The sequence below is a fragment of the Hemiscyllium ocellatum genome, chromosome 6 (assembly GCF_020745735.1).
Source record: "Hemiscyllium ocellatum isolate sHemOce1 chromosome 6, sHemOce1.pat.X.cur, whole genome shotgun sequence".
Classification (NCBI taxonomy): Eukaryota; Metazoa; Chordata; class Chondrichthyes; order Orectolobiformes; family Hemiscylliidae; genus Hemiscyllium; species Hemiscyllium ocellatum.
Window position 1 is genome coordinate 72,120,634 of NC_083406.1, and position 144,179 is coordinate 72,264,812.

The window sequence follows — 144,179 nt, forward strand, 5'->3', positions numbered from 1 at the left end:
AACTGTGAATCTATCTTCATAAACTACACATGTTATTTCAGTTGCAGGGAATAATCACATTTTGTTCTTTATCACATTAAGTACATCATGAGTGATATCTCCACACTTCCTTTAGAACATTTCATGATAGCAACCAAGTTGCTGTGATTTTAACACATTTTGCAGCAGATAATATTTGGACAGGGGTTTCATTACTTTATTTTAAAAAGAACATTTTTCAACCAAATTTTTCAAAATATCTTTTCACTATTCCTTTTCTCAACTTTCATCTTTTCTTTCTCTGAAAGCAAGATTAGAACGTTACAAGGCTGCCCATGTAGCAAATGCCCTAGTCTTGTATAGGCCCAAGTCCTGATGAAGGGCTGCAGTCTGAAATGTCGATTCTCCTGCTCCTCGGATGCTGCCTGACCTGCTGTGCTTTTCCAGCAACACACTCTCGGCTCTAGTCTTGTATAGGTCAAGACAAATCTTCCATCAGGACATTCAATATGATACAACATGCAACAGACCTGATTTTGCCCTTACCGCAAGTCTATAACTGATCAAATGATTAATTAATGTTTCTCCTTCCATTGAATGTTTATGTAATATCTTATCTCACCCCCATCCTGTATTTTAAGGCAGTTTTTAAAAAAAGAAATGGTTCTACGAAAAATAATTATAAAGAACTTGGCCAAACTTTTTTCTACCTGAACAAGAGAAACAAGCACAATAATAAAAGCTTTTCTGATACCAAGCTGAGATCAACTATTTGGGATGCATTGAGTACAAATTTTCCATTATCTTTCTCGATTAATTCCTGGTCTCAGCTTGTCACCAGTTTAATCAGTTAAGTCATCAAGTCTCATTTTTATTCTAACTCTAATTTCTGCCCTATCTTTCCTATCAACTTGACTGACAGGACCACTACTCGGCCTCTGCCATTATATTTCTGTAACTAGCTGCTAACTGCAAGACTGGCCCATTTATTCTTTATCTTTTATCATAAAGGATCAACAGCTGTTCACATAGCATCTGGCTATGCTTTAGGATTCAGCACATTGGGTATCATGGACCTAACCCATGCCCAACCATTTTGTTAGTCAGTACATTGGCGCTTCAACATGCAGCACCATCATGACATTAAATTTTTTTAGTAGGAGCTTTGAGAAAGTTAACATGAAAGACAGCAGGAAGCACCATATGGAAGATCCATAAACGACACATTTTTCTGAAATCTGGGGCTAATTCGTGAAGGTTTCCAGTGAGTTACTGGCAATTTGTGTGAGAACAGTTAGTGAAATTCTACTGCTGCCTGCCTCTAATGAAATCCTTATGCTCAATAAGATTTCCATTCAAATATGTTGAACTGCAATGAATGCAGCATCAAAGAGAACTGTACATTCTGAACATTACAACTGCTGTGAAATACCTGAAATAAATATGTGATGCAAATTTGTTGAGCTTATTCTCATACACGAGTTGAAAAATATGACTCAATTCAATTTCAGCTGTAGAGAAATGCCTTCAGAACTGGAGAGATATGAAGACCATGTATATCTGACAATACAGGTTTACAAGCCATGATTCTAGACCATAGAAGTTCACAAGGTGAACCTGCAGGTTTCTGAGATCATTTGATTTGTGATTGTCATTGAGCCTCTGCTACCTTTGATTGGCTTTCAGATTTTTGTTATATTTATTTTCATTCATTCTTTTTGGACATCATTGGCAAGGCCTGCAATAGGTACATGAATTCCTTACATTAGTGAGCTAGCAATTAGTGAAGCATTGAACAGCATTTAAGAGAAGTTTGGACAAGTCTATGAGATAGAAGGGAATATGACACAAAGTAATACATTGGTAAATGGAACATCTCATTATTATCTCACCTCAATAATATGTAGCTTCCCATTCTCCCACCTGCTGAAAAGAAACTAGACAGAGACTATTCCTGACATGAAATTCAGAGAGGCTATCTGGCAACTCCAGCGCACTACTTACACCTCTGGACCTTTGTCACTGGACGCCAACATCTCACAGTAGGCTCCATAGGCAGCAACTGCCTACACCTCATCATCCAAAGATAATCGTTCATGTCCATGGCATACCTCCCATCCACTTTCAACTGGATTCCACACTTCAATGCTACAATTTAGAGCAAACAAACACACCTTTCATTAAAGTATTGTGACTAGGATACCTTGCTGGCAGAGACAAACTCTCATCTCAAGGATTCCATCAGAGTGAACCTCAAAGATCCTTGCTTGTCCTCTTTATGCCCAAGAGGATGATCACAGCATCCCTGCCTTGCTCTGTCTTTGCTTTTTGTGCTTTTCGTCCTCAGTCAAAGCCTACATGATCACAATTCTTCCATCTTGCCTATCCATCTTCTTGTGGGGTTAAGAGGTTGAGCATGAGACACACTGCACGAAGCACAACTGCTGTTTCCATCTATCGTTCTGCAAATAATGTATGTAGTGGATCTGAAACTGACTGTCACTATACCTGGGGCGCACAGGGTAAATATTTCATTCTATAAGGGAGGGCACTACTTTTGAGTCCTTCAAAGGAGACCCAGCAGTACACAAATACTCATACACACAGCTGAAAGACATTTGCAAGGACTACATGCAGTATGAACTTTAGACACTAACTGCGTGAATTACAAATCCTACTTTCAAGCAACTTTAACTACATCCTGCAGCATCAGGAATCAGTCCCACTAATAGATGCAATGCATAAATATTGCTGCCTGGAAAGATTCAGGCTAGTGTCGATGTAGCAAACACTTTCCAAGTTAACATAGCCTGCATACGCATGCAGAGACTGCTCATGTCACACCTTGAAACCTGTATAGTGCCAGGAATAGCTTGACTCTGTACTTTCAATTTTGGAATTTCAGCGAGGCAGTCATTTTCCCCTATGGCTGATGATGAAAAAGTGAAATGTGGCATATCATCCCTCAAGACCTCTTCGCTTAAGAGCTCTTCTTTTTCATTCCTCTTCCACTATGTTGCAGTGCAATGCAGGAGTAGAGGGAGTCCACACTACAGTGCAGCCCATTCACCTTGGAGTTTTGGTCAGGCAACCCCAGGACTACTTGTGGAGAATTTGGTCAGATATGCTGGGTGTCCCTTGCCCAATGGGCAAGTCATGTGCACCTTCCTTGACTTGAATTCTAACAGGGCTGAGGGTGGCTCACAGGTTGGAAGTTCTGGCCACCGCAGGTGTGTTCTGAGAGATGATCTTTGGATGGCCCATATATTATGCCTCCTCCATCCTGCTGCCTATTGTGGTACCCTGTTTCCTTGTGAGTCCATGGCACCTGGAGTAAGGTCAAGATCCCTTGTTCCCCTCATATCCAACCACTGATGGTGAGAAACCTGTCCATGGAGGCAGTTAGATGCTCACATACCGAAGATAGTGGGATGCCAACAGCATTGGCATAGTCCTGCAAACATTGTGTCAGTTTTCCAACAACCCATGTGCTGCTCCTGTGTCTGTTTGCGCACATCGATGAAGCTCTTAATCGGTGACACCATGGAGTCATCTACTGCCTGGGGTTGAGCAGTTTCTCATCTCCAGCAATCCTCCTCATCCAGCTGCAGACACATGGCAGGTTCTGGTGTTGTGTCTTCCTCTGCTGGTCCTTGGGAAAGTCAATGGCCTTCCCTTGCACTACTCTATTCTCGAGGAGCTCCCTGTAAGTAAGATGGGGTGCCAATTTGTCTCTATCAGAAATCTCCTTTGAAAGGTGTACAGTCCTGGTCTGTTAGGCAAAAGTGAGGACTGCAGATGCTGGAGGTCAGAGTCTAGATTAGAGTGGTACTGGAAAAGCACAGCTTTTACCCGAAACATCGATTTTCCTGCTCCTCAGATGCTGCCTGACCTGCTGTGCTTTTCCAGCACCACTTTAATCTAGTCCTGGTCTGTTACCAGTGACAATGCAATTCCTGTCTGTTTGTTTTTTGGTCACTGAATATATGTGAAGGTTTTGATCCACCCATGTAGAGGCTTTCCAGTATGTAATAGTCCTACATTGAACAATGAGAAGATGCTAGGTTACACCGGGCATTCAGAAAGTAAGCAGAACTCCCTTAGACAGGTTTCCAAGATGGGATAAGGCTAGGGATAGACAACCTGTCGAGCTTGCTTCTTAAATAGCAATAGATATATGAATGTGCTTTTGTATGTGCAATTAAGCGTTAGCCTAAGAGTCCCAAGAAGCATTGTTTTTGGTTGCATATTGAAGAGCAGCTCTGGATTGCCAGTACATGACTAGATGCAAGACTGCCTTTCAAATTTGGTGCTGATTCCAGGTATCCCGGGATGTCCCAGGAGTAGTGAATACTTGCATCTTCAGCAAGTGGGTGAAGATGACAAGCAGGGTGCCATGGGGTGTGGTGCTTAGGCAATAAGGAATGATAGCATGAGTAAACTTGCTAGGCTTTGTAAAAAGAAACTGTCCATAACATTCATTAAAAAAATGCCATTTAGAAAATGTCTGATAAGATTCAGTCCCAAGTCTTGCCTGTCACTTATGCTATACCATGTAAATCAAACACATTGGTAGGAAATGTTTAACCAGATAGGCAAAGAATGAAAGTTACAGTCAGCTAGCGAAAGCCATCTGATTTGTTTATGACTAAGTCTTGCTAAAATATACTGTGATGAACTGCGGTTACTGAAAGTACTTGAATACTATTTCAATGGATTATAGAAAGAAGATTGATTTTGACACGTCCAACAATATGACATTCTAGCAATTCAGATGAAAGAAAGAGTACTTTGTTATATGGAAAATGCAGTTGATCAGGTGATATATTTTAAGTATCTTGAAACATAATGATAGAAGATGGCAACAAGGTGAGAGCTAGGACTGTAATTGCAAAATTGTATTAATGTAAAGAAGATGCTATTGACTGCATAGCTGAATAGAAAACTAGAGACAACGAATTCTCCTGGTGAATGCAAGACAGATAGCCTAGACAAAATGTGTCTTTTCTCAGTAATGCTCAAAATCAGCTGTATTTAAAGAAAAATGAGTGGAAGCGTATTAGTGTATTGGCGTACAGTGCTGAGAAAGGGCTGCGAGGAAAGAAGTCAGGCGTCTGAACAGCTTTGAAAATTAGAGTGCAAAGTATTATAGAAAACGTAAAGATCATTAAAAGCATAGACAAGAAAAGTAATAAGAGAGGTAATGATACATAAAGAATACAGTTCGATTGGCATAATCCTGAATAAACAATTGAAAGGATTGGGCATGTTGAATGGATGCAATTTTGAAAGAAGCATTAGAGACACTGGACTAAACTACCCGAAGAATGGGAGATGAAATGGATAATTGGAGGAAGAAATGGGAGATAATATATTTTGGAGAATTAAGGATCAAGCCAGTATTTGCCTTGGGCAGACTACTGAAAATGATATATAAACAGTTGCTGTCTGTTCAAGTATTTTCCCCTTTATACACAGAGAAAAAAAAAGTAGATTATTCAGCATCATAAAGTACATTAAAAAATTATATTTCAATACCTCATATTAAAAATACTTTTGTACTTCAGAGTTGCGTGTGCATTATTCATTCCCAATAGAGACTTTGTATGTTTAACGTGAAACTTTTTAAGCAGGTAGTTGAATAAGAAAATAACAGATGGTGTTGGAATGAATTAGAACAGCATGTACAATTCTTGGGGCTAAATTGGATAGCCTTAGAAAATGAGCGCAGGAATCATGATGGACAATTAACCCTTTCCTGTTTATTATAAAGCAGGAAGCATGGGGCAAAATCTTTCCAGCCCCTGAATGACCTGAGCAATGGTGAGTCAGTTGGGAAAATATTGAGAGTTTGGAAGAATTCATTTTGTGACATTGAGAAATAAAGTTCAATTTTCCACCCTTGGTTTTAACAGCAAGTTGTGAATCTTGCTAGTGAGTGGCAAGAGATCTATTTACATGTATTAATATCTTATTGCTTTCTATTCTTGCTTCATCTATAAGCAGTTTGTTCTCCAATTTAGTAGATAGCGACTCCAACTCTTGCTCCTCTAGGCCACTAGCTTGGCCAACAGTCCTTAACATCACGAGGCATGTTCTATGGTTTGTGACAGCTATCAAATCTGAGGTTGGCATCAGAAATAATATGTGCAGCTCTGATCAGAAGGACATAATTGCACTCAAGAAGATGCAGAAGTGATTCACCAGGACGTTGCCAGGGATGAAAAGTCTCAGTTATAAGGAGAGACTGGGTAGGCTGGGTTTGTTTTCCTTGAAACAGAGGAGGCTGAGAGGGAATCTTGATTGGACTATACAAAATTATGAGAAGTATAGACAGAGTAGACTGTATCTCTTCCCCATGGCAGACCAAAAGGCATACATTTAAAGTGAGGAATGAATGATTTAGAGGAGATATGAAAAAGAAGTTTTTTCAACCAGAGGGTCATAGAAATATAGAACGAGCTACCCTGAGAAAGTGGTGGAAGCAGATACTCTTGCAATATGTAAGAAGCATCCGAATGAATACTTAAAATATCAGGGCAAAGCAGTCAATGGACAAAGTGCAGTTAAATGGGATTAGTATAGCTTGGTGTTTGTTGGTTGGCATTGACATGGTAAGCTGAAGGGCCTGTTTCTATGCTGTCTGACTCTATGAGAATAGCAGCACAACTCCAGTCTAGTTTGAATACAGATCTCCACTTCAATGCTGCATTTTGGAGCTCACCATCTTCTTTCATTGTTATGCTGCCGACAGAATGTTTTACACACAAGGCAAGCACCCATTCATGCATCAGACCAGAATGCCTCTCAAGGCTTTTTCTTGCCTTTATGGTGCTCAGTGACTTTGTGCCAACTTGGATGTTCAGACTTGCCATGCCTTTATAATGCTTTGACACTTCATTCAAAACTCACAGACTCACAGTACTTCTGTCCTATCTTCCATTTTAGTGCAGATGCAAACCAATGAAGTTTGTCATGATTGTCAGGAGTGATCAGTCAATGAGGTGGACATGTTATCGTGTTATATAGATGTACACCACAAAAACAGACTCTTTGGTCCAACTCATCCATGCTGACCACATATCCTAACCTAATCTCGTTCCATACACCAGCATTTGGCCTATATCCCTCTAAAACCTTCCAATTCATATATCCATCCAGATGTCTGTTGTAATTGTATCAACCTCCACCACTTCTTCTGGCAGCTCATACCATACATGCACCATCCTCTGCATGAAAAAGTTGCTCCTTAGGTCCCTTTTAGATTTTTCCTCTCTCACCTAAACCTATGCCCTCTAGTTTTGGACTCACCCACCCAAGGGAAAAGACCTTGTCTATTTACTCTTTCCATGCCCCTCATGATTTTATAAACCTCTATAAGGTCACCCTTCAGCCTCCAACACTCCAGGGAAAACAGCCCAGCCTATTCAGCCCCTCACTATAGCTCAAGTCTTCCTACCTTGGCAACATTCTTGTAAATCTTTTCTGAACTCATTCAAGTTTCACTACATCCTTCCGATAGAAAGGAGTCCAGAATTGCATGCAATATTCCAAAAGTGGCCTAATCAATGCCCTGTACAGGCACAACATAGCCTCCCATCTCCTATACTCAATCATCTGACCAATAAAGGAAAGTATACCAAACACCTTCTTCACTCTCCTGTCTACCTGATACTCCACATTTAAGGAACTATGATCCTGTACTCCAAGCTCTTTTTGTTCAGCAATCCTCCCCAGGACCTTACCATTAAGTGTATAATCCTTCTCTGATTCATCTTTCCAAAATACAACACCTCACATTTATCTAAAGTAAACTCTGTCTGCCACTCCTCAGCACATTGGCCCATCTGATTAAGATCTCATTGTACTCTGAGATAACCTTCTTCACTGTCCATTACACCTCCAATTTTGGTGTCATCTGAAAACTTACTGACTATATCTCCTCTGTACACATCCAACTCATTCATATAAATGATGAAAAGCAGTGGAGTCAGCACTGGTTCTTGTGACACTCCAGTCTGAAAAACCACCCCTCAACCACCACTCCCTGTCTTCTACCTTCAAGCCAGCTCTGGATCCAAAAGGTTAGTGCTCCCTATATTCCATGAGATCTAACCTTGCTGAACAGTTGAGCATGAGGAACCTTGTTGAACGCCTTACTGAAGTCCATATAGGTCAAGTCCATCGCTTTTCCCTCATCAATCCTCTTTGTAAATTCTTCAAAACGCTCAATGAAGTTAGTGAGACATGATTTCCCATGTACAAAGTCATTTATTTTGTCCTAAATACATTAAGGACAAAAAAGTAACTTGGGAGAGAAAAGCTCCCCACCCCCCCGCAATGACCAGTAAAGCAGCCTATCTGTTGAACCACAGGAGACAGGGAAGATACTAAACGAGTATTTTGCAGGAGTGCTTACTGTGGAGAAGGACATGGAAGATATAAGATGTGGGGAAATAGATGGTGACATCTGAAAAATGTCCATATTACACTGGGGGAGGTGCTGGATGTCTGAAAACACACAAAAGTCCTTGCCTGTCCAAATACGTATAAATCCTGTCCCTTACTTGCCCACCAACGATGTAACGTTTATTGGTCTATACTTCCCTGGTTTTTCCTTACCACCTTTCCTAAGTAGTGGAACCACATTAGCCAACCTCCAGTCTTCCGGCACCTCACCTGAGACTATTGACGATCTAAATATCTCAGCAAGTGGCCCAGCAATCACCTCTGTAGCTTTCCACAGAGTTCTAGGGTACACCTGATCAGGTCTTGGGGATTTACCCATTTTAATATATGATATCCAGCACCTGCTCCACTGTAATATGGATATTTTTCAAGATGTCTCCATTTATTTCTCCATGTCTACTAGGGAGTAGATAATTTAACCAAACTTTTTTTTTTAAAAAGGAGTGCAAACAGGAAGTTATATATCAGTTAGCCTGACTTAAGTAGTGAGGAAAATACGAGAGTCCATTATAATTGATTTAATAACAGTGCACTTGGAGAATAGCAACAGGGTCTGACAGAGTCAGCATGGATTGATAAAAAAAAATCATGCTTGACAAATCTATTGGAATATTTGGAGGATGTAACTAGTAGAGTAATAGATAATGGGGATGTGATTTATCTGGACTTTGAGAGGTCTTTTGATAAGGTCCCACATAAGAAGTTAGCATGTAAAATTAAAGCACATGGGAGTTGAAGTCATGTGCAGACATAGATGGAGAACTGGTTGGTAGATGGTAAACAAAGAATAGAAATAAATGTGTCTTTTTCGGAGTGGCATGCAGTGACTAGCTAGATATCCTAGGTATCAGTGCTTAAACCACAGCTATTCACGATATATGTTGTTTTGGTATAACATGCATTTCAATGCAAATTGGCTACAACTGTCTACAGAATGGGTATAGCAATCTTCTACAATGTGTTTTCTATAGTGATTTTCCATACTGTGATTTCCATAGCAGAAGAACACAACCATCATATTATACCAGAATGCCTTGTATGTATAGACACAGATGAGCAAGCTAACTGTAATATCTTCAAGTTTGCAGATGGCACAAAGCTGTCTGGGAAGGTAAGATGTTTCAGTGTGATTTGGACAAGTTAAATGTGTGGACAAGTACATGGCTGTTGAAGTATAAAATTATCCATTTTGGTGCACAAACAGGATTGTAGATTATTATCTGAATTCTGATAGATTAGGAAAGGGGGAGAAGTAATGAGGGTTCAATGTCCTAGTACACTGTTGGCTGTGAGGAAACATGTAAGTGCAGCAGGTGGTAAAGAAAGAAAATGATCTTCACTGAAATAATTCAAGTACAGGAGAGGGATGTTTTGCTGTAATTGTACAGGGCCTTGATTAGACCACACGTGGAGTACTGTGTACTGTTGTCATCTCCTTACATGAGGAAGGTTAGTCTAAGTTTAAAAGTGTAGTGCTGGAAAAGCATGGCAGATCAGGCAGCATCCGAAGAACAGGAGAGTTGATGTTTCGGGAATAAGCCTGACTCTCCTGCTCCTCGGATGCTGCCTGGCCTGCTGTGCTTTTCCAACACCATACTTTTTGACTCTGATCCCCAGCGCCTGCAGTCCTCACTTTCTCCTAGAAGGTTAGTCTGACTTTGGACAAAGTGCAACAAGAGTTTATCAAACTGATTCTGGGAATAACACAACTGACATATGAAGAGAGACATATGAAGAGAGCTATATTCATTGGAATTTAGAAGAAAGAGGAGGAGTCTCATAGAACCCTATCAAATTCTAATGGGACAAGACCTGATAAATGCAAGAGCAATGTGCTCACGACTGGACAACCCAGAATCGGGGTGACAGTGTAAGTATATGGGGAAGCCAATTTGGATTGAAAGGAGGATTAGATTAGATTACTTACAGTGTGGAAACAGGCCCTTTGACCCAACAAGTCCACACCGACCCGCCAAAGCGCAACCCACCCAGACCCATTCCCTTACACCCAACACTACGGGCAATTTAGCATGGCCAATTCATCTACCCAGCACATATTTGGACTGTGGGAGGAAACCGGAGCACCTGGAGGAAACCCACGCAGACATGGGGAGAATGTGCAAACTCCACACAGTCAGTCGCCTGAGGTGGGAATTGAACCCGGGTCTCTGGGGCTGTGAGGCAGCAATGCTAACCACTGTGCCACCCGGAATTTGTTCACTCGGAAATTGGCGAACCTATGAAATTCTCTGCCACAAAAAAATCCAAAACTTTGAATGTTTTCAAGAAAGTGTTAGAAAATAGTTATTTTAGCTGAGGGAATCAAGGAGGATGAAGAGAAAGCAGGAAAAAAGTACTGGGTTGGATGATCAGCCATGATCATAATTAATGGTAGAGCAAATTCAAAGGGCTGAAAGACTTCTATTTTCAATATTTCTATGTCTATGTTTCTAATAAAACAAATGGGAGACATTAAAGCATTATCAAACTCATTTCAAATATGTCTCCAGCATGAGATGTTGAAGAAACTTGGGAATCTGAACATTGAATGGATGTGATTAAAATGTAACTTTACATAAGATGGCAAAAGAGATTGTAGGATAGGTTTGGAAAATTGCACCAGATGGAATTGTAAGAGTAGGACAGAATACATTGGTTAAAACCAGTTAGCAATCAATTCTTGTTCACACAGGTTAATTTGTGGAATAGACTGTCATGTAGAGTCAAGAGCATGAGAATTTTTTGAAAATTGGATATTGAAATAACTTCAAAGAGGTCAGTATCAATTCACCAAGTCACCATTTATTTCCATTTGGAGAGTCCCTGATACTGATCCAGCTCCCTTAGAGCAAGCTCTCAGAGCAAATAGGCTGTCTGACACTCCTGTTCTTATCTGTCAGGCAGGATTCCCTGATTGGAACAGATTAACAGCCCCAATCTGGGAAATCATATTCTGAGGTCCACCTGACTGACCTCATTATAATCACTATAGATACCTCAAAGGATATTGCTGGAAATAATCATCACATATTTACAACATAGAAGGCCAATCAACTCTTTGAGTCTTTGTTGTTTCTGTGCAAGAACAATCAGCTAGTCCCACTTATTTGCCTTTTCTCCATAACCCTGCAATTTATTTTTTCTTATGTGCTTATTCAATTACCCTTTGCAAGCTCCAGTAAAGTCTGCCTTTATCTTATCACACCTTGTAGATTGTAAGCATTCATTGTGCTATATTAGATTTTTCTCATGTTTAGTCTTTAGAGGATAAATAATAGTTCGAATGACCTTCCCTGAGATGAACTCCAAAATGCAGTTTTTGAACCTAAAAGGAAAATATTTAAGTAAAGATGCAAAATGAATTGAAGCAAAACATTTGAGCATCATTTAAGGGACAGATGCTGTGTAGAGGGGAGCCTATCTTTCTATGGAAGAATAAACTTGATGCATTGAATTGCCTTCCTCCTCTTATACAAATGTGCCACAGATTCCAAATTTTGGGCTATAGGTCTGTACGTTAAAATTAATAGGGTGTTCATGGTTAGCAAACTTCACTAATCAGAAATCAGTGATTAACTTCTTAATACTGTATGCTTCATCAGTTTCCAAAATTCAATTTGTATTCCAGTTTGACTGAATACTAGGATTAGCTTGCCTCCGTTCCTCTCTCTTGCTTTCTCTCAAATTGCAAAACTAAACACTTACAAATCTAACAGCCAGATGGGCTGTGAAGAAAGAAAGAGAACTGCATAAGATGGAGACAGAGGAAGGAAACAACTGCCACCTTCTGCTCAGTTCAAAACTGGGCAAGATGAAGCACTGGGCACAAAGCCACAGGCCAACTAGTTAATGCATCCAGGGAGAATATTTTAAAGTTCTCACCTGTTAATCAGACCACTCATTCAGAACTTCAAAAATAACAGTGTTGAATGCCATCACTGTGCTGTCTTCCACAAAATCAAATAATTGAAACACTTACATTCTTTCATTCTGTGATGCAGAGATCATGTTTTGTTGTTACTACAGAAAACCAGACATTGAGTGACAATGTTATGATTCATGTTAATGGTCGGAAGTTGACATCAGAAATGAACAGCAACTATATATAACGTTAGAAAAGCATGGATGAAATACTGGTACACTTTTGATACTGTTGCTGACTAAGCACAGCTTGGTAAAATTACCTCCTTGATGATGAGTATTAAAAAGCTGATTACAGTAGTTGGTTAGTTTGAAAACTAGGAGAAAGTGAGGACTGCAGATGCTGGAGATCAGCACTACTCTAGATTGAAAACTGGGTGGCTGGCTTTTATGCGAGTGGGAGTCTCAATTATGCAATTTCAATATGCACAATAAGATTTGTTTAATACAAAAATAGAAGTTGCTGGAAAAGCTCAGCAGGTTGGCAGCATCTGTGAAGAGAAATTAAAGTTAATGAAAGATCAGGTGACCCTTCCTCAGAACTGAAGTTAGCTAGGAAAATGGCGGTTTATATGCAGAAGATAGGGTGGAGGGAAGGGATAGATAGGGATAGAGACCAAAGAGAGAGAAGAACAATTGGACAGACAAAAGGAGTTGATAAAGATCTGGCTGGGACGGTGAGTGGTTGTTAATGGAGACTGTTAGTGGCATACTATGTGATAGCTACAGTGAAGCTCAGCGCAAGCTGGAAGAACAACACCTAATTTTCTGCTTGAGGACCCTGTAGCCCTCTGGACTCAATACCAAGTTCAATAATTTTAGGGCCTGAACTCCCCAATTTCCTAGCCACCTATTCACACACACACACCAGGCCTTGTTATCACATAGTCTGCCATTATACACTACCTATTGTTAGCCACTAACTATCTCCATTAGCAGCTATTCACCCTCTCATCAGATTGTTATTGACTCCTTTGGTCTATTCAGCTGTTTTTCTTTGTCTTTTGGCTCCATGCCTGCCTATCCTTTACTCCTTACCCCCTTCCACCTAACCCTGTCTGTTGCATAAAAATCAACATTTTCCTAGACACCATCTGTTCTGAGGAAGGTTCACCACACCTGGAAAGTTCACTTTGACTTCTCTTCACAGATGCTGTCCAACCTGCTGAGCTTTTCCGGGAACTTCTGTTTGTGTTTCTGATTTACAGCATCAGCAGTTCTTTTGGTTTTTATTTCAGATTTATTTAATGTTGTGTGACTGTATGTATGTTTGGGGTGAGAAAGGAGGAGGCAGTGATTAAAAAGGACATACATTCAACAATCGAAATGTGCCGAATTAATTCATTTTGGGGCGGTAGACTGATGCAATACATCCCAAATTTCCTGGGTTGCGGGAGAAAAACGATACAACATTTCTTCTCTATCCATTGATGCTGCTGAAGTGCATATTTGAAGATGTTGAAAAAGATTGCTGTTGGCTGTGAGATCCTCCAAGTACAATCAAGTTAAACTTAAAGAAAAGCCACTGGGTAAACTTCCAAATAATGGCTGATACCTGTGAATCTGTACTGCACATGCAATTAATGATTCAGAAGACAGAAGAAAAGATTAGTGGGAAGAAAAACATCTATTTTAATATAAAAGCAATCTTATAAAATCAATTCACCTTTTAATGAAACAAAAACAGAAAATGCTGGAAGCATTCAGCAGGTCAGATAGCATCTTGCCAATAGAAACAGTTAAAATTTCAGATTGATGATCTTTTGTCAAAACCATAAAAAAAGGACACAACATTAAATTAAGGCTATAATGAGGTCAGGTGCTGAGTGACCCTAGCAGAACCCACTGCGAGTTTCCAATAGCAGATTATTGCTGCTTAATAGCATTGTTGATGAGTCCTGCCACTACATTTGACTGACGATTGAGAGTTGACTGATAGAATGACTTTTGGCAAGATTAGTTTTGTACCACTTTTTGCCTACAGGACACATTGTTGTGTAGATACCAGTGTTGCAGCTGGTCTGGGACAACTTGGTTAGTGGGGTAGCACAAGTCTCTAGTACTTTTGCCAGAATGCCATCAGGTACAATAAATTTTGTGAATAGACTAGGTATACCTGAGAATCATCTCAACCACAGTTGAAGGAAAGCCTCAATTGAGGAGAAAGAGATCTGTAAAATGCTTATCATTTGAAATATTCACTGATGTTTTTCTGTATAAATATTGTTAACGGGGATAAAAATTTTAAACCTTCTATTTATACTTTCAATTCTAGCATGAAAGTATTTTCCTTTTGTACTTATGCTGCCAAGTCTCTGGAGGGGGACTTTGGATACATATGAGCAATGAATAGCAGGCTCCCGATCTGGAGGAGAAATCCTGCACTGACTTAATGAGAGCTCATTGATCTACTTCTCTTGCTGTAAATGCTATCTGTCCTTTTGAGTATGACCAGCATTTTCAGTTTTTATTTCAAATTTCCAGCATTTGAAGAATTTTGCTCTGGGTTTATTTCAGTATTCATGTGCTGCAGTGACAGTATGAAACTCAACTTTGAAGAGTAACGTACCAATTTTCACATTTGGATCTTCAATTTTTTAATACATATAAAGTATAAATGGTCTATTCTTAATTTCATGCATGGTGGCTCAGTGGTTAGCACTGCTGCCTCTCAGCTCCAGGGAACTGGGTTTCATTCCAGTCTCAGGTGACTGTGTGAGTTTGCACATTCTCTCAGTCGAGTGCTCCAGTTTCCTCCCACAATCCAAAGATGTGCAGTTTAGGCGAATTGGCTATGATAAATTGCCCACTGTATTCAGGGATGTTAGGTTAGGTGCATTAGTCTGTGGTAAATGCAGAGTAATAAGGTAGGGGAATTGGTCTGGATGGGTTACTCTTCGGGGAGTTGGTGTGGACTTACTGGTAAAAAGTGAGGTCTGCAGATGCTGGGGATCAGAGCTGAAAATGTGTTGCTGGTTAAAGCACAGCAGGTTAGGCAGCATCCAAGGAACAGGAAATTCGACGTTTTGGGCCAGAGCCCTTCATCAGGAATGAGGAGAGGGTGCCAGGCAGGCTAAGATAAAAGGTAGGGAGGAGGGACTTGGGGGAGGGGCGATGGAGATGTGATAGGTGGAAGGAGGTCAAGGTGAGGGTGATAGGCCGGAGTGGGGTGGGGCGGAGAGGTCAGGAAGAGGATTGCAGGTTAGGAGGGCAGTGCTGAGTTCAAGGGAATCGACTGAGACAAGGTGTGGGGAGGGGAAATGAGAAAACTGGAGAAATCCGAGTTCATCCCTTGTGGCTGGAGGGTTCCCAGGCGGAAGATGAGGCGCTCTTCTTCCAACCGTCGTGTTGTTATGTTCTGGCGATGGAGGAGTCCAAGGACCTGCATGTCTTCGGTGGAGTGGGAGGGAGTTAAAGTGTTGAGCCACGGGGTGGTTGGGTTGGTTGGTTCGGGCATCCCAGAGGTGTTCCCTGAAGCATTCTGCAAGTAGGCGGCGTGTCTCCCCAATATAGAGGAGGCCACATCGGGCGCAGCGGATGCAATAGATGATGTGTGTGGAGGTGCAGGTGAATTTGTGGCGGATATGGAAGGATCCTTTGGGGCCTTGGAGAGAAGTAAGGGAGGAGTGTGGGCGCAAGTTTTGCATATCCTGCGGTTGCAGGGGAAGGTGCCGGGAGTGGAAGTTGGGTTGGTGGGGGGTGTGGACCTGACGAGGGAGTCACGAAGGGAGTGGTCTTTGCAGAATGCTGATGGGGAGGGGAGGGAAATATATCCCTGGTGGTGGGGTCCGTTTGGAGTTGGCGGAAATGACGGCGGATGATACGTTGTATACGGAGGTTGGTGGGGTGGTAGGTGAGAACCAGTGGGGTTCTGTCTTGGTGGCGGTTGGAGGGGCAGAGCTCAAGGGCGGAGGAGCGGGAAGTGGAGGAGATGCGGTGGAGGGCATCGTCGATCACGTCTGGGGGGAATCTGCGGTCCTTGAAGAAGGAGGCCATCTGGGCTGTACGGTATTGGAACTGGTCCTCCTGGGAGCAGATGCAGCGGAGACGAAGGAATTGGGAATATGGGATGGAGTTTTTACAGGGGGCAGGATGGGAGGAGGTGTAGTCCAGGTAGCTGTGGGAGTCAGTCGGTTTATAATAGATGTCTGTGTTGAGTCGGTCGCCCGAGATAGAAATGGAAAGGTCTAGGAAGGGGAGGGAGGAGACTGAGACAGTCCAGGTGAATTTGAGGTCGGGATGGAAGGTGTTGGTAAAGTTGATGAACTGTTCAACCTCCTCGTGGGAGCACGAGGCGACTTACTGAGCCAAATGACCTATTACCACACTGTAGGGATTACATGCTAAGATAAATGCAACACATTTTCAACTGTGATCTCCAGCATCTGCAGACCTCACTTTTTACTCGAAGATAAATGCGCATGCCCAGTTTATCCCTTACCATAATGGGGATGTCACACGCATGCGCTGCGAATCCGGCCCGCCCACCCTTTAGTTGCTTACTGCGCCTGCTCCAGGTCTTTTTGATTACTGTCCAATGACAATGGCTCATCTTCTAACAGAAAAGCACATTTACCCCAGTGAATACTGTAGAATGTTATTTTTTTCAAAAATCAGTTCAACGCACTGCCTTTTTTTCATAATGCCGGTTGGGGTGAAAGGTTACCTGTCCCGCATGCGCACTGCTGATTTCAGTCATGGCTGCTCGTGGCTGGAGGTTGTGTGCTTTTCTCCAGAGATGTTCCGGGTGTTCGATGGCGATGAATGTTCCTACTCCTGTCAGGATGTCCTTGGTAAGTGCTTGGTTTTCCTGGCCATGTGTAGCGCGGAATCAGACACTTCTAGTTTTCGGGGGAAGAGAGACATTCCAAAGTCGGCTGCTCCTGATCTGTTCACTCACCTCGTTCCCACCTTTAATAGAAATGACATCGCATAGAGGGAGGGGGTCGTTTGGCTCATCCTGTCCAAGCCGACCCAAAAAGACACATGCCCTTCTAATCCCATTCTCTTGTACATCGCCCATAGTCCTGCATCTTATAGCACTTAAAACGCAGATCCACGTGCATCTTAAGAGTTTGGGTTTCTGTCTCCACCACTAACTCAGTCAGCGAATTCCAGCCACCTATCCCACCCTCTGCATAATAAAAAGTTTTTCCTCACGTCCCCTCTAAATCCTTCTGCCATTTAGTTTGATCCTATGATCCCTGATTTTGGAACTTTCTGTCTACTGTATTTCTATCCCTCACAGTTTTATACAACTGAACTCCTGTGTTCCAAGGAAAACAAACCCAACCTTGCCAATCTCTCCTCATAGCTACAGTTCTCCAGTTATGACAACATTCTAGTAATTCTTCTCTGCACTGTCTCTAGAGAAATTATGTACTTCCTGTAATGTGATGACCAGAACCACACACTCACTGGTGTCTTACACAGTTTAATTATATCCCAGTTTATGTATTTAGTATTTCTGCCAATGAAAGGGCATTCCATATGCCTTTTTTTTACAACCTTATCTACCTTTACTGCTACTTTAAGGACCTGTGCACTTACACACCAAGATCACTCCCTTCATCACCTCTCAGTAAACTTCAGTTCATTGTGTATTCTCTTTTACAGTTTGGCCTCCCTAAATGTATTACCTCACACTTATCAGAGTTGAACTCCATCTGTCACTTTCCTGTCCACTTTCTAATGTTGACAGATATGTGATCCTGTTGTAGCACTTTCAACTCGGAGAAAATGAGGGCTGCAGATGCGGGAGATCAGAATTGAAGAGTATGGTGCTGGAAAAGCGCAGCCAGTTACGCAGCATCCAAGGAGCAGGAGAATTGACATTTCAGGCATAAACCCTTCAGGAATTCCTGATGAAGAGCTTATGCCTGAAATGTCAATTCTCCTGCTTCTCGGCTGCTGTCTGAACGGCTGTGCATTTCCAGCACCACACTCTTCATCGTAGTTCTTTCAACCCCCTGAGTTGTAACATCGCTGTCTCAAACTACAATCCAGAAATTTTGAGCACAAGTGCTCAGGGAGTCTTGCACCATCGGGTGTGTGCCTCTTGGATGAGATATTAAATTAGGGCTTCGTCTAACTTCTAGAAAAAGATTCCACCCTCAGTGTTCTATCAATGGCGAGGGAATTTTATGCAGTCTGGTATTTGTGGGGAGGCGAATGCTGGTACCATGTTCTTTTTCCTAATTGGGTCTAAGGGTGAAAATAGAGTTAATGTTTTGAGTCTGGTGACTTTTCTTCAGAACTGAAAAGTCACTGGATTCGAAACATTAACTCTGCTTTCTCCTCACAGGTGCTGCCAGACCTGCTGAGTTTTGGCAGCAGTTTCTGTTTTTGTTTCAGATCTCCAGCATCCACAGTTCTTTGTTTTATATTATTTTCTAAAGTGTATTGGTTTATAGTGATTGAGGATCAATCACTGTTGAATCTTGACAAGAGGCTGTTATCCTAACAAGATGCAATTCATTACATGAGAGCAATTGGGCACCGGTTGCATTGTCTTAGTAACAATGACAGGTTTCCTCATTTGTTTGTCAATGTAGTATTCACTCCATGATCTTCAAAAATGTTCTATCTTGTCACCACCCAAGTTAGTTTGACACCATCTGATTAGAGTATAATGCAACTTCCAACATTAACTCTTTTGAGAATAATTCTTACACAACAGTATCCTGATGAATATCACAAAAATGACTTGCTGGTCTTTTAATTTCTGTGTTTTTTTTTCCTCTGTTTATCTGATTTCCTACATTGCAACATTTATAAAAGATACAATTCATTTGTTGTGAAATAGTTTAGAATGCCCCAAAAAGAGAAAAATGCTACACAACTTTAGGTTCTTCCACTTTTACCTATGCTGAATCAGCCAGTGCAACATAAACTTGACAATGTTACCATGTGTTCCCCAGAGATCTGTTTTTGTTGAATTTACATATTGCATCTTACTGCTGTCTGAAAACCGGAAATCTGCTCAGATTCACGTAGTAAGACCTTGTTCTGTCCCTGAAGTCTACTGCCATTGCCTTTCCTGTCTTTAATATTTGTGTGTAAAATCCTTGTTATTAGTAGAAACCCAGTGTAAGAAATAGGTGGTACTTTCCCAATGAACAACAGTGATTCAGTTAGATTTTAATGATAAGATTCCCATTGGAATCAGCATTAACGCTATTTCTCCCTCCACAGATGCTGCTGACCCTGCTAAGCTTCTCTAGCACTTTGTTTTGATTTCAGATTTGCACTATTTTGCTTTTTGTTTTCAAATAAAATCTGACAGTCATTTTGTACGGTGCCCTAAAATGAAAGGGTTATCTGATGAGGAAAAGTTGGTCAGGGTGGGCATATATCCTTTCTAAGTTTAGAAGAAGAAAGGTGATCTTTTGAATCATTAAGATCCTGAGAGGACTTAAAATGGGGGATTCTGAGAAGATATTTTCTCTTGTGGGAGACACTGGAACACTGGGTCTCCTATTGAAGATGCTGCAGATAGCAAGCAGGAGGACACCGTATAAAAAGGATACGGTGGTCCTTGTGTGATTACAGGAGCTCAGAATAATCAGTGTATGACCAGAAAATCTGGATGGCAGGCAAATATAATTGATAAAATAATAGGAGGTTAAGTAATCAATTCCTTAAAGTTTATGTTGAGCAGCCGTTTTAAAATTTGTATGGATCTGCTTGTTAAATATTGAGTACTAGTAAGCATTCTGTAATTGGTCAAAAAGTTGTGCATGAAGTAACAGGAAAAACTGGAGCAGGGAAATATATTTTGGTTGCTTTTGTGCTTCGTATTATTTGCTCAAAAGTTGTTGCTATTAGGGAAGATGTTTTGCTGTAATTTGGTTTGCTGAATGCATACAAAGGAGTAACTTTTTGATTTGTTCGCTTAATTGAGCACAGCATTTTCTTTGCGAAACTAAAAAAAATCAAAGAACTGCAGATGTTGGAAATCAAAAACAGCAACAGAAATTGGAAGGAAAACTCAGCAGGTTTGGCAGCATCTGTGGAGAGAGAGCATTGTTAATGTTTTGGGTCCAGTGACCCTCCTTCATTTCTGCTTCAGTTCTCCACAGATGCAATTTGCTGTGTTTGCCTGGCAATTTTCGTTGTTGTTGCAGCGTTTTCTGTGTTCATTTCTGGTCTATCATATGCTTTCTTAACAACCCTGTCCACTTGGATGGCCATTTTAAGGGATCTATGTACCGAAGATCCCTCTGTTCCTCCACACTGCCAAGAATCCTAAACTTAATCCTGTACTCAGCTTTCAAATTCGACCTTCCAAAATGCATCACCTCGCATTTATCCAGGTTGAACTCCATCTGCCATCTCTCAGCCCATCTCTGCATTCTGTCAATGTCCTGCTGCAGCCTACCACGGTCCTCTATACTGTCAATGACAACTCCAACCTTTGTGTCGTCTGCAAACTTGCTGACCCATCCTTCAGTCCCCTCATCCAAGTCATTAATAAAAATTACAAACAGTAGAGGCCCAAGGACAGAGCCCTGTGGAACACCACTCACCACAGACCAGCCCCTCACAAAGCTGTGTTGACTGCATTTAATCAAGCCATGCTCTTCCAGTTGGTCATAAATCCTATCCCTCAGAATCTTTTCTAACAGACAACCTGACGTGAGACTTATTGGTCTGTAATTGCCGGGATTTCCCTATTTCCTTTCTTGAAGAGAGGAATTACATTTGCCTCTCTCCAGTCCTCAGGTACGACTTCAGTGGAGAGCGAGGATGAAAAGATCTTCGCAAGTGGTGAAGCAATTGTATTTCTCGTTTCCCAAAGGAGCCGAGGACAAATCTGGTCTGGGCCTGGCGACTTGTCAATCTTAATGTTTGACAAAATTTTCAGCACATCAGCTTCCTCTAGCTCTATCCATTTCAACATGCACACTTGCTCTTCAAAGGTTTCATTCACTACAAAGTTCATTTCTGTCTTTACGAAAGAAGCAAAAAACTCATTTAGGGCTTCCCCTACCTCCTCAGACTCCACACACAAATTCCCGATGCTATCCCTGATCGGCCCTACTCTTTCTTTGACCATTCTCTTATTCCTCACAAGTGTAAAATGCCTTTGTGTTCTCCCTAATCTGTTCTGCCAAGCCTTTCTTGTGCCCCCTCCTGGCTCTCCTCAGACCATCTTTAAGCTCCTTCCTCACCTGTCTTTAATCCTGTAGAGCTGAGCTTGTCCCTAGCTTCCTCCACCTTATGTAAGCTACCTTTTTCCTTTTGACAAGAAGCTCTACCGCACTCGTCATCCAAGGTTCCTTTATCTTACCACTTCTTGCCTGTCTCAGAGGGACATATTTATTCATCACTTGCAACAACCGTTCCTTAAATAGTCTCCACATGTCTATAGTGCCTTTATCATGGAACAATTGCTCCCAATCCGTGCTTCATAACTCATGTCTAATTGCATCATAGTTTCCTCTTCCCCAATTAAATATCCTCCCATTTTACCTTATCCTCTCCTTCTCCATAGCTATGTAGAATGTGAGGCAGTTGTGGTCACTATCACCAAAATGCTCTCCCACCACAAGATCTGATACCTGCCCCGGCTCGTTTCCGAGCACTAAGTGTAGAATGGTCTCTCCCCTCATCGGCCTGTCAATGTACTGAGTTAGGAAACCCTCCTGAACACACCTTACAAAAATAGCTCCATTCAAATCTTCTGCTCGAAGGAGGTTCCAATCAATATTGAGAAAGTTAAAGTCACCCATTACAACAACCCTACTACGTCCACATTTTTCCAAAATCTGCCAATCTATGTTTTCTTCCATCTCCCTGCTGCTACTGGGGGGCCTGTAGTAAACTCCTAAAGAGGTGACTGCTCCTTTGCTATTCCTAATTTCCACCCATACTGACTCAGTAGGCAGATCTTCCTCGACAATGGAAGCTTTTGTAGCTGTGATACCCTCTCTGATTAGTCGTGCTACACCCCCTCCTCTTTTTTTTTCCCCGTCCCTATTCTTTTTAAATGCTCTAAACTCTGGAACAGCAACCATTCCTGCCCCTGAGAAACCCATGTCTCTGTTATGGCCACGACATCATAGCACCAGATACTGATCCATGCTCAAGTGGATTTCACTTGAGCAATTCTAAGTTCGTCACTTTTATTCCTGATACTCCTTGCGTTAAAGCAAACACGCTCGCAGCACCTTGCATTTTTCTAAACTAAACTCCATATGCTGTTCCTCAGCCCATTGCCTCATCTGATCAAGATCTTGCTGTAATCTGAGGTAACCTTCTTTGCTGTCCACTACACCTACAATTTTGGTGTCATCTGCAAACTTATTAACAATACCTCTTGTGCTCACATCCAAATCATTTAAATAAATGAAGAAAAGTAGAGGACCCAGAGCTGATCCTTATGACGCTGTAGTGGTCACAGGTCTCCAGTCTGAAAAACAACCCTCCACCACCACCTTCTGTCTTCTATCTTTTGAGCGAGTTCTGTATCCAAGTGGCTAGTTCTCCCTGTATTCTGTGAGATCTAACCTTGCGAACTAGACTCCCATGGGGAACCTTGTCGAAGGCCTTACTGAAGTCCATATAGATCACTTCTACCGCTCTGCCCTCATCAATCCTCTTTGTTACTACTTCGAAAAACTCAGTCAGGTTTGTGAGTCATGATTTTCCCTGCACAAAGCCACGTTGACTATCCCTAAACAGCTCTGCCTTTCCAAATACATGTACATCCTGTCCCTCAGGATTCCCTCCAACAACGTGCCCACCATTGACGTCAGGCTCACTGGTCTGTAGTTCCCTGGCTTGTCCTTATCACCTTTCTTAAAAATTCTGTAATATGGATATTTTTCAAGTTGTCACCATCTATTTCCCTACATTCTATGTTTGCCATGTCCTTTTCCACAGTAAACACTGACCCATAAACAAAATACCCATTTAGTATCTTCCCCCATCTGCTGTGGCTCCACAAAAAGGCTGCCTTGCTGATCTTTGAGGGGCCCAATTCTCTCCCCAGTTACCTTTTGTTCTTAATGTATTATTAAAACCCTTTGAATTCTCCTTAACTCTATTTGCCAAAGCTATCTCCTGTCCCCTTTTGCCCTCCTGATTTCCCTCTTAGCTATACTCCTTCTGCCTTTATACTCTTCTTGGGATTCACTCCATCTATCCTGACATATGCTTCCTTGGGTTCTTGGTTTTGGCTCTGCTTCGTACATTGCAACATCATGTCAAACATGGGCAAGAAAATATCCTGATTGCTAACTGTTCCTGCCTATGTTGGACCTCATTTATAAGACGTACTTAGGTTACCAAGAGCACAATGTGCTTTAGACAGGGATATTTAATGCCCATTGGCAAGTAGGGCTCATTTGCATTCCAACTGGCTGATCTGAAAGCACATGAGTTGCAGGCACAGTCTGGCATTAGTGACAAGAACCAACAAGAGCAATAAATCTACTTCATCCTCAACAATATGCCCATCACCGATTTATATTAGTTCCTGATAGGAATAGCACTGATTAATGCATATGCTTAGAGAAGACTAATTCCTAATTGTGTGTATGACCATCATACCATATTGGATTAATTCCAAATAGATAGAATTTGGGAAATCATGAGTTTCTGAGAGTCTTCAATCCCAATCTACAATTGCATTGCGTGGCACATCCTCCACTCTATACCATTATTGTCAGACTGGGAAATCAGCCCTAATTCAAAGATGTGTGGACAGTATATCAAGGACAGCACCAAGCATACCTAACATTGAGAAACCAACAGGGTGAAGCTACAACATGTGACTAGAGGCATGTTAAAGAGAAGGCAACATGCTGCAGACAAAACTAAATGATCCCACAAATGATGGTTCAGGCTATTGTTCTGCAGTCCACCATATCTAGCTCTGAATGGTAATGGAAAGTTGAACAGTTAACAGGAGAAGAATGAATTGGGACCTCAGCTTATCAGTGCAACAGACAAGAAGGAAGCATTTGGGGCCATCTTCACCCAGAAATGGATAATCCATGTCATCCTTCACCTGAAGCTCCCAGCATCATAGATACTCGTCTACAGCCAACTCTGTTCACTCCACATGCTACCAAGAAACAAGTGAAGGGACTGGAAAGGCTCTCTGTGATGTCAACATTCTGTTTTTAGTACTGAAGACTTGTGTGCTGGAAATAACTGTGCCCCAGTTCAGACTGTTCCAGTACAGTCGCACCAGTGACATTTTTTCTGAATGTGGAAAATTTACATACATCCTGTCCACAAAAAAGGTAGGATAAATCTAATCTGGCCAATTACAGCTCCATCAACCTTCTATTGATAATCGGAGAAGTAATGCAGTTTTTATTGACGATGTTATCGAGTAGCACTTATTCATCAATACCTTGCTTATGGATGCTCAGTTTGAGTCCACCTTGGCTGCAGTCCACTTAAGAACCTCTATCCACGCAGAAGAGTTAAATTTTAGAGATGAAAGCCCACTTTAAATTAATTTTTATCTCATGTACTTTATTGATAAAAATATCTTTATACACATATATGGTCTCTAACACAGTTTGCTTCTGCTCAGTAACAGCATGCAGTCCTTGGAATGTGCCACTCTGCAACACTTGCTTGAGGTCAACTCCTTGCTCTGGAAATCAGTAGGTGTTGGATAGATCAAAGAGTTTTTCACAGAGTTGTCAACAAAGTAATCCGCAGGCTTCTATCCAAGTTTATTTGCAAAGATTGACAAAGTCATGCATCAGAAGGTCTCCAGAGGAGATGGAGGAATTCTGTGAAATACTTCAGATGTTGTGAATGTGTTCAACACAAACATGTAATTACTAAAATGCAACCTTGCTAGTCTATGGGAGGCATGTTTGAGGTGATGGTCTTGCGTGCAAGTGTGACTGTTATTTTAAAAAAAAATAATTTTTTACTAACTTATTTTCTTGTGCCAATTTAAATGTGTCTTGGAAAGTAATGCTTTCCTTTTGCCATAGCAACAACTTTAATGGAGCGGTCATGATTGACAATATCATCTTCTGTATGAGTCCAAATAAATAAAGACAAACACAGATTACACATTACCTTCTATGACTGCATCACCTGATAAAGGAGTTAATGAGAATGGGGAGGCAAAAAAACCTGGGAAATTAGAAAGGAGCACTCATTGCCATCTAGATGGGCACACATTAGAAAATGGAAGTGTGAGATATTGTATCCTAGGTCCCTTCACTAACCCACTCTCAAACGCTTTATGTTTATTCATTCATAACTCCTTTACTAACCTACTCGCAAGCAAACAATGGGTTGCAGTTTCATTCATAAACTTCAGTTCTGTAGTATATTTTACTATCATAAGGTAGACTAAATTAAAACAACCCTTTCTGATCAAAACAATCCTTTCAAACCCATTACTGCATTTTCATACCTTATCAGCCCTTGCTATAAGCATTGTTTAGGCTAATTTACCCCTGAATAACTGTAGCGTATTCAGAACAATACCAACCCCACCATCATGTCTCCACAAAAAATTATATTATTAATCAGCCCTTACCAATTATCTTTTGGACCTGAATAGATTACAGAACACCAAATATTTTCCTCAATTAGTATGTACTTATTAGATACCTTTGTTTTAAACTGGGCCGTTATCCCTTTAAGAAACTGTCAAAACAGTGCTTAAGTGAAATTGCGAGTGAGTGAAACTCTCACCGGCAAATAATGAACAAATCTCTCAACCTAGCTGCAGTAAACAGTTTAATTTTTTTTATTTTTAGTACAGATAATTTCTAACTTATTTAAAGCATATATGCCTAATATTTTATACTAACATTTACCAACTAAAAGATAGAAGGACTAACACCACTTAATTATGCAAGCAAGTAAGACAGACTTCATAAACCTATCAGGAGTAGCAGCTGGCATTTAGCACATGGTTAACCCATCTCCTGTCTTCCAGGACAGAAGCCCCTCAAACCTATGTGTTCTATATGTAAAACATCATAGGAATGGAATTTTAATATATGTAAGAACTGTGTATAAAAAGGCTATTGTAAGAATCGTATTTTGGGATTCTGTTGCCACCTCGAACTTGTGCTATTGTGGTTGCTGAATAAAGAGACTATTTCACCACTTACTGATTTCTGTTCTTATTTGAACATGATCCCTCAAAAGCATATTCAAAGACTTTTCAGAGGAAAGGAAGTTTGGAGATGTGACAATTTACAAAGAGTAGAGGGATCATGGCTAGGTTTTTAAGATAGCAGATTTGACCTGAATTAGACAGAAACTGAGAAGGAATAGTTTTTAAAATGTGTAAATTTAAAGTTATTGCCAAAAGAGCACTCTGAGAAGTTAGGAATGTCATAACAGACACAATTAATATCATCTGGAGCTTTCCAATAAAATTGGGGGCTTTCCAAGAAAAATGGATGCTAAATGTTTGAAAGAAAAACCTTGATTTTTGAAGTCCCTGTTTTGGGTAATACTTTTTTTTGCCCATAGCAAGTTGATTTTGGTGAATGACAACTTTTTTTCAGGAGAATTACTCTTTCAGTAGAACATTGAATATTATGAAGGTTCACAAGACCTTATGTTTATAAACATAATTATAAACAGAAATAGAACATTTGGGCCCTTTCATCTGCTGTGCCATTCAGTAAGATCATAGCTGATCTGGGTTTCGATTTGCGCATTTCTGTCTACTCCCAATAATCTTTTGATTTCCTTGCCTGATAAGAATTCATCCTTCTCTGCCTTAAAAAATATTCAATTCTGAAGATCTGGACCCTGGTGGGGTGGGAGTGTCCCTCTGTTCCATGATCCGTCTGGTTCTTTAAGACTTTATTCTTTATTTCTTCATATGATCATGCACAGAGCATCCGGAAAAACAGAGATTATGTACTTCCGTATTCCTTGGAGGAGCTACACACATGACTTAACGCACAGACTTTTTTTATACATTTCTTAAAGGAGGGCATAGGCCATGATCGTGTAGTACATTCAAACAATTACTAATCAATACATGATACTGCTTTATTTGACAGTTACTTGGTTCCCAGGAAATATCATTGGACTAACTTTATTTTCCAACACCCTATCTCACTGAGCCATTGCACCTGTGTCTGAAAGTTGGTTAGGATGGCCAGTAAGGTCTTAATTAGTTGAGTTATTTCTTTGCTTTAAAGGGTGTATTGTCTGCTAATCTCTGTTGAAGCAGACAGTGGTTAGTCACCTATGCAGCTTTAGCAGAATTGTCAGTTTGCAGCCTAGAAGCCATTTTGTCATGTTATTTGCATCGAGAAGCCATCTTGTTGCCACCTAAGTTATAAGAGCATCTGTTAAATGGTTGCCCCTGACAATGACTAGTCACCTCAGCCTGTATTCAGCTTTCAGATCCTCAATTACATTGCCTGCACCGCTTTGAGGCAGACACTGCTTAAATGTCATGCAACCTCTCTTTCAAGAGAATTGATCCTAATTCCTGTCCTAAAAGGGCAACCTCTTAGAACGTAAAGCCATAAAATATAGGAGCAGAAGTAGAGCATTCAGCCTCTTAATTCTGCTGTGCCATTCACTGGTATCATGGCAGATCTGATAATCCTCAACTCTATTTACATATCTCTTCCCCAAAACCCTTGATTCTTTATTGAATCAACCCTTTATTGATTAAAAATCTATCTAAACCTTCAATGCACCTAATGACCCGACCTTTGCGGCCCTCTGTAGTAAAGAATTCTACAGATTGACTACACCTCATTTATGTCCTAACTGGGCATCATTCACTTTTCTCAGTGGATTATATCTTTGTGAGTCATAAACCATTTTCCTAAATATTTGCCATTATTCCTCCACTCATCTTTGCTGCTAAATTCTTTTCCCAGTCCATTCTAACTAGCTCTGTCCTCTTTCTTATGTAAATACCATTCATTTAAATTTAGATGTTTCTGATCCAAGTTTCTCCCTCAAACTGAGCGCTAAATTCTACCATGTATGGTTGTTAGAAGAAAGTGAGGACTGCAGATGCTGGAGATTAGAGCTGAAAAATGTGTTGCTGGAAAAGCGCAGCAGGTCAGGCAGCATCCAAGGAGCAGGAGAATCGATGTTTCGGGCATAAGCTCTTGTTGTTTTCTTGAGGCTCTTTCCAATCTATATGAAGCTTAAAGTTACCCATGATTGCTGCACTGCTACAGTTAATGTATAGCTACTGTTAGGGAGGTGCTACACACCTAATAGTGTCATCTTCCCAACGTTATTTCTTACCTCTATCCATACAGATTCTAACTGGGCAAGTTGTTGGAGGGAATACTGAGGGACAGGATTTACACATTTGGAAAGGCAAGGACTGATCAGGAATAGTCAGCATGTCTCTGTGTGGGAAGTCATGACTTGATTGAGTTTTTCTTTGAAGAAGTAACAAAAGATTGAGGGCAGAGCAGTGATCTACATGGACTTCAGTTAGGTGTTTGGCAAGGTTAGATCACATGGAATACAGGGAGAGCTAGCCATTTGGATACAGAACTGGCTCAAAGGTGGAAGACAAAGTGGTGGTGGAGGCCTGTGACCAGTGGTGTCCCACAAGGATTGGTGCTGGTTCCACAGCTTTTCATCAGTTATATTGCCTATTTGGATGTGAACATGGGAGGTACAGTTAGCAACTTTGTAGATGACACCAAAATTGGAGGTGCAGTGAACGATGAAGAATGTTACCTCAGAATACAACAGGATCCAGTGGTCTGAGGAGTGGCAGATGAAGCTTACTTTAGATAAATGTGAGGTGCTATATTTTGGAAAGGCAAATCAGAGCAGGACCTATACAGTTAATGGTAGGATCCTGGGGAATGTTGCGGAACAAAGAGACCTTGGAGTGCAGGTTCATAGTTCCTTGAAAGTGGAGCCTTGAATAGAATAGGATCGTGAAGATTATGTTTGGTATGCTTTCCTTTATTGGTCAGAGCATTGAGTTTAGGAGTTGGGAGATCATGTTGCAGCTGTATGTGACATTGGTTAGACCACTGTTAGAATATTACGTGCATTTCTGGTCTCTTTCCTGTTGGAAGGATGTTGTGATACTTGAAAGGGTTCAGAAAAGATTTACAAGAATGTCGCCAGGGTTGAAGGAGTTGTGCTATAGAGAGAGGCTAAATAGGCTGGGGTTGTTTTCCCTGGAGCTTTGGAGGTTGAGGGGTGACCTTTATAGAGGTTTATAAAATCATGAGGGGCATGGATTGGGTAAATAGCCAAGGTCCTTTTCCTGGGTTGGGGGAGTTCAGAACCTAGAAGATGTGTTTAGGGTGAGAGAGGAAAGATTTAAAGGGTCCTAATACAATTTTTTCACAGCGGGTGGTGTATGTATGGAATGAGCTGCCAGACAAAATGATGAAGGCTGGTATTTTTAGAACATTTAAAAAGGCAGCTGCATCAGCATACATGAATAGGAAGCGTTTAGAGGGATATGGGCCAAGTGTTGGCAAATGGGACTAGATTAGTTTAGGATACCTGGTTGGCATAGACAAATTGGACTGAAGGGTCTGTTTCCATGCTGTATATCTCTAAGACTCTAAACTGCGATTTCCTTTTGCTCTGCAACTCTACATTTCCCCCCTCATAAAGATCCACTCCCTGCTTTTTAATGATGTAACTTGCTAATTGGTATTCCATTTTTGATGCAGGTGAGGATGATGTTTCCTCCGTAAAGTACAACCAGAGGAAATCATGGGATCCATGAGCACCTTAGCTGTAGAGAATTTGGTGTGGAGAGAGAAATGGTATGGCAGAGCAATAGCAATAAGGACAAGCTCACCTTTCAATCTCCTATGTTCCAGTGGAAAAAACAGTAGAGAGTTTGCAATTGATTTTCATGAAGTGCAAATTTCCTCAGGCTCCTTGATGTTATCCTCAGTCACATACTGCCTTGATATCAGGGCCAGTCATTCTGAATCTGAGCCCCTGTGTTACCTCTTTTGTTTATATCAGTAGGTCATGGTGTTGGAGCCTTTCTTTCTAACTGAAACCTTTCATACCTGGCAACATCCTGGTAAAGCTTAAAAATGTGTTGCTGGAAAAGCGTAGCAGGTCAGACAGCATCAAAGGAACAGCTGTTTCTTGATGAGTTAAAGTCATTTTACAGGGAGGAGCATACAGATAAGGCAACATACATATTGATTGGGTGGCCATTAGAATCAGCGAGTATCAATGATAAAGATTAAGCCATTTGCTGTTACACAATGAATAACTGGTTTCACATAATGAATATTTTCACCTGGTTAAACTGACCTTACATACTGAATGCTTCTAATATTGTTAAATGGCTCTACATAATGAATGCTTTTTCACCTTGTTAACCCATTACCCTTGCTTCCACCACCCCATTGTTAATTGCAAGTTCTTATCTGATCAGAGTCCTGCTCAGCTGAACCTCTTGTTTTACAAAACACAAAACTTAACTCTTTACCTACCTGCTCATACCCTATAAACATTCACATTCACATTCACTCCTTTTATCATTTCATGATAACCACCGAGATGGCACTACCAGCTTTCATAAGATTCTGACAGCCAGTATTTAAGCAAGTTATTGACACAGCATGCAACTATTATAACTACAAAAATTACTAGTCCATTACAGTAAAAGTTGAAGAATCCTCCCATGTGGGAAAAAAAAATTCACCAGTAAAGTCCTTAAATCCGTAGTCCTTAGAGACCACTCCATCCCTTCCAGGTTGAGTGGAAATGAACTCGTTCTCCAAAATCTCCTTCAGTAAAGTCCAATCTGAAATTCCAAAACCCAGTCTGTTGTTCTGCATCATTCCACTGAGAAACCTGAATTCTTGGATAAGGGCAGTTAAATATTTCACAAAGCTAACAAGACCTCCATCTTTCTGGAGATGCTTCAGATGAAGGATACTAGTGTGCAGTGCAGCAGTTAGGTGAATGCAGCATTCTTTGCTGCTTCTGCTCTGCTGTCAAACGTAGTAAAGCCAACTGGCTGTTGTGATGTTAGCTTGGTCAGTGAACCATCATATTCTGTAAATGATCGAAAGACAAGGTAAAGCTCACGTGTTTAATATCCGTAGGTAGGCCACTGACAAAATGTTGTTAACTTCTTTGCTTTTCATGCTCATGACTGGGGAACTGATTGAATCCATTGGATTGGGTTGTGGATGGGTGGGCGGTGGTCCGAAGGCGTGCTTTACCTGTGAATGGAGAAACTCGAAGATGTCTGCTGAAAGTATCTTTGCATTTCCTCTCATTCCTTCCTTGCCAAGGTGGTTATCAGTATGAAGACTACATTAAATTGTGTCTGCCTATTTCAACAATCTTTGAATTCTTTGAGTCTGTTACACTGTTCATTTTTTATGACGTTATCAAGTTTTATACAATCCATAAACTTCTAAATTGTACTGCTGAAACAATTTTTAGTCAATTATAAACAACAATCAATGATCCTTAAATCAAACCCCCAAGGGACATCATTCAGGTTATTAAGAAATTATTTTCCTTTAACAAATTTATACTTGGCTAATGTGAAAGCTGTCAGGAAAAGTATTTCAAAATTCTGGAACCACAAGAAAACGACAATATGTTTCCTGTGCCATAGCAATTGAAGAGGCAGTTTTAGTTCAGATTTAAATCTCAAATATCCGTGGGAAACAAATGCTGAATATTTTAAAACATGTTCTCTAAATGAAATTTCCCAAATAAAACAGTAGGAATTACAGTGACAACTTTAGAGATGGATGTTCTTTGAATTTGCAATATGGAGGGGGGCAGTGAAGGCTTAGCAATAATTGAAAGAGTTTAAACAGCTCAGCTTTAAGTTCTAATATTCTCTAAAAGCTTAACAAAACATCAAATTCAAAATGCACTTTTCCTTTTGTGAACCTCAATTACCCACCCAGGGGACTCGAGCCCCAGTACCGTGCAGAAGATTTGAAATTCAATTACACCCCTCTCCCTAAGGAACTGGAACCCCACTACCGTGCAGAGGAGTCAAACCTCAATTACACACCAAACCAATGCAGCACAGAGGACTAGAACCTCTGTTTGTCAGTGCGCTTGCAAAACTGTGTCTCTTGACTGAACTAATTACCGTTTGAGGAATCCATAGAGTGGAGAGCAGTGAAGCGAGGGGACTGTCTCCAGCACAGGAATATTGAGGTGGCCAAGGTTTAAAATCTTTTCTTGTTGGTTCATCCGCCTCGTGACATCGATATTCCAGACGACCGCTGACATTGTCCAATTGTAACTATCGTTTGGATCCTGCTGACTGCGTCAATATTGTTATTCCTTTTCGTTATCCCTGTGTCAGTCAAAGCAAAATGCTCCGAGATGCAGTATAGGTTTACCACCTCCATCTTTATACCTGGCCCTGGAGGGATAGAGAAAGATCGCCCATGTGCACAGGGGCATGAGTTCTCAGTTCTCTTGAACAGCAGTTTTTTTAATGAATTATATAGTCATTTTACAGGGAAGAGCATCCAGATAAGGCAACATATGTATTAAATAGTTGACTGTTACAATCGGCGAGTATCAATAATAAAGATTAAGCCATTTTAATTGCCTTCACATAATGGATACTTTCAACCTTGTTAACTGACTTTACATACTGAATGCTTCCAATAATGTAAAATGGCTGTACATAATGAATGCTTTTTCACCTTGCTAACCCATTACTCTTGCCTCCACCTCATTGTTAATGGCAAGTTCTTATCTGATCTAAGTCATACTCCGCTGAACCTCTTGTTGCACAAAACTCCAAACTTGACTCTTTCCCTACATGCTCATACCCTGTACGCATTCTCACCAATATATGAACAGAAAGGTCTGACAGATTGTTAACAAGTTGACTTTTTTTAACAACATTATTTGAGGGATCAGTATTGGCTGGAATACTGAGAGAACAGACTTGCTGTTTTTGGAATAGTGCCGTGAAGTTATTTTTATTCACCTGAGGGGGGAGACTGGACTTTTGCTGAACTCATCTGAAAGACCAATTTCCAGCAATGCAGATTCTCGTTGTTGCGGTTCTTTTGCCAAGCTGGGAATTTGTGTTGCAGACGTTTCGTCCCCTGTCTAGATGACATCCTCAGTGCTTGGGAGCCTCTTGTGATGCACTTCTGTGATGTTTCCCCCGGTACTCCCGAGCACTGAGGATGTCACCTGGACAGGGGGCGAAACGTCTGCAACACAAATTCTCAGCTCAGTGAACAGAACTACAACAACGAGCACCCGAGCTACAAATGTTCTCTCAAACTTTGAATACAGATTCTTTCTTCTCTGCCATGAATTTTCAACATAGAATTTTTGTTGAAGTTGTGAACCCACAACCTGCTTGACCCAGTGTTGTCACTGAGCCATAGATGAATCCTAACACAAAACTATCTTTTATTTTAAATACATAAAATAAAACAATCTGATTGTGAATTAGGTGTTATGCATAATTGTTAGAAATGTTTGTAAACATGAGCTCTTCAGCATATTTTTAATGCATACTAACTTTATTCTGTGGAGGAATCTTGATTATGTGAACAAGATGGGAGGGCACTATTTTGTTTGGATAATTGATTGATTAACCGAATAATTTCCACTGGGGCTCAGAGTTTTCTGTTAAGTGTGCTCCCTGTTCAAGAGACTAGGCAGAGCACAGCGGGCGCGAGCCCATCCCCCAACCCTGTCCGCATCCCCCCTAACCCCATCAGACCCCATCCTGTGTCCCCATCTGTCCCTGATCCCAAATCGTCTAACGCTGCCCTCCATCCATCCCCAACCCTACCCCCTGTCCCTATCCAACCCCTACCCAGGTGTGCATGTTAAGTGGATTGGCCATCCTTGGGGGGGCGGGTGGGGGGGGCGCGGTGGCGGCGGGGAAGAGAAGTGTCCCATAGTTTCCAAGGATGTACGGCTTGGGTTTGTTAGCGAGCCATGGTCAATATGGGGATACAGGTTGGGGGGGTGGGGGGGAAGGTGCGTGTTTCAGTAGAATGTTCTTCAGACTCCATGCATCAAATGGTCTGTTTCTTTGCAGAAGGAATTTTATGATTTGATAAACTTCAGATCCGTAAATTAAAACATAATGCTTTCCTTCTTTCAATTCTAGCTTGTAAGGTTAATCGGCACGAGTTCCTGTTTGCATAAGAAGAATATGGCTGCTACATTCCATGAGAAATATACTGAAGAATTCATTAAACAACAGATTGAAGAGTTCAACATTGGGAAAAGACACCTTGCTAACATGATGGGTGAGGATCCAGAAACAATTGGTCAAGAGGATATTGATGTAAGTTGATGGTCTCTGTATAATCTGATATATTTTGATAACCACACATTATTCATCCTTTCCCAACCCAGTGTTTACTGCACACTTTTAAATAGTCGTTTGGTTGTACAGAACGTGTTTTTTTTCAGCAACACTCATTTTGCTAAGGCTTTCATCTTGCACTCATCAGGAGTTTTCACAAGAAACCAAATTTGCGGTGAGAAATAAACAGCAGTTGAATTGCATGAGATGAGTGTCCTCACTGGTTAAGGCATTGCAGTGCAGAATGCACCAATTAATGCTGATAGTTTAAATTTTGAATAAGATTAACTCTGGTCAGGGCATTGCCCTGAAAAATGAACCAGCAACTAGCTGTCACCTGTCTTGTTTTGTTGAAATAGTGTGATGTATGTCAGTGTTCTTTCTGTATACAAAGAGCAGGACTCTGTATAGTTCTGTGTAGCTTCCAGTTAATGCAAGTGCACCACACTGTGAGCCTGACTGGCTATCCTTGTACATTCAGTGTTATCCAGCAAATGTTGTTCAATTGCATATAATGTTAGGAACTGTTGTGAGTTTTGCAAGTGTGGACTGATTGGGTACAGTCTATACTTTGCTTGGTGAGAGCAACTAAAGAGGCATGCTTTTGATATGGTCTGCTGTCAGTCTTTAGGATATAAACCTATATACCTGGCATCACACCAGCACTGGAATTCATATAACACGTTACTGATGCGTGATCGGCAGAATGTCTTTTTGGCTTGATGGCAGCATCCTGTTTATGATGAATGCTGCTTGTGTTGCTACTGCATATCAGCTATGTGAAATACCTTCACCAACACAGCTTATATAGCAGATCTTTCTTAATTGCTTAATTCTTGCTGAAAATATTAGGAAAAACCTCAGTACTTTATCTCAAAAGAAATACTTGCAACTATATGTGCTGGTTGCAGAAAATACTCAATGGTCAGCATATCAAGTCCTCTTCTGGAAAATATATGCCTGGCATATTAATTTCTCTCTTGCTTGCTGTGCAATAACTTGCTGCTTGTCTTTCCAGCATTTTCTATTTCTTTTTCATTCCTGGATCTACCTTTTTTTTCCTCTCTTGAATGTAATTGTGCTACAGTAAGCATTGGTTTATGTACTTACAATGTTTAAGTGGATTAAGCTTCTTTCATGCCTTACAAGCCTAATAGAAAAAGCTGAGTGCAGAAGTATACAGTTCACCTGAGGGTGACTGGCAAATATGGTATTTTTCTAATCCTATACGTTTCCCACAATTCTAAAGTAAACATAAATAATTAATCAAGGTAAACTTAATTTGAAATTCTGATTTTAAAATATTCATACAGAATTGCAATAGTTTTGAATAATTACGTTATAATGTATTCATTTGCTTTGTTGTAAACAAAGGTAGAAGTACCTTTTTTCAATTTACTTAGTGAGATAATAGTTTATAATCTTTTGCTTATAAAGTCAGAGTAGATTACTAAAATCAGGGTAGATCTTCTGAACTGAGCTTTACAAATATAGTTTACTACAAAAAAAATTTAAGATGAGAATTGCAAATGATAAAATACTTCCTGTAAAAGCTGTTCCCCATCAGCAATATTTCACTTACTCTTCTGCATTGGCTTCCAATTTCCCTTTTCTACAAAGTTAGTGTGGTGCTTCCTACTCGTATGTTACAGCAACTTAAATTTCATGCACTGGGGGATACTTGTGACCGGAACAATGACAACTCTTGGTTTTTGAAGTAAGGGCCTTTCTACCAGTAGCAGTTGAGTCTTTAATTTTCATTAAATCCCTTAAACTATAGGCAAGCAACATGGAATGCTTCTTTGCGAGTGGTTTTTCTATGCTGAAATAAAAGATATTCTAAGAAGTATTTTCAAAATGAGAGAATAATTTTAAAATGCTAATTAGAAGAAATCCTGTTGAACTTGTCTTTAGATATACTAGTATGCTTTTTTTCTAATTGATTTACTTTGCCTATTTCATCCATTATATAATTATTCATGATATTATGATTTCTACTCATTTATAATAAATAAAGTTGTTAAGACAAGCGTGTCTAAGTGAAATTGACAACTAACATTAAGTGCCAGATGTTGATTATGGAGCTCCAAGAATCTGCTGAGAACAGTTTAAATAAATTAGCACCTGCACATTAGCTGGTCTTGCTATTAATTTATAAGCGAATCAGTAGGACTGACATTTGGTTGAGTCATTGATTAAGTAAATAGCTGCATTTTCACTACCCAGGCAGAATAATTAATTAATAGAGATGGCCAACATGACCTGCTGCTTTTCTCAAGTCAGTGGTACAGTCATATTCACTTCTTCTCTGTTGCAAGAACAGGTGAAGTGATGCCTGCTTAAGGACTGTATCATGGCACTTGGCTTGGATTTTGCTGCTAAATTAAACTTAAGAAATATGGTTCCTAAATTAACAGAATTGGGTTACTGCTGCTTTGTCATGGAATTTCTGAGAGCATATTAAACTTTCTAATATCCACCAAGAATGTACAATCTATACATTGGTATGTTTGAAAACAAAATAGTGAACACTGTTCAAACCTTGTGGACAGATATTTCAAAAGGAGTTTTAATATGGAAGGGGTTTAAAGGGAAGGACATATCTGAATTTGTCTGTTTTTGATATCCTGAATCTTTAATGTGTTATATATAATAAAAAAAATTCATAAATGTACTGAATCAAAAATATTGCTGGAGAAACTCAGCAACTATGGCACCATCTGTGCGGAGAAAAGAATAACATTTGGAGTTCTGACTGAAGAGTCACCGGATTGGAAATGTTAGCTGTTTTCTCCCTACTGATGCTGCCAGACTTGCTGAGTTTCTTCAGCAATCTCTGTTTTTGTTTCAGATCTCCAGCATTTGCAGTTCTCTGTTTCATTTTACATTAAAAGCACTATTCACTTCCTGAAATTAGGAAATATATGAATTTTCTCATTATGCCACCATTTTGCTCCAACCTGTATATACCCAGACACTGGAGTGAGAGGGGATTTTAAATCCTTTTGTTTAGAATCAGTTCAGGACTCTGTACCTAATTTGTATGACCGAAGTGTTAAATCAGTGGGAAGCAAAAGTTGTTTTGGAAATGCACCACCAATGTTGTAAATATTACTAAATGTTCAATTAATCAAAAATACTTTAGAGCTGGATGCAGAGGCCTGGTTCATAGATTATAACTTGGCGATGTATTACAAATCACTCAGACTCAGCGTTGCTGTGCTATAAACATTTTCAAAAGAATGTTGTTTTCTGGCGCTGTGCATATTGAATGGTTGGGGGCATGTATCTGCACTGTCTGCAAAAGACAGGATAAATCCAATCTGATCAGTTACTCCCTGTCATGCTCAGAAGTTTGAAGAGAAATCCTAAGTTTTTTTAATTTAAGTTTTAAAATATTGTTTATTTAAAGCAGACACTTTGCTGCACTCATACCACAGTTGCTATTGATCAAATGATGCCAGTTGACCATAACTTTTTCTGATCATCAGTCACCAAGGGACACAATTTTACATCATCCTCCTGGAATACCACATTCCTTGCATTGTATAGAAACTCAAGTGAATCTAACAAAGGAGCTGTGGATGAGATGCCTATGGCAGCAGTTCTGAACAAAGGAAGTGATATTGAAACTCCTTGTGTTTTGAGATGCCACGAACAACCCGAAAGATTTTGCTAAAAGCTGTCATTGAAACTGCAGATTTATTTGGATGCCCTTTTAATCATGCAATTTTAGCTTCTCCCTTTCTAGTTGACTTTTTACAGCAAGGCAGAAAATAGTGACTGGCTTGAAAGAATCTGTATTTTTGTCTGTAAAGTGTGCTGACTGTCTAGCCTGCACGAACTCTGTTGCATGCAATCCATTCTCCTATGTAAATAAATTCGGCCATGCCATCAACTGTAGAAATTCACTGAGTTTTGATTCATTAAACTCTAATTCCCGTGTCACTTAATGCCACTTAAAAGTAATAATTTGTAATTGTGACTTATTTTTATTCTCTTTGTGTGTTGTCAACCAATTCTCTGTGTCTTTGAATGCATCAATAAATAACTACTGCTTTAGGGTTAAAACAAAAATTTGCTGAGAGTGATTTTTAAAAAGTTAACAAACAGGATTTAGAGAGGCATATGCATGCATATATAAGAGGAGAGCAATAAGGAATTTGAAGCAACCCTATTACAGACTGGAGAGAAGGACCATAAAACAATTCGCCTCTCCCTCTTGATCCAACACTCTTCTACTGGTCTGTTCATCAGCAAGATAATGTTGTCACTGTGATCATGCAACATTGATACAAATAATAACCTGCTCAGAATTTTAGTATTATTCGGGTCACTTGGTCCACTCACCGCAAGCTTGGTAAAATAGCTGAATTGCTGGGGTAGATTTGGAGTGACTATCCTTGACATCAAGACACCATTTGACCAGTGTTATTTCCAGGTGCTTTAGCAAAATTGGTTCAAAATCAGGGTGAAAAACTTTCCAGTGGATTTGTAACTGACCCAAAGGAAGACAATTGCAATTGCTGGAGATCAATCATCTCAGCCCCAAGTATTCCTCAGTATAGTGACCTCAGTCCAACCATCTTCAGCTGTTTCATTACTGAACTTCCCTCCAAAATGAGTATTCTTGTGAGGAAGTTCACTGCTGATTGTAAATGTGTGAATGTTATGGAACTAAATACTGAAGCAGTCAGTGTCCAAATAGAAAAAGATCTAGAAAGCATTCGGGCCTGGCAATGACTAGCTCTAACGCAAAGGTATTAAACCATCACCTCCTGCTGTTTTATGGCATTTGCATCAGTGAATCCCAAACCATCCGTGTCTTGTTCAAAAACGTAACTAAACCAGCTGTAAATTTAAGCCAGCTGTATAAATACAGTGACTATGAGAACAGGATGGAGATTTACAATCTTCAGCTACCCATCTGATTCCCAAAGCCTGTTCACCATCAACGAGGAACATGACAATGTGCTGGCATACTTTCTAGTGAGGATACCATCTTTTTGACATGACCTGACTTTTGAGTGCAACCTAAACAGCACTCAAACTTAATACAATCAGGAGATACCAGCCTGCTTGATTGATGCCTCACCTAGCATATTAAATATGAAACTGAGAGAATGCACTGCAGTAAGGTGCACTTGTATGGCGTATTCCCTGAAATGTTAGTGCCTGCTGACCAAGGTGGAGGAGCAAGTGTCCACTTGGAGCTGCCAGGTTGCAGCTATGTTACACAGGAAGAGAATTCACAACATGTTTTTGAATGAGGAAGACGATGGCAAACTATTGCGAAAAGTTAAATCAAGAAAATTGATGCATTGGAAAAGGAGCCAATGATCTGCCACAATAAGTGAAACTTGTGTAAAAATTAAGTTACAGAATTGGATTATCGTAATATTAACTGACAAATATAAGATTCACTGGAATCTCTGATAAAGAAGGAGAATTTGTGAGGAACAAATCTGCAGAAAAGAAGAGCAAAATAAGGAGGTTGGGGGTGACAAAATTTCCCAAGGTTTATATGTTGCTGAGAGTCAATAGTGGGAATGTTAGCAGAATAATTGCAGATGTATGTAGGTGGTAGAAAACATGAACTTTAATAATGAAAATATGCAGGTCAAAGGACTATCTAAAGGAATAAAAAAAAGTGGGATGCTCTTAAAATGATTAAAATCCTACAATTACAAATAAAGTCTTGGTATTAATATTTCTGGGGAGAAATTGAGATCTGCAGATGCTGGAGATCAGAGCTGAAAATGTGTTGCTGGAAAAGCGCAGCAGGTCAGGCAGCATCCAAGGAACAGGAAATTCGACATTTCGATATAAGCCCTTCATCAGGAAATGGCCATTAATATTTCTGGCCTACACTGTTGGAAAAGTCTGTTCGCACACAGCATTTAATGATGCAAGAGTCTGAGGGAGTGTGAAAGGACAGAACACTGGAGTTCAATTTTGAAGTGATGGGAAACCGGATTTATTTTCTTTTAATGAGTAAAGTGAGTCCGAATAGAGTTTGATTCTTGTTTAGATGATTTGAATATTAAAACACTATGGAGGAGAGTAACATGGTGTTTGAGGAAAAATTAGTAACACCCAGTGGTCCCAGAGAGGATGAAGAGTCTGTATACACTACTGCCAGAATGTAGTTACCAAGAAGACTGAGGACATAGAAATAGTGTAGAAAGAAATAGCAGAGTTAGAAATTTGGTGTGAGACATGGAAAATTGAAGGCGTTAACCATGAAGTTGATAAACAAGACCTGAAAAAGAACTAAATCTGTGCTGGGACATGCACCTTTAACAATTATAAGTGCTAAAGTGTCTGTTGAGCTGATGTAGGATGGAAGGACTCTAATTTTGTTGTATGGTAACATGTTCTAGAAGAAAGTAGTCCAAAAGACAAATTAGAGCCATGGAAAAGGAGAAGATTTGTAGCTCGGGTGCTCGTTGTTGTGGCTCTGTTCGCCAAGCTGAGAATTTGTGTTGCAGACGTTTCGTCCCCCAACTAGGTGACATCCTCAGTGCTTGGGAGCCTCCTGTGAAGCACTTCTGTGATCTTTCCTCCGGCATTTGTAGTGGTTTGAATCTGCCGCTTCCAGTTGTCAGTTCCAGCTGTCCGTTGCAGTGGTAGGTGTATTGGGTCCAGGTCGATGTGCTTATTGATTGAATTTGTGGATGAGTGCCATGCCTCTAGGAATTCCCTGGCTGTTCTCTGTTTGGCTTGTCCTATAATAGTAGTGTTATTCCAGTCGAATTCACGTTGCTTGTCATCTGCATGTGTGGCTACTAAGGATAGCTGGTCGTGTCGTTTCGTGGCTAGTTGGTGTTCATGGATGCGGATTGTTAGCTGTCTTCCTGTTTGTCCTATGTAATGTTTGTGCAGTCCTTGCATGGGATTTTATACACTGCATTGGTTTTGCTCATGCTGGGTATCGGGTCCTTTATTCTGGTGAGTTGTTGTCCGAGAGTGGCTGTTGGTCACTACAGCGGACAGCTGAAACTGACACCCGGAGGCGGCAAGGACAGACCACTATAAATGCCGGAAGAAACATCAAAGAAGCGCTTCGCAGGAGGCTCCAGAGCACTGATGATGTCTCCTAGCCAGGGGACGAAACGTTTGCAACAAAAACTTCCAGCTTGGCGAACAGAACTACTACAACAAGCACCCGAGCTACAAATCTTCGCACAAACTTTGAACTATTGTTATAAACTTGAATGTATGGTGGTGAACATTTGACCATTAATTTTATTAGAAAAGTCCATGACACTTCCTTTTGAAGCAATGTAGCATTCCTATTCTGAAGCCAGGAGACCCAGGTTCAACTCCCATCAGCTCCAGAGGTGTGTGATAACATCTCTGAACAGATATTTTAAAATTACATCTTATAATCAAATACCAGAGCAGTCCAAAATCTCGTTCTATCCTCATAAGCACAGCATCAAGTTCATCAAATGTGTAATTGCACTTGTATTAACAACATGGTCTCCACCATGACTATTTGAGTATAGCAGCACAAAAAGACATTCATGTTTATGATATAGTTGCAAATACAGAGACATAGCTGCAGGATTACTAAGTATGAGAGCTGAACATTCAGGAATATTCATTACTTAGGAAGGACAGACCAAAAAGGGAAAAGAGGTAAGATAGCATTGTTTGTAAAGGAATAAATAAATGCAGTAGTGACGAGGTCTTTTGGCTAGGAAAATCATGATGTGGAATCTGTATGGTTGGTGATAAACACCAGGACAGGCAGAAAATACTGGGGCTGTCTGTGGCCCCCAAACAATAGTGAAGATGTGAGTAGAAGACACATTAAACAAGGAATTGGAGATGCATGCAGTTAGGGTACTACTGTGATCGTGGGTGACTTTAATTTGCATATACATTGAACAAACAAAATTCGAAATGATGTTGTGGAAGAGGCTATCCTGGATGATTTATGAAACCTGCCAGAGAACAGGTTTGTTCTAGGCTGGGTACAGCACCATGGTAGAAGATTAAATAACAACCTTGTTGTGCAGAAAAGTGACCATAATATGATAAATTTCTTCCATTCAGTTGGTGCATGACGTAGCTGAATCTGAAAACTAGTGTCCTGAATCTAAATAAAGGGAGCTACTATATGTGGATGTGAGGTGTAAATTGGTAAGGCTGTATTGGGAAACTGTCTTAAAAGGATTGATGTTAGATAGCCAATGATTCTTATTTAAAGAATGCGTGCATGAGTTGCAACAAATATTTGTTATTGGCAAAAAAATAAAAGAGGAAAAGTGGTTCAACCATGAATTATAAAAGAAATTTGGGATAGTATTATGTTCCCTCTTTGAATCTTAATCTTAAACCAAAAATCCTAGAAAAGACATAAGCCTGAGAACTGGCAGCATTTTAGAATTTAGCAAAAGAGAACAAAAAGTTTGATCAAGAGAGAGAAAATTGAGTATGAGAGCAAAACTGCAGGAGACATAGAAAGTGACCTTTTAAAATCTTCTTGAAATATCTGAAGAAAAAGATTAGTTAAAACAAATGTAGGTCCCTTACGGTTAAGCCAAAGAAATCGTAATGGGGAATAAGGAATTGAATGCCTACTTCGATTATGTCTTCGTAAAACAAGGTACAAATAACTATCCAGCAATGTTGGGGAACCAATCATCTAGCAAGAGGGTGGAATTCAAGGAAATCAATATTTAGTAAGAAAGTGTTGTTGGGGAAATTAATTGAGTTAAAGACTGACAAATAACCAGGCTCACATAATCTACATCCCAGAGTAATAAAGGAAGTGTCCCTGGGAATATTGGATGCATTGGTAGTCATCTAAAATGTTTTAGACTCTGGAGCAGTTCATACAGACTGGAGGATGTCAGATGAAATCTCATGATTTAAAAAGGGGAGGGAGAGAAAAATAACAGAATTATAGACCAGTTTGCATAACCCTCAGTACTGGGGAAAAATGCTAGAGTCAATTGTGGAAGACATAATAACAGAACATTTTGGATAGCATTAACAGGATTGGGCAAAGCCAACATGGGTTTATGAAAGGCTAATTTTTCTTAAGAATTTATTTGAGATTTTTGAGATTACAATTAATATAATAGGTTAGACAGAGCTAGTGGATGTGATTTATTTGGATTTTCAAAAGGCTTTTGTTAGAAGTCTCCCATAAGAGGTTAGTGGGCAACGTTAAATCACCTGGGAAAGGGGTAATCTATTGGCATGGATTGAGAATTAGTTGACAGATAGGAAATAGAATAGAAATAAATGGGTTATGATGAGTGAAATCCATAAGGATTTGTGCTACAGCAAACATTTTATTAACAGGTGGCCATGGGACCAGGAGTGTGCTGGTTGATCAATTATTCCAGATAATCAAGAGGTTCACATTTGAAGAAATTGATTGGAAATCAAATCAACTGTTGATATTTCATGTAGTCATATGATTGGACAATAAATATATTTAGATTGAGATAGTTAAATTAGAAACTATAATAATTAGAATAATACAGTAAACTTTGTAGTTTTTTGAGGTATATCATTTTGCTGGTTTATCAAGAGTGTCGGTACAAACAAAATTTGCTGCATATGTAAATAACCTGAATGAGGAAACCAAATGCAACAATTCCAAGTTTGTTGATGAGACAAAGCAAGATGAGATTGAGAGGTGGCTGCAAGGAGGCTTCAATGTGACTTAGACAACTTGAATGAGTGGCCAAACACGTGACAAGTGAAGTACAATGTGGCTTAATGTGAAGTTGTATGCTTGTAAAATAGGAAGGAAGAGTATTACTTAAATGGTGAAATATTGAGATGTGTGGATGTACACAGGGATCCAGGTGTCTTTGTACTGCAAGTAGACTGACAGGTGGAGTAAGCAATGAAGGAAGTGAATGGTGTATTGGCCTTCATTGAAAGATAATTTGAGTTCTGAAGTAAGTATGTCTTACTGCCGTTATATAGGATCTTGATCAGATGACTCCAGAGGTATTGCATGCAGTTTTTGTTTCCCCACCTAACAAAGGATGTACTTGCCATAGAGGGAGTGCAGTGGAGGTTCACTAGGCTGGTACTTCCTATGAGATGAGGTTGGTTCGACTGGGCCTCAATGCATGCACTGAATGTTTAGAAGGATGCAAAGGATAAAATTCTAACAGGCCTGGACAGACTAGGTACAAAGGCAATGTTTTCCCTGTTGTGTGGAGTCCAGAACCAGGGGGAATACTCTCTGGAATCGGTTAGATCAATTTAGGTCAGATGAGGAAACATTTCTTCATGGAAAGGGCAGTGAACCTGTGGAATCCCCTCTCTCAGGAGGCTGTGAAGGACAACTTAATGTATTCAAAAAGAAATAAATGCTTTTTTCGATATTAAAGATATTGAAGCTGTAGGAAAAGGTGAAAAGTAGCACTGAGATAGAGGATCTGCCATGATTGTATTAAATAGTGGGATAGGCTCAAAGAGCTGAATAGTCTACTCTCTGCTCTGCTCTGTGTTGTGTGTTTCTATGTTTACTTCTAGTGGAAAAGCTTTCCAAGCTCTCAAAACATATTTTTTAAATTCCACTGGCTGTCTTCATGGACAATTTTCATTTATTCTGTTACAAATTTCCTAATTAGAGGAAAACCTGGTGCTTGAATTCATATTATCACCTGTGATTTTTTAGTTTTAAATCTCATCATGATCATTTCTGCTTCAGTGAAAATAGTTGGAAATGGTTCCAGTTTTTCCTCAGAAGTCTAGTTTGATCAGTCAGTGGCACCAGTCTGTGGTGTAAGTTCTCTAGTCTTATTGTCCTTTCCTTAATGTACTGATGCACACCGCACAGAAGTTGTGCACTTGTAAGCAATATTTTTACATAACTTTCATTTCCTAACTTTTCTTATTCTGAAACGTAAGTCATGTTTGGGATATTAAGTCATAAGTACCTTTGGAACCTGGTACTTTGCATGTGACTATGTCAGAAAATGGATTTTAGTTTTGTTGTGCAGTGCATATTGTGACTTTTTTTGAGACCACTTTAAGAAATGTTTTCACGTGAATCTCTAACATGAGTTAAAAGCAGCTTTAAATGGGTTGTGATCAGTTTGTGCAAAATCAATAAAAATGTACTTGCACAAAGATTTGTTTTGTAATTCTGTGGACATTGCTTTAGTTTATCATTTTCTTTCAGAGAGCGATCAGATACCTTTTCCCATCTGGGGTGTTTGACAAGAAGGCTAGACCAATCATGAAGGTAATGAAAATGGTTTATGGTTCCAAAATACTATTTGATTCACTTGTTATCCACTTAATTACATTTGCTAATTCTAATCTGTTTGATTAATTGCAGCATCCTCTGGAAATCTTTCCAAAACAGAGGGGTAAGACTTTTTTTTTAAAATGAACTGTGGTGCAAAGAGGGAGTTGTGCTTATTCTTGGCAACAGCTGAATGTAGATCACCATAGGCTTGTAACATTATATACTGATGTCAGTTATTCATTGTTTTATGTTACACAGTTACCATCTGTTCATTAGTATGCTCTACTGTATTGTCTGCTTACTGCAATCTTTTCCACTGAATTATTTTTTAATCTTGGTACAAACTGTGAGAAAACTACCTGAAGGGGCTGTCACACCACTTAGCTTTAGTAGACATCAGTTTCCAATCTGAACAAGACTCCCAAATTGTTTTTGCTTCAATGCACGCATATAGCATTGCCTAAAGTAATAATTTGGTGTTGTGACCATGCAGTAAAGTGAGTTTCCCTTTTTATTATATAAGTGACTGGTTTGGCACACATTACGTATGGTAAACAAATTAATTGCTTTGGAAATTTTAATTTAAATGTTACATTCATGGGCAGACTTCCTAATATGCCCTTTGGCAATTAAACCAAACTACAGCATTGGAAAGGTTGCCTTTATGAGGAAACATTGAGTAGCGTTAAGAGGTATCAAATCTAATTTATCTGGCAAGGTGGCTTACTATTCCGGATTAGGCTGGAATATCAGTAAACCCGTATTCCTTTTCTCTACTATAACTTTCCTCTTTCCTGTATCTTTCTTGTCTCCTGTCTCTTCAACATCAACAATACATGAGAGACTCGTGTCACAAATGAATATTGGGTACCCATGGTAAAGAGCCAGCAATAAACATGAGTGACTTTATTGTATGTATAAACTATAAAATATCAGATTGTCAATAGTTGCATTAATGAGCTCATAGAAAGTATAAGAGAGTATTGTTAAGGCAGCACAGTTTGGTACTGACTAAAGAGTATGCTATATTAAACTTGATATTGTGTAATGTGACAAGATTATTTAGTTACTTCAGGGTTCAGAGAATTTGCAGCAGAGTTTGAAAGGAAGAAGATTGAGGCTAAGACTGGTATCTTAAATCTAAATAAGGGCAACTATGTGGGCAGGGAAGCTCAACTAGCATTCTAGGCAAGGCATACGTCAATTGAGACCCATTAGCAGGCATTTAAGGGAATATTTCAGAATACTCTAAGTATATTTGTGTTGTATTCAGTTCTAAAGAGAGGGCTCACTGTGTTTGTGGTTAACCAAAGAAGTTAAGGAATGTATCAAACTTAGGTGAAAGCATGTAACTGCGTAAAGAGGTGTGGCAGATTTGGGATAAATCAGAATCAAAATAACAGCTGCAAATGACTAAGAGGCTAATTAGATGGAATAAATTAGAGCATGAAACAAAGTGAGCTAGTAATGTAAAAATGGATGGGAAGACTATATGGGTATTTTGAAAAGAAGTTAGTAAGATGAGGATTAGATTATATTAGATTCCCTACACTGTGGAAACAGGCCCTTCGGCCCAACAAATCCACACTGGCCCTCCGAAGAGTAACCCCAGCCAGACAAGTTTCCCTCTGACTAATGCACCTAACACTATGGAAGTGGTGGATGAAAGAAACATAATTTGCTGCTGTTTTCAGTATAGCAGATACAAACATTCCTTCCAAATCAGGGCATGGAAAGGATGGAGAAAATTGGCACAATTATATTAACAATAGTAGTTCTAAGCAAGCTGATGCAGTTGCCTGAATGTCAAGTCTTCTGAGCTAGATTTAATCTTGGGGTCCTAAAATAGGTTGCTAATGAAAGACTTGATGCTTTGGTGTTAATTTTCCAAAATCCTTTACATTTTGTAAAGGTTTCATTAGATTGGAAAAATAACAAAGCTGTTCTGTTCAAGAAGTGGATGAGGCAGGGAAATATAAGCCAATTAGGTATGTTAGGCTACTTGAGGTAACAGTGCATAAGGTTGGAGATAATATACTAACATGGATAGAGGATTGGCTACCTGACGGAGTTGGAACATTGGGGAGCATCTTCATTATGACTAGTGGGGGAGGCACGATTATTTATAACATATGTCATGACTTATATGACAGAAGTGAATGTACTATGGCTAAGTTCGTGGATGACACAAATATAGGTAGGAGAGCAATTGGTGAGGATACTACAAAGAGTCTGAAGAATGACAATTTAACCAAGTAGGCAAAAACTTGGTAGATAGAATATAATATAAAAACTTGAGATTGTGCACTTTCACAGAAGGATTAGATGAGCTGAATATTATCTAAATGGAAATATCTTACTGAAAGCTACAGCACAGGGATTTCAAATGAGGTGATGGCACAGTGGTATAGTGTGAACTATTACTCTAGAACCACAAGCTAATGTTCTGGGCACATGGATTTGAATCACATCATGGCAGAAGGTGACATTTGAATTCAATAAAAATCTGAAATAAGAAGCCAATCTAATGGTAACTATGCAAAGCCATTGTTGACCGATTCACTCAGTCCTTTTTAAAGAAGAAGCCCTGCCATCCTTTCATGATCTCGTGTACTTGTGTCTGCAGACCCAGAGCAATATGGTTATATCTTATCTGCCCTTTAGAGATTGGGGCTAGCCAATGATGCCCACATCCTCTGAAGGGAAGAATAATTAATTTTGGAATGCATAAATCCCGAAACAAAAAAACTAGTGTCTGTATTCAGTGAGTAATAGGGAAGGCAAATGAAGTGTTGGCCTTTATTTCAAAGGAAATGAAGTATAAAATTACATAAGTTTTGCCAAAACTATACAAGGCACTAGTTAGACTACACTTGGAATACTGTGAACAGTTTTGGTCTCCTTATGTAAGGGAAGATATACAGTCCAGCAAAGCTTCTAGGGAAAGCTTATGGAGAGATTTTGTTAGATTAAGTAATTGGCAAAAAAGTTGGCAAATGGAGTATAATGTAGTAAAATGTGAAGCTGTTCACTTTGGAAGGGAGAACAAACTGACAAGAGTATTACTTAAATGGAGAAAAACTGTAACACTTAGGGCCTTGGAGGTACTTGTGCACAAAACGTAGAAAGCTAACACTAAGATGAGGCAGGTAATCAGGAACATTAATAGAATGTTGACCCCTTTTTTCAAGGGGATTAGCGTGTGAGAGTAGGGAAGTCTGTATGAGTTGTTGGTGAGACCATGTTTGGAATACTATGAGCAATTTGGTTATTAGCACATATATAATTTCATTGGAGGCATTTCAGAGAACGTTCACTAGGATGATCCTGGTGGGGAGGGATTGTCTGATGAAAAAAGGCTAAACGGATTGGGCCTCTTCGTTGGAATTCAGAAGAATCTCATTGTCAAGCCTTTGAGAACCCTATATGTTTCATAGTGAATTTTGAGAGGATGTTTCCCCTCATGGGAGAGTAGAAGACCAGAAGCCATAGTCTCAGAATGAAGGAGCACCAATTTAATGAGGAGGAATTTCTTCTCTTGAGCATTGAGTTTTTGGAACTCTGTGTGCTATGGAGACATGTGAGGCAGAGTTCTTCTGTATATTTAAAGGTTGAGATGGATTTTTGATCAGCAGGGAAATAAAGGTTATAGGAAAGGGTAGAAAGATGGACGTGAAGAGTGTCTATTTCTCACCGACTCTGGTCTAATTTGATGCAGGGTATGGCAGGACTGTTGTGAGAAGTTCTCCATATCTATCATCCAAACTTCTCCTTTCTAGTTTTGAACTTGCATTATTCTTCAGCTTTGTTACCATTTGCTCTTTATTCTGACAAGTCATTTTGTCCTCGAGACCCATATTCTGCTTTTCCCCACCTTGTTCTCACAAAAAGAATGACCTCAACTTTTCATTGCTGCCATGTTAACTGATATTGATAATTCTTGGGTACCATTCTGCATCATCAGCAATCTCCTCAAACAAGGAGGCGCATACCTCCTTGCAAACAACTGCCTCTGTCAAAATTTTCAGGATGTCTTTATGATACCTAGTATTAAATGAGCAAAAGATTGTCCTCACTAAACATTTGGAAGATCCGAAGCTTTGATTTTGGTGATTGCAGCTAGTTCAAGTCAGACATTAGATAGATTACTTACTTACTTAGTGTGGAAACAGGCCCAACAAGTCCATACTGACCCTCCGAAGAGCAACCCACTCTGACCCATTCCCCTACATTTACCCCTTTCACCCAACACTACGGGCAATTTAGCTTGGCCAATTTACCTAACCTGAACTTTTTTTGGGAGGAAACCGGAGCACCCGGAGGAAACCCATGCAGATGTGGGAAGAATGTGCAAACTCTACACAGATAGTTGCCTGAGGCAGGAATTGAACCCGGGTCTCTGACACTGTGCCGCCCATAGTGCTTTTTCCTGAAACTAACAGAGTCTGAGCTGCACTGTTCACAACTTTGCTGTTTATTTGACCCCAAGATAAGAACATTAGAATTAGGAGCTGGAGTAGGTCATTTGGCCCTTTAAGCCTGCTCTGCCATTCAATAAGATAATGGCTGATCATTTTGTGGACTCAGCTCCACTTACCCATCCTCTCACCATATCCTTCAGTTCCTTTATTGTTAAAAAAAAATCAGCTTTAAAAATGTTTACTGTAGTAGCGTCAACTATTTCACTGGGCAGGGAACTCCATAGATTTACAGCCCTTTTGAGAAGGAACTTCTTCACCCATTCAGTCTAAATCTGCTCACTTACTTTCAAGGCTATGCCCTCATGTCCTATATTCACCTGCTACTGGAAACGTCCTCTCCACATCTATCTTATCTATTCCCTTTATAGTTTTATATGTGTCTATAAGATCCCCCTCATTCTTCTAAATTCCAAAGAAATAATCCTAGTCTACTCAGTTGCTCCTCATAAACCAACCCCCTCAACACCAGAATCAACCTAGTGAACCTCCTCTGCACCTCCCCTCTAGTCCCAGTATATCCTTTCACAAGTAAGGAGACCAGGCGACTGACTGTGTGGAGTTTGCACGTTCTCCCCGTGTCTGCGTGGGTTTCCTCCGGGTGCTCCGGTTTCCTCCCACAGTCCAAAGATGTGCAGGTCAGGTAAATTGGCCACAATAAATTGCCTGTAATGTTAGGTAGGGATATATGTAAGGGTATGGGTGGGTTGCGCTTTGGCGGGTCGGTGTGGACTTGTTGGGCCGAAGGGCCTGTTTCCACACTGTAATCTAAATCTAAAAAATCTAAAAACTGCACTCAGTACTCCAGGTGTGGTCTCACCAGCACCATGTGCAGTTGCAACATAATCTCCTTGCTTTTAAAGTCAATCTCTTTAGCAATAAAGGACAAAATTCCATTTGCCTTCCTAATTACTTGTACTTAGAGACCAACCCTCTGTGATTCATGCACAAGGACACTGGTCCCTCTGCATAGCAGCATGCTGCAATGTTTTACCATTCAAATAATAATCTTTTTACTGTTACTCCTACTAAAATGGATGACTTCACATTTATAAATATTGTATTCCACCTGCCAGACCTTTGCCCACTCAAAGTATCTATGTTCCTCTGCAAACTTTGCTCTGCCACTCATCTTGATGTCATCTGCAAACTTTGACACACTTCACATGGTTCCCAATTCCAAACATCTATATAAGTTGTGAATAATTGCGGTCCCAACACTGATCCCTGAGGCACACCACTCATTACTGATTGCCAACTAGAATAGTACTCATTTTCCCCCACTCTTTGCTTCTTATTAGTCAACAAATCCTCAGCATGATAATACTTTACCCATAACGCCATGAATTTTTATGCAGCAGCCTCTTGTGCAGCACTTTGTCGAAGGCCTTTTGGAAAACTAGGTGCACCACATTCACTGGGTCCCCATTGTCCACCTTGCTCATAATGGCCATAGAATTCTGAAAGATTTGTTCAGCATGACCTGCACTTCATGAGCCCATGCTGCATCTGCCCAATGGGACAATTTCTATCCAGATGCCTTGCTATTTCTTCCTTAATAATAGACTCAAGCATTTTCCCCACTAGAGGTTAAGCTAACTGGTCTATAATTTCCCAGTCTATAATTTTACCTACCTCCCTTTTTAAACAGTGGTGTCACATTTACTGTTTTCCAATCTGCTGAAACTGCCCCAGAGTCCAGTGAATTTTGGAAAATTACAATAAGTCCACTTGCTATTTATCCCGCCATCTCTTTTAGTACATTGGGATGTATCCCATCAGGGCCAGGAGACTTGTCTATCCTTAGCTCCATTAGCTTGCCCAACACTACATCTTCCATAATTATGACTGTTTCCATGTCCTCACCTCCCTTCGTCTCTTTGTCAGTTTCTGGCATGTTATTAGTGTCCTCCATTGTGAAGACCGATACAAAATACCTGTTCAATGCCTCAGCCACTTCATCATATCCCATAACTAAATGCCCCTTCTCATCCTCTAAAGGACCAACGTTTACTTTAGCCACTCTTTTTTTGTTTTATATATTTATGGAAACTTTTGCTCTGTCTTTATATTCTATGCTAGTTTTTTCTCATGTTCTATCTTATTTTTCTTTCTAGCTCTTTTTGTGACTTTCTGTTGACTGTTAAAAGTTTTCCTAATCTACTATTTTCCTGCTGTTCTTGGCCACTTTGTATGCCTTCTCTTTCAATTTGATAACCTCCCTTATTTCCTTAGACACTCATGGCAAATTACCCCTTTTCTTATACTCCTTCCTATTCACTCCAATATACTTTTGCTGAGCACTTCAAAAAATTGCTTTGAAAGTTCTCCACTACTCGTCAACTGTCCTACCATAAAATCTTTGTTTCCAGTCTACTTTAGCCAAGTCCTCCCTCATTCCATTGTAGTTTCCCTTGTTTAAGCACAGGACCGTGGTATTAGATTTTTATCTTTATACTCTCCATCTGTATTGTAAATTCAACCATAGTGTGATTGCTCCTTCCAGAAGGATACCTAACTATGAGGTCATTAATTATTCCTGTCTCATTACAAAGGATCAGATCTAGGATAGCTTGCTCCCTCATCTGTTCCATTACATACTGTTCAAGAAAACTATTGTGCATACACTCAGCGAACTTCTCCTTAAGGCTACCCTGACCCAGCTGGTTTAAACAATCGACGCTTAGATTAAAATTCCCCATGATAATTCTCATACCACTGTTATAGGCATAATGTAATTCTTTGTTTATTGCATGCCCCTTTTATACAGGTCAGTTGGTAATGCTCGCAGGTACTCCAGCCACTCACTAACCCGCCCCCCCCAGGTCAAATGTTACCCCAGATACAATGGTAGGATGAGGTCCTTGGAGATAATGTAAGTAGCCTAATCCTGGGGAATCGTTATGCAAACAATTTCCTGACTCAATGATTCCCCAAGTCAATGTAGGTGTGATATTCCCCAGATTTGGAGAATGATCACGCAAACAAATTTGGCTGGGGATGGCTATGGAAGTATTTCTGAATGGAAGGGACTGAACGAGAGTTTAATTTGATATAGCAGTAGAATAATAGTAAATGGTTGCCTGAATGAAATATGCATTACAATGGATAGTCATCCACATTCCTGCATGGTATCTTTGAGACCGAATGTTGGCCCGACTAATTTCCAGAATGTTCAGCTTCTTGGAGAAAGACAATATAAGTTTAACGCTTTAGCATTACATTAATGTCCAGAGAGAGAGTACAATTTTAATCTTTTAACATTACAGTGGCCTATGGACGACGCCTATCAGTGACTTTTTTTTTGTAGAATTTCTAATTTCCACCTAAATGGATTCAACTTTATTCTCCATAGAACCTATATCATCTCTCAGCACCACCCTGAAGTCATCTTCGAATATCAGAGTTACACTACCTCACTTACCTTCCCGTTTGTCTTTCTGAATAGTCTGATATCTCTGGATATTTAATTCCAAGCTGTGACCATCCTGTAACCATGTCTCCGTAATGGCTACTCAATCATATTCATTCGCGATGATTTGTGTTGTTAGTTCATCGACCTTGTTACGAATGCTACAAGCTTTCAGGTGAAGTACCCTGATTCTAGTTTGCTTACTCTTATGATTTCTAGCATCTCTAATAATATCTCCTGAGTTATCCTTCCTTTTTACTTCTCTCATAGACTGCCTCGGACTTAAACTCTCCTGCACACATGCCAACCTGCTGTTTACTTTTTTATTTACCATCAGACTTCCTGTTGTTTTCCCTTTTTCTTCCCCCGATTCACAATTTTAAAGTCCAAGTAACCACCCTATTTATTCTTTTCGCTAGAACACTGGTTCCAGATTGGTTCAGTTGGTGACTATCCCATGGGCACAGATCCCCACCCTGGGTTCCAAAACTGATGTCAATGCCCCATGAAATGGAGCCCCTCTTTCTTACACCACTCCCGTAGTCTCATGTTTACTTCCCTAATTTTCTTATCCCGAAGCCAATTTGCACGTTGGTCAGGCAATAATCTGGAGATTATGACCCTCGAGGACCTGTTTCTTAATTTCGTACCTAGTGCTTGATAGTTCCCAAACAGGTCCTCCTTCCTAGCCTTGCCTATGTTGTTTGTCCCAATGTGGACCACAACAACTGGATCCTCTCCTTCCGCTCCAATATTTTTTCAAATCGGTTAGTGATGTCCTGCATCCTGGCACTGGGCAGGCAACATATCATGTGAGACACCCCCAATTTAAAAAACCCTCTATATCTACCACTTGTCTTTTTGCTCCTCCTCTTGAATGGCCTTCTGCACCATGGTGCCGTGGTCAGCTGGTTCATCCTCCCTGCAGCCCTTTTCCTCATCCACACGGGGAGCAAGTATCTCAAACCTGTTGGATAAGGTCAAGAGCTGAGGCTCCTCCATTCCAAACTCAGAATCTCCTACCTGTCACATTTCAATCACACCCTGTTGTTCTTGATCACTAACTGAATTTCAGTTACTTAATCTCCCAGGTGTGACTGACTCCTGAAACAAAGTGTCCAAGTAACTTTCCCCCTCCCAGATGTGCTGCAGTGTTATAAACTTCCCACCGTATTTGTGCATGCCTTCCACACATTCATAAATCATCTGTGCACGCTAAAGTTAACAATTCAGCCACCTCGGACAACTTTTCATGCTCTACACTTCTTTAAATTGGATCACCCAAAGCTTTATTGCCTGTGGCCAACTCGTGTTAACTCCCATTCGGTTGCGAGCTTTGTTTACTGACCTACATTAGTTGCCAGTTAAGCAAAGCCTCTATTTCAAAAATATCATTCACATTTTCAAATCCTTCTATGCCTTCAATTCTCTTCCTCCCTGTCATCTTTGTCATCTGTTCCAACAACTTTGATATAGCTGCACATTTCTAATTTTGGTACTCTACGCATTTCCAGTTCTAATTTTTAAATTTTTTTAAAACCTGTTTTCTAATCAACAAGGTTAGAGGTGTTATTACATACCTGTGGAACAAGTGAGACTTGAACCCAAGCCACTAAGATACTCCTTAAGGTCTCTTTGACCAAATTGTGGTCATCTACCTTAATATCACCCTGAGTGTCTTGGCATCTATTTTGCTTCATAATAGTCCTTTGGGTTTTCTTTTTGCCTTGAAGATGTTTTATAAATATGGTAGAAGCAAAATTCTGCACTTACTGGAAATCTGAATCAAAAACAGAAATTGCTGGAGAATCTCAGCAGATCAGGCAGCATCTTTAGAGAGAAAAACAAAAGTTAACATTTTGAGTTCAATATGACTTCTTCAGACCATAGAGTTTTTCTGCAACATCTTCTGTGTTCGCTTTATAAATGCAAGTTGTTTTTTCCATAGACCTTGCACTCACATTAGCTCCCCATTCTATCCACCAGTCCTCAATCTGGAGGCATTGGTATACTCATTCCTCATTGCCAGCACTGATTGATTGATTGTGAGAAAATGGAAGTGATGAAGGTTTAATGTCAATTAAGTAATTGTTGAAGCCCGAATGTCTGGGCAACAGAACAGATACTGTTCTTTTTTCAGCTTGCCTGAGCTCCACTGGGACAGTTCAGGAAGCCAAGAAGTCAGGATGAGACTGTCACAGAATGAAAGTGAATGGTCAACAGAAGCTCAAGGTTGGGAAGAAGTTCAGCAAAGGGTGGTTGCACATGGTGATGCAATTGCATTAAAAGTGGATGGAATGGCAGAAAATGACTGCTCTGGGTACAGAGGCTGTCGGGTAAAGAAGGGTTGCAAAAGAAATGTGAATAACTACAGCTCCAATTTTTACACACAAAAAACTTAAAGGAATCTGTTGTTAAGAGCAAAATTAAGATTTTCCTGTATGAGAATAGCTAGGTAGGCATTGCTAATGTGGTTGCAAATGAGATGAATAACTTATTTTTCTCATGAGAATATAAAATCACAATTGGACATTGAAGACTCCAATGATGTGTCTTACATAGATTTCTCAGTAGATATGATGAATGGTTAGACACTGGTTCAAATATATAACTCCATGGAAGTCTGAGCGTGCCCCCAGGGCCAAAGCTACAATTAGGAGAGACACAAGGTGTGGAACTGTTATCTCAACCTATGCCCTAGTGTAAATAATAGAAATCCTTCAAAATTAACTTCTGATAACGGCTTAATAGATTACATAAGAAAAGGCTTTTGTGCCTTTTTAAAGTAAAATCGGTTAAGTATTGAAAGTAGTTCACACGTTTACAGGGAGAGAGAACAGGGCAGTGGGCCTTGTTTTTGGATTTTTGTTTATGGCTGGTGTGCACATGGAATAACATCTCTGACTTTGATTCCAGAAGGCCTTGGACAAAGCTACACTTGTAAAGCTGCTAACCATGCTGAAGACACTGGGTCTTGATTCAGCGATAGCACTGGGTAGTATTTATGGATAGGAATGGTCTTTGGCTTGTGAGCAGTGCAGAGTGAATCATCCAGTTGTAAGATAGTTATGGCTATGAATATGCCCAGTGTTTGTTTTGGAATCCAGTTTGGGTAATGGAAGTCCAAAATACGATATAAATTGGGCATATTCATAGATGCTATTAAACAAAAAGATGGGCCTGGATAGAGAGAACCAGCATTTTGAAAATTGAAGTATAGAGGAGCCTCGATTATCCAGCATTCGATTATCCAAATTTTGGATTATCCAAACAAAAACTCCCCGTCCATGTGATTTGGATTATTGAGGTTTCCCTGTGTACTGTTGAGTTTGACATCTATTTTTGATTGTTCTCAACTACATATCAGCATGCCCTTGAATGAAGTAATAGAAACAAGAGCAGATGGAAATCCTCAATGTCTGACAATATTTACAAAGAAGAAAGTGTTTGATAACTTATCGTCAGAGTTTGCATTGAAATGTTGACTGAATTCCTCCTCGGATGCTGCCAAATCAGCTGAGCATTTTTGGTTGTCTAAATAGATTTATAGTACATGCATACAGTGATGTCCTCTAGTCAGTTTAAGGACTTCTGAATTTAGTATACATGAATGGCCTTAACTTGTTTATATAGGATATAATCTCAAATTTTGCAGATGTTATGAAATTCAAAAACATAATTTAATAAGCATGAATAGTAAGACTTTAGGAGCACAAAGGCAATCAAAAGAAATGGGCAGATGTAGCAGATGCAATTAAAGGCAGAAGATTATGTGGTTTGAGCAGGCAAATGAGGAAAGACTATGTGAACCAAATGGTGCAGTCTGCATGGCATGCAGGGTCCAGGCAGCATAGGTACATAAAGCTTTGAAGGTGGCAGGGTAAATTGAAAATACTGTTTTAAATGTTTTCTGGATCCTTGGCTTTATAAATAAGAGACAAAAAGTAAAGAAGCAAGCAAGTTCTGCTAAAGCATGCTAAATAATTGCTTAGGCTGCCATAATCTGGAGAAAACAATTCTGAAGAAAGGTCATCAGACCAGAAATACCAAGTCTGCTTTCCCTCCTTGGATACTGCCAGACTGGCTGAGTTCCTCCTGCAATTTCTGTTTTAGCTTCATATTTCCAGCATTCACAGTTCTTTGTTTTTCATTTTGTAGTTTCATGCAGTGCCTTCAGCTTACACATCCCGAGGTACTTCACAGAAGTATTCTCTTACAGAATTTGACAACAGTCTACTTAAGAAATATAAGCAGAATGGGCTCTTTGAACATAGATTCAATCTTACTGAAAGGCAGACTATCACTAGCATAATTTCAATATTGCTTGATTTTCATCTTGATCTCGCCATCTTTATCCAGGGTATCAGCACTGATCCTCATGTTAGCCCTGGTTTTGATCTGCTGGCCTGAAAATGAGTCGTTTGTTCTAATTCTACTCTTTTAGCCAATAACCAATTCTTAATGACAGAAAATAATACTCAACAAATTGGACCCTACGTCAGATTTGCAATGCGTCCAACTAACAGGAGTAGAGCACTTAAATGCCTTAATATGATGATGTCGCAGAGTCAATAAAGACTTAAAGATGGAAAATTATATCTGACAAATTCTTTGCCATTTTCTGAAATTGGAACTTAAGTAGGGTACCTTAGGAGGAAGCTAAATTTCAAGCATTTAAATAAGGTATCATTTAAGAGGTTACTACACAAAATTAGGGCTCATGAAATGGGGAAGAAATACATTGGTGCCAGAAAATGACCATATCAGGAAAGAATATCGCCATCTCTTGACGACAATGAACTATCTGACCACCACTGAATCCCACACAATCTATATTGTGGGGGTTACCATTGGCCAGAAATTGAACTGTACTAGCCATATAGTTAGTGTGTCTACAAGAGTACGTCAGAAAGTGGGAATTCTACAGCAATTAACTCTCCTCTGGACTATGCCAAACTGGACCAAGTTGGAAGGCACAAGTTAGTGTAATGGAATGCTGTCCATTTACCTGAACAGGTATGTTCCAACAGTATTAAAGAAACTCTGCCATGCAGGACGAAGCAGCCTGTTTGATTAGCACTTCATCAATCAACCTTAATATTTACTCCCTGAACTACTGATGGACTGTGGCAACAGTGTATATACCATTTACAAGAAGCTCTGCAGCAGCTCACCCAGTCTCCCTTGACAACCCTTTCCAAAGCCACAACCTCTATCACCCAGCTGAACAAGAGCAGTAAATACATGAGGACATCACCACTTGGTAGTTGCCCTTTTAATCCTAATTTGTAATGTCTTACCTTCCTTCATAGTTCTTCTGGGTCAAAATTCTGGGACTCCTTTCCTTGCAGCACTGTGGGTGGAGCTACACTATGTGCAGCAGTTCAAGATGTTCTCTCACCACCACCTTCAGGGGCAATTGGAAATGGGCAGTGAGTGCTGGCCTACTAGTGACTCACATGTTCCACAAATGCATTTATTTTTTAAAACACTCTAGTGTTTTTCCTGTTAAAAATGTCAAACTTAACGATCTTTGGTGTTTCATTTACCTTTCTCCGACACAGTGGAGTTAACGTTCGTAAACCTCAAAGCCATTTCATGAGATCATAGTTGATCTAATGGTAGTTTCAAATCTCCATTCTTGCCGACCCTGATAACCTTGCATCCCCTTGCTTACAAGAATATTTCCACATTTGTCTTAAAGTTTCAAAGGCTCCATGTCACCATCTTTTGAGGAAGAGAGTTTCAAAGCCTCACAACCCTTTGCAAAATAATTTTGTCCTGCCCCTGACTTAATTTGTTTTAAACAGTGATTCTTCTAATCCTTAGTTGTCCCATAAGAGGACACATCCTCTCCTCTGCTGACCGATCAAGGGCCATTAGGATCTTATATGTTTCAATCAAGTCACCTCTTGCTTTTCTAAATTGTAGGAGATATAAATGTAGTCAGTCCAGACTTTTCTCATTAAACAAATCTGTACGTTAATTTAGTAAACTTTATCTGAACTATTTCCAACACATTTACATCCTTCCTTAAATAAAGTGACCTATATTGTGCACAGTACTCCAGACGTGGTCACACCAGTGCTCCTTATATCTGAGACATAACCTCATAACCTGATAATATTCTATTACCTTTTCTAATTGCTGTGCTTTCTCATAACCTTTTGTAATTCATGTACTGGGACATATAGAATCCTCTGCATCCCCAAGCTCTGTAGTCTCTCACCATTTAGATAATATGCTTCTAGCATATGAATTATTAATTTTCTAAAATGCTGTATAAAAACATCCTCAACCATTTAAAACTATCACTGCAAGGATAATAATAGACAATGTTCAAGCCTGTTTAATTATTTCATCATTTTAAAGGATATGGACCCAATGTCATAACTTTTGAATCCTTTTGCTTCAGTGGAAGGTTTTCAAATTGATGATGTAGTGCCAAATTTTCTAGCATCTAATGTGTAAATAATCTCTACATATTTGAATACTGAGTGTATTCATTTTGCAGTATGTTAAGGTGCACATACTGGTTGCGCATGTAACTTTTCTTTACTTTATTCAAATAATTGAATATACATAAAGGCCATTTGACCTTACTTGTCTTTCCAATACTTTAGCATGGCTGTCTTAATGTTCAGCAGTATCTCAAAGGCTAAATTTTAACTATCTTGCCTGGCTAACATATTGGAACTATTTATTACTGAATGAAGTTCTTCTTGACATACCATTTAAATTTACTTTTCACTATAGTCATGTTTTTTGTTAATGTTATGACTAAAATTGTAGTGCTTCAAGTGTAGTCTAGCTAACGCATTATGATTTCTGTAAACTTTTTTATAGAGGCACTATGATTTTTAATTTTAACTTAATTGTTCCATTTTGAAAAATCTACTTGAATCTCAGTTTATTTGCGATGTCCCCTTGATAATACAGTTCCATTCTTTATATATTTCTGAATTTTTTGAACTAGATACAACAGTTCCCATGTTTAATTTTCTATTTGCCTATTTGCATGACATTCTCAATGCTTCTGCAGATATTTGGCCTCATTATTTTGTATTTATTCCAATTGAGAACAAAAGTGACATAGTTTTGTTTGATATTCGTAAGTTTATTGTAAAATAGTATAATGAATATTTGTTGTTAGCATTTCAAGTACTGACCTATTGGCAGTGTGGGAAATTTCAATCCCTAACATTTAAATGACGAGATATCGTGAGTCTGTTGATATATCCTATATACAGAAAATACTAAATACAGATTTGCTTCACTGTTATCATTAGCATGGTTTGAACATTTTATAAATCAAATTGTCATTTATTTTCTGTTTTAACAGCTGTCCAATGGGGAGAAGATGGTCGTCCTTTCAATTACCTTTTCTACACAGGAAAGCAGTCCTACTATTCACTTATACATGTAAGTGTATAAGCAATTCAGATGGAATTACAATAACTGAATAGATCTTTAAATTGCTGTTTAACATTTCTTTAACAAATTTTATTTTACAAAATGAAATAAAATTTGAAAACAAGAATAAATGCATGTACAACCAACTATCATATCAACTGGTTCAATTTTGAAAGAAAATTTCATTCACGAGAAGTGGGTGTTACTGGTTAGGCCGGCTAGGCCGGCATTTATTGTCTATCACTATTTGCCTAGAAGGCATTTAAAAGACAACCGTATTACTATGGATCTGGAGTTGCATGTAGGCTAGACCAGATAAGGATGGAAGTTACCTTCTCTAAATGTCATAGTGAACCATATGGGTTTTCCTGACAATCAACAATAGTTGCATAGTCATCATTAAACTTTTGATTACAGATTTTGTTTAACATATTTAATTCAAGTTCCACCATCTCCCGTGATGAGATTTGAACTTGAGTTCCCAGAACATTATCTGACTTAATCCAGAATTGACTATTCCATTTCTCCCCATCTATAAATTAGAGTCATTCAAAATTCTGCTTCTCGATATCCTCTCCTGTATTACATGCCATTCACTATGATTTAAAATTTACACTGGTGAATGAAATGTGAGATTGAAATCTAATCCAAGTGCACACTTTGGACAGCAGTAATATTGCAGTTGTGCTGTTTTCATCACCATAATGATATTGCTTTGTGATGCCTTACTGAGCCTCTTTTAACTTTTTTTTAATATGAATTAAATTTCACTGAGGTCTTGTCACACTTTTGCTTGCTAACTCCATTATAGTACTCTTAACTACTTGCTCATTTCCTCCACCCTCCATCATACATTCCCAATGTGGTGTTAGCACAATTAAGTGTTAAAAGTATTGTAATAAGTTAATCATTAACTTGCTTCTTTTTAAATAAACTGCGTTAAATCATAAGATCTGAACAATGAAATAAATTAATTACAGGAATTTAAATGTATATATATCAAATTTCAAGTGACTTTGAACATTAAAACATTGAAACATGATTTCTATTGAAATAGCAAATTTCATTATACAATGCAATTCTGGACAAATTGACGAAAAAGTTGAGTCAGGTGAAATCTGGTAAAGATTCCGAATAGGAAAAAAAACCTGTATCGGGTATGTCATGAGAATATGTTGAAACCTTACTATAATAGAGATGGGAACTGGACAGGTGTTAGTGCCCCGCAGAGTGAGGAATCAAACCCAAATGTTGTGGAGTTTGATGTGCCCCCAAAAAAGTTAAAGTCCTTGAGTGGTATGCTAGGATAGTAAACTATTTGTTTCAGGAGCGAAGAACCCAGTTGAAAGGTTTGTTGCAGCAATATGAGGACACATGCAGGAACAACTTGGAGAGAATTAATGTTATTGTGCATGAGGTAGAAGTAAGGATTGCTGTTCCAATAGAACAACACCCCTACAGGCTTAATCCTTTCAAAGCCACACAGGTCCAGAAGGAAGTAGACGCGATGCTCAATGAAGATACCATCGAATCAAGTCAGAGTGGGGTTTGCTGATTGTGTCAGTTCCCAAACCTGATGGGCCTCAATGATTTTGTGTGGACTATCAGAAGGTCAACGCTGTAACAAAATCGGACTCATACCCAGTACCAAGATTGGAGGACTGTATAGAGAAAGTTGGACAAGCCAGTTACATCACAAGGTTGATTTGCTGCATGGTTCCTGGCAAGTACCTTTATCAGAGAAAGCGAAAGAGGTTTTGGTGTTTGTAACTCCAGATGGGCTATATCAATTCAAAGTGATGCCCTTTGGAATGAAGAATGCACCAGCCACATTCCAAAGACTTATAAACAGAGTTGTGGTTGGGTTGACAAACTGTGCAGTCAATCTGAATGGATGTAGTCATCTTTATTGAGTCATGGAAAGATCACATGATACAGTTGGCAGAGCTCGTTGAACAATTAAGAGAAGGAAAACTGGTAATAAACTTAAAGAAAACAGAATTTGCAAAGGCAGAGGTAGGACATAACATCGGTCACGGAGGGTTGACCTCAAGGAACCCAGAGACGAAGGCTATCGAGGAATTTCCATGACCAACCTCTAAGAAAGAGGTGCTTTGATTTTTGGGACTAAGGGGATTCCACCAGAAGTTTCTCCAAACTTCAGCAGTCTAGTGGCACCACTCACAGATTTACTGGAGAAAAACTCAAAATTTCAGCGGTCAGAACAATGCCAGGAGGCATTTCACAATTTAAAAGCAGGTTTAACCATCTCACCAGTTTTAGCTACACCAAATCTTTTTGAAATCCTTCAAAGTTGCAATCAATGCCAGCGACATAGGATTTGGAGCTGTACTGCTGCAGGAATATGATGATGAAATTGAATGGCCAATTGGCTACTTTTTAAAGAAACTCAACACCCACTAGAGAAAATATTCTACCATCGAAAATAAATTATTGAGTTTGGTACTGACCTTACAACGTTTTAATGTTTATGTAATGAACAGTGTGTTGGAGACATATCATAATCCTCTTACATTCTTGGAACCTTTTAAAGACAAGAATATGAGACTATTACATTGGTGTCTTATGTTACAGACTTTTAATTTACAAATTGTACATGTTGTGAGTTGTAAAAATGTGATTAGATTAGATTCCCAACGTTGTAGAAACAGGCCCTTTAGCCCAACAAGTCCACACCGACCCTCCGAAAAGTAATCCACCCAGACGCATTTCCCTCTAACTAATGCACCTAACACTATGTGCAATTTAGAATGGCCAATTCACCTGACTGGCACATCTTTGGAAGGAAACCGGAGCCCCCAGAGGAAACCCACGCAGATATGGGGAGAATGTGCAATCTCCACACAGACAGTTGTCCAAGGCTAGAATTGAACCTGGGTCCCTGGCGCTGTGAGGCAGCAGTGCTAACCACAAGCCATCGTGCCACCCCGATAGCAGATGCATTATCGCAGATTTAAATGATAAAGTATAGATAAGATTGAACTGATATCTATGTGTGTAGAATTTAACATGAACTTAGATTAATGTCCTATGTATTTCATTGTAATGAGGTTAAGAATTAGGAAAAACAATTGAAGCCGTCTTTTCATTATGATGGTTCATTTTTTCTTAAGAGGGAGGTGTTATGAAGTTGAAGGTGCTTACTATACCTTTGAGAGAGTGACTGCTGTTTTGCATTGAAAGCTTATATGCACTGTCGTATGACTGACTAGCAGTCTGAGTCTCCTGGAAAATTGAAAATATGCAACCTTTGGCTGTAAACTAGATATCTCAGTTGTTTTGGCCACAATTCAAATTTAACCAATCAGTTTAATTATGCCCAAGGATACTAAACCCCAATCGAGTTTAAATTTATTGTTTTTACCAACCTCGAGTCATTAAGATGAACCGATGTTTGAAGTATTAAAAAAAGGAGACATTTTGTAAGTTAGTTAGAGAGTAACTGTCATCGAGAGACTGATATTCAAAACAATTTCTATCAAAGATACCTTTTTCATATGAAACATTTTTGCAGTAAAAGACAAGACCACCCAAGGAGATCTTCAGCCGAAAGAAGAACGACACTGATGACGACAGCCACTGTGTGGTTTTGAAATTAAGTTGGTGTACTTTTAATATGGGTGTTTATTGGAACAGTATATTGTTATAGAGTTGAAGGCAGATAATAAGTGGTTCAGAGAAAGGGCGCTTAGAGTTGTAAATAGTTGTTGTTTAATGTTCACTTTTAAGAGTTAAAAAATTAATTGTTTTTTTTTCATTAAATAATGGAATTTGGGATTTCTCTGTCACTCATACTTTAACAGATTATGAGGTGAGGTGAGCTTTTCTGGGTGTAAGGTTATTGAGCAGAAGGGTTCACAATTGTGTCGTAACACTTTTTAAATCTGCAAATAGACTTGCAATAAAAACAAAATATCTGCACCTTGGTTTTTTAAAATAAATCTTTTGTGTTTTGTGTCACAAATTAAATATATCTTCTGCTCCTCTGTCAAAATATCTCGTGTGTTATTACCTTTATTACAAAACAGAAATACAATGAAAATCAATATGGATTTTTAAAATTAGTAAAGATGTACCAAGTGAATTTCTGTTGTTTTTTGAAATTCCTGGTGCCTTGAACTGAGAGCGAACTCTTTGATTGAGTTATTGCTTCAGAGTTCACCCAAGACTACACATGACTAATACACTTTCTGAAACTCTGATTAGACAATTGGAAATATTAAGAACAGGAGGAGGCCATTTAATTCTTTGAGCTTGTTCCATCATTCAGTAAGGCCACGAATAATCAGTGACCTATGTTCATAAGTTTGCCTTTGTCCTACATCCCTTTTAATATCTTTGATTAACAAATATCAGTCATTCTTAGATTAAAAATTAACAGTTGTCCTAGCATCAAATGCTAGGAAGTGATTCAATCTTCTGTTACTCTTTGCATTTAAAATTATTTCCTAACCAGTCCTAGAAGACCTAGCTTTAGTTATGCTCTGCCCCGCCCTAGATTCACAACCAGCAGCAAACAATTATTTCTATAAACCTGTCAGATAGTGAGATGCTGAATTATAAATTCCAGGGAAAACAGCCGAGTCTGAGTAAGCTCTCCTAATAATTTACTCTTAGTTTTACCCTAATTATATTGGCAATCTCCCCTAGACCAGTGTGTCCTTCTAAAGGTATACTTAGAATTCCTCTCAGAACATGACCATAGTTTGATTTTGCCCATGTACAGTTGTAGTATACGAACATACAAATATGTGTAGAGTTAGGTTTCTTGGCTCCTTGAGCCTGCTCTGCCATTCTCTAAGATCATGGCTGATCTGTTTGTGATTTTGAACTACACATTGCCAGCTACCTCTGATTATCTTTGCTGCCTTTACATAACAAGATTTTATCTGCCTCTGCCTTAAAATATTCTTCAAAGAACCCACCTCCATGACCTCCTGAGACGTTGTAACACTAAAAAAAAACACTTTTTGCTTCATTTCTATCCTAAAGGGCAACTCTTAGTTTTGAAAGTGCCCCCAGTTCTGAATTCTCTCAAACATCCTTTTAGGTTTATATTCCGCTCCTTTCGTAATTAAAAAAAAAGCATACTCCAACTGCCATATTTTTGCTTGCTCACTCAATCTATTTAGTTTTTATTTATCCAGGGAGGTGTGGACTTCGCTGGCTGCACCAGCCTTCATTGTTCATCACTAATTCAGAATATAGTGGTAAGCTGCCGCCTTGAACCTCTTCAATCTGTTTGGTGTAGGTACACCCACAGTAGTGCTGAGTAGAGAGTTGCAGGAGTGTAGGAATGTCAAAATAGGTCCACGTCAGGATGCCGAGTGATTTTGAGGGTGGTGTTCCCGTGTAGCTGCTACCTTTGTTCTTCTAGATGTTGCCAACAGGTTTAGAATGTACTAAGGAGACTTGGTAAATTTCTACAGTCATCTAGTAGATAATGCACAGCTGCAGCAGCATGCACTGATGGTGGAGGGACTGAATGATATCCCATCCTCAATCAATCAGGTGGCTGCTTTACCCTGGATGGTTGGATTGTTGAAACTAAAGTCATCCATTCAAGTGTGATGTATTCCATCAGAATCTTGACTTGAATGCTTTGGTACTCAGGAGGTGAGTTAATCACTGCAATCATAACATACTTCCCTATCTGGTGTCACTATGAATTCAGTATATGTGTTGTTACCTCAATACCCACAGACCTGTTTGCTTTAAGTTGCATCTCTGATTTTGAAAAATCTTTGCTTGGCATTCCCTTAACACTTTTTCATGTTTTGTATTCCATGGTTCATGTTAGGGTTTTACATCCATATCATCTTTTGTCTGTATGTCCTCTTTAAAATGCACATGCTGGGATTAAATGTCTAATATGTCCACATTTTGATTTTGATGCATTGCTATGATAATGTCTTCTGAATTTAAAAAAAACTTTGGAAATATTATAGTTTGGGCATCTACAATATTTTCGCTATTCCTTTTACCAATGGAATCAACAATTTATAATTGAAAAAGTCACATTTTGGTTAGTATGTGCGCTATCTTTCAAATCTATATTTGTGTTGCTTTCCTCTCACACTCAATTTTGCTCTGTGTCTTCTGACACTCACTTTCTCCTTTATGCCTCTTGCTCCCTTGTACACTTTCTCTTGCATATTTTCTTTTGCTCACTTCCTAATATTTATAAATCACCAATGACTAAATAAACATATTTATTTTATATAGCAGTTTAACGCTGATCCAGAGTAAGGATGATGTTCTTAACAGTTTTAATTATACATCTTGTATTCCAATCCAAGAGATTCTTCCAAAGGTCATTTGTGCATTTTGATGTAGATTGTGGAAATTCTTCCTTTAAATGACCCACCTCTTATCTGATATCTGTTTTGATGTATATGTAACATTTTGATATTTTACATCCATAATTTCTAATTGTTCAATTGCTAGTAGGAGCTAGTAAGGGCTAATGTGTATTGTACATATTGAAATGTTGAATTTATAGCTGTATGTAGTTATTGCATTTGATTGCAAACATATTTGCAATTACAGTTCCATTTCCTATGTTTGTACTTGCCAATAAACAGAATAGAAGCTTGCGCAACTTTAATCCACAGTCATTCTATCACTTTAATCTGATTGAAATTGCATACATTTTAAGATAATTGAAATATTAAGATTTGCATAGTATTTCCTGATTACAATGCAAATAATTTTAATGTATTTGAATCCAAAAATAAATTGAGTTTTATACTAGAAATGTAGTGTAATGTGGTAAAAAGTATGATTTGGCCAATAAAGTAGTCATTTTCCAATGGTTAATGAAGAAACTAGATAGAGTCATAGAGATGTACAGCATGGAACCATACCCTTTGCTCCAACCCTTCCATGCCGATCAGATATCCCAACCCAATCTAGTCCCACCTGCCAGCACCTGGCCCATATCCCTCCAAACCCTTCCTATTCATATACCCATCCAAATGTTGCAATTGTACCAGCCTCCACCACTTCCTCTGGCAGCTCATATCATACACATACCACCCTCTGTGTGAAAATGTTGCCCCTTAGATCTCTTTTATATTTTTCCCCTCTCACCCTAAACCTACGCCCTCTAGTTCTGAACTCCCCAGCCCCAGGGAAAAGACTTTGTCTATTTACCCTGTCCATGCCCCTCATAATTTTGTAAACCTCTATAAGGTCATCCCTCAGGCTCAGAACTTTGAAAATCAGCATAAGACACAGGAGATAACTGCTTCCTTGAGTCTAATATCCTGCCTCAAAAGTATTTTATAATACTGTGTTAATTCATGCATCCTAATGGAGTACAAAAGTAATTCTGAAATTTAGAAAAAGATAATGGAATTCTAAAGCATGGCAAGTAGTTGGCAGTGTATAAATTCTGCTGGACAAGCAGGTTTATTTAGAAAATCGACCTCTGCTATTTGGAGACAGCGAAGTCTGCAGGTGCTGGAGATCAAAGTTGAGAGTGTGTTGCTGGAAAAGCACAGCAGGTCAGGCAGCATCCGAGGAGCAGGAAGAATCAACGTTTCGGGCCGGAGCCCTTCATCGGGAATGAGACTGTTTTATCTCTCCACCCCGAAGGCTCCCAGCCTCATTCCCAGTGTAGGGCTCCGGCCCGAAATATTGATTCTTTCTGCTTCTCGGATGCTGCCTGACCTGCTGTGCTTTCCAGCAACACACACTCAACTCTGCTGTCGGATGCTGTTGTTGAAATTACTCAGTTGTATTAACTTAGCTTTATATGTACGTTATTTTTGCCAAACCCCCTCTCATTTCCAGATGTGAACCAGTTGTCTAAGGGCTCCATTATTTCAGTGTAATGGACTAAAGACTTGCTTTTGAAAAGTGAGAATTGCACAGGAAATTCTGATACCTTTGTTTTGTAAAACGTTTTTGCACAACAATTAACATGCAAAAGTACTATAATAGTGTGAAACAGCTCTATTGTGCAGTTATTTTCTTTACATGACTATCACTGCATAGAAAACAAAAACGCAGTCCATTCTTGGGTAAAATCCATTAAGCACTCAGTTAAATATTTGTTTGGTCTTGTGATACTTACCATACAATGGTTACTCACCTGCTAAATCAAAGCTGTTTTATGCGGAGTTCCACACAGCAAAGCTGATTTTTAGTTTTTTTCCTTAGCCAACAATGATTATAACCCTTCCTTAGATTTAATTTTAAAATGTTTTTCTGAGGGTTAAGAGCTGTAATTTAGGTCCTTCTTGGAACACATTAATGAGATTAGTTTAGTTCATTGATGGTTACGATCTACAGTGTTACATTGGAAGATGACTGTCAAATCCCATTTAACATATTAATATTCAATATCTTACAGAATACTGTCTGTAGATTGTATTAAAACACAGGTTTTGAACCTTTAGGCACAGTAGGAATTCACTTTGGGTCTTCTGTAGTTTCCGAGAAGAGCTACAAGACAAAATCTCAGCTTGTCAGGCGCATTAATTTCTTGAAACCCTTTCACTCTACATTGACCTTGGGCAAATGAGCTTATTGCCCTAGCTGAAATGAAATGAATGATAAATGCAGAAAGTGCCTTTGCTGAGTAATGGGACTGCAATGAGGCTTCTCTAGAGTTTTATTCCTCTACAGCCTGAGGCAGCTCAAGGCCCCCTGCTGTTCATTTAAATAGGTATGTCAAATCTGCCTTGAAATGCTGCCTGTTTGATCTGTGGTAATATTTGTGAAGGTTCCATATGGACTTGAACCCCTGCAGGGGCAAGAAATAATGTACAACGCTTCATAGTGCAGACACAAATTTTCAAGAGGATGCAAAAGCACATTTTAGTTGTCGGAAAGGATGATATAGCTGAGATGTGGCACTGTCAACTTCTCACATGGTTGGGCAGAGCACAGTGCAAACCTCAAATTATGCTTAACCTTCCATTCAGTCAAAATTTAAACTTCCAAACTGTATGCTAGATTATTTGTCAAGTGCAGTCTTTGTGTTATGGATTTTTTAAAACTAGTTATTCATACATAAGTAGTCTGTACAAAATAGACAGTCCACATTTACTTGAAAAAGTGGGTTGTTGGGACTTCAACCACTCTATATAGTCCCTCCCTTCTCCATAATCATTCGATTGATTAGAAGTGGAACAGCAAAGCCATTATTAATTAAGCAGTAATTATTTTACTTCGTGTGTATATATGCACATTACAACATCAGATTCATACAACTGGCTTCAAGACATTATTATTGTGTATTGTGAAATAAATGGTAACTTGAGTAGTTTTGTACCATATCTTGTTTACAATATTTGATTTGATATATTAATTGGGAAGGAGGTCATTAAATGACATTGCTGTGAATGAATATCTTCAATTTATGGTGATTCAATCTCCTTTTAAAAAAGAGTAAAAATGGAATGTTTTGTATTATTCAAGTAACCTTTGCTTATTCTTAACTCTTTAAACGTTGTCTCACTAAAGCATCAACTTACCAAAAATATTAGCTGATATTTTATGTAATTAATTATTTGTGAAGCATTTTGAAATCTATTAGGACTATATTAAAATATTAAAGATTGCCAAGTTTCTTCTTTCTATTCTTAAAGAAACATTTGTGCCAATTCAAATGTAGGAGAATGGAATGTAGTGCTTAAACTGGGCACTCTGAATTTAACACCCTTCTGATATCCTGTCATTTTCAGTAAATTTGGCTAGTGCCTGAAACGCATCTATCTCCAAAGACTGCAGGATTATTGACGAAAACTGTAGTCCCAGAATGTCTATCATTTGCCCCAAATTTAAACTGTTTTTGTTTGCTAACTTACCAGCACAGCTTGTCCAGCCAGCAAGAGGGTGAGCTAAAATTTTGAATGTCTGCAAATGTTTTCTGAAACCAGCTTTGGTTAAAGTAATTTAAAAACAATTTCCTTCAGACAGGAGAAGGAAGACTTGAACTAGTGCCCTGCTCCACTCCCTTGATATCTCAGTTGACTTTTCTACTGAAGGAAGCAATGATTTGCATCACCACCATTCCTGGATATGTCCATCCCACTGGCAGGTTGGGCAACCCCAGTGGGTTACAGTTGAGAGGGAGTTGCCCTTGGAATTCTTAATATTGACTATGGACCCTGTGAGGCCTCATTAATTCAGGTTAAACGTGGCCAGAAAACTCCTGCTGATTACCACGTACCATTGTCCATTGGCTGATGAATCAATATTCCGTTTTGAACAAAACTTAGAGGAAGAACTGAGGGTGACAAGTGTGTAAAATGTTCTGTGGATGGATGATTTCAGTTTTCACCACTAAGACTGACTGAGTAGTAGCACTATTGATTGAGCTGATCAGATCCTAAAGGACATAGCCACTAAACTGGGCCTGTGGCAAGTGTGGAGGGAGCCAACAAAAGTGAAAAATATACTTTACCTCATCTTTTCCAATCTGCCTGCTGCAGATGTGTCTGTTCATGATTGTGTCAATAAGAGTGACCACCGCATAATTCCTTGTGGCATCCTGCCTTCAAATTATGACTTTCCTCCATTATATAGTGTGGCATTATAACTTTGTTAAATGGGACAGACTTTGAACAGATCTAGCAACCAAGACAGGACATCCATGAGGCACTGTGGGCTATCAACAATGGCAGAATTGTATTCCAGCCAAACCTCACGGTCTGGCATATTCTCCCACTTAACCATTACCACCAAGCCAGGGGAGTGCAGAATGACATGCCAAGAGCAGTACCCGGTATACCTAAACAGGAGGTGTCAAACTGTGAAACCATCAAGCAAGACTACTTTCTTACCATACAGTATAAGTAGCAAGTGATAGACAGAGCTAAACAATTTCACAACCAATGCATCAGATTTAAGTTCTACAGTGCTGCCACATCCAGACAGGAATGGTAGTGGGCAATTAAACATCCCACTGGAGGATGAAACTGTACAGATATCCCCATTCTCAATCTTGGAAGAGCCCAGCGCAAAAAATAAGATTGAAGCATTCACAGCAATCTTCAGCCAGAAGTGCCAAGTGGATGATTCATCTCGGCCTCTTCCAGCGGTCCCCAGCATTACAGATACCGGTCTTTAGCCAATTCGTTTCACACCATGTGCTATCAAGAAAATGTTGGAGGCCCTGACAACATTCCAAGAATAATACTGAAGATTTGCACTGCAGATCTGGCTGCTCCCCTAGCCAAGCTGTTCCAGTACAACTGCAACACTGCCATATACTCAACAATGTGAAAAACTGCCCAGGTACGTGCAGTACTGAAAAAGCAAGATGAATTTCACCGGACTAGGTACCACCCCGTCCATCTACTCTCGATCATCCGTAAAGTGATGGAAGCTGTCATCAATAATGCTGTCAAGCAGCAACTGCTCAGCAATAACTCGCTCGGTGATGTCTAATTTGGATTCCACCAGGACGACTTGGGTCCTGACGTCATTATAATCTTGGTTCAAATATGGACAAAAAAGCTGAATTCCAGAGGTGAGCTGAGAGTGACTGTCCTTGACATCAAGACCGCATTTAACTGAGTGTGGCTTAAGGAGTCCTAACAAAACTGGATCTGATGGGCATCTGGAGCAACTCACCAGTGATTGGAACCATACCTGATACATAGGAAGATGGTCATGGTTGTTGGAGGTCAGTTACCTTAGCTCCAGAACATCTCTGCAGGAAATCCTCAGGGTAATGTCCAACCATCATCAGGACTTTCATCAATAACCTTCCCTCCATCATACAATCAGAAGTGGAGATGCTCATCGTTGATTGCATAATGCTTAGCAGCATTGATGACACCTCGGATACCGAAGTAGTCCAACTTCAAATGCAACAAGATCTGGACAATACCCAGACTTGGGCTGACAAGTGACAGGTAACATTTGTGCCACATAAATGCCAGGAATGACCATTTCCAATAAGAGACAATCTGATCGCTGCCTCTTGACATTCTATGATGTTAGTGAGGAACACAATGATGGTAACAAAATCATTGGGGTTACCATTGACCAGAAACACGACTGTCAATAAAGTGTGGAGTTGGAAAAAGCACAGCAGGTCAAGCAGTGTTAGAGGAGTAGGAGAGTTGATGTTTCAGGTCAGGCCTTGACTCTCCGGCTGCTGTGACACTGCTTGACCTGCTGTGCTTTTTCTAGCTCCACACTTTATTAACCCTGACTTTTCAGCATTTACAGCCCTCACTATTTCCCAGAAACATAACTGTTCTTGTAGCATAAACACAGTGGCTACAAGAGTAGATCAGAGTCTAGGAATACTGAGTAACTCACCTGATTCCCCAAAACCTGTCCACCATCTACAAGTCGCAAGTCAGAGATACAGTGGAATCTCCCAAGTTGCCTGGATGGGTTCAATTCCAATAACACTGAAGACTGAACACTGTCCAGGGCAAAGCAGCCCACTTGATTGGCATTACATCCACAAGCACCCACTCCCTCCACTACTGATGCTTAGTAGAAGCAGTGTGTACTATTTACAAGATACACTGCAGAAATTCGCAAAACATCCATAGACATCACTTTTCAAACCCACGACCACTTCCAACTAGAAGGACAAAAGTAGCTGATAGATGAGAACAGCACCATCTGCAAGTTCTCTTCAAAGCCATTCACCATCCTGACTTGGAAATATTTGTCATTCCTTCAATATCTCTGGGTCAAAATTCCAGAATTCCCTCCCTAAGGGCATTATGGGTCAACCTAGAGCAGGTGGACTGCAGTGGTTCACAACTTCCTCAACTAGGAACTGGCAATAATATGCTGGCCAGCCATATCCCTTGAGTGCATTTTTTTAAAAAAAGAAATTACATTAGCATTAAGAAATTATTCTTTCCTCTTTTTGTTATTTCCTCCAACTCTGACCTCGTGAATCTTTCGCATTCTTTGCCACACAATTTGCAGAAATTTCTTAAGCTTAAGTCACTAGTTTTTCCTTGCCATTTGTCTTTTTTAACACCCTTGTTCTGAAATACTTGAAAATCTTTGTCACCTATCATACAGCTTTCAACTTCAGCTCATTAACAATTTGTGGCTGATACTTGTGAAGCAACAGTGGTTTATTACTACTTTTAAACGCACTGCATAAAGGCAGCCTATTGTTGAAAGTGGAGACTTCAACTGTTAAATGTTTCTAGACTGTTGCTTGATGATATTTTTGTTAAGTTCAGATATTTTCTGTTTCTGTGATACCCTGACTTTTTTTGTTGTCATCAGACCTACCTTGGAGTAACTCAGTTAAAGTCAACTGCATAGCCTTTTGAGAATTGCTCTATAGGGAACAACACTTGAACATAGTTTCAGTCCAGGACCAGAAAAGTTGTGTAATTTGGGAAATTTCACTACCAGTTCATTTCTGCTGATCTGCACTTTTTTTTTGTCTTATGATTCTCATTAGTCAGTTAGTTAACCTAACTTATTCTGTCCTGAGTATTGAAATGTATAAGATGGCAATGATTTTGTTTTTTAATTGCAACAAAATTGGAGATGGCCAATTTAGAAAAAATACTCATCCAAATTTTTTGCTTTTACTCTTAACTGGGTTATGTAATTTTACATTAGAGTATTTTTTATATTGCCCAGTCTAAAGAAGATATTTTCTTTTCAACACTGCGCAAAATATAAGAGTGCATATTTATTTTGGTTACTGGTTTGCATCTGTAAACTGCTGCATTTGGCTTTCATGCTGTACATAAAATTACATTAAGGCATCAAAAAATTTAAATCTTGAATTAAGATCCTATGTTCAACTGTTTCATTTTGTTCTGACTAATTGTGAATGGCATCATTGTTCCATTTCCTACTACCAATGATCTGAGCAACATCATGATAGCATACAACTGTTACAGTTCTCAAATTAATTGCTGGATCATTGCCAGAGTTATTCCTAGTGGACCTTCAATCCTGATCAGCTTTTTTCTTTCTAACAGATTTCTGGCAGAAATTTTAATCAACCCAGCCAATTCTAGGGACAGATACATCGTAGTTTATACTATGCTGTTCACTATGCTCTGATACAACTCATGATTAGGTAGAAATGACTTCATGTGTAACATTTTATCCCTATAGACAACAGTCATAGTAGACAGAAGACTTTCCCTATGGGTTAAACATGTGGTGGCCCATTGAAGCTTTTCAAGTCAGACTTTTTGTGGGGCTGAGAATTGACCCATACAGTTAAGCTGTTTTCAAAGCTCAAACCCTCGCACCTTTCTAGATAGCCATGCACAAATTAAATATTGCCAATCGGTCTTATACAATTGAGTTAAAGATTTGTTATTGTACTATTAAAGAGTCTCTTTTCAAGACTGTTAAATGAAATTGCTTAATTGGCATCTAAAAATACTTTCTTTGCCCATGTGTTAGTTGAACAGAGTGAAGTACCTCATTTTTATGGCATTTATTTCAGTGCCTCATTGTACATCCTTCATTGGTCTGAAGATAAAATAACCTAATGAAGTGAATATAATTAATGCAATAGTTGAACAATACAACTGAATGTAGAATTTATAATTCCTCTGTTTGACAGTGAGTAATTTTTTGAAAATGCATTTCACATTCTTTGCTTACATGGAGCTTTCATTTTTGGAAAATATTGTTATGGAATAATGAATAATTAGTGTTTGTGGTAAATAACTGTACATTAATTAATTAATACCTTTTAATACATTTCTTTATAGGATGTAGTAAGTTTGTCACAACTCACTGAAATAACTTGCTAGAAATCAAGGTATCCTCAGAGTTGTCATAAATGGAAAGATTTTAAAAAGCATGCAGCACTCTCCAATTTACATGTCTTTTGGACCCAAATTGACAGTAAGAATGGACCAAGTTTCTGTACTTTTTTTAAAGAAAAATATATTATTTATTGCACATAGTTAGACTCTAGCTACAGGTAAACAGCCTTCAGTATTTGACACAACTAACTAGAACACTAATCTCCTTATCAACTCTCCCTTACACGTGCACACAGATGGAGGGAAAAATAATGGACAAAGTGAAAACAAAGTGAAAAACTGAAAAAGCAGTTCAGTTGTTTGTGTTCACGAGGGTTCCTGAGATGATTCTTACAATTTTTGACAGAACACTGCTTCTCACTTGATTTTCGGATGCTTCCGCTGGTTTCCATGATGTGGAGGTGCCAATGTTGGGCTAGGGTGGACAAAGTCGGAAGTCACACAACACCATGTTATAGTACAATAGATGACAAAGAAGCAGCACTCCGAAAGTTTGTGATTTCAGATAAACCTATTGGATTATAACCTGGTGTCTTATGACTTCTGATTTTGTCCACTAATTTGCAAGAGTCCCTTGGTGGCAAGTTCACTTAAGTTTCTGGTTTATTAATTAAAGGCTAAGGGGTGACCTTGCAGCAGTTTCTAAAATCATGAGGGGCATAGATATAGTGAATAACCAAGATCTTTTTGCCAGAGTAGGGGAGTTCAAAACTAGAATGCACAGATATAAGGTGAAAGGGGAGATTTAAAAGAAACCTGAGAGACAACCTTTTCACACACAAGGTACGTATACAAAATGAGCTGCCAGGGAAAGTGGTAGAGGGGAATACAATAACAGCATTAGGATAGGTACATCAATATCAGTCGATATCCTTTTATTGTCACATGTACACCATTGTAGGAGTACAGTGAAAAGCTTTTACAATAAGATTGTAACTTTTTTCGCTGAGCTGAAAGGTTTGTTTTCAGACGTTTTGTCATCCTACTAGGTAACATCATCAATGAGAGTCTCCGGTGAAGTGCTGGTGGTATGTCTCGCCTCTCTATTTATAGATCTTGGTTTCTTAAGGTGGGTGATGTCACTTCTCGTTCTTCTTTTCAAAGTATGGTACATAGGATCTAAATCAATGTGTTTATTGATGGAGTTCTGGTTAGAATGTCATGCCCTTAAGAATTCTCGTGTGTGTCTTTGTTTCGCCTGTCCTAGGATGTGTGTGTTGCCCCAGTCAAAGTGGTGTCCTTCTTTGTCTGATTGTATAGAAACTAGTGATAGTGGGTCATGTCTTTTGGTGGCCAGTTGGTGTTCATGTATCCTGGTGGCAAGTGTCCTGCTAGTTTGTCTGATGTGTTTTTTACAATTCTTGCATGGTATCTTCTGAACGATGTTAGTTTTGCTGGTGCTATCTAATGGATCCTTTAGGTTCATTAATTGCTATTTAAGTGTATTGGTCAGTTTGTGGGTTACCATGATGCCAAGGGTTCTGAGTAGTCTGGAAGTCATTTCTGATATGTCTTTGATGTAAGGTAATGTGGTTATAGTTTTTGGTTGCATTGTGTCTGATTTAGATCCTATTCCCTTGGAAAAAAGAACTGAAAATGACATTGCCTACCTCAAGAAACTAAGACATATAAATAGAGTCGTGGGACATACCACCAGCGCTTCACCGGACGCACACTTTAGTGATGTCACCTGTACGGTGACTAAACATCTGAAAACAAACCTTCCAGCTCAGCGAGCAAACTTACATACTTATCAGCTACAAATCTTCTCAAAATTTGCTGAGCTTTACAATGTCTGCCTTCTTATAGCTACATCTTAGGTCCAAGTACCTAGATGCTGTTCTTGGATACAAGAGTAATAAAAGTAGAAGCATTACTTAGAGTTGAAAAATAAGTTAAAAATAGGAAAACATTAAAGGGTTAACATTACAGTAAGGTAGGAAGACATTACAGTTCAGTGCAGGGCCTCTGCATTCTGTCTGACTGCTCATGCCAGACTCCAGTCCAACAGACGTTCCGACTCCACTCCATGCTCCATTCCACTCCATACTGGCACTTAGCTGCTCCAGGGTAAGAGATGGAACCCCCCCACCCGTCCCAGTGCCAGTCTCTGCCCAGGACTCGCTGCCTGCACAATAATCCAGGGCTGCTCTAGGGCTGACAACCCATGTGTTGTATCAGGGCTCGCTGCTCACGCTGTTCTGGGCTCGCTGCCCTTGCAGGGCTAGTAACCCACACGCTGTTCTGGGCCTTGTAGCCCACTCTCTGTACCAGGGCTCTCTGCTCTCACGCTGCTCCAGGGCCAAACTGCCAGTGCCTGCTGCTGCAGTATTTGCCTTTGGTGCTGAGGAAAGAGAAGAAAAGGAAAAAGGACAGGTGGAGCAGAGGAGTTCTGCCACCATTTTGAACTGGAATAGAAAAGTATAGAGGGACATGGGTCAAAAGCAGGCAAATGCGACACGTTCAGTTTCACAAACCAGGTTCGTGTGGATGACTTGAGCCAAAGGGTCTGTTTCCATGCAGTATAGCAACTGCTGAAGGGAAGATAAATTGATTTCCTTCAGGTTTAAAGTGACTTACTGAACAGAACAGAGAGCAAGAATTCCTAATCTAAGGTAGTGATCTGAAGGCTTCTCTGATTCTCATGTTAAGCTGCCAAAAAGATACAATCTTTCAGTTTTGGCAGGCAGAAGATCTCTGTCATTGGTTTGCTACTTGTTGCCAATCAAAACTCCATTTATACACAATCCTTCAGCTACTGTTCGTCTACAGCAAAGCTCTTGCACACAGTTATGTAAACACTTCACAATGAGTATCGAATTACATATTTCAAATCATTGCAATTCCTGGTTTTGAAACGGTTCCTATTTCACTTTAGTCGCAATTTGAAAAAAAAAACACGGATAAAGTAGGGTGGCATGGTGGCTCAGTGGTTAGCGCTGCTGCCTCACAGCACCAGGGACCTGTGTTTGATTCTAGCCTCGGGCGACTGTGCAAACTCCACAGAGACATTCTCCCCCTATCTGCATGGGTTTACTCCCACAGTCCAAAGATGTGCAGGTGAGGTGAATTGGTCATGCTAAATTGCCCATTGAGTTAGGTGCATTAGTCAGGGATAAATATGGGGAATGGGTCTGGGTGGGTTACTCTTCGGAGGGTTGGTGTGGACTAGTTGGGCCGAAGGGCCCGTTTCCACACTGTAGGAAATCTAACCTAATCTAAAGAGTATTTGTGGCTTCCTCTTCCTGTGGTTTTCTTCTTTCCATTATTGGATTGCAATGTTTTACCTTAGTTGGTATTCATATTCCTGTAGCTTGTGTGAAGAATGCTGTCTCACACGTGATTGAGCTTGTGCTCACCCAATCTTCAGTTTTTTTTCAAAGAAGAGAAAATTGCGCACACTGTTAATTTTGTTTGTCTCTTCACGGATGACAGACCTGTTGAATTTGGCCACCAGTTTTATTTCACTTTGCTCCAACAAAGATCACCACTAGTACAAATAAGATAAATAAATCCTTGAATAGCTTAATGAAACTACTTTTGTTCCTTTTCATTATTAGGGAGTTTATTGATAAACCAGCAAAACTTGTAGCACAATTCATCACTTATGGCTTTGTTGGGAATTATAGTGTTATAGGTAGCAAGTGGCTCAGTGGTTGCATTGCTGCCTCACAGTGCGAGGGACCCCGGTTCGATTCCAGCCACTGGCGACTGCCTGTGAGGAGTTTGTACGCTCTTTCATTGTCTGTGTGGGTTTCCTCTGGATGCTCGGGTTTCCTCCCACAATCCAAAGATGTGCAGGTTAGGTGAATTTGCCTTGGTAAATTGCCCATAGTGTTCAAGAATGTGTGCGTTAGGTACATTAATCATTGGTAAATGTACAGTAATACAGTAAAGGAATGAGTCTGGGAGGGTTTCTCTTTGGAAGTCCGTGTTGACTTGTTTGAAATGGCCTGTTTCCACACTAGGGATTCTCTGATTCTAAAGTTGCAATAATCCTACTAGAAACTACGGTTGCTCAGTCATCAGAGAGAGACAACCTGATAGTTGTCATGCCTTAGGTGAAGGGAAAGGTTGAGAAGGAGAGTCCTTCGTAGTGTCCTCAGCTAGTGTGGAAATTGAACCCGCGCAATTGGCATCACTCTGCATTGCAAACCAGCTGCCCAGCTGACTGAGCTAACCAGCTCCCTTTGTTATTGCATAACTTCATTTTGAAATGTCTATTTGACATTTATTGGTAATGACAGGTATTGAATGAGCTCTATTGCCACAATGTGCAATATTGATATTATGTATCGAATAGTAAGTAGTGAAATTCAGTAATTGTGTAACCTTACTACCTATGTTTGTATTTGTATCCTTGGACTTGATGAGTTTTGAGCATAATTTAATATACTTGAGTAATCATATACACCAGTGCACCCAAAAAGCAACCTTCAATGAATCTTGAATGCAATATCAAGCATAAATATTATTTCGGTCCTTCAGTGTCTGGGTTCTACATTGCTGCTTTGTCAAGAATGATCATTTAATTTCTAGGAATCATACATTTTTTATCGTATGCAATATATGTATAAACTTTCTATTGGATTGTTATAATGCTTGACATGAATTTGCCATAAAAACATTCAAGTGTCTGTTTGGTAAATTATTATAGGATACCTATGAACAATTTCTTAACATCCAGATGTATGAAGATCAACTGAGAGACAAAGGTCTGTTTTCTCTGGATTGCAAGCCAATGTAAGTTGCTGTTTTTATTAACTCTTGGGATATGGTAGCACTGATTTTAATTACACCAGCATTTATTACCGATTCGTAATTGTTCTTGAGAAGATAGTGGTCTGCTGCTTGAACTACAGCAGCCCTTGGGATGAAGATACTCCCTAAACACCCTGCATTTCCCACCTCCAAACAGGGGACATCAATAGTACATATTGCCTTTAAAACTGTAAGAATTTGCAAAGTTTTGTGGAGTACTGTATAAATGCAAGGCTTCTCAGTGTTTCAAAACTAAGTGCTTAACTGAGATTTTTTTTTCCATCATGATGATAATAACGATGGAAGAGTATTTAAATTAAAGTCATTCTAAAACTGAGTATATTAACATATCACCCCTGCTTGCAGACCCCAACTAGAGAGGATGTGCAACAGTTCAGATAAATCTGTTGGACAAATGAGAATTGATAAACATTCTTTTAATTTTAAGGAAGTGGTTGTTTTAATCACTGACTATATTCTGAGATTTTCAATGGGGAAAGAATTATTTAGTCATGTGAGTTAAAACAAATAATGTTGATAATAAAATTACTTAAATAATTTGATTAATTTACCATGAAAAAGTAACCATCCAATTTCAGTCTAGCAGAATAATTTCAGCCTATTTATCTGATATTTTTGTCTGCCCTCATTTGTTTGACTTATTTATTATACTTTACTTTTGGTTGAAGTCATTGAATATGAAAGATATGAAACTTTTAAAGTATTGACAGGTTTTACTTCAAAAGGTTGTGTGTGGTAACCAACATACTGTCTTGAAGTATAGGTATAATCTTATAGGACTATAGTATTCAAGTGTCACAACTTTGGAAGATAAATATTTTGTATGTACTTTGCAATGTCATAGATTGGTGATTCTTCCAATTAATATTGGTAGATTTAAAATCACATTTACAATGTGAACAAAATAATATCAATGTCAATAAACACAGGTAGACTGTCAAACTTAATGAAGGCACATATCCATTTCTAGTTTACCATTTTTTACTAGAGAGGCAATAGTGCAATTGAGCAGGAACTCTGGGCCTCCCTCTGCTCCACATCCATTGCTTATATTTTCGTTACAATACATTTTTCTGCCATGTTGCTGTAACCTGTGCCAGTATATGTGGAATTTTAAGAGTGAATTATGTTGCTACACTTTGAATTTCCAGTCTTGTACTAAAGAAATTATGCTTGAAATACATTTTGCCCACCAAATTGACCACACTCCCAGCATGAATTATTTACTTTTGGGAGTTTCTGCTAATTGCTCTCATTTCCAGGCCTTCAAGGGAGCTGCAATAATTACACTGAAACCTTTGGCCACAAAAACGTGAGGGTTTTGAATTTTTAAAAAATTTCTTACGAACCCATTTTTAAAAAAATAATGAGTTTTGAAGCAATTAATTGGTTATTCAAAAGTGATGGATTAACACTTTTTTAAATGCTTATTTCTTGTGATAGACTCCTCTTTCACTGTATTGATCAAACTATTCCAAGTTATCATTGCTAAATATAATTTTCAAAGCAATTAAATAAAAACCTTTTATAATGTCCTCTTGGTCAGAAGACTGTTTTATGATACGTTGGGTTGGTGTGTTACTTTGTAAAATAAGCTTAATGTGCATCAGAATTACAAATTTCACTCAGATCTTTTATTGTTGAGACTACATTACCTTGAAATAAACTTTTAAAAAATTTAGTTGGCTTTACTACTAATGCCAGTCTGTGATAGAGCGTCCACTAAAAATGTTGGTATAAACTGAACAAAATTGTTCAAATCAGCGTATAAGTCTGGGGAATTTAACTGTGTAATCACCCCAAAACCACTGCTTTTTGTTTTCAATGACTTCTTTTTCAATGATTTTAAGATTCAGTTCAGGGGGAATCAGGACCTACTTACAAAATTGGCCGCATCCAGAGGCCGACTTTGAAAATTCTCAGACTGTGCAAGTAACTGACAAATTTTCAAATTGTACTCAGTTCTTTGGCTTCACAGATAGTACTGTGGGTATTTAGAAGCTTTTCAAATCAAGTACTGTGCTGCAATTAAATTAAGAGCTGATTCAGTATGTTTTTTTTAGTTCTTAAAGTTGTTTACATAATTTTTAAGTAACCCAATTTAAAATTAAATACTGAACACTTGATTGAAAATTGAACGCAGTACTCCATCTAAGGCTAAAATAGTGTTTTTGCAAATGTCAACATTGCTTCCTTACTGTTGTACTGTGACTTTACAAATGGAAGCATTTAAATGAGGGGGCACTCATTTAAAACTGAGGTGCAAAAGGAGGGGAGTGATTGTCTGGAATTCTCTACCCCAGAGAGTTGTGAAAGCTAGATCACTGAAAGTATTTGGAATCATAGAATCATTCAGTGCAAAAGAGGCTCTTTGGCTCATTAGGCCTGCTGTGGTTAGACTACTCTAACTCTACACTATTCTCATTTTCCAATACTTGGACCATAACTCTTGAATGTTATGACATTTCAGTGCTCATCCAAGTTGTTTTTTAAAGTTGTGAAGCTTCCTGCCTCAATAACTATTCCAGGCAATGCATTCCACACACACATCACCCCATGGGTGAAAAATGTTTTTCTCAAATCTGCCTCCTGCCTTTCATCTTAAAATTATGGCTCTATGTTATTGATCCTATACCTAAGGGAACAGCTGCTTCCCATCCACACTGTCTATGGTCCTCATAATCTTCTACTCCACAATTGGGTTTCCCTGTCAGCTTCTCTGCTCTGAAGAGAAGGTAGATAATTTTTTAAAATATCAAGAAGTTGATGGCTATACTGAGCTGGTTTGATGGGCTGAATGCCCTACTCCTCCCTTTTCTTATGCTTCTTTTTTAAAGACAGCTTTTCCTGCCTCATTCAAAGATTTATGTTCATATACCATTTGGTCTGACTGTTCCAGCACCCCTTTTAAAATTATGTGGAATTTTATTTCAATCCTGGTCTCCTCCCACATTTCTTATCAACTCTATCAGCACAACAAACAATGGCTGTCTCCCTCATGTACGCTAACCTAGCTTCCTCCTGAATACAAATACACCATCCGCCTCAATTGCTCCCTGCCTTGGCATGTTCGTACACCCTCTGGGTAAAGACATTTCTTCTAAATTTGCTAATAGACTTTTTTGGTGGCTGTCATCTCTTGATGGTTTGTGGTTTTGTTCTTACCGACAAGGGGAAATTCCATGTCCTCTATCAAAGCCTTTCATGATTTTAAAGATTCCTATTAAGTGACTTTTCAGACTTCTCTTTTCAGAAGAAAAAAAGATTAGTTCTGTTCATCTCTTCCTAATAGTTAATAACCTTGTAGTTCTGGTATCAATTTTTTGTAATTTCTTTTCATCCCACAGTTGTCTTTGTATCTTTTTCATAATATTGGCAATTAGAGCTGTTTGCAGTCCAACAAGTGTGATCTAATCAAGATTTGATAAAAATTTAGCATAAATTTTCAACTTTTGAATTATATAAGTCTAGAAATAAACCTTAATGCTGGCTAAATTGTACTCTCTGATTTTGTAATGGGACAATAACGAAGTAAGCTGTTTGCAATTTGATAATCATGCTATTAGGCTTTGACTAGAGAAGTAAATCTTTAAGAACATTTTTAATGGAATGATGACATTGCTAGCAAGGCCAACATTGTTGCATATTCCAAATTGCCCTTAATCCAGTGCAGTCCATCCGATTCAGGTGCTGCTAGGAAGGTAGTTCCAGGATTTTGAACTGGCTAAATGAAGCATTAGCAATATCACTTCAAGTGAGGATAGTGTATTACCTAGAGTGCTAGTTGCAGCTGGTGTAAGTCCCATTTGCCTGTTGCCGTTGTCCTTCAAGGTGGTAGAGATCATGGGGTTGGAAGTTATTATTAAAGAAGTGAAGGTGAGGTGCTGCAGTGCACGTTGTACAATGTGCCATTGAGAGTCAGTGGTGGATGTGGCATGACTTTGTACTGTATAAAAACTAAATACTGCAGGAAATCTGAAATATAGAATGCTGTAGAAATTCAGCAGGTCTGGCTGTAGAAAGAAAAATACACTTCAGTTCAATGATGCTTCTTTGGAACAGTCCGATGCAGAGTCACAACTCACTATTTAAACTCTGTTTCTCTCTCCAAAGTCGCTGCCAAACCTGTTGAGTTCCTTCAGCATTTTCTATTCAATTACTTTGTTCTGGATGTTGGTGAACTTGTTGATGAGCTTGTTAAGAATTGTTGTAGCTATGTTCATCCAGGCAAGTGAAGAGTGTCCCATTGCATTTCTGATTTATATTTTATAGATAGCTTTTTGGAAGAAAGGAGAGTTAATTGTCACAGAATTTCCAGTCTTAGCCTCTTGAACTTGTAGCCACAATATTTATATGGCTTGGTCAGTGATAACCCAAGGATATTGCTCGTGGGGAATTCAGTGATGGTAATGCCGTTGAATGTTATGGGGAGATGGTTAGATTATCTCTTGGTGGTTATCATTGACTGTCTCTTGCTTCTTAGCTTAATCCTGGATGTGTCCAGGTCTTGTGGCATATGGACAAGGATTTCTTCATATTTGAGGAGTCTCGAATGGTGTTGAATTTTATCCATCAGTTCCATTGGTGACCTTTTTGGTGAAAGGCAAGTCATTGCTGAATGAGCTGAAGCTAGTTGGGCTCGTCTATTCTGAAGAATCCCGTGGTGATTCCCAAGAACTGATGATTGGCTTCTACCAGTATCTTCCATTCAGCTAGGTGTGACTCCAGTCAATGAAGAGAGATTACCCATGATCCCCGTTGACTTAAATTTTGGCAGGACTCTTTGATGCCTCACTCAGTCACACTCAATGTCAACACTAGTCACTCTCATTTCCTTCCTTTTGTTCAGCTCTTTTGTCCAGCTTTGGATCAATAACAAGATGAGGAGCTGAGTGGCCCAGGCAGAGTGCAAACTAAGCATTACTGAACAGATTAGTCCCATGTACGTGCCATAACCCTGTTTAAATTGTGCCTCCCAAACTCCAATTTTAGCATCCCCAACCAGAAGAAAGATTTTATCTGAATCTACCTTTTCTGTCCCTTAAGTATTTTGTAAGTTCCATGAGATCACCACCCCTCTCTTCCTTAGACAATCCTGCCATTTTAGAAGCAAGTTGAGTGAATCTTTGCACTTCTACAAAGAACAATGTTCTAATCCATCATCTAAGTCTATCCAAATCTTCATGGAGCAATTTTAAGTCTTTCTTACAACATGCATTCCCATTTAGCTTTGTGTCATCTATCAATTTAGAATTTTTCACTTGGCCCCCACCTCCAAATCCTTGAAGTATATTTTCAAAAGCTGCAGTCCTAGGTGCTAATCTTTGCAATACACTTCAAGTCATAGTCTGCCAATATGAAAATGATCCATTTTGTGATTCCTGTTTTTTGTCTGTTAGCCAATCATTAATCCATGCCTGTACACAACCTCCTATCCCTTGTACTTTAATTTTTCTAACCAGCCTCCTATGGCTATGAAAATCAAAATGTACAACATCTATCAGCTCTCCCTAATCAATTTTGTTAGTAAAATAGTCCCAAAAAAACCTTCCCCGGTTCATCAAACATACATTTGCAAATGTATGCTGATGGTGCCCAATCAGATTAGCATCATGTATCTATTTTTCCTATCCTTTATTCATAGATTCAGCAGTTAGTTCTGAAGCACAAGCCATCAATGCTGTTGTTGCAATGTTAGCAGGACATGGAGCCTTAATGTCTTTACTGTTTATTGACATTAAGTGGAGTGAATCAAATTTACTGAAATTAGCATCTATCATGCTGGAAACCTTGAGGTTGAGATCCTCATTCATGAGGCACTTCTGACTGAAGAATGTTTGCGGTGTTTCAGTTTTTCCTTTTACATGGATGTGCTGGGCTCCCTCATCATTAAGGGTGGGGATATTTGTGGAGCTGCCTCATGGTGTGGTTTAGTTGTCCACCAGAAATGGCAACTGGATGTAAGACAGCTTTGGTCTCATCCATTGGGTGTAGGATCTCTTATTCCAGTTATCACATGCTATATCAGTCAGTGCATTGCACCTTTTTTAAAAGTTGCACAAAGTTGACTGTTCACTTTAAGGTTATTTCTCCTGCATTCTTCATGGAATCTGGATTAATGCTTCTGCTCCTGTTTTGATGCTAATGGTGGAGTGTAGAATATGCAGGTCTGTGAGATTTACAGCTGGCAGTTGAATACAATTCTGCTAATTGAAAGATTGAATTACTTTATCCTTCTCCTGTTTTGTCTGTAAAGTGAATTATTTTTAAAAGTTCTTATTTATTTTGCCTTTTGCAGTAAGGTGTGCCATATTCTTTTCCTTTCTTTCGTCACAAGTGCTTGGTTCATGCATTCAAGTCAGATAATGTTGCACACAAACAAGCAGAGTAGGAAGCAAAGGGAAAGAGCACCAAGAAAGGAAAGAGTTTACAGCTCAGCACTTAAACTCAAAGCTATGGATGTTATTTCCTGTGATTTCTGTCACTGTCCTCTGAAGCTTTAGTTCTGTAGGAGTTTGAATTCAGGTCGGTGCAGTTGGCTGAAATGGCACGAGTTCTTTTTGAAGTTTATATGCAGATATGGTCTACTTTTCTGGAAGTAACAGAAATCTTCCAGACAAGCAGTTTTTAAGGCACTATTGGACTTGAGTCATGTTTAGTTCAGCCTGAAGTCTCATTTTCTGGAGAGGTTCTTGATATAAATAAAAGACTGCACTTCCTTGTATCAGACTAAAGCAGCAATTCATAAAACATGCACTTAAAACCTGTTTTTAAATACTAGGAGTCTTGTTCATGTAATGTGCTTGTTAAGGTAAGTGATTTCATTTACCAGAGCAGTTTCTATGCCCCAGTCAAAAACTACTGTTCATTGTACCAGAGACTTGATGAGCCATCAGCAGCACTTCAGATGTAATGAGCTTCGCTAACTCCATGTTGTTTACCAAGCCCCGCTGGGGAGAATCGGCAGGTCTAGCAGCATCTGTGGAGAGAGAAACAGTTAATGTTTTGAGTCTAGCATGACTTCTTCAGACCTGCTGGCGATACATTGTTTACTGTCCCTTTATGTTGGTTTGACAGCAATGACCACACAATAGAAAGCAAGAAATTCCAGGAGGGTAGTTGTTTCTGAAATTAAAAACAGCACTGGAGGAGCTGAGCAGGGTAACAGTTTCAGAGTTCTATGTTTCCATGTTGTTATTCAAAATTATTTGTCATGACTTAACTGGGAAGTGTGCGCTAATAATGATGCCCCATTGTTCCACAAGCCGTCACAAAATGAATAAAATCACAATTAGACCACCCAAGTGACCAATTTACCTAACTGACTGTTATTCAGGATAAAAGCAATTCATACCAGGTTTTGTATCCAACAGAAAATAGCTCTTAGTTACTGGAACATATTTGACTATAACAAAAAGCAGAAAAAATATAGCTTTCTAACCTTCTACTATGTAACTTAAATTGTAAGTTTTTTTTAAATAACTCAAAATACACATGCACACATTCGCAATGAAGACATTCAGCAGACAAACTGTTATAGGTGGAAAAAGAATATAGATGGCAAAAGCAAAATTCCAAAGATCTGAAGTCCAGAACTCAAAGGGCAGGTTACATTGTCTCTCAGTTCCTCTTGATTTTTAGCATTGATGACATGCTGTCTCTAAAGCAATGATTTTTCTTTACTTCAGTTGTTGATCTGACAGATCAAGGCCTTTTCTTGTTTAGATTCTTTATTTTAAGAGTTTTTCTGTCTTATCCTCCTCCTCCTCCTCCTCCCCCCCCCCCCCCCCCCCCCGGCCGAAAATGGAGGGAATAGTGGAAGGTTTCAATTTGCAAGCTCTGGATGTTTCTGGCTGTAGTTGTATTTATAGCTTTGATTGTTCTGCAAATCTTTAAAACCAGGGCTACTGTGAGGCAGAATTTGCCTAATTCAAAGGCTGTATGTGCCACTCAGACTTAAAATCTCTCCCATGCTGCTTGAAAGAGTATGATTGTCTTGCACTACTGTTAAATGTGCAGCACTTGATTTCAAAGTTGCAAAACTCTTGTTTTTTTGGCTGTTTAGCAGTCTAATTTCTATTTCAGTTTATGGTCTGCAAAAGAGAGAAATGTGTGGTTTTCATTCCAAGTTGTATTCTTGAAGTTTTGTTGCTTTTCCAGCTTTATTGTCAACTGCAGTTTGTGAACTTCCCTCACCCAGTTACATTTTTGTGATATTTGAATTCATTGTTATGACCCACTTGAGCAAGTGCACTGATAATCGAACCCCATTAACTTTTGTAATGGTCGCATGAATTAAAGGTTTAATCAAAGTACTTAAAAGTACCTGGGTGATGCACTCTGGTTAACAGAAGATACTGATCAGGCTTTTGTACTTATCACAAACTATTAATTAAAAGTAAATTAATTATTGTCATAAGCAAACAAAAATATAAGAAATTCTAATCTCCTTAATCATACACAAACATACAAGACAGACAAACAAGCATGGCTGTTATGTGTGGAGGAGAGATTGCTGGTGAAGTACAGTTTAATAGCACCAGTTCACAGGATTCAATGAGATTTCCACTTTGCTCAATAAAATTCTGTGGTCTCTGATCTCCTTGTTTCAAAATTCTTTGTGGAAGATGCGGGGTGGCTGGCACACGATTTGTGAAATCTTCTAGGCATTGGTTAGAGGCAACAGCTTACAGCAGCTGGAGGGAGACAATATCTAACCCCTGTTTGGGTTTTGTTAACTTCACTTGCAAAGAAGTACCTCGTTTATTCCGCAGTCCGGAATCTTCTTCCTCATGTTGTAAACATGCAAGTTGTTCACTTGTTCATGAGCTACTCAGTTATCATCATGCTGATGATTTCATGCATCCACGATTAGTCTTGATTTTTCGTGCAATCAGCAATTATCATTAGGTAGTGTTCACGTTCACGTACATAACACCAGTGTTGTGGCCTCAGATCTATTCTCCCATTGCTCAAATGAAACAACTGTGCAGGTAAGTGGCAGTGAGCTTCTGTAGCTTATTTTTAAAAATGTAGTAACTCCTTCCACAATCCTTGGTTTGAAGGAGTACCCTGTTCCCATTTTGGTTCAAAATAAAGAAAAAGAAAAATTGTGTTCTTTACAACATTGTTTCTGATTTCTTTTGCACCCATATGATCATATACTCCTGAGGAATAAGAATAACGATAATTTCACATTTGCTATTTTGCCTATAGCTACGACAGGAGCTTGCGCCACTCGTCTAATCTTATGATTCTGAGATTCACCATTCCTTAGTAGTGAAAATGTCTTCAAATTATTATTTTACTAGCTTCCTTAACGCTTTAATGTTGTGTACCAGTTCTTGTTTTGTAGTCAGATAATTCATTCAAGAGCACACTTAAATAGTATTGTGAAATTCTGGTTTCAAATGCACAATTTTGCCTTCCATCACCATCTTGGAAGGAGGTGATTTATTTTAATGCATCTTGTGAGTAATAAATTGTCACCCCAATAAATATATTTACTCCAGATGAGATGAATTGCTTTTTAACAAGCTCATTTTGTAAGTGGATACGTGGGAGCTTACCTATACATTTTGTTTTTGTACTTAATCAGTGATTTGTCACTTTTAACACCTTGGATTACCACCAAATTTGAAAACTGAGTATTCATTCAGAACTGTTGATTTGACTTGATTTAACATGTGTTTGCATGTTCTGTCTTGAGGCATCAATTCTATGAGCAAATTTTATTTTGGAGCACTAATTTGTAATCTCAATAAATTGCTTCATCTCAGCAAATTTGGGGGTTTCTTACAAACCCCAAGGTAGCTTGAAAGTGCCCATGTGTATAGTCCTATATCCATGAATTGATTTTAGTGCATTGAAACGTGATACTTTGTCACCAAACCCAAAATGTATTTTTTTGTTTCTTGAAGCTTAAATTGTCTGTCAGAAATGGGCTTGTTGGAAACTGTACATGCATCAAAGTATTCTTTCTGCTATGAACATTCAGGTTATGTTGTTGTTTATCTCACCAAGGCAAATACATTGCCTGCTGTGCCTAGCAATGAATCATTGACACTGTTGTAATTTGATTTGCTGCAATGTTGATCCTGTTCTGCACAACAATGCCATCTGGTGTTTTCTTGAGGTTGAGGATTTCAGTAAGAATGATGCCAAATGGTATCTTCAGACATAACAGTAAGGAGATCTTGTGGATCTGGTGCTGCTCTGCATATCATGTTAGTAGATAATCTAACTGTAGTTTTAGTAATCAGGCACTAAAAGCTTATTAATGCCAATAAACAAGCAGAAATAATTGCAAAACACAATATCTTTTAGCAATGTAGATGCTACAGATGTATTTTTTGCCTACTGCAATATTATATCATCTGAGTCCTAACTTCTGAATCTAAACTAGATGGCAATTGGTGTACATGATCCTGTCTTTAAACTAGTGAATGTTTATCTTGTTATTCACTCCCTCACTTCCTCACAACTTGCTGCCAATGAATTCCAAGTGTTGAGTATTTTTTGTTACTGTCTGCTTAAGGTAGCTTTTATTTCATGATATGGTGTGCCTCTGTACTAAGTCTTTTAAAATATAAATAATTCAGCAAGACATACAAGAACACTTGGTATATGAGAATGTCCTGTACTCTTTTTAAAAAAAAAAGCAATTTTGTTTAGTTGTTTTGCATGATTAAACTGTTTTAGAGGAAACTGTGAAATTTCCAAATCTTTATCAGTAAAAACGCCACCCAAAAAGGAGGAGCATTATTTCGTTTTGCCACATTAGGAGGGGCGAGTGAAAGACAGATGTGTTTTTGAGGAATCGAATTTGCAGGAAATTAAGCAAGACAGCCGAGCAACAAGTTCCAACTAATGCACAAAACTCCTCCTGTCTTCTCCCCTCCCTCTCTCCTTTTCTCCTCTGCCTGCATATTTCCCTCCAACCCCCAGCCTCCAGTGACTGGTTTTAAGTCTGTGAGTGCAGTACTCACATCACCACCTAAAGATATAAAAAAGAACAGGCAAAAACTGTATGACCAATTTAACCTAATCCAACATTCAACATGATTATGTCAATCTTGAGCTTCAGCTCCACTCTCCTGCCCCTTCCCATATCCTTTGATTCATTCAGAGACTGAAAATTCATCTATTTCTGTCTCCAGTGTTACTCAATAATGGCACATCCATAACTCCGAGGATAGAGAATTCTGAAGATTCACAACACTTTGAAGAAATCTCTCCTCCTCTCAGACCTAAATGTTTTGCCCTTTAATTTGAAATTGTGCCCCTTTTTCCTAAACTTTACAGCAATGAGAAAAGACCCTCCTCCATAGCCACCTTGACAGACCCCACTATAACCTTGAATATTACTTGGAGGTCATTTCTTATTCTTTTAAACTCCAGAGAAAGTGGACACAATTTATTCAGCCTTTCATTGTAGGGCAGCCCATTCATCCCTAATTGTTTGATGCACCTATGTGTTAATTTATTTGCCTTTCTTTTACAAGTGCATCCTAATTTCTCTCAAATCAATATTTTATAAATTTCATACCTTTTTAAAAATATAATCTATTTATGATCGAAGTGAAGAACCTCTCAAGTCCTCACATTGTACTCCATCTCCAATTTTGCCAACTGATTTAATCCAGCTTTGCAGCCTTTATGTCCCCACAGTCTACATTCCTCTAACTATGCATCGTCAGAAACCCTGTATATGTTATTCTAGGGCACTTTATAGATTATAAATAGATTAGGGCCAAGTAGTAGTCATTGCAGCACTCCACTAGTCACAACCTGACAACTTTAAAAATGTCTACTTTGTGCTTCCAGTCCACAACCAGTCTCCAATCCATGCTCATCTATCATTGCCAACTTGTGTATTAACTTTTTTCTGATACCTTATCAAATGCTTTTTGGAAATCCAGTTGTATAAAATCAACGGATTCCCCTTTATCCTATCGTACTACTTACAACCTCAAAACTCTCTAAGTTTGTCAAAATAATTTCCTTTTGCTAAACCATATTGACTTGTTCTAATCTTTTGGCCTTTATCATAAGAGGATTTGAATGCAAGATTAAAGATGTCGTACATCAATTGTACAGAACCTTAGTAAGATGCAGTGGAGTGTTCTGTGCAGTTTTGGTCCACTTAATTACATACTTTTGTAGAGGACGTCTGACAGAGTTTCACCAGTCTAATTCTGGGAATGGTGAGACTGTCCTGTGAGGAGATATTGAGGAGAATATGCTTGTATTCTCAAGAGTGATCTCATTTCAATTTAGGAAATCCTTAGATCTAGATAGGGTGGCTGCAGAAAGGATGTTTCCCCAGCTGGTGTAAGGGCAGGGTCCAGAAGCCAGGTACTCTGTGTGCAAATAGGAGGTGAGCCACTTAGAACTGAGATGAGAAGAAATGTCTTCAATTCGAATATAATGAATCTTTGGAATTCTCTATCCTGGAAAGCTGTGAAAGCTTGAGTCGTTGAATAGGTTTAAGGCAGAGATGAGGAGAAAGTGAGGACTGTAGTTGCTGGAGATCAGTCAAAAATCTGGTGGTGGAAAAACACATATGGTCCGACTGCATCCGAGGAGCTTCATAGCGTAAGCTTTTCATCAGGAATGTGGAGTGGGGGGAGGGGGAGGGGAGGATGAGGTGTTCTTCCTCCCAGCAGCAGGTGGCTAGAATTTAGCAGTGGAGGAGGTCCAGGACTTACATATCCTTGGCTGAGGGGGAGTTGAAGTGTTAAATCACAGGACGGTGGGGTTGATTGATGCAAGTGTCCTGGAGATGTTCTCTGAAACCTTCCACAAGTTGGTGTCTTGTCTCCCCAATGTAGAGAAGACCACATCGAGAGTAATGGACACAGTAGATGAGGTGTTTAGAGGTGCAGGAAAATCTCTGCCAGATGTGGAAGGATCTTTGGGGCCTTGGATTGAGGTAAAGGGGGTGTCTCTAACATTTCTGCCACCTACGTTCAGACCTCACCCTTAGAGATATATTTCCCTTCCCACCCATTTCAGTATTCCACAGAGATCATTCCCTCCATGACATCCTGATTAGGTGTTGTGGTTCTGTTCACTGAGCTGGGAATTGTGTTGCAGACATTTCGTCCCCTGTCTAGGTGATATCCTCAGTGCTTGGGAGCCTCCTGTGAAGCGCTTCTATGATCTTTCCTCCGGCATTTGTAGTGGTTTGAATCTGCCGCTTCCGGTTGTCAGTTCCAGCTGTCCGCTGCAGTGGTAGGTGTATTGGGTCCAGGTTGATGTGCTTCTTGATTGAATCTGTGGATGAGTGCCATACCTCTAGGAATTCCCTGGCTGTTTTCTGTTTGGCTTGTCCTATAATAGTAGTGTTGTTCCAGTCGAATTCATGTTGCTTGTCATCTGCGTGTGTGGTTACTAAGGATAGCTGGTTGTGTCGTTTCGTGGCTAGTTGGTGTTCATGGATGCGGATCGTTAGCTGTCTATCTGTTTGTGCTATGTAGTGTTTTGTGCAGTCCTTGCATGGGATTTTGTACACGACATTGGTTATTGCTCATGCTGGGTATCGGGTCCTTCGTTCTGGTGAGTTATTGTCTGTTGGTTTGTGTACTGTTATGAGTCCTAGTGATCGCAGTAGTCTGGCTGTCAGTTCGGAAATGCTCTTGATGTCTGGTAGTGTGGCTAGTCCTTTGGGTTGCGGCATGTCCTCGTTCCGTTATCTTTCCCTTAGGCGTTTGTTGATGAAATTGCACGGGTATCCGATTTTGGTGAATACCTTGTATAGGTGGTCCTCTTCCTCTTTTTGCAGTTCTGGTGTACTGGTGTGTGTTGTGGCCCTTTTGAATAGTGTCTTGATGCAACTTCTTTTGTGTGTGTTGGGGTGGTTGCTTTCGTAGTTCAGGACTTGGTCTGTGTGTGTGTGGCTTTCCTATATACCTTTGTGCTGAATTCTCCATTCGGTGTTCTCTGTACCATCACGTCTAGGAATGGGAGTTGGTTGTCCTTTTCTTCCTCTCTAGTGAATTGGATTCCTGTGAGTGTGGCGTTGATGATCCGGTGTGTGTTCTCTATTTCTGTGTTTTTAATGATTACAAAGGTATCATCTACATATCTGACCCAGATTGGGTTGAATTCTGCTCTGAGTCCAGAGATGGGTGAGCCCATGGTATGCCATTGATTTGTTCATATATTTGGTTGTTGAATGTGAAGTGTGTTGTCAGGCACAGGTCCAGTAGTTTGAGTATGCGGTCTTTGTTGATAGGTTCAATGTCCTGTTGTCTGTTCTGTATGTCCAGCAGGTTGGCTATTGTTTCTCTGGCTAGGGTTTTGTCGATAGAGGTGAACAGTGCCGTTACATCGAATGAGACCATGATTTCTTCCTTGTCTATGTGTATATTTCTGTATTGATTGTATAGAGCGTCTGGATCCACTGATCAGGTGTTTCAGTTTCTGCTGTAGTTCTTTAGCCAGTTTGTGTGATGGTGTCCCTGGTAGTGATACTATGGGTCTGAGTGGGATGTCTGGTTTGTGCACTTTAGGTAGTCCATAGAATCTGGGGGTTTTGTTGCTTTCAGGTTTCATTCTTTGCAGGTCAAACCTGGTTATTGGTCTGGTTTTTTTTTATAGGTCCCTCAGTGTGTTGTTTATCCTATTGCTGAGCTGTGGGGTGGGGTCAAACTCCCTCTAACGGAGAATTCAGCACAAAGGTATACAGGAAAGCCACGCACACAGACCAAGTCCTGAACTACGAAAGCAACCACCCCAACCCACACAAAGGAAGTTGGATCAAGACACTACTCAAAAGGGCCACAACACACTGCAGTACACCAGAACTGCAAAAAGAGGAAGAAGAACACCTATACAATGTATTCGCCAAAAACGGATACCCGTGCAATTTCAACAACAGATGCCTAAGGGAAAGACAACGGAACGAGGACATGCCACAACCCAAAAGACTAGCCACACTAACATACATCAAGAGCATTTCCAAACTGACAGCCAGACTACTGCGATCACTAGGACTCATAACAGCACACAAACCAACAGCCACTCTCGGACAACAACTCACCAGAACGAAGGACCCGATACCCAGCATGAGCAAAACCAATGTAGTGTACAAAATCCCATGCAAGGACTGCACAAAACACTACATAGGACAAACAGGAAGACAGCTAATGATCTGCATCCATGAACACACCAACTAGCTACAAAATGACATGACCAGCTATCCTTAGTAGCCACACACGCAGGTGACAAGCAACATGAATTCGACTGGAACAACACTACTATTATAGGACAAGGCAAACAGAGAACAGCCAGGGAATTCCTAGAGGCATGGCACTCCTCCACAGATTCAATCAAGAAGCACATCGACCTGGACCCAATATACCGACCACTGCAACGGACAGCTGGAACTGACAACCGGAAGCAGCAGATTCAAACCACTACACATGCCGGAGGAAAGATCACAGAAGTGCTTCACAGGAGGCTCCCAAGCACTGAGGATGTCACCTAGACAGGGGACGAAACGTCTGCAACACAAAATCCTAGCTCAGCGAACAGCACCACAACAACGAGCACCCGAGCTACAAATCTTCTCACAAACTTTGAATCCTCATTAGGTCCACAACCCACCAACCAAGCCTCCATTTGCAGCACCTAGCCTTGCCACTGCAAAAGATGTAAACCTTGCACCCTAACCTCTCCCCTCATCTACATGCAAGTTCTCCACCGCCAGATTCTGACCACTCGATGCTTGGAGGAAAAACACCTCATCTTCTGCCTTGGGACACTCCAGCCACCCTGGCTCAATGTCAATTTTGCCAGTTTCCTGATCTCCCCTCCCCCTCCCACCCCCACCTTATCCCATTTCCAACCCTCCAACTCGGCACTGCCCCCTTGAACTGTCCTACTTGTCCATCTTCCTTTCCACCTATCCACTCCACCCTCCTCTATGAACTATCACCACCACCACCCCATCATCAACTTTTCTGCTCCTTGGATGTTGCCTGTCCGCTGTGCTTTTACAGCACCACGCTTTTTGACTCAAGGCAGAGATTGATGGATTTCTAGATACTCATGACATCAAGGATCATGGGATAGTGTGGTAAAATGGCATTTGGTAAATGGTCAGCCATGTTTGAGAATGGTGGTGTAGACTCGAGGGGCTGAATGGTATACTCCTGTTGTTGCGTTTCTAGTCATGCTTTTTTTTTGTTAGTGCATTGTTAATGCTTTCTCTGGATGAAGCACTGCTGGTGTTTCCTGCTTTCTATTTATATGTTTGACAGAGCAGAAAAAAAAACACCTGTATAGTGTATTCAAAAAGAATGGGTACCCAATGAACACAGTCTGCCGATTTCTCAGCAACAAATTCAAACAAGCAAACAAAATGCATCCAGAAACCCTAGCCAATCTCCCCTCCATCAAAGACATCTCTGATCTGACTGCCAGACTACTCAGACCCCTTGGCATCATGATAAACCACAAACCCACCAACATACTAAAACAGCAGCTAATGAACTTGATCTTGAAACACATACAACAAGCAAAACTAATGTCATTTACAAAATACCATGCAGGAACTTTAACAAACAATGCATTGGATAAACAGGCACAAAACTAACCACCAGGATACATGAACATCAACTAGCCACAAAACAGCATGACTCTCTCTCACTAGTATCCTTACGTACAGATAAGGAAGGACACCACTTCGACTGGGACAACATATCTATCCTAGGACAAGCAAATCAGAGGCACGCATGAGAATTCTTGGAAGCATGACATTTCAACAAGAACTCTGTCAACAAAGACATTGACTTGGATCCCATTTACCCCTGAAAAAAAGAACAGGAAATGACATCACCGCAGGAATGACATCGCCATCCCAAGGAAACCAAAACATATAAATAGAAAGCAGGAAACACCAGCAGTGCTTTGTCCAGAGGCTCACAGACGATGGTGGTGAAATGTCTGAAAATGAACCTTCCAGTTCAGCGAGTTAAGAAACCTGGCCTGCAATTCCATATTTTTTCTTCTGTCCTTTCTTGGATAGAGGTATAATGTTTGCTAACTTCCAATTATCTGTCTTATTACTATTCTTTTCTTGTAATCTAAAACTGTCCTCTAATAATATCTTCAACCTCCTGAGTAAGCTATGAATTGATCTTTAAGTTTTTGTTTTTCAGTGAAATTAATTTTGTTGAATGTTTTGATTTGTTTCTTTGAATGTTTTCTACTGCACGTTTATTGTCAAACCTTCTATTTACCCACACAACCTCGGCCAGCTCCTTCCTTAGACATGTGTAAATGACTTAGTTGAAGCTTTTATTTGTGATTGAAATGTTATTTCAAAATTTAACATTTGTTCATCTATCGCAGTAAATTGCACTCAGCCTTGTATATCAATACAAATTACGTTCTTTTTGTTAAATTTGTGTATTTCTGTGCTGAGCATCTCTATGATTGTATTAAAATATCTTACTGATATATTTAATTCACACTGATTATGTTTTTTAATAATGCTAACAATGCATAATCAAGTTGTTGCATCACTTTCAATGTATCCTTCCTATCTGTTTCTGCGATACACACTTGTTTTTTGCATTGAATTGTGATATTTAAGAACTTGTTACAGTTTCCTTGTCACAATTAATCTAAACATATGCTTTTTCAACAAATGACCAATGTATTTGCTTTAACTGTAAACCTGATTAAGATCATTTTCGGGTCAAGTTTTAAATTTCACTAAATTAAGAAATATCACTTCAATGCCTTTCTTTTTCTCCCCAATAGAAATTTAAGTGGAAGTAGATGGTTGACGAAAGAAGAACTGGAAGAGATGCTGGTTGAGCACATTTCTGACCAAGATGTAAGTAATAATTTTCAAATAGGTTATGTTTCACATTTGACATTTGCAACATGAAACAGAATTGCAAAACATATTACCGGATTTTCATGTAGAGTGGTTCTATAGTTCAGTGTTTGTGATTTTTCACAGCACGAAAGTCCAACTGGATGCTAACCATTGCAATCGATGTCAGTTTGCAGGGAAAAATAATTTGGCAACCTTTGAGAAATCCTATTGTTTCATTAAGCTGAAGTTAAGTTTACAAAAATTTATATGCAAGTTGTTGAGCTTTCTCTTCGAATTAATATGACTTCATTGTTACAACTAAAACTAGAGGAGAGCGCTGTTATTCTAGTCCCACTACTCCACAGGTCAGAACGTAAAAGTACCCTTTCCAGTTACCAAGATGAACGATTTAATACTTTGTCTATGTAAGATTTTAATTAAGAAGATCTATTAATCAGATTACTGAATAAACACTTTATTATGAGATTATTATTAAACATTGGTTCATTATGAAAACAAGTCTTACTTACAAAGATGCAGAGGATGGTTGACAAACATTGTGATGTAAAAGTACACATGTGCATGCACGCACTGTCACTCGCATGCACTCTTTTAAAGAAAAGAGGGGAGATAAAACAGATTTTTTGCAGACGTTGGCATTTTGAACAAAAGAGAAACTTTTTGGCCAAAAACTCGAGTATAATGTTCAGGAGTCTTGTGGACCTGCCACTAATCGAAACCACTTGTTCAGATAGTATAATCTTGATGTTCTTTCGATCACTCTTTCAAAGAAAAACAATTGGTTTCACAAGGAACTCTAAATTAGTGCTTTCTTTTCAGAAGTGGGTAGCTTGTTTTTAATAGGATTTCCTCCAACTTGGCTTGTTCTTGATAGGCATTGCTGCAACTGAACCAGATGAAATAAGAACCTCTCAAAGTCAGTCACTGTTTAGCATAGTCCTAGCCCCTGAAATTTCCAATGCCCACCATGAAGTTTCTCTCACTCTCACTATCGTTCTCCCCTTGGTATTTCCAAAAAAACTTTCAATAATTCAATTTTCAAAAATCCTTCAAATCTTGAGTCCTCTAACACCTATCAGCAATTTTATTATTGGCTAAAAACTAGAAATATTCAGGGCTACAAATTGTGGATGAGCATTGACTTTAAAAAATGTTTATATTGAGTGCAACATCTGGAAAAAGCATGATTTTGGTAACTTCAAATAAAAATGATGACATAGTATAATAAAAATATAATGAAAGCGTTGACTACTTGTTCAGAGTTTGGAAAAAATTTTTAATGATTCTGCAATAAATATTCTGACATAATAGATGCTGCTTATTGTGTCATAATGAACAATTTACAACAGTGTTGAATATCTGATGTCTTCCATGATTATTTAAACTTTTTTAATGTTGATCAGCGTAATGCCAATACTATGAGATGATGACATAATGATTTCCTTACTGAAACCAAAACCTCAAACATTTTTACCTTTTATAAAATCCAAAATAATGCTGTAATACTTTGGAGTAGAAATTATGTTCCCTTTAATATCACAAATATATAAAGTTAAGATATCTTTAATTTTCTTTGTGAAGAAATTTATGGTAGCCAACCCCCTCACCCTGTCATTTCTGGATGGAAGATTCATATTTCTGCTAACTTGCTGCTAAAGTCCCAGTAGGCATCTTTTGCTGTGTTGATTAGAGGTCAGTATTTCTGTAACGTCCTTCATGTTAATCATGATGTTGATATCAGTCCTAACTGCTGTTTTGATGCCTTAATGGGTAAATATATTTCTCAGTTGGTTTTAAGGTAGAAAAAACAGAAACAGCTAGTGGTGAGCTTCCAATTGTCTGCCACTTTGTAACGACATGGGGTAAACCCCTCTGCTAATTTAAACCAGCACCACAGAAAAGAGTGCTGTAATCTGTTAAAATTCGAGAGGCAAAGAACTATCCCAGAGGTCATGATTTAAAGTACAAATGAACAATTTAAGTCCAACAGAGAATATTAAAGCCAACAACTATTTACAACTTCTTTCTCTTAAACCTTTCTTTTACCTCCCCCTCTACAATATTAGTCCCATTTTAAAAATATCCGATTAAGATGGTTTTAAAAAATCATGTTTCAACAACCAGTCAGCTTTGTCAGTTCTTAATAGATTTTTCTCTGTAGATTTTCTCCAGATCAGTTTTGATGTTCTCCTCCACAAACTTACAGACAGGTACCTTTCAGAGAGCTGTTCTGCTAGCAGTGGCTTGGCAGTTCTTTTCTCTTCCTCCTCCCCCCCCCCCCCCCCCAACTGTGCAAAATGTCTAGTTTTATACCCTAAGACATTGGATTGTTTTATTGGTTTAAATATTATCAAAATACTAAATTCAAAGTTGATTGGATTTTGGTATCTTGGGGCATAGCTTCAACTGATTGGCCGAATTGTAATTTGTTTTTGTTGCATAGCACCCCAGCTGCTGCTATTTGTTTTGACCAAGTGTTACTTTGTTCAAGACTCTCTGTGCTTTGTCAGTCCTTACTAGCTTTTCAATTCTCTTAAAGGTACAGTAGAGTTCTACACCTTCATAACAACTTCAACACATCACACTGTTCACTGGCCAAACTCTTTCTCTCAGGCTTGTTGCAATGTTCCAACACAGCTCAGCACAAGCTGGAAGAACAGCACCTCATTTTCTGCTTGGGAACTCTACAGCCTCTGGATTCCATATTGAGTTTAACAATATTAGGGTTTGAGGCACCTTCTCCCATGTCCTTAACCCATCTGCCAAACACCAGGCCTTATTATCACATGGTTTACTATTACACGAAACCCATTATTAGCCACTAATTGTTCCTGTTTGTAGCTATTCATTCTCCTAGGCTGATTGTTATTCGCTCCATTATCTGTCCAACTGTTCTTCTGTCTCTTTGGGTTCTATCTCTACCCATTATTTACTCCTTAACCCCTCCCAAACCCTATCTTCTGCAGTAAAAAAACAACTTTTTCCTAGTTACTATCAATGTTGAGGAAGGGTCACTGGACCTGAAACGTTAATTCTGATTTCTCCCCACCGATGCAGCCAGATCTGCAGAGCATTTCCAACAATTTCTGTATTTGTAATTAGTTGTGTTAGTTGCTATCAGTCAGGTCAGCTGTTCAGCTGCCAAACTAGCCTGGAGAGTCAGTTAAGGCAGAATGTTTGCTCCTGTTCATTATTCCTGTCCTTGCCGGAAGATGTTTGTGTATAGCTGTTTGATTAATTTAGCTGTAACACAATGCATAATTAGTAACTTACAGGTGCTGCTGCTCAGATTAATACATACGAGTGCATCCTGGTAAGATATTGGATGATTATTGTTTCTTCAGGAATGCTAGCCCAATTGTTGACAGTATCTTTGTGTTCGTGAACAGGGAAAGTGAGAAAAGATTTAGGTGGGGGTTATAGTGAAGAGTAGGAAGAAAATTCAGCCTTTACCGAGTCGAAGTAGTATTAATGGGTTAAGAATAAGAACTGAAAATGAGATTGATTTCTACTAAAGTTGAACTGATCCAGATTACCAGTGAATCCATTGAATGCATAACAAAAATGCATCCCCTCTAGCTAGGAGTGTTGACCAGGTGTACTCCTGACAGTATGTGTTTTATATTAACAACTTATATTATAATGCAGCAACTAAATGGAGATAAAAATTGAGAATTTCACAGATACAAAAACTGATAGCACGCAATAGGTTAAAAGTTAGCAAAAGTGTCATAACACTTAGCATTTCCTGAATGACTTGGATTAACAGAAGTGGAGCGTTTTCAGGACAGAGTTCTAAAGCTTAGGTCCAAGATGCCTATGACATGCAATGATGCAACTTGGATGAGTGTTGAATATGTTATAGGTTGGAATTGATGTTATAAGGTAAAAGGACAAGACTTGAGTCTGCAGGAAATTAGATGAGAAGAGGGTTGTTCATAATTTGTACATGAAGTCTGGAATTTAAAATTTAAGTTATTGAAAGACAAATGACCAAAGTATCCAGATAATGGGTGAGCAGAACAAACTGTAGGTTGCAGAATTTTATTTGTTAGTATTTGTGAGCGATAGAACTCAGGAAACTAGTATGGAAGATATTGGAGAAGCTAATCCTGAATGTAGTGAAGATATAGATTATAAATCAGGGTGGTTGGTTCGAGCTTGAGTTCGATTCAATTTAGAACATGAGGTTGTTCGAAAATTGGTTCAGCTCTAGTTAGCAGTGAGAGAATACAGACTTAATGCCAAAAGGTTAACCCTTTTTGATTTCTTTGTTTAGAATATTTAAAGTTTCCTGGCATAGTTAGATTTTTAAAATAAGTGATAGGGAATAAAACAAGGAATATGAAGACAAAATGTTCATAAACTTTCAAATTATATCAACAAAATAATTGACCTGTCTCTACTTAAAAGGCATTAATTGTTTACTGAATATTCAAGAAAACTGTGCACAATGTAATTAAAAATGAGATTTGAATGTGAGTTTAATACATGAGAATATTTGTTTGTTGATTTGATTGAATTATTCTAACTAAAATGAGCATGTATTAAATCTATTGAAATAACATTGGACTTAATTTGAATTGGAGTTTGTTCAGAGGAAGTTGCATTTTGTTTCTGCTCATCAAAACCCTAACTTCAACAATTAGGCTTTATAAATCAATTAAATTTTAATTGTGTGCAAACCCTTGTTGGCTCTGACATCTGTCAACTTGTATTCTAGTACAAAACAAACAAAATCAGAAGATAATCTATTGTAAAATTTCAACAATTTTCATTTACATAATATCTTTAATGTAGTTTAAAACTGTTTAATGTGTTAATATTTGAATGGAATGTTTACAGATCTTGCTTGGTGTAAGATATGTGTACACTGGCTAATGAAACAGCTGACAAGTGCTACACAAACAGACCTTTGGCCTATAATTAGGTTAATACCATTTGTACACTTGCCTAACAAGGAGGCTAATGAAGAATTAAGCATAGTCTTTTTCTCCTTCTTTGCTGTCACTTCTCAAGTCGTCCAGGCATTGCTTGTAGATTGTTGGTCTAGGGGGACTGGCTGTTTCTTTTTAATAATTAGATGTTTGCTGCTGTGCAATTGATTGTATGCTTTCATATGTCCATATCCTTGTTACTATTCAATGACTATAGCCACACAATGCAAAATTGCCAATATTTTCTAATTATGGATTAATGATTGAATGTTGGTGTTTGAATTGTTTTTTGTTGGAAGGAGCTGCCTGCCTGTGTGAATGTAGTCCTAAAGGTATATAAATTATCTTTTGGCTGCCTGGTATTTTTAGGGTTGCGACTTTCGATTTTAAAAAAAAATCACCTTACAACAATCACTTGATAGTGACACAATCTGGGCAAGTTCCCCTCCAAACTACTCACCATGCTGACTCTAAAATATATCCTTGGTCGTTCACTGTCACTGGGTTAAAATCTTGGAATTCTCTTCTAGCAACATTAGGTGCCCCTGCACTATATGGACTATCATAGTTCAAGAAGGTAGCTTATCACCACCTTCCCTGGGGTATCAAGGGGTATTCAGTGTATACTGGCCCAGCCCATGAACCAGTCTCTCATGATTTAATAAAAGGGAATAAAGGACTTGAGGCTTTCTGACAATGTATGTGTCAGGGTGGGGGAGGAAGAGTTAACTTCGCTATGAGATCCCTAGATTTGTCTACAGGCTGAATTATCCTTTCCAATTGGATTAGGAACATGTGTAACAACTGAAGACTTTGTTCTTATATTTTTTGTTGTTTCTCGTTGTGCAGAGTCTAGAGCCAGGGTATAAGGATTTGCTCATTTAAAGCAGAAATGAACACTTCATTTCACAGAGGATGGTAAATCTGTACAGTTCTTTACTGGAGGGTCTGTTGAGACTTCGTTGTTAAGAATATTCGAGACTGCGATAGACAGATCTCTCATTTTTAAGGGTATACAGGGTTATGGGGCAATGGTAAGAAAGTAGAATTGAGGATGATCTAATTTAAATGGCTGAGGAGACTTGGGCAAAATGGTCCACTTCTGTTCCTATATCTTATGGTCTTAACACTTTTTAAGCAGTAGAAATTTACTGTAAAGCTGTGGTTAATATTTTAAATATTGTGCATAATCCAGTGAGAATTCTAATTTTAACAATTATGAAGGTATTAAGACCAAAGAAACCTGACATCTCTCCCAGAGGAGTTGCAGATATTAAATAGCCAGTGCCAAACCATCAGTCATTGTCTGCATCTCAGCAATTTCTATCCATCAGCTGTTCATTGAGTCTCCATTCTTTGTCGAAAGAGATGATTTCAATGAGTGCATAGCTTCTGTTCCAGCCATGGTGAATAATCAAAGCCTCTTTGGTAAGTATTTCATTCTTGCCTTGCTTAAAAATTGGTTTTACTGTGTATTATTGCAAATTGTTCAAACTATTCTTCCAGCCCAACTCTTATTCACAGCCCACTTCCAATTTTGGAATTGCCTGAGCTAATTTATGCCATATTATGTGCAGGATTGTACAGAAAATAATGTGTTTAGTTGTCAATTGTCTGTTTTTTAATAAATAACTGACCTGTTAAGTAACATTAGTCTTTCCTTTTATGTTTTAAACAGTACCTGTACTTTCTTCGGTTACTGGAGCGAATGCTATCCTTACCATACTGCAGTATTAAGGAAGAATATGTGTTGAAATTTCGCAGAAGGATGGAAGATCAGTCCAAGAAACAGATAATTGAAGCTTTACAGTTTGATGAGAGCGGAGTAGCTTTCAGTAAAGGAGAAGGTAAAAACCATATAATCTGGCATTCATTTCAGCCTTTTCAGCAAAGTATATGTTCAGGTTCAATTTCCTTTTTAACCAGTGTTCTGTTCTTGCCTGATGAAGTCTCCTCAATATGCCATTAATCTTGAGTGCTTAGTTTCATTTTTGTGCACAGTTCGCATATTCAAACTGTGTTCCAATGCCCATTAACGGAAATTTACTTTTTGGAATTGCGAGTTCTTTGTTTCTCAAAGCTGCTTATGATATTTGGAAGTTTTCTCCATAATTCTACACTATCTTTGTTAAAATAATGTGATAATAAATGCCATTCTGATGTTCTCAATTACTGGCATCTCACCAAAAAAAATCTCAGTGGAACTACACATCATGTTTTTCAGCTAAGTAGAAACCAACTTTGAAATATGTGTGTTACTTATAGTATTACATACTTTGGGGACAGGAATCCTACTGAAGTTGGGTTAGCAGACGGCAACTAATAGAAGAAAGATTGTGCAAGAAAGGAGTTTGGCTAATTTCCAGCTGTTTATATGACATGCTTCATCTTGTACATTGAGTTTACCATGTTATATGTTCCAGTTATACATATGGTTCACAGATTCTGAACTTCTCAGTAATGTAAATTAAACCGGACTGTTTGAAATTTCTCAAGTTCACAATGTGATGAAAACTAAACAAATGATAACTGCATTATTGGTTGCGGGTCACAGCTGCATCACTAGAAGGCATGCATGTCAGCATGAGTATAAGTGATAGCTGATGTGTACAATAACCTCCAAAACAGATTTTGTCCTTGCAGCAGTTACAATATTGAACCTTTTTATTTATTTCACTAAACCAAATATGAGCATCTGATGCAAGTCATTGAAATGAACTTAAAGCACTAAATATCTATTTAATAGTACATCTGTAGAACATTTAGATTAGAGATTTGTATAAAGCTGTAGGGCTGTCTAGTGGTACTGTGGTAGTGTCCTTTCCCCCTGGACCAGAAGGCCTAGGTTCAACTTGGGCCTGCTCCAGAGATATAATAACATCTCTGAACAGGTTAATGTAGAAAAAAAAATGTACAGTTGTGTTCTACGTAATATGTTAAGCTTGAGCTTTTAGTCACTGATAACCCCAGGATATTGATCGTGGGGGATCCTGAGATGGTGTTGCCGTGTTAATTAAGCCCTTGGTGCTGTGTGCTATATTATGTCCTGCAGCCTTCAATGATTTATGTACATTTACACTCTGAACCCTTTACTTTTGCACTTCGTTTAAAAATGTATCCTTTGTATTAATTTCTGTCTGCATTCTTCCCACTAAAGTGAATCACTTCACACTTCTGTGTGCATTAAATTTCATCTGCCACTTGTCTTCCGGTTCCATCAATCTATTTGGCATTTTGAAGTTCAGCACTATTTTCCTCGAGTTCACAATCCTTGCAAGTTTTAGATCATCTACAGGTTTTGAAATTGTGTGCTCTGCACCAAGTCTAAGTTGCTATTGCACATCAGGAAGAGAATGGGTGCTTGCACCAACTCCAAGGGGACCTCATTACAAACACTCCTCTTGTTTAAGAAAATCTAGTAACTGCCACTGTCTGTTTCCTGCCATTCAACCAATTTTGTATCTATGTTATTGTCCTGTTCACTCTATTTTGCCTTTGGGTATCCATATGTACTGCATTAGCAGATATACTGTGACCCTCCAACTGTTTCCTCATCAAAAGACTGCAAGTCTTAGTTGAGCATGATTTGTCCTTAACAAATCCATGCTGGCTTTCCTTGACATTTACCCAAGTGACTGTTAAATTGTCCCTAATAATAATTTCTAGAAGCTTTCTTATCACCTTGGTAAAACAATAATTTCTGGGTTTAACTATTTACCTTTTTTTTTAAAACCATGAAACATGTATGTATTTTCAGTCCTCTGGCACCACCACAAGTCTAGATTGGACGTGAAGTCAGTGCCTCCATAATTTTCCATCACTTGCCTCCATATCATTAAATGCAACTCTTCTGTTCCTGGTTCTTCATTAACTCCAGATAGAGACGGTCTCCCCAATATTGCCACCTTATCAATTTTAGATTCTCCTTGCCTGTAGGTATTTAGTTTATGCAAATTAAAATTTAATAATTTAAAATACATGTATATTTTAATTCAACTCAGATGGTATGGATATGATATTTCAAATTTTACTAAGCTAAAGAGAACCTCACAGAGCCTAACTTAAGTGTTAACATTGATTCCTATGGGAAAGCTTCAATTAGAGTTGTAATTTTCAAGACCATAATTCTGACTTTAAGGGCACCCTATAATAGTGACATCTGTTGTTTCTTTACTCTAATCAAATAGATTCTGTCCTTCGTTGCTTCTGGACATCATCTTTCTCTAAAATTGTAACCATCTTCTTCGTACCACAGTTCACACCACCACCCACTCCGAATACCTACAAGAGCAGCTCGGGATGGTGGTGACACCCATATCCAAAGAGTGAGAGTGATTATTTTTAAAGGAAGAGTTTTTTTCTGAATGACTTTCATGCAGGAATATTTGGTATTCGGATGATATGTCTTACTGAGTTTAGATTACAAAATAGTAGCATATGCTATTGATGAATTTTATGAAGGGCTTTCTTTTAAAAATAAAATCCAGTGTCCTTCTGGAACAGTGATCTATGGTGTCAACAGAACGTTATTTATACTGTGGTCATTTATGACTGGTAGATAAACATTGAAGGCCATTGGCTTGTTTTCAGTTCATAACAGTAAAGAATTAATATTAGTTTAGAAAACCCTGAGATTGAAAGTTTTTCAGGCAGTGTGGAGGAGACCTGTTTGGTAAAGTTTTGTTTTCTCCTGAAATTAATATATAACAGCTCAGAGAAAACACTTGCCTCAGTTTAAAACAATAAGTTCAGCTTGCATACAACCGTACCAGAAGAGTTTTGTTAGAAGTCTGTACATTAGTAGAAGCTGAGAAAGTCTAATCTCTGTTTGTGGATATTCATGTTATAAGACTCCATAGTTCACGGGAAAGAAATTGGGGAACATCAGTTTATACAGTGATAATTTCTTTATCTGTATTACAGTTGGTATTGGAAAATAGATTGAAAACTGTTTTGCTGTGTGTTAAAGAGTTTTCTAAATTGTCTTCACTATCCAGATAGTTTGATTTGTTTCTTTTTTTGTCTTCTGCTTTTGTGTCGTACATTTCTTGTTAAATAAACTGCAGCCTTGATCACTGTATTTCAGTGACTGACAGAATAAAATAAGAATATATCAAGTCAAACTTCATTCTCAGATCTGACTTGTCTCGTAGTACCATTAGCTGAGAAAGATCCTGACCTTTTTTTTGGAACTAGGACTTTTTTTTTTGCCATTTCATATTGCCAAGTGGATGTTTTGCCTCTACACCTCACTAATCCAATTTGCTATTCGTGCATTCAAAATCTACCTTAGACTTTTTCTGCATTCTTTCTTGGTCTGATTCTTCTGAACACCCTACTGCTTTTTTTCTCTGTTGCTTTATATCTCTGATGTTTGTACACCTGGTAGTCTTGAGTCTCATGTACTGTAGTAACAGAACCTGCTGTGCAACCTGGAATCGAGCTCGAACAGTTGAGTATATTTCCTGGTTGTTCAGAAAACAGGAACTCCCACAAGCCACAGGTAGTGTATTCATCAGGACTAACTAAATTTGACAAATAAATGAGACAAGTTTTTTGTTAAAATAGACTATTCAAACCTCCTTATATCTTCATCTTTTCTTTTGCTGACATCATTTTGGGGATTTTTAATCTTGTTGCCTGTCGATTCATTCTCTATTCTGTTCCAACTCAAACATGTTCAGTCCTGTGTATGATTTCTGTAGCTGACCAATTAAGCTTTACTCCAGCTTTTATATTCTACTGTTATTCCAACCCCAAACTCTTTCAAACTTGTGTTCCCATCTCTGTTCTCTGTGTCAATATGTATTAAAGTCGGTCAGGTTCAGCAATCACTGAGAATGGATGTGCAATTCCTTCAAAAAAAAATCAGAGCAAGGTATTTGGTCTCAAAGAATTCTCTTGTGTAGAAAGTTTCCACAATTAAGAAGGACAAATCTTTTGATGCAGTTTGAAAATGCTTTATTTGGTGAGATGACATGAGAAAGCTGTCCTCTTATAATGTATTTTTTAATTCCACTAAAACAATGAATTTACTTATTTTTAACAGTTGTATTTTAACTTAATTGTTCTCTCACGAATGCAATCACTTTGTGAAACAATTACCACATAGTCAACAGTGCTTGTGTCTGTACTTAAGAGGAATATTGTAGTGGAATTGTGTTAGTAATCATAATTGACGTTAACTCTAGGTAAACGGAAAACAGCAAAAGCAACAGTCATAGTTCGAGATCATGGAAGTGGAAACATAACAGTGAATGGGGTGGATTATTTGTTCTACTTTCCATCACTACAAGAAAGGTAATTATTATCTAATGGATGCTGGTGGGATGGTACCACTTTGACATGTAAGAACATATAGTTCAGAATTATGCGCACTTTATTATAGCCAGCTTTGGGGAGGGGAATTTAAAAATTGCGACGCGTATCTTTTTGGTTTTATGTAAGCATTTTGATTTGATGACTTCAAATCCTTTTTTCTGATGAAATGAGTTTACTGCAAATGTGTAATAACATAAGTTCATTGCAGTCTATTGTTTTGCATTGTCTATCCCCACAATTGTCACAATTAGTTTATAAATGTTGCTTGGCTTTATGCCTTGGACTTTTTAACACGTTAGTCTGAAAAAACTGATTTTACTGTGTGCTCGTGTCAAATATCTTGAAAGGAGATGTAGTGCTGAAAACTTGATCTCGCGATACCAGGAAATAAGGCTGAGCTAGTCATTGTTTATGAAAGTGTTTCCCATATACAATTCTGTTAATATTTTTAGACTACTGAGGAGTATCCCCTTGCCTATTCCTCTCACTGCCAGGTACAAGGCTTCATTCATTTCGAGCTGTGCAGTCCCAAGGACTTGCTTTAGTGGGTGTTCCCGAGTATTATCCTTTGCTGCTAAATCGTAGGACTCAATTAGATACATCCAATTCTCTAACTGAAGCAAAGTTAACCTCTTGATGGCATCACCTTTCAGAAGTTACACATCCTCTGTTGCATCTCTAACAAAATTGCACATGGAATAAGAAACATTAGACAAGAATTGTTCAGCAAACTACTTTCAATTTAATATCACACTGAAAATATTTTTGAAAGATTGGTTTGACCAATCTCTATTTATCACTGAGCTGAGGACTTCAAAACTATGACCCAGATATTCTGAAGGAGAGAGAGTGATTTCCACTGTGAACATTGGAGATTCATGTCGAGGCCACATTGCAGTCCAGATGCAGCTGACTCCCGGGGAATTGCCCAAGAAGTTGAAAATTCTGATGGGTGATTAGTTTGGGTCTAGAAATGTTCCTTAAGTCAGAGAATTCGGTGGATTCCAACTCTCATAATAGCCACCCAAAAACGCCTCACAGTGCCAGAGACCCGGGTTCAATTCCCGCCTCAGGCGACTCTGTGTGGAGTTTACACATTCTGCCCGTGTCTGCGTGGGTTTCTTCCGGGTGCTCCGGTTTCCTCCCACAATCTGAAAATGTGCAGGTTAGGTGAATTGGCCATGCTAAATTGCCCGTAGTGTTAGGTGAAGGGGTAAATGTAGGAGTATGAGTCTGGGTGGTATACGCTTCGGCGGGTCGGTGTGGACTTGTTGGACCGAATGACCTGTTTCCATACTGTAAGTAATCTAATCTAATGAACTCCAAATTTTCCTCTACCTCCTCTCAGCATCGCTCCACCTCTTCCCCCACCCCCGCTCCGCCAAGAAGGTCATCAACCTAAAATGTTAACTCTCTTTCTCTCAACAGGTGCTTCCTGACCTGTAAAGTATTTTTTATATTTTCTGTTTGTGCAAAAATGACTTTTGTTTACTTAGATTCTAAAATCTATATCCCCCCCCCAAAAATAAAAACACTCTTACTTTTGCATACTGTAAATGCCTTCAAAAATATATTTTGCCAGAGGCAAGTCCCTTGAGGAAACTATGGCATTCCTAAAGTTCCAACCATCCTGCAATCAGCAGCTTCCAGAACCACCATGTAAATCCATTTGATTATACCACATTTCTACTCTTGTGCAACTACAAAATGTCCCTTATTTTTATTCATTATTATCAAAGCTGGCAATTCAGAGAGTGACATTACTAGCTCTTTATCCAGTCGTGAAAATTATTATTAGTACTGTGAAATAATGTGAGCCTTTGGAAAACTTTGTCTGGGGTAACTGGGTTAATCTAGCTATGTTTAAATAATTTATGTTGAATTTAAATGCTATGTATAAGCTCAAATTTCCTTTTGTAGCTATAAAATGAAGGAAACGCATTTATTTCTTCATTTGCTCCATGTGCTTAAGGAAATGTATTTATTAATGGTTATTCATTTATTAAAATATAACAGTTCATAGTCAATGCTTTCAGTATTTACTTTGTGTCAAATAAAAGTACCAAAAAAAACTGAATTGTTGCATAATTATGTTGTTGTTAATTCAGTATCCATGTGCCCCTCCTTCTCGCAAGTATCATCTCCTCTGACTCATCATGAGCAGTGCCATGTGCAAATAATTATGCTATCAATAGAAGTATAAAACTTCTGTTTTAACTTATTCCCTGTGATTTCTAGAGAACAACTGATGTTCCCTTTCCAATTCCTGAACCGACTAGGAATGCATGACATGGAATGTACAGTACATTCAGGTGGCATATCTGCACAAGCAGGAGCTATTCGCTTGGCCTCTTCAAGGGCTTTGCTTAGCTTTATCACCGAGAAAGAGGTGGAATCCATGAGGCAAGGTAACTGTAATATCAGTCAAACTTATAAAATAATTTGCATCTTGCACTTACATGTGCAAGTTGAAAATATTACCTTAAAAGATGACCTTTCTTTACCACTTAAGTCAAGACAAGGTTTAAAATATATAGCAAACAGACATGCCCGTCTTTCACTGAAGATTATTTTTGTCTCCCGTCTCGTGGTGCTAGACATGGTTAGTACATAACATTTAGTTTAGAAAAACGAAGTTCTGTGGGAAAAGACAAGGGTAAATCAAATATAAAATACATTGAGCCAACTTTGACCCTCTTGGCATCCATATTATTGTTGTTGTGTTGAGTAAGATCGGTAGTAACTAAAGCTTGGAGACTGATTATAGTACATTTAACATAATGGATAAATGGTTTTGAGCATTTAGCATCAAGCATTGAGCTGCCCACTTCAGGTACATCACAGACCCTTGAGAAATGACATCTTGGAAGATCTATTTAAAACAAAAGAAGACGAAACTGATCTATGAAATAGATGCTAGTAGAAGTTGAGCTATCTATTTATACCAATGTAACTTGAATAATTTTAAACATAACAATTGGCATTTATTTTTTGCTTTGAGATATTTATCCAAACAGGAGTATCAATAAGTTCATGATCATATGCAGTGCATATGGACAATTGCTACAATATTTTACAATTTAAAATGCAAAACTTAAAACTGATTTTGAAACCTATAATTATACAGTAGTGATTAAACCAATGTGCCTTTAGATTATTTTCCCATTCTCATCAGTTCATGGGGAGATGTAAAAGTTAGAATCAATACCTTTGGGAATTCTTTTCAGCTTAAATTTTAACCTTTTGAATTCACTTTCGTTTCAACTGTTTGCAGCTGGCTTGCTGACTCCTGATCCTCGTGTGAGAGAGCGGAAGAAGCCTGGTCAGGAGGGAGCCCGCAGGAAGTTCACATGGAAGAAACGTTAATCAGTGCCTTTTCCTGTGAAGCAACCCTGAGGTGGTTTGAAATCAGAAGCAGAACTTCAACAAGACCTGCAGTATGGACACCTGCTCGAACATATTTGAGGGCTTGCAAGATCATTATTGTCTCAGATCTCAATTTCCTGCACATGAGAACAAAGTTTACCTATGGTTTTATTTATCTGCAAAAATTCTGGGAATGAATCTTTTAATCATTATTTTAAATAGTATTCTTTTATTATCAGACTGTAAATGTGGTGTTTTTGTGTATGCTGACATAACATGATATTTAATTCATTTCTTTTCACAATGACCTCAAGTGGTTGCTTTTGATACATTCGTTTTCTGGTCTGTATGTCGGGTTAGAAATTGCTGAGTTTCCAAAATGAACAACTAATCTGCAATATCAGTTTTACACTTCATGACAAGTTTAAATCTATTGTAACTATGTGGTAATCCTTGTAAGCATTTATCACACTTGTTCTCTTTACGGGTCCAATAACATATCAGTCATGAAGCATGGTTCTTTTTAATTCCATTATTTGCATCATTGCTTTCACATTTGTTTAGTTTCCTTGAGAGGAAAATTTATTTTGATGTCATGCCTGATTTCTACTTATATCAATTGTTTAATGTTTGCTTTACTGCAACATTGTAAATCAAAACTTCTAATACAAACTGTCACACTCTGCTATTAACATTTGTAATCTCTGCAGTGATGCTGTTTGTATTAAGTGGCTAAAATTTCTGACTGTTTTTCTAGGGATTTTAAGGTTGCACCTTTTTAGGCATTAAACCCAAGGACCAGAGCCTGTTTTGAAGCATATCTTCACACATTTATTTCTCCCAACGAGACACTGGAAGCTATTATTTGTTAAATCTTGCCTTTAATTTCATAGTGTTCCCAGAGACAGTCCACATTATCAAAAAGAGATTTTCAGAGCAACCAATGCAGAGACTTTCAATACAGTCTTCATCTTTGTTGTATATGTGGAGATATTTTGATTTAAAGTTGTCAAGGTCATTTCATTGCAAAAGCCAAACAGTAAAAATAAAAGCAGAAAATGCTACATTTTCATTTTAAATGTAAAAATAAATTTGGTCAGATATTGTTTCACGTATTATCAAGAACAACTTGTAGTACAATAAATATTCATAGTTCTAGGTATCCATCTTTTAGACATTGCCCTCTGACCGAGGAAATCACAGGCTCAAGGTCCACTTCAGAGACGTGAGCACATAATATGGCACTTCAGTGCACCTTCGAGGAAATAAAAGATCCCATGATTGAACTTGAGCAGAATCCTTCTGTTAACCTGGCTGATGTTATCTCTCGACCATCCTGACTAACATTTTACAAAAACAAAGTATTATAAAGTGAGAGGTCTGAAATATAAACAGAAAATGCTAAAAGTGCACAGCATCTCTTCAGAGAGAAATATAGCTGGCTTTGTGTGATTGCTGCAGTCACCATCATTAGAATTGTGACTACATTTCGAATGTGCCTAATTTACTATGAAGCATTTTGAGATGTCCTGGAAGGCAGACTATAAATTATTTTTGTTCTGTCTTTATTTCACAAGGGTAGCTCTACCTCATGGTATTTTACCTTTGTATAAATATTTTCTCTTGTATCTAGTGGTGGAGTGGCTTTGTACCACAACTAGACCTTGGATGCTCAATAATATATCTCATAGATGTGAAGCACCTTCCTTACTATTTATTACATTCAAGCTGTTCTTCCATCTGTAAAAATTTATTTGATCAACACATGCTCATAAAGCCTTGTTTTACTGTATTACATGTGAGTTGACACAATTATTGGAAGTATGCTAATTCTAGTCCTAATCAAATAATCAAAAGATTTACAATAATAGGTGAAGCAATTTACATGAGATGTCAGAGACTACCAGAATTATCATCATTTCAGACTGTGTATTTTTAAGAATGGAGTTCAAATACAGTACAGTGTAAAGTTTTAAACAACCTTGTTTGCTTTCAGACAGGACATTTCCATTACCAGTGCACAATGGACAATATAATGGATCTGCTACAGCTTTAAATTATTTAGTTTTGTGAATTATTTGCTTGGGATATATTTGCATAATGAAGTAAATTGTACGAACTAAATTGTCCATCTCTCATAATCCTGATTGGTGATGATACGCCTTCTTTCTTCACTGCTGTTAGCATTGATTATACTTTAATAATATTAGTTAGAAGATTCCACTGATTTCAATGGAGCAGTTATGAAAAAGTATTACTTACAATGGCTTGTGCAACCTAGAGAATGGTAATATTCTTATGATGTTTCAGTTTTTTTAAATAGCATAAATTACAGAGTAATAAGGTGCTGTCAAAATAAGTTTGGTGTGCAATACAGTTAATTCACGGTACTGCCATGGAGATCTCGTGGTGGAGGTGCTTAGGTTTTGAGTGTGATCTCTAAACCCATGCAACTCTTCTTTCTGAGGTGAGAATACTACTGCAGAGACAAGGCTAACACTCAAAGGTTAGCACATCCTAGGGAGGATAAGCTCTGAATTTCTTGTATGCCACGATAATGCCCAGCTCTAACTGCAATTTATTTCATTATCGAAATTCAAGATTTGAGAGTCAAAACTTACCCCCACTAACATTAGAGAAAACAAATTGATCATCTTTAGCATTGGCCACACGCAGCACCCCATTTCCACTGATTTGCACCCTCTCCTTGGTCACATTCTTGGTTTGAACCATATTGTTTGCAATTTTCATTTTCTGCTTGATCTGGAATTGCTATTGACATCAACAAAGCCAGTTGCTTTCATTGCAATATTAATTCTGCCTATGAAACTATCAAAACTGCTTTGTCTGCAGATTTAAGTTTGGTAATTCTCTCCTTGCTTTTTTTTCTGGAAAAAACAGCTTGTCTATAATCCTGCCAGTCTTGCAATAGAGTCATTGAGATGTACAGCAAATAAATCAGTGATTTTCACTGCCATCATTTAGGTTAACTGTCTTCTAGTTCTCCAACCCTTTCAAGTCATTTTTGAATGAATTCCTTCAGTGGCCTAATTCTCTACAGCCTGTTTACAATGCTACTACTTCTCCAGTCTTTGGCTCTGTCCCTCTGTCTATTCCACTTTGACTTTTAGTAACAAATTAATTATCCTTAACTCCTGCCACATTAGTGTAACTCATTGGAATTCTTTGTTAATAGACATTCTTGACATAAAATAAATCTTCAAGATGCATCTCTCAGCAAATTTTAGGTGTGTTTACTGTCCATCTTACTGTCATTCTTTGTATAATAGTCACCAGGATTGCAGGACAGTGCCAAATATAGAAAAACCTGTCTTATGTTTATTATCCCTTGATGATCAAAGAGTATAAGTCCATATTTTAAAGGAACTCTTGTGTTTAAACTATGTGAATGTGTAGCACATAAAAGCTTCCCACTAGGTGTCAGTATATGCAATCAAATACCCTTTCACTAGAGTAAGTAAATTATACGGCTTTCAGCAACAAAAATATTGCGTGTTTTTGGTTAATTGAATATGTTAGGTAGTGTAAATCAAGGAGAAGGAAAATAATCTGCCTATTAAGCTTATCTGCAATAATAATATAATTTAATCCAAGCAATGATTTTTACCTATTTAAATAGACCTTTTTTTTTCCCAGGAGAAAGTGAGGACTGCAGATGCTGGAGATCAGACCTGAAAATGTGCTGCTGGAAAAGCGCCACAGATCAGGCAGCATCCAAGGAGCAGGAGAATCGACATTTTGTCGATTCTCCTGCTCCTTGGATGCTGCCTGACCTGCTGCGCTTTTCCAGCAACACATTTTCAGCTCATTCTTTTCTCCACCCTGATTACCTTAGAGTTTACTATATGTTTAATAATTTGTTTACTTCTCTTATATTCCAACAGTTTGTTTCCTTTTTAAAATTGTTTCCTAGAATAATATTGAACTCTTATGTTGTTTTGCAAGATTGTTCATTTTTTATAATGAATAAGAAATGTTACACAACAGGACCTTTCTTTAAAAAAATGCCTTGCAGTTATGAAAAGCCTGAAATAGCGGATGTCTTGAGAGAGACTTATATAAATAACAAATGTTGTGAAGACAGTAATCTAAAAGGCTAATGGACTGCTGATTTTTATAGTTAGAGGATCAAATACGAGTGGATAGTCATCTTTCAGCAAAACAAAAGTCTGGTTTAACTTCTGGAGACATGCAAGTAATTTAGGCACCGCAGATTGGTCTGGGAGGGAGTGCAGAATAGATACATCAGAATGATAACTCAATTCCAGGAGATCTTTGCTGTAAATTTGGAAGTTTATTGAATGGTTTGATCTAATTATTCAAGGTATTAAGGAGAACAGTTACAGTTTAATGGAGGAAAAATACTGTATTTCTTAGTTGGGCTATCTTGAACTAGGGAATTAAAACCAGACTTCTAGAAGTGGAATTAAGAAGCATGTTACACAAGGGAAGGTAGAAGTTTGGATCCCATCCCCAAATGATAGTTAATTTTAAAGATTAAACTGATTAATTTTTTTATCCAGACATTTTGAGATGCGGGCAAAGGCAGAACAAAGTCTCAGATCATCCATGACCTCAATGACAGAACAGGGACAGGCTCAATGGGTGAAACAGCTTACTGGTCTTACATTTATATCTTATTGGCAAAATAATTATCTTATGTAAGAAAAACCAGTACCCAGAGAGAGAGAATATATTTGGTTCATACTCTGCAAGGTCACGTTATTTGTTACATTGCCAATTTTGTCAACAACTATCCATTTTTCTTGTATATCTTAGGGTAGATAATTTTAAGGGTGCTAGACATTCCACAGTGCCTTGTTTAAATGGCCATTAATCATTCGTCAGTATTGTAAGCTGATGCTGCTTAGTTGAATTTAGCATGCAACATTTGATTGGCCTGTTGTGCACAATGGGGATCAATGGCAAACAAAGGATGGCTGGGATCATAACTGATTCTAAGATGATCTTGGTTGCCAGTAGCCAATCATTGTAGCTCTGGGTTATCACTACAGTAGTTTCTCAGGGATATCCTCTTGGACAATTTATCTTCAGCTGTTTCCTCAAATACCATTTCCCTCTCCTTTCAGCAGATGAAGACTATGATCAATTCCAAGTCCATTCATACCAACTCTGTTAAGAAGCTCCTCTTCAAAAGGGACTTTGACACCATACAGCCATGGATTGAGGCCGCATTATTTTCTAAATTAGATGACACCTCTATTTGACTATTAAGCCTAATAACTCAAAAGAAGCTCATCATTCTTTTCCAAATCCAATAATTGTTACTTAAGCCATTTTCTTTGTGGAGATCTTGTCACTCTCTCAATATAACCAAAGACGGTATGTGGTGATAATGAGACCTTGACATGAAACCAAATTCCACGTCAGCACTTTCATAAGAAAAAGTCTTTGGGAGCGACGTACTGTACATTAATTATTTGTTAAATGCAATTTTGGAAAATTCATGTCCTTTGTTACTCAGTTTCTGTTAGTTGTTTCTTGTACCTGAGAGGATGGAAATGCTCATCTGCTAAATTTCTTTTGGAGGGGAACTGAAACCAGGTTTAAACAAGCTGATACAGATCAGTGGTCTATTGTGCCACTATCACTGATTTTACTCATTAACTGTTCTCTTTTTGTAAAATCATGCAAGAAAACCAGTCCAGACCCAATCTGGCAAATCACTGGCATGGAAATGCATATTAAATTCTTTTAGGGTAGGATTCTACTTAGCAAAGTGAAAATTAAAATCAGAATTTTTTAAAGTTGATTGCTAAATGATGATACTGTTGATAATATGTATAAGAATTTATGTTTAGTTTTGCAGTTGATGCGCTTTACAGCAATTGCCAGGAAATTCTTTAGATATATCCTCAAAGTATAGGCGCTGCTTTGCCAGTTTCTGGCAGAAACCCAGTTTACACAGTTTTGTCCACACTTCCTCCTGAAGTAGTGCTAATGGATTGGAAGCTGTTCTGAGAAATTCTGTCCCATATTTGCATTAATATTGACCTAAATATTAGTTTATGATGTGATCTGTAGTCAAGAAGTACAGAGTGATGGACATTGTCACTTTTAGCATTAACAGTAAACTTTTTTACCTCTATGTTCTACACCCATGCCAGATTCTTTTGTAATTGAATCTAATTTTTTAAAAAACAAATTATAAACTAATGATTGTCGTGTTTGTATGGGGGAAAAAAATCTGCATGTGATGTGGATGTTTTTTTCCCCTCCTCCAAGGTCAATCAGTCATGCTTTTCGTTACTAGCTTGGCTCAAATTGGGACATAGAATCTTGAATTAATAGAATGACTACAGTGCAAACAGAAGCCATTAACCTGTTGCATGAGCAGTTTGGCTGGTCCCATCCCTGGGTTCTCTGACTCTGTCTCTTTCTCTCCTTACTTAATAATCTAATTCCCTTTTAAAAGTCACAATTGAATCTCTGCAGAGCGTACCAGATTGGAGTCACACACTGCATATAAACTATGTTCCTTATGCTGACATTGTTTCTGTTGGCAATCACCTTAAATCACTATCCCCAAGTTCCCAACCTTCCACTACTAGAAGCAGTTTTCTCTATCCAAGCTTTTTAAGGTTGTCATTATCACTGCACACCATTTTTAGTTCTATTAAGAGAAAGTGCATAATCCAGAGGTTCAGATTACTGCTGTCAGGACAGGTGTTGTATTTCAGTGGCAACTGATGAAACTTAACTTTTTAATTAATTCATAAAATTGAAAGTAAATCCTCTACTTACTCTCCATTTGCATCTTGCCAAATGGTATAGGTGGCAAGTAAATGTGCCAATTCAACTGGGCATTCATGAGATTTGGTGGGGGGTCATTAAGTACAACAGAATTTTACTCAAACCATCAGTAACCTCATGGCCTGGCATATTCTGCAGTCTATTTTTAATGTTAAGCTGGGAATCAGTTTGATTCAGTGAAGGGTGTGAGTAATCTTGCCAGGAGCAGCACCAGGCATATCTGAAAGATGGTGTCAACAAGGTGAAGTTACAATACAGAAATACTTCCAGCCCGTGCATTGGAATCAGTGTGCAATAGAGCTATGTGATCCCACAACTAATGATTCTGATTAAAGTTCCACAGTTCTGCTACGTCTCATCATAAATGGCTTCTTTATTCTTTTGTGGCATGTGTGTCACTGGCTAGGGTATCATTCATCGCTCACCTTAATGGCCTTCTAAAAGGTACTAGTGAGCTGCCTTCTTCAGTCACTGCAATCATGTAGTGTAGGTCCACGTAGATACTGTAGAAACGTAGGATGTTTTCATTGCACTGTGAAGGACCAGCAATAGAGTTCAGGTTCGTGTCTTGGAGGAGAACTTTGAGGTAATTCTGCTCTTTGCAGGGGCCTTGGTGATTTGCTGTAGTTCATCTTGTAGTTCATCTTGTACATGATTTACACAGCTGTCACTGTGCATGGATGATGGAGGGGCTGAATATTGAAGGTTTAGAATTGGTTCCAATCAAGTGGGATGTTTTGGATCAGTCAAGCTTCTTTAGTGAGATGAAGCTGTACCCCTCCAAGCTAACTAGTAGTATTATGTATTATCAGTTCAGTAATTAATGTTAGATTAAGAATAGGGGAGATTCTTCACTGGCATTAAGAATGAATTATATTGTAAGGAAAAGAGAGTACAGGTGTATTCTTTATAATGATCAGATGCTAGTGAGCTGTCATATGAGAGAAGTGTTGATTTTGTTTGGTAATAAACTTTGTTTTTATGTTAAATGCATTTTGGCAACCCTTGTTCTGTGATTGACTACTAAGGTAATAAGATTGCAAAAATAAAACTTATGATTTATTGGGCCGCGCTTCGTGTTCAGATCTGACAACATAAGCTAGAATCACATTTAATTGGGGTTTTTTAGTGGGATGGAATTTTGTTGAATTTAAGAAATATCTTTGATTTTTTTTTCTTTTGAAGATATGAGTAAGTGGAGGTATTAGGCGTAATGTTGTGAGGTATGTCACATAGATTGGAATGTCAAAATGGTTTTGTCTATGCTAAAAGGTTTCTAGAAGTTGAAATGGAACAATGATTATTTGAAATCTTTGAGGCTACACTGAAAGAGTTAGCAGATAAATTAAAGGTAGAAATAAAAAATAAGATTTCATGAAGAAAAAATGCATTTAGAGATAAGAGGGGAACCTGAAACTGATATGTGACCACCAGAATTAGCTAAGATTTGACTAGAAATTAATAGAAACAATAAATGAAAGGAAAAGAACAAAGGGGAAGGAGTGAAAAGTAAAGCAAGTGGAAATTGAAGCAAAAGAATAAAGAAATAAGAAACTTTGATTTGGTATGGTAAGAATAAGGATAAATAACAAAAGGGAAGTGGTATATTTAAATTAGCATAATCAGGCAACATGGCTAGAGAAAACTAAGTGAAATAGAAGAAAGAAATGAAAGTAGATCAGGGGAAATAGATTTGATTTAACTTTGTTTAGTACGGTATGTTTACAGATGAAGCAGTTGAAAGGTATTTCGCCTCACTTGAAAAAATAGCTGTGAATTTGAAGTGGCCAAAGGATCTTTTGACCTTGTGTTGCTTTATCCTGATTGTTATAACAAACTGCATGCTATGAAACTGTCAAAGGCAATACTTAATGCTTATTATGTTTTTTTTGCTGAAGCTCATCAATCAAAAGTTAGGAGTAAAGAAAATAAACCTATTCTGATGTTTGTAGAATTTTGCAAGAAAACAAAATATGCAGTAGAGTCAGTAGTTTTAATTACTGAAGCTATAGAAATCTTTTGAGAATATGAGTGTAATCATGATGAAGATAGAATTCCAAAATAGTATTTTATTTACTCTGAACTATTGCTTATGTAAACATAAAGTACGAACAATCTTTGAAGTGGATGTTCTGATACATACCTATGATATCTCACACAGGCACTTACATAGTCATATAAGAGTCAACACAACTTGCCGGAATAGAAAATCTGGAGATGGAAATGATATTAATTTTATGAGCAAATAGAAGGATGCCAAAGTAATAAAGGGGAAAGTCTAAAACCTATAAATGAAGTAAAAACAAATAGTAGACAAACAGCTTAAAGCTAATTGCGGATGATAAACGGGAAAGTTTAAAATAGAAACATAGGAAGTAAGAGCAACAGTAGGCCATTTAACCCATTGAGGCTGTACTGCGATCGTGGCTGATCTTCTACCTGAACACCAGACTCTTTCCTTCCCATACCACTTGACAGTTTGAGTGTCCTAAATATATACAATAATTTGGTTTCCATATCTTATAAAGTAGTGTTTGCTAATGACCAGCATCATATGTGACGACTTGGATACTGAAACAGTTCATGTTAAATTGCAGCAAAACCTGGAAATAGCCAGGCTTGGACTGCAATCTGGCAAGTAACATTTGTGCCACAGAAGTGTCAGGCAATAGCTACATCAATAAGAGAATCTGACACCAACCCTTCACATTTAATGATGCTACTTATAAATATCCTAGGCTTGCCATTGAACAGAAACTGAACTAGACTCACCATATAAATACAATGACTACAATAACAGGTCAGAGGCTCCTGACTCCCAAAAGCCTGTCACCATCTACAATGCACAAATCAGTAATGTGAAGGAGTAGCCCTCACATGCTTGGATGAGTGCAGCTCCAATAATACTTGAGAAATTTGACACCATCCAAATCAGCCTGTTACATTGGCACCATGTCCACAAACAGTCACTCCTCCAACATCTCTCAGCAGGAGCAAGATGAACTATCAATAAGAAAGTTGCACCTTCCAAACACACAATCACTACTACCTGAAAGGACATGGGCAGCAGATACATGAGAACAACACCACTTACAAGTTCCCCTCCAACGCTTCAAAGAACACCTCTGGGACGCCCGGATCAACCAACCCAACCCACCCCGTGGCTCAACACTTTAACTCCCCCTCCCACTCCACCAAGGACATGCAGGTCCTTGGACTCCTCCATTGCCAGAACATAACAACACGACGGTTGGAGGAAGAGCGCCTCATCTTCTGCCTGGGAACCCTCCAATCACAAGGGATGAACTCAGATTTCTCCAGTTTCCTCATTTTCCCTCCCCCCACCTTGTCTCAGTCGATTCCCTCGAACTCAGCACCACCCTCCTAACCTGCAATCTTCTTCCTGACCTCTCCACCCCCACCCCACTCCGGCCTATCACCCTCACCTTGACCTCCTTCCATCTATCACATCTCCATCGCCCCTCCCCCAAGTCCCTCCTCCCTACCTTTTATCTTAGCCTGCTGGACACACTGTCCTCATTCCTGATGAAGGGCTTATGCCCAAAATGTCGAATTTCCTGTTCCTTGGATGCTGCCTGATCTGCTGCGCTTTAACCAGCAACACATTTTCAGCACTTAACCAATTTTGACTTGCAAATCCTCATTGGATCAAAATATTAGAATTCTCTCTCCAAAGACACTTATGGGCCTACCTATAGCAGTTCAAGAAGGCAGCTCACCTCCACTTCTTCAACAGGGACTAAGATTGGGCAATAAATGCTGGCCCATATACCATGAATGATTTTTTCTTTAAAATCCAATACAACCAGCCTCTTATTATATTAAGAATTTATGTATTTCCCTTCTCGTTCCTTGAAACTGTGAATTTAAACTAATACAAATCTCTCCTCGTGATCGAACGGTCTTCTCAGGAATCGGCTTGGTGAACTTTCTATGAACTGCTGGAATGGCAATTATGTTGTTTCTTAGCTAAAGAGACTAAAATTACATGTAATCCTCCAAGTGTTGTCTCACCAATACCCTGTACAGCTGCAGGAAGTGATCCTTGTTCCTATACTAAAAACCCCTAACCAATGCCCTGGAAAAACGATGTATCAGGAAAGGAAGTGGGTAGTAAAACTGTAGCAGTGGTAAGGATGGAGCATGTTCCCTCAGAACCTACTAGAAAAGCGAGATGGCCAAAGAAAATTAATCTTCAAATATTACTAAAAAGAATCAGAACACTGGAGATTCAGATTTTTTTTCAAAGGGAAAGGTACTTAGAGTCATAGAGATGTACAGCATGGAAACAGACCCTTCGGTCCAAGCTGTCCATGCCGACCAGATATCCCAACCCAATCTAGTCCCACCTGCCAGCACCTGACCCATATCCCTCCAAACCCTTCCTATTCATATAGCCATCCAAATACCTCTTAAATGTTTTAATTGTACCAGCCTCTACCACTTCCTCTGTCAACTTATTCCAAACAAGTACCACCCACTGCGTGAAAAAGATATAAAAGGGACCTGAGGAACAACTTCTTCACACAGATGTGCTGTGAGTATGGAATGAGTTATGAGAGTAAGTAGTGGGAGCTGGTACAATTACAATATTTAAAAAGGATCTGGATGGGTACATGAATAGGAAAGGGTTAGAGGGATATGGGCCAAATGCTGGCAAATGGGACTAGATTTGGATATCTGATTGGCATGGCATAGTTGTACTAAAGGGTTTGTTTCCATGCTGTACATCTCTATGACTCTGATTCTAAGTCAGAGTTAAAGTTTCAGGTTTAGTGACCCTTCCTTATTACTCAGAACTTGTAATGGAGTGTGCCAGTTTGTCACCTAAAACCAGGGATGGGAATTGATATATTTTTAATAATCATGGATGTTCCTGCAAGATTTACTGAGTCAGTCCCTTTAGGAAAAAAAAGTGCAATAAAAATGGTAGTAGGAGAGTTAGTTTTTTTTAAAAAAAACAGATTATGGATTACCCAACGATGTACAATCTGATCAAGGTTCAAATTTTGTGTTATAAATAATTCAAATAAATAATAAGCAATCTGGGAATAAGAACAGCTTTCACCTTCACCTTACCATCCACAAGCCTGAACAGCATTGGCACTATGGCATTAAATTGTAAAGACCATGATTAGAGATTTTTTTAAAAATCAGGTATGCCCTTGCGAGTGAGATAAAGAAATTAACTTGTTGCTATTTGCCAATCAGGATTCCATGATTTGGAATTGATATAGGGGCATGCGATGAAAAGACCCATTGAATGAATTAAAGAAAAAAATTACGAAGCAACGTACAAGACTACACTTCTGAATATGAGTCAAGTTTCATAGAAAATCTAACTAATGTATGTAAAGACTGAAAAGCATTTGAAGGGTGCTCAACAAACAATTAAAAAGACCAATGCTTGGAATTTTGACATTGGAGACAAAATATTAGTGCAAGAACTGTGAAAATCAAGAATCACTGGACCTTATAAAATCAAAAGACACTTAATAATGTGAGCTATACAACGTGTGTACTCCAGACAGAAGAAAATATCAGCAATTGTGTCATGTTGGTATGTTAAAGTAATGCTGTGACAGGGAGAATTTCCAAATAGAAGCATATATACAATAGTGAAAGAGATAGTGAGTGGAATAAAAAATTCAGAACATTTGGAAAATAATCTGAAATTGAACATTCCAAAATTGAACTCTGTTATTCAGAACCAATAATATGGAGGTGTTTGAAAAGTTAGATAGAATAATATGCTATCTCCCAGAAAACTATTGAAGTGATTTACAAAAGGTATTGCAACCTCATAATTGAATGTATGTAAATAGTTCAAAAGAAATATCTTTGGCTATACATCACATTAATGTAGTCAGAAGTCGTACAACACCAGCTTTTAATCCAACAGGTTTATTTCACCTGTCAAGGGGGGCTACACTCTGAAAGCTTGTGATTTCAAATATGACTATGATCTGGCATCATGTGACTTCTGACTTTGTCCTCCCAAGTTGAACATGCCACCTCCATCATGTTAATGTAGGGAATACATTACCAATAAAACAACATGCATATAGACTCAACCCAGTGAAGTTAGCCAAAGTGACATACAGATCAAGTTTATCATGAACAGTTACATTATTGAACTGAGTAACAAAGCCATCTCACCTACTGCAATGGTGTCAAAATCAGATGGATCATCATGATTGTGTATCAATTATCGAAATGCCAAGGCTGTACCAAAGTTGGAATCATATTTAATTCATAATTAAATGTTTGGAATGAAATAATTAGACAAGCACAGTTCATGATTTTTAAAAAAAAAACTGATGTGTTAAAAGGGCATTAGTGCATACTATTGATTGATACAGACAAACAAAAATATCATGAAAGCTCAAATAGACTTGATCGATGTTTTGCTCTTCAAAATGAAAAATGCATAAATCGTTTCTACAAATAACCAACAAGATCATTGAAGGATTATGCTATGTATTGTAGATGACTTGATTACAAACAGCCAAAAAGAAAGGGCAACATTTATAAGATTTGAATAAATTATGTAATCAATTTTAAAAAAAATTTGGTTATACATTTGGCTAAGTGAATTTGCCAAGACAAAAATGGCTTATCTGGCCTGCTCTGTGGGTCAGTACCAAAAAGCACCAAGCAAATCAAAAGTAAGCGCTACCTGAAAGAACAAGTTATTGGCACATCAATAACTGTTGCTTTTATCCAAAAGCTTTTCCAAATTTCAGCACTCTGTGGCATGATACTTGAATGGACAAAAGAATGTTAACAATATTTTGACAACTTGACTACCATATCAGTTTTAGCAGCATCAAATTATGTTAAGCTATTTAAACTGACTGTAATGTAATTTACTTTGGTTTTGATGAAATGCTGTTATAGGAGAACAAGATGGGGATCGAACAACCGGCAATTATTTTCCCATAAAATTGAACTTGTGCCAAAAGATATACTGACCCAATATTGGCGGTATAACATTTTGGGATGTACATATTCAACAACTCTACCGAGATCATAATCTTTTAACCTTCATTGTGATTCTGTTCGCCGAGCTGGAAGTTTTTGCTGCAAACGTTTCGTTCCCTGGCTAGGGAACATCATCAGTGCTATTGGAGCCTCCTGTGAAGTGCTGCTTTGATGTTTCTTCCGGTATTTATAGTGGTTTGTTCTTGCCGCTTCCGGGTGTCAGTTTCAGCTGTAGTAGTTTGTATGTGGGGTCCAGGTCGATGTGTCTGTTGATGGATGTTCTTGCCGCTTCCGGGTGTCAGTTTCAGCTGTAGTGGTTTGTATATGGGGTCCAGGTCCATGTGTCTGTTAATGGAGTTTGTGGATGAATGCCATGCCTCCAGGAATTCCCTGGCTGTTCTCTGTCTGGCTTGTCCTATGATGGTAGTGTTTTCCCAGTCAAATTCATGTTCCTGGTTGTCTGAGTGTATGGCTACTAGGGATAGCTGGTCGTGTCGTTTTGTGGCTAGCTGATGTTCATGGATGCGGATTGTTAGCTGTCTTCCTGTTTGTCCTATATAGTGTTTTGTGCAATCCTTGCATGGTATTTTGTAAACCACGTTAGTTTGGCTCGTGCTGGCTATTGGGTCCTTTGTTCTAGTGAGTTGTTGTCTGAGTGTGGAAGTTGGCTTGTGTGCTGTTATGAGTCCTAAGGGTCGCAGTAGTCTGGCTGTCAGTTCTGAGATGCTCCTGACGTATGGTAGTGTGGCTAGTCCTTTTGGTTGTGGCATGTCCTCGTTCCGTGATCTATCTCTTAAGCATCTGGTGATAAAGTTGCGTGGGTATCCGTTTTTGGCGAATACCTTGTATAGGTATTCCTCTTCCTCTTTTCGCAGTTCTGGTGTACTGCAGTGTGTTGTGGCTCTTTTGAATAGTGTCCTGATGCAGCTTCGTTTGTGTGTGTTGGGGTGGTTACTTACATAGTTTAGGACTTGGTCTGTGTGTGTTGGTTTCCTGTGTACCCTTGTGGTGAATTCTCCGTTGGGTGTTCTCTCTACTAACACGTCCAGTAATGGGAGTTGGCTATCCTTTTCCTCTTCTCTCGTGAATCGTATTCCTGTGAGTGTGGCGTTGATGATTCGGTGTGCTTTTTCTATTTCTGTGTTTTTGATGATTACAAAGGTGTCATCGACGTATCTGATCCAGAGTTTGGGTTGGATTTGTGGTAGGGCTGTATGTTCTAACCTTTGCATAACTGCCTCTGCTATGAGTCCCGAGATTGGTGATCCCATGGGTGTTCCGTTGATTTGTTCGTATATCTGATTGTTGAATGTAAAGTGTGTGGTGAGGCACAGGTCTAGTAGTTTAAGTATGCCGTCCTTGTTGATAGGTTCGGCCTCCTGTGTTCTGTTATGCATGTCCAGTAGGTTGGCTATTGTTTCTCTGGCTAGGGTTTTGTCAATTGATGTGAACAGTGCCGTCACGTCGAATGATACCATGGTTTCTTCTTTGTCTATGTGTGTATTCCTGATGATGTCCAAGAATTCCTGTGTTGATTGTATGGAGTGTTTGGATCCGCTGACTAGGTGTTTCAGTTTTTGTTGTAGTTCTTTGGCCAGTTTGTATGCTGGTGTCCCTGGTAGTGATACTATGGGTCTGAGTGGGATGTCTGGTTTGTGTACTTTGGGTAGTCCGTAGAATCTGGGGGTGTTGTTGCTTTCAGGTTTCATTCTTTGCTGGTCCGCTTTGGTTATCTGTCCGTTTTTTTGTAGATTCCTTAGTGTGTTGATTATTCTATTGGTGAGTTGTGGTGTGGGGTCGGAATCCTTCATTTGGTAGGTGTTGGTGTCTGCGAGTAGTTGTTGTGCTTTATTGATGTAGTCTGATTTATCTAAGATGACCATCATTCTGCCTTTATCTGCCGGTAGTATGATTATGTTCTTGTCATTTTTCAGTGCTTTCAGTGCTTCCCTCTCCTTGGTGTTGAGGTTATGTGTATGTCGTTTTCTTATCATAGGTACGACCGTTTGTTAAGTCGTTAATTTTAAAAACCACTAATCAGGAATGGACCTGGACCATAGAACAGGCTATCACTATAGGACAGAACAGGACAACACTTCGCAAAAAAACGGCACTAAAAGAAAAAATGGACAAACTAACCCACAAACAGGAGGACACTACAACACACACCTGGGTTAAAAACCTCTCCCACAGACAGCTCACAGACATGGAAAGAACTATACTGGCCAAGGGACTCAAATACAACTACAGGGATGCCAACACAGCAGACTTCCTAGCAGCACTAGAATGCACACTCAGAAACAATGGACTGACAGAAGAGACACAACAAACAGTGAGACAAACAGTCGTACCTATGATGATAAGAAAACGACATACACATAACCTCAACACCAAGGAGAGGGAAGCACTGAAAGCACTGAAAAATGACAAGAACATAATCATACTACCGGCAGATAAAGGCAGAATGACGGTCATCTTAGATAAATCAGACTACATCAATAAAGCACAACAACTACTCGCAGACACCAACACCTACCAAATGAAGGATTCCGACCCCACACCACAACTCACCAATAGAATAATCAACACACTAAGGAATCTACAAAAAAACGGACAGATAACCAAAGCGGACCAGCAAAGAATGAAACCTGAAAGCAACAACACCCCCAGATTCTACGGACTACCCAAAGTACACAAACCAGACATCCCACTCAGACCCATAGTATCACTACCAGGGACACCAGCATACAAACTGGCCAAAGAACTACAACAAAAACTGAAACACCTAGTCAGCGGATCCAAACACTCCATACAATCAACACAGGAATTCTTGGACATCATCAGGAATAAAAAATGAGGTCTGCAGATGCTGGAGATCACAGCTGAATATGTGTTGCTGGTGAAAGCACAGCAGGCCAGGCAGCATCTCAGGAATAGGGAATTCGACATTTCGAGCATAAGCCCTCCATCAGGAATGAGAGAGAGTAGCCAAGCAGGCTAAGATAAAAGGTAGGGAGGAGGGACTTGGGGGAGGGGCGATGGAGGAGACTCACTGAAATCCTTGTAGAGGGAGGAAGAGAGCTTCTTCAAGGAAGGCATCCTTGCAAGAGGATTCGCAGTAGGTTAAAATCTTCGAGTAAAAAATGAGGTCTGCAGATGCTGGAGATCACAGCTGAAAATGTGTTGCTGGTCAAAGCACAGCAGGCCAGGCAGCATTTCAGGAATAGGGATTTCGACGTTTCGAGCATAAGCCCTTCATCAGGAATGAGAGAGAGTAGCCAAGCAGGCTAAGATAAAAGGTAGGGAGGAGGGACTTGGGGGAGGGGCAATGGCGGACATAAGCCCTTCATCAGGAATGAGAAAGAGTAGCCAAGCAGGCTAAGATAAAAGGTAGGGAGGAGGGACTTGGGGGAGGGGCGATGGAGGAATGAGAGAGAGTAGCCAAGCAGGCTAAGATAAAAGGTAGGGAGGAGGGACTTGGGGGAGGGGGGATGGAGGAAATGAGAGAGAGTAGCCAAGCAGGCTAAGATAAAAGGTAGGGAGGAGGGACTTGGGGGAGGGGCGATGGAGGAAATGAGAGAGAGTAGCCAAGCAGGCTAAGATAAAAGGTAGGGAGGAGGGACTTGGGGGAGGGGCGATGGAGGAATGAGAGAGAGTAGCCAAGCAGGCTAAGATAAAAGGTAGGGAATGAGAGAGAGTAGCCAAGCAGGCTAAGATAAAAGGTAGGGAAATGAGAGAGAGTAGCCAAGCATCACAACGAATTAGAATTTAATGAGGACAAATCAGTTTGTTAGTCTATTACAGAGGGTAATTATGACAATCACATCTCATCAACATTCAGCACCACTGTGTTATTGACAGTTGTGTAAGGAATTTTAGAGTAAAGGATGGGAATCATATTTCACTGGGGTTGAGTGTCTGTAAGGGAGATTACCAGCAGAGAAAAGTGAGTTTTGTTTTGTTTTTGCTGTTTATGGCCTTTCCAAGTTGTCATATATATAGTTTTGGGTGTTTTTTCCCCCTTTTAAACATAATCTATTTTGATGTTCTTTTGTTAAAAATACATTGACAAATCACATTAACTAATTTCAACTCAAAACTGGTTTTTGCAAAATAAATCCCAAAGTTTATCACTATTAACTCTGTTTCTTCATCCACTGAATCTGCCTGAATTGTTGTTATTGCTGACATATTTTGTTTAACTTCTAATTACCAGTTTGTATGTTTTAAGCTGGAGTTCACAATTTATAATGTAGTTACATCAAGTTGATTGAGTAGGCCAAGTTTGAAAGGTTCAAATTTACCTCTTCAATTCATTCAGCTTAGATGTTCCAGATTCAGTAGAGATCTACAATCACATAAAGCTAGAATAGTGAGTTGATGAATGATATCAATCTTTAATGAATATAAGCAAACAATATAATACATTAATCTAATCTAACCAACAACATTGTGTAAATACAAAAGACACAAATGTGTGCTTTCCAGATATTCACGACAGACTCCAGATAAAATAATACATTAAATGGTTCTTTTCAGGGAGAATGTTTTAGTCCAGAAAATAATGGTTCCTCGCCTTCATTTGACCAGAAAAATGCACCTGTCTGTAAAAAGCCTCTAAAAATACTCAGATTAAGGGAGCGATTCTTATGTCTAAAGTGCCTGAACTGCTGTGCTCTTCCAGCACCACTGATCCAGAATCTGGTTTCCAGCGTCTGCAGTCATTGTTTTTTTCCTGAAGTCTATGAACCCGAGTTCAGTTACAACCTTGTGCAATATTTCGTTTTGGTGTAGTGTGTGTCAATGTCTACAGTATCAAATGACAACATTCTTGAATTATCTGTATTTCAGGACTATCTTGCAGTTGCTTCTCAGTTTCTTGATCCCACATAAATAAATGGGGAATAAAAATTAAAAGAATCTGGGAAAACTCAACAGGTCAGGCAGCCTCTGGGACAGGAACAATGTATCCGGTAAACAATCTTCCATCAGAACTGGGGTGATACCAGAATTTAATGGGTATACTAATCAGGAAAAGCTGAACAGGCTGAGACTCTTTTCTCTGGAAATGGGAAAACTGATGAGTAACGAAACCACCAATATATTCAACAAGGAATCCAGGAGAAATTTGTTCACCCACTGAGTACTGAAACGATGAAGGCAACAGATGGACCTGAAACATTTAACTGTTTCTCTGCAGAGATGCTTCCTGACCTGTTGCGCTTTTCCAGCTTTATTATTTTGTTATTATTTCCAATTTCCCGAGTATCCGCAGTATTTCGCTTTTCATGTGAGTGAATGAATTCCATGGTTAGGTGGGGGTGGGCGTGACAGAAGTATTTTTTTAAATCTTCCTCATAAGCCGTGACTGTTGAAGCTGTGTTTCCATTGAGCTTTTCGGAAGTTTCGAGAGGCAGAAAATGACCATCAAACCCCGCAGTGCATTTCTTCCCGAGAATACGCTTTCCCCCGCCCAGCCTGAAGCCTCGGCGTCTACTGGAAGTATACAGCTCCTCCCGCACGAATGGCTCTTTCACAGCAGACTTTCCACTGCATTCAGCCTTCTCTCTCCCACAGACACTCCATGACTTGAGCAAAGTGTTTTTTTCTCTCGTTTCTCTGACAACCACAGCGGAGCCATTGGTGTTCACAATCAGTAAACTAGCTCCTTATCCTGGCTGGCTGCGGTAACTCGTTTACATTTAGATGAGAGGCATTGATACTCATTCTTTGTGTATCATTGTACATTCCCCTCCTTCTCTGGTCTTCATACAGTTATTTGCGGAGCCGCTGTGATCCCATTTTGTCATTTATGTGATCGTGACCGAGAAGACAAATCGAAGGTAATTCCCTTTCCATCTGTGTATATGTGACTGAAAACCGAAAGAACCGCGATGCTGTAAATCAGAAACAGAAACAAAAGTTGCAAGTCTTTTGATTTCTCTTTGCAGGTGCTGCCAAACCTGCTGAGCTTTTTCAGTAACTACTCCTGTGTTTGTCTCTGTGTGTGCCACTGTTGTGCATTCTCAATGTAAACCTCTCCGCTTTCCTAAGTTGTTGCATGACGAGTGAAGGAGACAAAGAGCTTTTTAGTCTCTTTCTGCAAAGGTGGCAGACGAGAGAGATGTGAGGCAATTTAAACTGGTGTGCAGCTGGGGCCTGGTCAGCTAACCTTAGCACTGAACCGATTTCACATAGAATTGGAACAACTGCCCACACCAGTTCTGATCGAAGTATTGCATCATGCCAAAACGCTCTTACGTTTCATAAATCAAAAATTGCTGGAACTGCTCAACAAGTCAGACAGTGTCTGTGCAAAGAAAGCAGAGTGAATGGCACAGCTCATGTTCACACCTGCTGAACAATTAGAGCATTTTCTGTTTTTATTTCAGATTTTTAGGATCCTCGGTGCTTTATTTTTGCCTCGTGATAGAAGTGTAAAGTACAGCCATCATTAATTAAACGTGCATTGTCATTATTGAGCGATGTTTACAAATCAGTAGTTTACGTATAAATATAATCCTATAGTAAAGTTTGCATTACTAATAATCTGCATAAGTGGTTGGTGTATGGAATGAGTTTGCCAGAGGAAGTGGTGGAGGTTAGTACGATTGCAACATTTAAAAGGCATCTGGATGGGTATATGAATAGGAAGGGTTTGAAGGATTTGAGCTGGGTGCTGGCAGGCCGGACTGCATTGGGTTGGGATATCTGGTTGGCATGGACAAGTTGGACCAAAGGGTCTCTTTCCATGCTGTAAGTCTCTATGACTACTTAATGTCATCTACAGATAACAGATATTTCTAAACTGAACTCATTTAGTTAAATATATTACCAAATTAACTTGGCATTGGAGGTGGTGTGTTGTGGCTCCAGTGCCTTGGAATTAGTGGACATCTGTGTGATGTGAGTTGATGTTTTTAACATAACACACACTGAAAAAGTTTTATTGTAGAAATTCTTCTGTATGAAACATTTCATCCAACTGGTCCAACCCAATAGCTCAGTTTTAATAATTAGTTACCTAAGATTATTCTAGAACTAAATTTGACTGCAAGCTAACCAGTGAAGATAATATTTATTTTTTACGTGGTTTGGAACATGATGGATGCAAGTTGCTAAACATCAGAACCTCCTCTTAAAGAAATAAAATTGTATCAAATACAACTAATTGAGTTAGGATGGAAACTGCAAAGCAGGATGAACAGAGTAGTGGCCTCTAGTTTACTACTGGTACCACGAGATAGCGAGGTGAGGAAGAGGGAGCGGGCGCAGCTGGTGTAGGAGGGAGGGCTTCAGATATGTAGATAATTGGGATGCCTTCTGGGGAAGGTGGGACCTGTACAAGAAGGACGGGTTGTATCTAAACTGGAAGGGGACCAATGTCCTGGGTGGAAGGTTTGCTCGAGTAGTTCGAGGGGGTTTAAACTAGTATGGCAGGGGGGTGGGAACCTGAGCTGTATACCGGAGGTGAGAGTTGGTGCAGATGAAGCAATAGCAAGAGGTAGACCAGCTAGTAGGAAGGATTTTCCTGGGAAGGAACCAAGGGATCAGTTAAAGTGTGTTTGCTTTAACGCAAGGAGTATCAGGAATAAAAGTGATGAACTTAGAGCATGGATCAGTACCTGGTGCTATGATGTTGTGACCATAACAGAGACACAGGTTTCTCAGGAGCAGGAATAGTTGCTGGATGTTCCAGGGTTTAGAGCATTTAAAAAAAATAGGGAGAGTGGAAAAAGAGGAGGGGGTGTAGCACTACTAGTCAGAGAGGGTATCACAGCTACAGAAGCTTCCATTGTCGAGGAAGATCTGCCTACTGAGTCAATATGGGGGGAAATTAGGAACAGCAAGGGAGCAGTCACCTCTTTAGGGGTTTACTACAGGCCCCCCAATAGCAGCAGGGAGATTGAAGAAAGCATAGGTTGGCAGATTTTGGAAAAGTGTGGACATAGTAGGGTTGTTGTAATGGGTGACTTTAACTTTCCCAATGTTGATTGGAACCTCCTTTGAGCAGAAGATTTAGATTAGGCTTACAGTGTGGAAACAGGCCCTTCGGCCCAACAAGTCCACTCCGACACGCAACCCACCCATACCCCTACATTTACTCCTTACCTAACACTACGGGCAATTTAGCATGGCCAATTCACCTGACACGCACATCTTTGGACTGTGGGAGGAAACTGGAACACCCGGAGGAAACCCACGCAGACAACGTGCAAACTCCACACAGTCTGTCGTCTGAGTCGGGAATTGAACCCGGGTCTCAGGTGCTGTGAGGCAGCAGTGCTAACCACTGTGCCACCGTGCCGCCCACTGAAAGGAGCTGTTTTTGTAAGGTGTGTTCAGGAGGGTTTCCTAACTCAGTACGTTGACAGGCCGACGAGGGGAGAGACCATTCTAGACTTGGTGCTCGGAAATGAGCCGGGGCAGGTATCAGATCTTGTGGTGGGAGAGCATTTTGGTGATAGTGACCACAACTGCCTCACATTCTACATAGCTATGGAGAAGGAGAGGATTAGGGAAAATGGGAGGATATTTAATTGGGGAAGAGGAAACTATGATGCGATTAGATCTGAGTTAGGAAGCATGGATTGGGAGCATTTGTTCCATGGTAAAGGCACTATAGACATGTGGAGACTGTTTAAGGAACAGTTGTTGCAAGTGATGAATAAACATGTCCCTCTGAGACAGGCAAGAAGTGGTAAGATAAAGGAACCTTGGATGACGAGAGCGGTGGAGCTTCTTGTCAAAAGGAAAAAGGTAGCTTACATAAGGTGGAGGAAGCTAGGATCAAGCTAAGCTCGAGAGGATTACAGGCAGCCAAGGAAGGAGCTCAAAAATGGTCTGAGGAGAGCCAGGAGGGGGCACAAGAAAGGCTTGGCAGAACAGATTAGGGCGAACACAAAGGCATTTTACACTTATGTGAGGAATAAGGCAATGGTCAAAGAAAGAGTAGGGCCGATCAGGGATAGCATCGGGAATCTGTGTGGAGTCTGAGGAAGTAAGGAAGCCCTAAATGAGTTTTTTGCTTCTGTCTTTATGAAAGAAATGAACTTTGTAGTGAATGAAATCTTTGAAGGGAAGGTGTGCATGCTGGAATAGATAAAGATAGAGGAAGCTGATGTGCTGAAAATTTTGTCAAACATTAAGATTGACAAGTCACCAGGCCCGGACGAGATTTGTCCTCGGGCTGCTTTGGGAAATGAGAAATGCAATTGCTTCACAACTTGCGAAGATCTTTGCATCCTCGCTCTCCACTGGAGTCGTACCTGAGGACTGGAGAGAGGCAAATGTAATTCCTCTCTTCAAGAAAGGAAATAGGGAAATCCCCGGCAATTACAGACCAATAAGTCTCACGTCTGTCGTCTGCAAGGTGTTAGAAAGGATTCTGAGGGATAGGATTTATGACCATCTGGAAGAGCATGGCTTGATTAAATGCAGTCAACACGGCTTTGTGAGGGGCAGGTCATGCCTCACAAACCTTTATCGAGTTCTTTGAGGATGTGACTAGAAACGTTGATGAGGGTCAAGCTGTGGATGTGGTGTATATGGACTTCAGCAAGGCATTTGATAAGGTTTCCCATGTAGGCTCATTCAGAAGGTCAGGAGGAATGGGATACAGGGGAACTTAGCTATCTGGATACAGAATTGGCTAGCCAACAGAAGACACCTAGTGGAAGTAGAAGGAAAATATTCTGCCTGGAAGTCAGTGGTGAGTGGTGTTCCACAGGGCTCTGTCCTTGGGCCTCTACTGTTTGTAATTTTTATTAATGACTTGGATGAGGGGATTGAAGGATGGGTCAGCAAGTTTGCAGATGACACAAAGGTTGGAGTTGTCGTTGACAGTATAGAGGACTGTGGTAGGCTGCAGCGGGACATTGACAGGATGCAGAGATGGGCTGAGAGATGGCAGATGGAGTTCAACCTGGATAAATGCGAGGTGATGCCTTTTGGAAGGTCGAATTTGAAAGCTGAGTACAGGATTAAGGATAGGATTCTTGGCAGTCTGGAGGAACAGAGGGATCTTGGTGTGCAGGTACATAGATCCCTTAAAATGGCCACCCAAGTGGACAGGGTTGTTAAGAAAACATATGGTGTTTTGGCTTTCATTAACAAGGGGATTGAGTTTAAGAGTCATGAGATCTTGTTGCAGCTCTATAAAACTTTGGTTAGACCGCACTTGGAATACTGCATCCAGTTCTGGTCGCCCTATTATAGGAAAGATGGTTCAGAGGAGGTTTACCAGGATACTGCCTGGACTGGAGGGCTTATCTTATGAAGAGAGGTTGACTGAGCTCGGACTTTTTTCATTGGAGAAAAGGAGGAGGAGAGGGGACCTAATTGAGATGTACAAGATAATGAGAGGCATACGTAAAGTCGATAGCCAGAGACTATTTCCCAGGGCAGAAATGGCTAACGCGAGGGGTCATAGCTTTAAGCTGGTTGGAGGAAAGTATAGAGGGGATGTCAAAGGCGGGTTCTTTACACAGAGAGTTGTGAGAGCATGGAATGCGTTGCCAGCAGCAGTTGTGGAAGCAAGGTCATTGGGGACATTTAAGAGACTACGGTCACAGAAACGTTGATGAGGGTCAAGCTGTGGATGTGGTGTATATGGACTTCAGCAAGGCATTTGATAAGGTTTCCCATGTAGGCTCATTCAGAAGGTCAGGAGGAATGGGATACAGGGGAACTGAAATATGGTCACAGAAATTTGAGGGTGCATACATGAGGATCAGTGGTCGGCACAACATCGTGGGCTGAAGGGCCTGTTCTGTGCTGTACTGTTCTATGTTCTAACTACGAGAGGGCAAACAAGAATGTTTGGCGGCACGGTGGCACAGTGGTTAGCACTGCTGCCTCACAGCGCCAGGGACCTGGGTTCAATTCCCGCCTCAGGCGACTGACTGTGTGGAGTTTGCACGTTGTCTGCGTGGGTTTCCACCGGGTTCTCCGGTTTCCTCCCACAGTCCAAAGATGTGCGGGTCAGGTGAATTGGCCATGCTAAATTCCCCGTAGTGTTAGGCAAGGGGTATATGTAGGGGTATGGGTGGGTTGTGCTTCGGCGGGTCGGTGTGGACTTGTTGGGCCGAAGGGCCTGTTTCCACACTGTAAGTAATCAAATCTAAGTAATCTAATCTAATCTAAAAAAATGTGGTGTTTTGCACTGAAAACAAAACGCTCAAAATCATAGTGGGTTAGGCAGCATCTGTGAAAAGAGAGCAACCTAACGTTTTGAGTCTACATGACTGAGATATCTGGACGGGTTGGACCGAAGGGTCTGTTTCCATGCTGTACATCTCTATGATTCTATGACTCTTCATCAGAGCTCTTCACTCCATGGATGCTATCTGACCCACTGTGATTTCCAGCACTTTTTGTTTTCAGTCCTGATTCCAGCATCTGCAGTAATTTGTATACAAGATTCCTCTGCATGTCACTTCCCTTCAGAGAATGGGAGCACAGAAAGCAAACAATGAGGAAGGAATGTGATGAACTGTAACTTGGGAATTTAGTAAAAATGGGAATGAGGTGTGGAGGAGAAAGGAGATGTTTTCAGTTTTCCGTAGTTTGTGAGTATTCAAAGGTATTAATTAGCTCAGCAGATTGGAGAGCATTTTTAAAAAAAATCCCTCTCAAAGGTGGCAATAATTTAAACTAGTACTGGAGAGATTTAAGAACTACATTAAACTTATAGCATTACTTGTTAAAGTACGACACGTTAGTTAGGCCACTTCTGAAATATTGCGTGTAGTTATGGTTTCCTTCCTATTCGGAAGGATGTTGTGAAACATAAAAGGGTTCAGAAAAGATTTACAAGGATATTGCCGGGGTTGGAAGATTTGAGCTATAAGGAGAGGTTGAGTAGGCTGGGGCTGTTTTCCCTGGAGCGTTGGAGGCTGAAGAGTGACTTCATAGAGGTGTATAAAATGAATTGAATGTGAGCATAAGAGGTATAGTTAGTAAGTTTGCAGATGACACCAAAATTGGAGGTGTGGTGGACAGCGAAGAAGGTTACCTCAGGTTACATTGGGATCTTGATAGCTGGGCCAGTGGGCTAACCCGGGTAGCTCAGTTGGTAGAGCATCAGACTTTAATCTGAGGGTCCAGGGTTCATGTCCCTGCTCGGGTGGTCGCTTTGGGCGGCACGGTGGCTCAGTGGTTAGCACTGCTGCCTCACAGCACCAGTGTCCTGGGTTCAATTCCTGCCTCGGGTGACTGTCTGTGTGGAGTTTGCACATTCTCCCTGTGTCTGTGTAGGTTTGCTCTGGTTTCCTTCCACAGTCACAAAAGATGTGCACCTTAGGTGAATTGACTATGCTAAATTGCTCATAGTGTTAGTCAGAGGTGGGTTACTCTTCGGTTGGGCTGAAGGGCCTGTTTCCATACTGTAGGGAATCTAATCAAATGGCAGATAGATTTTAATTGAGGTAAATATGAAGTGCTGCATTTTGGGAAAGCAAATCTTAGCAGGACTTATACATTTAATGGTAAGGTCCTAGGGAGTGTTGCTGAACAAAGAAACCTTGGAGTGCAGATTCATAGCTCCTTGAAAGTGGAATCGCAGGTAGATAGGATAGTGAAGAAGACATTTAGTATGCTTTCCTTTATTGGTCAGAGTATTGACGGGGGTTAGGAGGTCATGTTGCGGCTCTACAGGACATTGGTTAGGCCACTGTTGGAATATTGCATGCAACTCTGGACTCCTTCCTATCGGAAGTATGTCGTGAAACTTGAAACGGTTCAGAAAAGATTTGCTGGAAAAGCGCAGCAGGTCAGGCAGCATCCAAAGAGCAGGAGAGTCGACGTTTCGGGCATGAGCCGTTCTAGGGCTCATGCCCGAAACGTCGATTCTCCTGCTCTTTGGATGCTGCCTGACCTCCTGCGCTTTTCCAGCAACACATTTTCAGCTCTGATCTCCAGGATCTGCAGTCCTCACTTTCTCCTTCAGAAAAGATTTGCCACAGTTGGAGGATTTGAGCTATAGGGAGAGGTTAAACAGGCTAGGGCTGTTTTCCCTGGAGGGTCGGAGGCTGAGGGGTGACCTTTATAGCGATTTATAAAATCATGAGGGTCATGGATAGGCTAAATAGACAAAGCCTCTTCCCTGTGGTGGGGGAGTCCAGAACTAAAGGGCATAGGTTTGGGGTGAGAGGGGAAAGATATAAAAGAAATCTAAGGGGCAACTTTTCACGTAGAGGGTGGTACGTGTATAGAATGAGCTGCCAGAAGAAGTGGTGGAGGCTGCTACAATTGCAACATTTAAAAGGCATCTGGATAGGTATATGAATAGGAAGGGTTTGGAGGGATATGGGCCGGGTGCTGGCAGATGAGACTAGATTGGGTTGGGATATCTGGTCGGCATGGACGAGTTGGACCGTAGGGTCTGTTTCCATGCTGTAGGTCTCTGTGATTCTACTTAATATAACCTACAGATAAGAGATTGAGAGAGATTTCTAAACTGAACTCATTTAGTTAAATATAACACAAAACTAGCTTGACGATGGAGGTGAGTGTTGTGGCTGCAGCTAGTGGACATCTGTTTGATCCAAGGCAAGCACATCTCCAGCTGCTTGAGAAACTGCAGCTCTGAGTTGATAAGCTAGAGTACAGGCTTCGGATACTGCAGTGTATCAGAGGGACAGGGATTGGACACTCGTTCCAAGAGGCAGTCATGCCACTTGGCCTACATATATTTGATTTGGCCTTTGGACAAAGAAATGGAAATGATTGTGAGTAAGACAGATCAAGGGCCTTGAAGACTTGGCTGAGACTGCAGGATTATAGTGTGATACATGAAGTCATTTTTAGTGGTATGAGTAAACATGAGTGTTATTGTAACAGTAAAGAATATAATAAGGGGGATAAATATGGTTCTCTACAATTCAGTTGCAGTGCCTATTTACCTGCTCGGTGCCAGGGATAAAGGCATCTTCTCCAGTCCACAGAAGAACTTCGAGTTGGAAAGAAAATGTCCGTAAGTTGTGGTGAATTTGCGTATGAATAACATTGCTTCTAAGAGCATACAGATATGTGTGAGAACTCAAGGAAATATAGTGACAGTGGGAAAATTGGCTTCACATGAACAGGTGATGAGCATTTACATGGAGAGATCTGGAAATCCAAAGAAATAGAGGGTAACCTGGGGAGTAGTAAGAGTAAATAAATTGAGGCAAATAATATCCGGAGAGGAAAATACTGGAGAAAGTCAAGGAAGTAAAATCTGACAAATTCTTAGGACCTGATGGACTTCTTCCTAACGTTCTGAAAAATATGACTGTCAAGGTCATGGATATATTATTGCATCAGAAGGTAAGGCCTGTGCAATAAATAGTAGTAAAAAGATAAAATAGAAGTCACTTTATCTGAATGTGTAGAACATCCACAGGATGATGGACTTGTGGCACAAATAGAGATAGATAGTTTGGATCTAATTGCTATTATGAAATTACAGTTACAAGGTGAATGAGGTTGGAAAATAAAGATTCTAAGATGAACTTCAAAACCATTTGAAAAGACAGACAGATGGAAAAGGTGAACACTTATCCCTGATAATAAAGAAAAGCATAAAGACATCAGTGAAGAAGGATTTTGGCTTAAAGAAATACTAAATCAATAACTATGAATGGAGATTCTGAATAGAAAAGATCAAGAAATGTTGGTGGGAATACTTTATAAACCACACCGTTCAATAATCAGGAAGTTGTTGGAGCTTGCGATAAACACAGTATAAGAGTTGTGAGAGACTTGAACTTCATACAGACAAGTAGCATTTTCAAAAGTGGACCAGAAGATTAGTTTAGGAGAAACCATTCTCCGGAGAGACCATTCCCATCCATGACTCCCTCGTCAGGTCCACGCCCCACTCCTGGCACCTTTCCCTGCTACTGCAGGAACTGCAAAACCTGTGCACACACCATTCCCCTCACCTCCGTCCAAGGCCCTAAGGGATCCTTCCACAGAAATTTATCTGTACCTCTACAAATGTCAGCTACTGCATCTGTTGCACCCGGTGTGGTCTTCTCTACTTCGGGGAGACAGGACGCCTTCTTGCGATCGTTTCTGAGAACATCTCTGGGACACCCACACCCACCAACCCCACTTCCCCGTGGCTGAACACTTCAACCACCCCTGCCCATTCCATCAAGGACATACAGGTCTTGGGCCTCCTCCACCGGTAAACTGTTACCATCTGATGCCTGGAGGAAGAACGCCTCATATTCCACCTTGGAACTCTGCAGCCACACAGTATCAATGTAGATTTCATCAGCTTCCTCATTCCCCCCCCCCCCCCCACATTATCCCAGTCCCAAGCCTCCAACTTGGCACCGCCCTCTGGACCTGTCCATCACTACCTAAACCCCCACCTCCCTGACATATCACCTTGACACTCACCTTCATCCATCTATTGCTTTCTCAGCTACCTTCCCCCAAACCTCACCCCCTCCCATTTACCTCTTAGCCCTGGCCCACAAGCCTCATTCCTGATGAAATGTTTATGTCCGAAACGTCGATTCTCCTGCTCGTCAGATGCTGCCTGACCTTCCCAGCAACACTCTCGACCCTCGGAGATGAGTTTGTAGAATGTCTTTGTAACAATGTCTTAGTGGAATATGTTGTGGAAGCAATTGGGAATAATGCAATTTTAAATCTAATATTGTGACGTGAGGAATATTTTATTAGTAATGTAGTTAGTAAAGGATCTACAGGGATACAGTGAACATCGTACAATTGAATTCAACATTAGGTTTGGAAATAAAACTCCAATTACAAACAAGAATTTTAAACTTAAGCAAAGTCGATTACACAGGTACAAGGTGAGAGAGTGAGTACAGAGGTACAAGGTGAGAGAGTGAGTACAGAGGTACAAGGTGAGAGAGTGAGTACACAGGTACCAGGTGAGAGAGTTAGTTCAGAGGTACCAGGTGAGAGTGTGAGTACAGAGGTACAAGGTGAGAGAGTTAGTTCAGAGGTACACGGTGAGAGAGTGAGTACACAGGTACAAGGTGAGAGAGTGAGTACAGAGGTACAAGGTGAGAGATAGATACGGTTGATTGGGTAAATAGACAAAAAGGCACAACTTCAAATGAACAGTTGAAAACATTTTCTAAAAATTTCAAAATGTTGAACAAAGCAAATACATTTCTTTGAAAACAAAATCTTAGCAAGAAACATCTACCTGTGGTTTACTTTGGCAGTTAAGGATAACATTAGAGTAAAAGCAGAGGCTTAGAAAGCTGAAAATAATAGTAGGAAGGGCACAATTTTGTTTTTCCCCTAAGGGCTGTTCTTCATGTTATCCTGAAGGCTATGTTTTGGTTTTCAGGTGCTACACTTTTATTCTCACTAACTATTCTCACTAAAAATAGCATTCACACCACACAAATCCTAGGCTATGACCATCACCAGTAAGTGACAATCTAACCACTGACCTTTGACATTCAATGATATTACCTTCACTGAATCCCCTACTATCAACATCCTAGAGGTTACCATTGACCGGAAATGCAACTGGACTCGCTTCATAAGCTAGAAGAACACATCAGAGGCTAGGAATGCTGCATCAAGTAGGGCAGAGGTTTAAGATGAGAGGGGAATCATTTAAAAGGCACCAAACGGGCACCTTTTTCATGCAGAGGGTGGCGTGTGTATGGCATGAGCTGCCAGAGGAGGTGGTGGAGGCTGGTACAATTACAACATTTAAAAGGTATATGAATAGAAAGGGTTTAGAGGGATTTGGGCCAAGTAATGCCAAATGGGACTAGATTAGGTTAGGTTATCTGGTTGGTATGGACAAGTTGGACCAAAGGGTCTGTTTCTGTGCTGTACACCTCTATGACTCTGTAAGTACCTAACCTCCCAATTCCCTAAAGCTTGTCCAGTGTTATAGAATACTCCTCACTTGCCTGGATGAGTGCAGCTTTGTGGGCGGCACAGTGGCACAGCAGTTAGCACTGCTACCTCGCAGCGCCAGAGATCCGGGTTCAATTCCCGCCTCAGCGACTCTTTGTGTGGAGTTTGCACATTCTCCTTGTGTCTGCGTGGGTTTCCTCCCACAATCCAAAAATGTGCAGGTCAGGTGAATTGGCCATGTCAAATTGCCCGTAGTGTTAGGTGAAGGGGTAAATGTAGGAGAATGGGTCGGGTGGGTTACGCTTCGGCGGGTCGGTGT

General features: G+C 39.3%; 1 protein-coding gene across 1 annotated transcript; it reads left to right on the forward strand.

Annotated features, from left to right (window-relative positions):
* The first annotated feature begins 17,039 nt into the window (after positions 1 to 17,039).
* Positions 17,040 to 115,001, forward strand: mrps9 (mitochondrial ribosomal protein S9). Its single transcript, XM_060826653.1, has 11 exons — positions 17,040 to 17,162; positions 34,439 to 34,618; positions 45,807 to 45,869; positions 45,966 to 45,996; positions 61,108 to 61,187; positions 80,604 to 80,689; positions 98,504 to 98,579; positions 105,201 to 105,369; positions 109,714 to 109,822; positions 112,082 to 112,251; positions 113,118 to 115,001. Exons 1-11 carry the CDS (start codon positions 17,067 to 17,069, stop codon positions 113,207 to 113,209), a joined length of 1,152 nt encoding a protein of 383 aa, XP_060682636.1. The 5' UTR covers positions 17,040 to 17,066; the 3' UTR covers positions 113,210 to 115,001.
* The last annotated feature ends 29,178 nt before the right edge of the window (positions 115,002 to 144,179 follow it).

What these genes read in the sequence shown, in the direction of transcription:
- mrps9 (XM_060826653.1), top strand. Translation starts at nt 17,067, where the DNA reads ATGGCTGCTCGTGGCTGGAGGTTGTGTGCTTTTCTCCAGAGATGTTCC. An exon ending in TTGGTCAAGAGGATATTGAT is followed by an intron (nt 34,619 to 45,806) that starts GTAAGTTGATGG and finishes ATTTTCTTTCAG; the next exon opens with AGAGCGATCAGATACCTTTT. An exon ending in GGTGGAATCCATGAGGCAAG is followed by an intron (nt 112,252 to 113,117) that starts GTAACTGTAATA and finishes AACTGTTTGCAG; the next exon opens with CTGGCTTGCTGACTCCTGAT.